Source organism: Pipra filicauda, unplaced genomic scaffold (assembly GCF_003945595.2).
Source record: "Pipra filicauda isolate LSUMZ 115617 unplaced genomic scaffold, ASM394559v2 scaffold498_size1627759_pilon, whole genome shotgun sequence".
Lineage (NCBI taxonomy): Eukaryota > Metazoa > Chordata > Aves > Passeriformes > Pipridae > Pipra > Pipra filicauda.
Window position 1 is genome coordinate 1120716 of NW_024104640.1, and position 139840 is coordinate 1260555.

The following is a 139840-nucleotide window of genomic DNA, read 5'->3' on the forward strand; positions in this document are numbered from 1 at the left end:
ACCCTGCAGGGAGCAGGTGAAAGCAGAGCAGTTGTGATGGAGATGAGCAATTCAGTGCATCCTTTACCACACCACGACCATGATTTATTCCCTTTCCCTTGCTGGGCAAAACTGTACATTTTGTTTTTTGTCAACAAGCCTCCCTTTTTGTCACTTCTTGACATTCTCACACAGGATATTTTGACATCCTAATAACGCTCCCGAGGCTCCTTCCAACGTAAAGATGACATCAAAAAGCTGGGAAGGGAATAAAGGGATTTGTCAAAGTTTTGTAGGAGAAGCACAAGCCCAGATTCCCCCAGAGAAATTGCACATTTATAACACAAGGGAATAGTGGAAGAAGTTTTGCCCGAAATGGCACAAGGCAGGAAGGAAAAGTAGTCAGAACATGAGTGTTATTCCCAGTTATCCCTTAAATGATGCTGCTTTCCCTCCTCAAATCCCACATAATAGTATAGGAAAACAACTGCAGTGCTGTGATCTCACCCAGCAAGTGTTTAATTCCATCTTTATCAACAGCAGGCCCTAATATATTGTTACATCCTAAAGCAGCCAAAGAAATTGGGACTCTTTCCTTGATTCCTCGGGACTTTTAATCAGGGACCTGCCTTTAATTAGGGACACAAACCTGCCTGAATCTGTTACTGGGAGCATTTCCAACCATTCCCCCCCGGTTCAGGAGAATATTTATGCTCCCAGTTTCTCGTGGGGACATCTCTGTGCACCCCCATCCTCCCGTGGAAGGGTCAGAAATGCTCAGAAACCTCGGAGCTTTCATGTTTAATTCAACCCCACCAACCCACAGCCCCTGAACGAACCTTGTGCCCCAAATATCTCTTTATTAACCCCCCCATTTCAGCTCAGTGGTGCTTATTTCTGCCACCCCCAGTGTCCTCACCCTGTTCCCACAGCTGGTGCTTCCTCCAGTTCCCTCTTTCCCCTTTATAACAAATTGGTTCCTTTTGAAATGCAAAACAGAAACCGTTGTGGGGAGAGAATTCCGAGTCTGGAGCTGTGATGAATCTTAATTTTTAATAACAGGTGGGTTCACAGCCATGAAAAGAGGAGCTTTTGAGGAGGAGAGGGTTTGGCTCTCCCTCACCAGGCTGATGATGTTCTTATTCTCAGTCTCAGTGGCTTTGAACCATCACATTCCAGTATGAATAAATCACATTTCAGCCCGAACTGCTCAGAGATCCCGGGTTTTAAAGGATGGGGATGACACAAGAATCATCCTAAAGGATTTCAGTTTTTGGTTCCGAGTCACCCAGGGCCAAATGCTGCTCCTTTGATTTCTATTTTAGCCGCAGGATGTCGTGTGAGGGTCGATTCAGGGCAGATCTTGCCTTTTATCTTCCCCAAGATCTTTTCTTTTTGGCTGCAGTGTGTGAGCTGTCCAGAGACCTCCAGTGACAGCAGAACATGACACAGATAACAGCAAACAAACTGACCTTCTGTATCGTGTGTCAATGCACCAAACAGCTCTGGGTTTTTGGAATTAATGTTCCCTTGCCCTTTCCTGCTTGCTTGCCTCCCCCCGCCCCTTTCCTGCTTTTTTTGTGGTTTTTTTGGTTTTTTCCCTAGTGGATTTTAATGTAGATATTTCAGGTTTTTTTATTTTGACATCTTTCTGTCCTGAGCTACAGATTTTCCAGCTCTGAGTAGTTACTCCAAGGACAAAAGCCAAGGGCTGCTGCATGGAATTCCACATCCTGAGACCAGTGGTGGTTTAATGAATCCCCTAACCTTGTGATATCTCGGAGCAGAATTCTTTAAATGTCCTTTATTCCTTCCGGGAAAGATCCTTCATTTTGTGCAGCTTATTTATGAAAAGATTATTTATTTATATGTTAATTTGCAATGCAAGCTCGCCCTTTCTCCACCAAATTCTCTGTCCCACCCTTGTCCCGTGTGCTCCATCCTTTCTGTACCAGTCACCTCAGGACACTGACCTCATCCTCAGCAGTTCCCATTTTAAATTGAATTACGTAATGCCAGGCAGGGGGTTTTTTTTAGGAGTATTTTGTTTTCTTTTTAGAGCAAGGATAAGGAAGGAAAAGGCTATAAAATGCCTGAGGGCCTGCAAATCTGAGCCTTCAGGAGCTGAGTTTTGCAAGGCACCTACAACACATAGCTCAGGAAAATCCCAGACAGGCACCAAAGGGAGCAGGATCCTGGGTCTGGACTCTTCTGAGGGAGCCCCAGGCATTGATGTGAGCACAAAAAAGCCCAGTTTGCCCCACAAGGCATCTGTGCCCGGCTCGTGGGTGAGGGCTCAGTGTTGCTCCTCTTTGAGCTTTCCCAGAGCCCTTCATAGAATCAGAGAATCACAGAATCAGAGAATCACAGAATCAGAGAATCACAGAATCAGAGTATCAGCTGGGTTGGAAGGGACCTCTGAGATCATCCAGTCCAACCCTTGATCCAACCCCGCCGTGGTTCCCAGCCCATGGCACTGATGCCACATCCAGTCTCTGCTTAAAAACCTCCAGGGATGGAGAATCCCCCCCTTCCCTGGGCAGCCCATTCCAATGGCTGAGCACCCTCTCTGCAAAGAAATTCTTCCTAATCTCCAACCTACCCCTCCCCTGGGACAGCTGCAGACCCAGCCCTCTTGTCTTGCTGATGGTTGCCTGGGAAAAGAGACCAACCCCCCCGGCTCCCCCCTCCTGTCAGGGAGTTGCAGAGAGTGAGGAGGTCTCCCCTGAGCCTCCTCTTCTCCAGGCTGAGCCCCCCCAGCTCCCTCAGCCTCTCCTCACAGCACTTGTGCTCCAGTCCCTTCCCCAGCCTTGTTGCCCTTCTCTGGCCCTGCTCCAGCCCCTCCATGTCCTTCCTGAGCTGAGGGCCCAGAACTGGACACAGCACTCCAGGGGTGTCCTTGTTTTGCTGCTTCCCTCTGGAAGCAGATTTTCCGTGGAAGGGATGTTTCAGGGTGCTGCATTTGGTCTGGCCTCTCTCTCCTTTCCTGCAGCCTCAGGTAATTGTACTGTTAAGGGAGGCAGGGCAGGAGTGTGAGTTCTGCAGTGCCTCCCTGCTGGCCGTGCTGCAGAGTCATTAATTAAGTCCCAGAGGTTCCTCAGCAGGCTCAGAATCTGGGCTGCCCTTCAGAGGGGAGCGAGGATAATGCTGGTTTGGCTCTTCCCAAATTCAGATCGGTCTGACCTCTGGGACTGCTCTAATTTAGTGTCTCAGCTCTGGCACAGCAGTGACAGCCAGCCCAGAATAGGTGAACTACAAACCACCCTGGCCAGCTTTCCTCAGCTCCCTGCACTGGGCTTTGCTCAGTGGCAAGGAAGAACAGCAATCCAAGGGAAATATCTGTGTGGGATACATGGATTTGTTCAATAATCTAGACACAGATTTTGGTCTCGGAAAGAAATTCAGGTCAGCTGTGGAATTAAAAGTCCGAGGTGCTCCTGCAAGAAATGTTTCTCTGCTTGAGTTCAGCCAAGGTCCACTTTCCCTACACCCTTCTGAGCTTTACTGATGTGGAGATGGATTTACAAATAGCTGACTTTTTTCAGCAAAAGTTTAACCAAAACCCATAAGAGAACTTGTGTGGAGGCTGTGCCTCAGTTTACCAGATAACCCAGGTGGGCTTGGGAAGATTGCACTGTCATCCTGGCCTTGGAGGGGAGGCTTGCAGGGAGGATCCAGGAACTGAAATTCCCAGGCAGGCACTTCAAACCCCATTCCCTGCAGCAAACAGAGCAAAACACCACACCAAAATACCCCTCAATATATATGTGTGCATGTATAAATGTAAAACTTTGGTTTGAGGGCACCTACAGCGAATACAGATCACTCAGAGCTGAAGTTTCTTGCCTTAAAAGTGAATTTTGCCTGCATTTTGGAGGCAGTTTGCCCTGAGAAGAGTTAAGCTCTGGGTCTGACGCCAGCATTGCAGCAAGGGGATGGAATGAGCCTGAAGGGCAGCACGATGGATGTGCTGCATCTTTAACAGGGTGTGCCCAGCCACTTGCTGCAGTCTCTGCTGCAGTGAGGCTGAAACCAGGCTCTGCCTGCCTTGTTAACCCCTTTATTTAAGGGTAATTTGGGCTGGGATCATCCTCAGACAGGGATGGTTGATGTGAGACAGCAGTGAAAGGGGAGAAGCTTCACCCAGCACATCCCCCAGCCCTGTCACCCCCTGCTCCCCTCAGCGAGAGGCAACTTCTCCCTGACTGTGCTTTGGGGAGTTAAAAGGCTCTGCTGGGTATGGAAAAGGAGGCAGAGAGCTCAGAATTACTTCACACGCTCATCAAACACCCTGTGCAGCACTTGCTGAGCTGGGCACTTCCAAGGAGGAGATAACTGGGGCTCCAGGAGATTTCCTGGAGGTTTTGAACAGCCCCTTAAACTCATTTTGACACGTGGGCATAAAAGGTGCTGCTCCTAAAAGTACTGACAAGCAGGTTTTAGAGGATTAAAAGGCAAATTATTTTGGAATTGTGCACCCTTCACACCTGCAGCGTGGGCTGGGCAGTCACTGGGGGGGGTGAGGGTTTAGGGACACAAAGCTTTTTACAGTCTCTAGAGAACACAGAAAACCAACCATCCTTGAGAGAAAAAAACCCTGGGAATTTGTGTCTTATGAACTTGGTAGACAGTGTTTGCAGCTTTTTTTACACAAAAAGGAGACGTTTTCTCAGCCCAACTTGTAATTTATTACAGCTCAGACACCAAGGGCTGCTCTCAGAAGAATTCCAATGGCACCAGATGTGTTTGCTGCTTCAAATCTCATCCTTTTTTAATTGAGGTTTTGATCACTATTTGCACCCAAGACTTGATCTTTCTTCTAAGAAACTGAAGCTGTTTTTTAACCTAAATCCAAAAGTAATATTTAACCATAATATATCTAATTTAGCTCACTGGTTTAATAGCAACTTGCACATCCTTACACAGTCATGTTTCCAGCTCATGCCTGTGCATTCCTGCAGAATGGGTGGAATTCAGATAAAACCCTCCTGCTCCTGTGAGGGACTGGTTGCAAGAGCAAAGCCCTGCAATTAGAACAGGGCAGGTGGAATTTCTGCTCGCCTGGGAAGCGTCCACTGAAGTTTGAGCCCTGGAAAATTCAGAATTCCCAGTCCTGTGGAGCCTCCAGAGGAGGCTGCAGGGAGCAGAGCCAGCACATTTATTCCCAGGGGAAGTGCAGAGCCAGATCTCAGGGCTCTGATGGGACAGAACAAACAGTTCTGGACCCCACTGAGCATCACCTGCCCGAGCAGCGAAATGCTGCTGATTCACCCGTGCCTTCCCTTCCCTCCCCTCGGTGAGCTCTGGTGCCACCAAGTGCCAGTTCCCAGCCCTGCCCGCCTGCCACACGCTTCCAACCGGCCTTTTCCAGGGAATGCAGCGACCTGCACGTGGCAGGTGGGATCAGAGCTCAAACAATCTCTAAACCAGAGAAACACAAAGGCTCCGAGCCGGGATTTACAGCGCGGGCTCTTGCAAAAAGCCTTAAACCTCATTGCAGCCATTAATCACTCCTTTAGCCACGTTCTCAGCTTAAATTTGTTGCCTGAAGTGGTAAAAACACTGACTCAGTGGTTGATACAGCAGGTATGGATCCTACAGCACAGTTTAGATCCAAAAAGTACCGGGTGCTTCATTCCTGCTTGTGTCTTTTCCCTCACCAGGCAGAGATTTTTGGCAGATGACTCAGCAGAAACGTGGAGGGGTGGCCTGGAAGCCAAGGGCTGGATTTTTGCATCCAGGGAAAGAGCTGGAAAAAGGTTTCTTCTGTTTGCCTCGTTCTGCAGGCAACCCAAAAAAAAAAAAAAAAAAAAAAAAGGAGAGATTAAAAAGAAGGAGGAAAAAATCCCAGTGTGGAATTGTGGCAGCTTTAAAGCAGTGCTGGTGAGACAATTCATCCCAGGAAATGCATTAATCTTATGTAATGGCAGAGCAGCAAAGAGCCAGGGCTGACGTAAATGGGGAGCTGGAACATTTTTAGGTTTCACTCTTGATTCTCAAGTGGATCTTTCTGCCAGGACTCGCTGTGCTGGGAGGTTTTTTTGGTGGTTTTTTTTTTTTGTGCTCTCCCACTCAAGGTGATTCAGGTTTGTCCTGCATTCCTCCTGTGTTGTGGGAAGGGAATAATGCCTGGGGTTTAGAGCTCAGGAAATACATAGAAACTCTTGCTGCTCTCTTCCATCAGTAGAGTTTCTCTGAGTTGCACCATCTCCAGCAGTGTGTTCTCAAGAGCTGGGTCTTTTTTAGCTCTTTTGAACAACATTTGGGATGTTTTCTCCTGGCTAATTGTGGTGTACTACTCCAGCAGTGCTGCTACTGAGGCTGGAATGGTTACATATGGAATTAAACCCGGATTAGTGGCTATCCCTGGGTGTTTTCAGGGTATCACTCTCAGAGTGGGGACTTCAGCCCAGTGGAGAATTGTTCCCCACCGTGGATTTTCTAATCCCTGTTTGCACATAACTGACATTTCCCAAGTGGGTGAAGACTGGGAGCAGCCAAGGGATAGATGAGGCTCCAGGAATTTTCCTTTTTCTATTTTTGAAGGAAGGATGGGAAGTCCCTCAGCCTTGGCAAGTGGATCATGAACCTCCTCACCAACCTGCTCCCTGCAGTGCTGAACCAAACCTTTCCATGGTCAGAGGGCTGGAGCTCATCAAATTCCAGCTCCAGGCACCCTCTGCCTCCCCTGAAACAATCCATGGAAGTGGCTGTGGATCAGTCCCCCCCAGCGGGAGCAGGGAGAGCTGAATCACCACATTGAGCAGCCAGAGCTGGGGCTGAAATCCATGGATTTATACCTTGGGATGTGAGAAACCTCCAGAGGCCTCAGTGGTGGCACTGAAGGCACCAATGGGGCTGATTTACAGCTCCTTTGCTTTCCAGTGCAGACTTTGGGCTGGTAATTACAGATATAAGACAGGCACATATTTTCTCTCAGCACAAAAGGCTCCATCCTTTTTGTGCAGTTTTATAATTTGGTTTGTTTTATTTATTTTTTTTTAATTTCTTAAGTAGTGTGTGCCTCTAATTCACATCTAAAGGCTGAATTAATCTTCAGCTGAAGGCTGTCATCTCTCCATTTCTCTTCCCTCACAGGCCTAGAAAAGAATGTGCCTGATTCTGGAATCCCACAGATCTTAATCCTCCACCCTGTTGGGTCAAGCACTTTGTCTTACTCTGATTAGTCTTTGATTAGTGAAGCAATAATCTAATCAAGTCTTCCTGCCTTTCTCTGTGCAGTTTTGATGAACAGATTAATGCCTTTACACTGCTGTGTTAGAGATAAGTATCATTTGGGCTGAATTACTTGGGCAGGGTATTGACAGGCTGTTCCTCTTCCATATCTATCCTAAACTCCCTAATTAAAACCCAGACAAATAGGAAGACAGAGACAAGCTTTTCCTTAGCCACTCCAGCGAGTTACAAGTTGCCAGCAAGTAATTTGATTTTCTTTTGCTTGCTGGGTTGGTTCCTCGCTCCAGGCAGCTCACGGAGCTCTAAATGCCTGGCAACAGTGAGCTGACGTCAGCCCAGCTCTTCTGAGCCCCAGAAATGCAGTGCCTGGCCAGGGAGCTCTCCTTGGAGGGTCCTCTTGAAGGGCCAGGCTGGGTCTGACATTTCCTGGGAGCAGAGAAGTGAAAATATGAAGCTCGGTGTGGGTAGAGAGGGGGGTACAACCAGGGCTGCTGGTGGGTGTGAGGGCAAGGAGCTGGGCACAGCTCTTCCCACAGGACTAAGTGATTCCTTCTCACCCAGTGGCACCTTCTGTGCCCAGCAAAGTGGCAGAGCCAGTGTCCTGCACAGAGCAAAACAGTTCCCTGCAAGGCAGTGCTTCCCAGTGCTTCCCAGTGCTTCCCAGTGCTTCCCAGTGCTTCCCAGGAGCTGTGGAGTGAGCTGCCCCTCAGCCAGCTGGCAGCACCTCACCCCAGTGCCTCCCGTCCTCCTGGGCTCCAAAAGGGACTCAGAATGTGGAGTTTTATCCCAGATAAATGAATATCTGTGTGTGGCACCTTGGAGGCTGGCACAGTGTCCCGAGAGGAGCTCGCACAGGGGGTTTGTTACAGGGCTGGGAAGTTTATCAGCAGGGTGGGGGGTTCAAAACCCAAAGCTTAAGTGACTGTTAAAATTTCAGGCTGTCACTGATGGCTTTGAAAAGTGAAGATCTGGGTGTAGGTGGTGTGCAGAGAGTCCTGACAGAGCATCCTGACAGAGAATCCTGACAGAACACCCTGACAGAGAATCGTGACAGAGCATCCTGACAGAGAATCCTGGCAGAGAATCCTGACAGAGCATCCTGACAGAGCATCCTGACAGAGCATCCTGACAAAGGATCCTGACAGAGGATCCTGACAGAGCATCCTGACAGAGAATCCTGACAGAGCATCCTGACAGAGCATCCTGACAGAGAATCCTGGCAGAGAATCCTGACAGAGAATCCTGACAGAGCATCCTGACAGAGCATCCTGACAGAGGATCCTGACAGAGAATCCTGACAGAGAATCCTGACAGAGGATCCTGACAGAGCATCCTGACAGAGCATCCTGACAGAGCATCCTGACAGAGAATCCTGGCAGAGAATCCTGACAGAGAATCCTGACAGAGCATCCTGACAGAGCATCCTGACAGAGGATCCTGACAGAGAATCCTGACAGAGAATCCTGACAGAGTCCTGACAGAGCATCCTGACAGAGCATCCTGACAGAGAATCCTGGTAGAGAATCCTGACAGAGAATCCTGACAGAGGATCCTGACAGAGCATCCTGACAGAGCATCCTGACAGAGCATCCTGACAAAGGATCCTGACAGAGGATCCTGACAGAGCATCCTGACAAAGGATCCTGACAGAGGATCCTGACAGAGCATCCTGACAGAGCATCCTGACAGAGCATCCTGACAGAGCATGACTCTGCAAACGCCCTTTCTGTCGCTGCTCAGCAAATGCTGAGAGAACTCAAGGCCGGTTTTCTCTCCCCTTCTGTCTCTGTGCTGCAGGAGGGAGATTTTCATGCAGGGGAACATCACTGCAGCATTTGAACCCCACACATCACACCTCTTGTTGCTGCTGCTCTTGGCAGAAATACCCGAGGCCAGCGAGGAGAGAACAGCAGGACCCGGAGCCCTGCAGGACCCGAAGCCCCGCAAACCGCTGCTTCTCCCCGGATTTACGCGGGGCTCTGCCCATCCCTCCCCTTTGGCTGCTGCCAGGGAGCCGGCCCGCGGGTCCCGAATCTCTCAGGCCGTGCCGAAGCCGGGCCAGCAGCCGTGCAGGGCTGTTCCCCCCCGCTCTGCAGTGCAGAGCATCCCCTCCCGCAGCGCCGGGGCTGCTCGGGGCTGGGGCTGGGGCTGCTCCGCGCCGGTGGCTTGGTGGCATCTAGTGTTGAACTCCTGCAACAGCGGCTTTGGGGCCGCAGGAACCGCCTGGGCTTCGGAGATGAAGCGGTTTAGGTCTCTTTTTATGGAGGGTATCAGCTCCCAGCCGAGGCTTGGAGGCTCAGACCTCTTAAAAGCACCCCCGGGACAAGGGGGATGGGGCTGAGTTGAAGGATGGGAGGGTTAGGTGGGATATTGGGTGGAAATTCTTCCCTGGGAGGGTGGGGAGGGGCTGGGATGGAATTCCCATCCCTGGGAAGTGTCCAAGGCCAGGTTGGAGCAACCTGGGCTAGTGGGAGGTGTTCCTGCCCATGGCAGGGGGTGGCACTGGATGGGCTTTAAGTTCCCTTCCAACCCACATCATCCCATGACTCGACGGTTTCCAACACCCTCCTCCTCCCTACCTTGATTTCGCCTTTGATGTGGGTATTTAATGAGTCCTTTCTCCAACTTTGATCATTAGTTCTCATTGTTTGTGAGCACTAATCCCCACTCCTCCACAGCAGAGATTTTCCCCTCCCAGGACAGTAATAAAAGTTTTGCAAGGAGGGAGCACCAAGCCCTGCTCCCTTTTTCCTCTTTTTTGGTCCCCTTTCCACCAGAAAAAAGCTCTACATCCAGCATATTGCACCCTGTGGCTGATTTACTGCCCAGAGCCAGCACAGAACCTTCTCTTGAAGCTACAAAACCTTGAATATCATCCAATCTTGAGTTCTTAGAACGGAAAGATTCCCGGGAAAATCAAACCTCTGGAGAATCACAACTGAACCTGCCATCACAATGAATTTCCTTTAAAAATTAAAGCCTATTTCCAGCCAGAGAGAACTGATTTGCAGAGGACATTTGGAGCTCTCCAGTCCCTTATCAGCAGCACTGCAAGCAGCAGGCAGTTCCCAAGGAAAAGAGATTATTGTGTCGCTATTGTCTCTCAATTTTGGTTCCCTGTATTGGGAATAGGTCTCTTTCCCCTTTTTCAATGGGACAAAAGGGAAATAAAGTCGAATTAAAAAAAAAATAGAAAGATAAAACTCATAACAAGAGTCAGTACTGGATGAATGGAGACATTTTTAGGGCTCTGGATGTATCAATTCTGTGCTCCTTTATTCCTATGCAAATGGAACTGAGTCATAAGAAGCCTACAGACTTTTTTATTCTAAATTCTGCATCGTGTAATGAACTTTGTGCTCATTCAGAGCATTTCCTACCAAGATCTCTAAGCTGCTTCTGCAAATAAATCAAACCCTGCAAGTAAATACAGGGGGTTTACAGCAACAAGCTGCATCCAGAGCCCTTAAATTGCACATTAAAACTTGGGAAGAATTGAGCAGAACCATTAATTGTTTGCAACCAAATAAAGCACAGCCAGAGCTTTAAAGCTCCACACTGAGTGGAGATGAGTCTGAGCCACAGAATATGTGTGTGGGTATTAAATTGGGGGATTCTTTGGTCCTTTATTGTCTAGAAACTGCAGCATTTAGTGTCAGCTGGAGCTCAGCAGTTCTAAGATCTTGATTTTATTTTCCTTTTTGTCAGCATTGCTTTGTCATTTGAGAAAGAATTATAACTCCTGTGAGAAATAATTATAGTTCCTGTGAGAAATAATCATAATTCCTGGGAGATCAGAGTCAGATCCTGGCACTGGTGCTGCTCTCTGACCTGGATCTACATCTTCCCATCCCAAACCAAACGCCTGGGACTTTTTTTTGGGGGAAGAAGCAACTTCTGAACCAAGGCAAAGTCATCCTGTTTGTTGTAAAAGGCATTGGAATTCCTTAGGAAAAACACTCTGCTCCTCTACAGGGCTCCTTCTTGGCTGGAGAGGGACTTGGGACAAGGGAATGGAGGGACAGGACAAGGGGGAATGGCCTTGAGATGGAGGAGGGAAGGTTTAGATGGGATATTGGGAAGGAATTCCTCCCTGGGAGGGTGGGGAGGGGCTGGGATGGAATTCCCAGAGAAGCTGTGGCTGCCCCATCCCTGGAAGTGTCCAAGGCCAGGTAGGATTTAGAGCAACCTGGGCTGGTGGGAGGTGTCCCAGCCCATGACAGAGGGTGGAACTGGATGATTTTTACAGTCCCTTCCAACCCAAACCATTCCATGACTCTGATTCCATGTAATGGGCTTCCAGTTTAAAGAGCTGGGTTTGGCTTGCTGCCCTCCTGACCTGCCAAAATCAGGGCCTTAATTTTATAGTAACATTAAATTTTATAGTAACACCGAATTTTATAGGAACACTTGTCATATCTAAACTTCCCAGGAGCACAGGAAGCAAACAAACAGTGCTTTTAAAAAAAGGGAATCATGGATTGCAGCCTGCTGAAGGCAACAACTCCTAAGAATTATTGGGAGCTCGTTTCCAGCCTTGGAAATGGTGATTAAATCTGACCACACACACCTCCCACCCCCCACCCCTGCTGAGGGCACTTTCGGGAAGAAGCTCTTCAGACATTAAAGATGTAAGAGCTGCATTAAACATAAAAGAGTCGATAGCCAGGGCTCAGCTGTGATGGATGGACTCTGCCAGGGGCTCCTCCTCACAGGCACTTTGGAATGAGCCAGTGATTCCGAATGAAAATGCCTGCCAGGGCTTCCTGCTGTTCTTCAGCAAGTTTGCAGATGACACCAAGCTGGGGGGGAGTGTGGATCAGCTGGAAGGCAGGAGGGCTCTGCAGAGGGACCTGGCCAGGCTGGATCCATGGGCTGATTCCAAGGGGATGAGGTTCCCCAAGGCCAAGGGCCGGGTCCTGCCCTTTGGCCACAACAACCCCCGGCAGCCCCACGGGCTGGGCCAGAGGGGCTGGAGAGCAGCCAGGCAGGAAGGGAGCTGGGAGTGGGGATGGACAGGGAGCTGAACAGGAGCCAGAGTGTGCCCAGGGGGACAAGGAGGCCAATGGATCCTGGCCTGGCTCAGGAACAGGGTGGCCAACAGGGCCAGGGAAGTGATTCTGCCCCTGGACTCAGTGCTGGGGAGGCCACCCCTGGAGTGCTGTGTCCAGCTCTGGGCCCTCAGCTCAGGAAGGACATGGAGGGGCTGGAGCAGGGCCAGAGAAGGGCAACAAGGCTGGGGAAGGGACTGGAGCACAAGTGCTGGGAGGAGAGGCTGAGGGAGCTGGGGGGGCTCAGCCTGGAGAAGAGGAGGCTCAGGGGAGACCTCCTCACTCTCTGCAACTCCCTGACAGGAGGGGGGAGCCAGGGGGGGGTTGGTCTCTTTTCCCAGGCAACCATCAGCAAGACAAGAGGGCTGGGTCTGCAGCTGTGCCAGGGGAGGGTTAGGTTGGAGATTAGGAAGAATTTCTTTGCAGAGAGGGTGCTCAGCCATTGGAATGGGCTGCCCAGGGAAGGGGGGGATTCTCCATCCCTGGAGGTTTTTAAGCAGAGACTGGATGTGGCATCAGTGCCATGGGCTGGGAACCACGGCGGGGTTGGATCAAGGGTTGGACTGGATGATCTCGGAGGTCCCTTCCAACCCAGCTGATTCTGTGATTCTGTGATTCTGTGATTCTGTGATTCTATGATTGTATGATTCTGTGATTCTATGATCTTCCACATGACCTGGGAGAGGAGGGAGGAGCAGGAGCACAAAGCTACAACATAAATTCCAGGTTTGCAGGTCTTGCTTTGGTGCAGCTGTGCCATGGTGGCTCCATCCTCAGGAGCAGAGGGGCAGGAATAAGGGAAACTCTGAAAACTGGGTTCCTACTGGTGTAAATAAGCAGAGTTTTTGGCTAAAACACCAAAAACCTGGCTGAATTTTTCATCTCATTTTCCTGAGCGTCGCTCCTGCCCATCCCTCAGCTCCTCGAGTGTTGGCCAAACACCTTTTTGTCTTCAAGTGCTAAACCCAATTTGCAGCCAGTAATTCTGTATTCCCTCACCTTTCCCTTTACCCTTCAGCCTTTCCCAGGGAAATGTCTCTCATGGGTCACTGAAAAATGCCCCAGGAGCAGCAATGGCAGAGTTTATCCTTCCAGCAGGAGATCAGCTGAGCTCTGTTGTGTGTCAGTGATTATAAAAACCAGTTGAATTTTCCAAGGTAAACAGGAGCCATATAACATAATAAGCCCCCCCAGTACCTGAACATTGGAATTAAGTATTTTATCAGCCATAAATTTCCACAAAACATTTATCTCCCCAGTAATTACTCAAGAACTGACAAGAGGGTAATGAGAATTAAGGGACAAAACTGACATTATTATACAAAGATTTGCCTCCTTTGGGTAACAAAAACCACGCAGTGAAATATTCAGATCTAACGTAGCTGGGCCATAAGATTTTCAGATAATATGTTAAATATTGTTCCATGTCAAAACATGCACAGGCAGATGGAAAACCCCACTGTTTACTCCTATTTGTGCTGTAGGTATTTGCATATTTAATTGCTTATTTACCCTACTCTGCTGCTTTTTATTTATGGATTGTGCAGGTGGTTGAAAATTAAGAGTCCACTTCTTACCAGCCCTGCTCATTCATCTTCTAGAGGGATTGACTGATTAAATTAATGAGCAGATGGCTTTACTTGTAGTTTTTAGTTGGTTTTAGTATTTATTTTTTTTTTCTCTCCACGGTTTCCACATCCTTTCTCTTGCTTTAATGGAAACTGGTTGATTTATTTCTTTAGGTATTTATATTTCCTTATTAAAGAGCCATCTTTTCTGGTGGTGTAAACACAGAACCCGGCTCGACAGGATCCGGGCTGGTGACTGCAACAGTTCTGAAGTGTTTTCCCAGGAAAATCCTTTTTATTTTCTTTATTTTCGGTTCGGTGAAGCTTCAGTCCTTGCAGTTCTTATCTGGACACAGGAGGGCACTCGAATTCCGTTTCTTGAACTTCAGTTCCGCCACAAAAATAAAGAAACGTCACTTAAACGAGACTTAAGAATCTCGAACGACTCTTAACTTCACCTTTGGAAATGTTAAATTTAGAGAAAGCTTTTATTTCAGCGCTCTGAATATCCGCAAAGATGCTTCCCTTTCAGCTATAAAAGACCCGGGAGAAATGGGATTTTTAGTGCATTAAAAATGGGAATGAACCTTAGTCACCCAAATTCTCTCCAGCTCTTGGTCTGTACCGTGACCCCCCGAACCGTGGGGTTGATGTGGTTAAGAGTTACACTTAGAATTTAACTATTTATCCTGCTCAGGGTAGAGAAGAACAGGGTCCAGCCTGTTCACAATCAACCAACTTGAGCAGTAAAAGAAAGAAAAAGAGAAGGGAAACCTGTATTTGGTGATATAAAATGAAATAAAAGCCTTTCTGAACTAAATCTGCTTTCAGTGAGGGCTGGGCTTGCTTCCTTCACATGCCCCTGACATCTGCAAATCATTAAATTTAATGAAACATCCACCACCTTTCCCTTCTTAAAACCAGCCCCTCCAGTTGCTACTTGTCTCTCTTTTCATGCTTTGCTCTGGTTTTCATTCGCTGCCAAGAATCTGGTTTTTACCTGGGTTGGAAAAAAACTGGCCCAGCTCAGGATCCCAAAGGAAAATCAAGGTTCTGGGCTCTCATTTCCACTCCTGATGGGAGACCCCTCAGCCAGAACTCAGGTGGCCTCACAAAAACTCGGCAGGAAACTTCTCTTCTTGAATAATCTGGCCCCAAATCGTGTTCCCCAGTCTTGCCATCTCCAAGGTACCACTCACCAAAAGCTGCTCCTCCTCTTTATTTGGGATGAGGCCACACAAATCCAGGCCCAAAAGGGAGGTGAAAAGGGGAGAAAGGGAGACTGTCTTGCTCAGGAAAGCAGCAGCCGGTTTTCTCTTGCTGAGGAGGGGAATTTGAACTGATTTTGGGGGGTCAGCACACCTGGAACTTCAGCAAGGAACGTTTCACTCAAAGCACTGAAGCTTGCACAAGAGCAGCACTTCAGGTGTTGTTAGAGCAGCTCTGGAGGGGTGGATGGAGCGTTCCCTGGATGGAGGAGTGGATGGAGTGATCCCTGGGTGGAGTGTTCCCTGGATGGAGCGTTCCCTGGATGGAGTGGTGGATGGAATGGTGGAAGGAGTGTTCCCTGGATGGAGTGGTGGATGGAATGGTGGATGGAGTGTTCCCTGGGTGGAGTGTTCCCTGGATGGAATGGTGGAAGGAGTGTTCCCTGGATGGAGGGGTGGATGGAATGGTGGATGGAGTGTTCCCTGGGTGGAGTGTTCCCTGGATGGAATGGTGGATGGAGTGTTCCCTGGATGGAGGGGTGGATGGAATGGTGGATGGAGTGGTGGAAGGAGTGTTCCCTGGATGGAATGGTGGATGAAATGGTGGAAGGAGTGTTCCCTGGATGGAGGAGTGGATGGAGTGATCCCTGGGTGGAGTGTTCCCTGGATGGAGTGGTGGATGGAGTATTCCCTGGATGGAAGGCAATGCAGGATAACACCAAAAAACCAGCCTCCTCTGCACCTCCTGTCGCCATACTCTGCAAAAAGGACCCAGAAAAGCCATATCCCAGTGGGAGCAGGGAGTATTTGGCAATCCAGGTGCTCCAAGATCAGCCCTGGGACAACCATCGTGATTAACTGCCTTGACAGCCCAGTCACTGCTCCTTCTGGTCAAGTTTCAAAGCACTTTAATGATACATTTAAATTGAAACAAAATTAAGTTTCCACAAACAGACTCTGTGTGGATCTTCCAGCACAAAAGGATTTGCAAAATGCATAAATATTTCCTCTTCTCAAGCCTTGGATTCCCCCACGCCGTGTGTTGTGTGCTCTCTGGGAGCCCCCAGCCCTGCCCAGAAACACAAGGACTCCCTTTAGTGGCCCCACTCAACCTTTAACCGGAGGAACTGGAGGGTTTTGGGCACAAAAAACCCCTGATTTTCTGTGCCAGCACAACATCTGAGCAGGGCTGGCTGTGGTGAGTTAGTGTTTTACAAATAACAAATTAGTTAACCAGTTCCAGCTTGCAAATCTTTTCTTGCTTTCCCTACGTCCTGCCCTGACACCCTCTGAAGGTGTTTTTGTCCCCGACACCCTCTGAAGGTGTTTTTGTCCCCGACACCCTCTGAAGGTGTTTTTGTCCCCGACACCCTCTGAAGGTGCTGTTTGAGCTTTCAAAGAGCCCGTTGAACCTCTGGGGCTCCAGATGTGCACACACATCCCAGCACATCTGGGAGCACCTCAGCTGTGCCAGGAGATCCAAACATCATTTTAGGGAAGGGCTGGGCTCTCTGCTGGAAACTGGGTGGAACATGACGGGTGAGTAACACCCTGTGTGTGACAAATTCATGGGCCACACGTTCTTGAGAGATGACAGATCACTGGGCATTGTTAAAAAACCCAGTGTATTGTACACTGAGACTGTGCTACTTGTCATATCCAGTGTCCTTGAGTGCAACTTTCTGCTGGCAAAGGACAAGTTTACTTGTTACAGCAAATTACCCATAATTAATCCTTATTTATATTGCTCTGCCCCTCAGAGGCACCAGAGAAGATGAAGGAAAATAAACTTACTGGAAACACAGGGGGGAGAGGACACAGTGTGGAAAACTGTGCTGGCCATGCAAGGCTGGGGGTGTGAGGGATCCAAAGGGATCTGCCCAGGGCACCCCAAGAGCTGAGCAATAACACTCCCTAACGCCTCTCACTTGGGATGGAAAATGATAAAAAATAGCCTCTCCCCAGATTTTCACGCTTTAGTGCAAGGAAACAGGTGAGTAGGTGTTAAAATACTCTGAATTATCCTGGTTGTCACTGCTTTCCCCAGACAGGGAAGGTGTCCTGCCCACGGCAGGGGGGTGGAACTGGGTGATATTTAAGGTCCCTCCAACCCAACCCAACCCATTCCATGATTCTGGGGGCTCTAATAAAAACCAGATCCAGTGACTTATGGCTCCAGAGAGATGATGAGAAGCTGGATCTCCCCTAATGCTGGCTGGACAACCTGCCACCGGGATTTGCTCCATCCAGGGTGTGAGTGGGTGTTCCCGAGCATCCCTCTGCCAGGAATCTGCCCCCACAGCCTGAATTCAAAAGGATCACTATGATAAAGTGAACACAGAGGTATACTACTCCTCTCATTTCCTAAACTTAAAAAAGCAGGAGTTGAACCTACACAAAAGGAATCAAAATCCTTCATGCTCCCTTTATATTATTGTCTAGTAAGGTCAGCTAATTAAGCTATCGGGCCCATACCCCGAAAATGATGGTTCAACTCCTTCCCCTACTAATGAATCCCCAAGCTAAATTAATCTCCACAGCAAGTTTACTCCTAGGAACCACTATTACAATCTCAGGTAAGCACTGGATGATAGCATGGGTCGGCCTGGAGATTAACACCTTAGCTATTCTTCTTTTAATCTCAAAGAGCCATCAGCCACCAGCTGTTGAAGCTTCTACCAAACACTTTCTAATTCCAGCAGCTGCATCAACACTACTCCTGTTCTCTAGTATGACCAACACATGATTCTCTGGCAGTGAGACATCACCCAACTAACCCACCCTGTACCGTGCATACTACTGACAACTGCAATTTCAATTAAACCAGGCTTAGTCCCACCTCATTTCTGATTTCCAGAAGTCCTTCGAGGTTCAACCCTAATGACGTGTCTCTGACTAGCCACAGTGAGAGATCCAGCCGGGCTGGCTCTGCCCCGAGCTCCAGCCCGGCCCTGCAGGACCCAGGTCATGCCCAGCTGGTCCCCGTGTGTCCACCTGGGAATCCTTCACCGTGTCCCAGCTCCCGGCACCGCAGGGAAAGGGGGGATTTGGCGTCACCGAGCGCCAAGTGGGGCTCTGGAACATCGAGTCTCCTGCAAAGCGCAGCCCTGGGAGCGCTTCCCAGATTCCTGGAGTACTTCTGAAGCAACCCCTTTGTTTTCTTAGCTATTAATGAATTACTCTGAAAAAACGGAGCAGCCTCGGAGCGAGCCGGTGCGGTGGAAGGTGTCCCTGCCCGGGGTGCAACGAGAGGGGCTTTAAGGTCCCTTCCAACCCAAACCGTCCCCTGCTTCTATGGGATCACAGAATATCCCGAGCTGGGAGGGACCCACCGGGATCACGGAGTCCAACTCCCGGCTCCGCACAGGACCCCCCAAAAAACCCCCCAAACGTTTCCCAAACGCTTTTTCCCAGGCAGACTTCGTGCTGCCACCGCTGCCCTGGGGACCCTGTCCAGGAAAAAACCCTTTTCCTGATCTCCAACCCACGGCCGGTCCTGTGACAAAACCCCCGATTTGGGGCTGACGGGGGGGGGCTTTTTCCGCGCTCCTCCACATCGGATGCTCCCCTGAAACCATTCCCCTCCCTGCCCTGCCTCTCCCCGGGGGATTTATCCAGCCTTTCCCGACCTTCCCTGCCTCTCCCCGGGGGATTTATCCAGCCTTTCCCGACCTTCCCCGCCGTGTCCCGCAGCTCGGGGCGGTGCCGCGCGGGGGGCAGGTGATGCCCGGCGGGGCGGGGAGAGGAGCCACCTCCTCTTCCTCCTCCTCCTCCTCCTCTTTCTTCCTCCTCCCTCCCCTGCTCCGGGCGCAGCGGGGGAGGCAGCAAAGTTGGGCGTTTGCCGGGTAGTTTTTCTGGGTTTGTTTTTTTTTTTTTTTTTTTTTTTTTTTTTTTTTTTTTTTTTTTTTTTTTTTTTTTTTTTTTTTTGGTTTGGACAAGTTCGGGAGCGTTTCGGAGCATGGAGGAGCAGCCCGGGGTGTCGCGCCCCCGACAGCAGCGCGGGGAGGCGGCGGGCGAGGGGCTGCGGTGACCGAGACCCCCCGAGCCCCCCGAGCCCAGCCCAGCGCTGGGAAAGCCGCCGGCATGGCCCGCTGGATCCCCACCAAGCGGGAGAAGTACGGGGTCGGTGAGTGCCAGCCGGGACCCCCCGTGCGTCCCTTCCCCTTCCCTTCCCCTTCCCTTCCCTTCCCAAACCTTCCCTTCCCAAACCTTCCCTTCCCAAACCTTCCCTTCCCAAACCTTCCCTTCCCAAACCTTCCCTTCCCAAACCTTCCCAAACCTTCCCAAACCTTCCCTTCCCAAACCTTCCCTTTCCCTCGCATCTCCCTGTGCACTTTGGTGGTTCTTTGCTATTCCCAAGGTGTTCGCTCCCCGAATCCTTAGGGATGGGATGGAGGTGTGTGCCCAGCTCGCACCCCGGGCAGCTCCGGGAATGCCTCAAGTTCCGGGCTGGCCGCTGGAATTGTGCTTCTCCGTCCGGATTTCCACCGGGGAGAGCTCCGGGCACGGCACTAGAAACGCCTCCTGCTGTCCCCAAAGGATGTGGCTCCGAAAGGTGGTGGCAGGATAAGGAGGTTGTAAGGGCCAAATTTAGGGTTGTGGGTGCCACCTCTGCCAGGGGCTGGGAGTCCTGACAGAGGGTGAGGAGTGGTGAAAGCTGGGCTGGAAGTGTCCAAGGCCACGTTGGAGCAACCTGGGCTGGTGGAAGGTGTCCCTGCCCATGGCAGGGGGTGGCACTGGATGGGATTTAAGGTCCCTTCCAACCCAAACCATTCCAGGATTCCATGGTAATTTATTAACACCCTGCCCTGTCCCCCCTGATGTTTAAAAGGAGATTGTTTGGTGCTGCTGGCTCGTTTTTCTCTAGGAGGAAATAACCCCTGGGGTTGCTGATAAAAGTTCTGCTTTTCTTGAGAGTTTGACAAATTGAAACCCGCAGTTTTGAGGTTGGCTGGTGAGAGTTGGGCAGAGAACACTCGACAGGAAACCACTAATGACATAAAACAGCTTCTGGTCGTTGGTTTTAATGAAGGGTGATCTTCTCTGCCACTTCTGTGCTCAGCAGTGGATTTCTGGGTGTGAGAAAAAAAATTAGTAATTTCATGCTTGCAAAGTGGTAATTCCCTGAACTCCCTCGAGGCTGTTCAATCCGTGAGTTTGGAGGTGAAAAACCTTCATCTTGCACGATTTTCAGAGAGTGAATTGGAGTGGAAGTTACCTCCTGCTTTCCAAGTGGCTTTGCAGGGAAGCAGCTCCCTTCTCTCAGGGCTAAAGCTGCAGAGATCTTCCACCCAGCACAGCCTTATCTACTTTCTCCAGGTAACTGGGAGGGTGTGGAGGGTTGTACACCCTGAACTTTGCTTCTTTCTGTGTAGGGAACAGCCCACAGGGTTTCTCTGTGGCAGAGTGTGTGTGTGTGGCTCAGGGAGATGACTCCCAGCATCTGCAACTTCCAAACTTTGCTGCTGTAATCAGGTAAACTCTGTCCTGCTGGTTTGTTTGGCTCTGCTGGATCGTGCTGAGGGTTTTTCCAAGCACACCTCTGAGCAGGGCTGTTCTCCAGCCCGGGATGGCCTTGGGCAGTGGGATGAATCAGAGGCACTCCTCTCTCTTCCTTTTTATTAGCTTCCGGGGGGAGTTTTTTGTGCTGCCCTGAGCCAGCTGCTGGTTGTGACAGCTCCTCTCCCACAAAAGGGCACTGGCTCCTGAGTAAGCAGGGTGGAGGGAAAAACTGCCTCTTGCCTTCTGCTTGCACTCCAGAAGTGTGGGATGGGATGGGATGTGTTCCCTGCCAGGATGTTGCTCTCCCTGGGTCTGTAAGGCTGCAGCTCTGGGGTTTTCACTGCTGAGGTTGATCCCCAGGCAGGAAAGAGAATAATTCCTGCAGTGCCTGGCTCTGTCAGGCCGTGTTGGACACATGGCACTGATGGAATCAGTGTGGTGTTTGCAGGCTGGACAGTTGCTGATCCACAAGTGTGTCCTGTGCTGTGCTCAAGGGATCCATCCTCACTGGTTTGGGGCTCACTTGGAAGGAGTTGATGAGGATTCAGAGGGAAGTTTGAGCTCCTTGGGCTGTTAATTGTTACCCCAGGGACCTGTTAGTGCCAGTCCTTGAGGTGGGAATGGCCTGGGTTGTGTGATACAGGCCATGGGATGGTGACAACTTCCACCCACTTGGGAAGGGTGAAAACACAACTTCATTCTTTCCAGAAAGAAAAGACTGGGAGGGGAATCTTATCAATCCATATAAATATTTCCAAGGGGTGTCAGGATGGTGCCAGGCTCTGTTCAGTGGTGCCCTGTGACAGGACAAGGAGTGATGTCCATAATTTAAAACACAAGTTCCACCTCAACAGGAGGCAGAACTTCTTTCCATGGAAGTGGCAGAGCCCTGGAACAGCTGCCCAGGGAGGGTGTGGAGTCTCTGGAGACATCCCAAACCCACCTGGACGTGTCCCTGTGTCACCTGGGCAGGGGAGGTGGGCTGGGTGATCTCCAGAGGGCCTTTCCAACCCTAAATGTTCTGGGATTCTGTGAAAGAACCCACCCCATTGTGTTTGTTGGTGATTTCTGCCTTAGAAATTACTGCAGAACTGCTTGCATTTATTTTAAACCCAGCCCTGGAAGTCATGCCAGTGCAGTCAGAAATTCCCAGAAGTGACCAATGTGATTCAATGTCACTTGTCTGAGGGGGTTTTTTGGGGTTTTTTGTGGTTTTTTTTTTTGCACTTCAGAATGGTTTGTGTCCTCGATTATATTTTACAGATTCCTGGATGGGGGGTTCCAATTGATTTGCTGCCTTTTAGTTTGGCCCTGAACTGGTTAAAGCTGGAGGGTGGGCTGGGACAGGTGGCACATGGGCCAGGCTTGGGAGTGCAACGTTGGGAATGGCAGCATTTTTAGGGAAATGTGAGAGATTTGGTGAGAGACAAATGGTTGAGAGCTTCTCACTTGCAGTGAATTTTCCCCCAAGTGCCAGATGGGCCTTTGGAAGCTGCAGCCTCGTGAAGGGAGCAGCTGATGGGCAGCATCTTGTCTCTTTGAGCAACAAGATTGGCTGGGTCTTCCTGAGCTTCCTTGCAACAGCCCTCACCTCATTTAGGAATCAAAGTTGCCACCTGGTGCATCCTCTTTGACAGCTGATTAGTTTTGGGGCCAAACTGAAGGAAATAAGCTTTTCTTGTCCAGTGCTTCTCTGAAAAGCAGGTTGTCGTGTGCAGAATGCCTTTCACTCCAGCTCCTTTCAGTCAAAAGACTGCACTGAAGGAAAGAACACCTGAATTACTCCCTGTGATTTTTAATTTTCATTATCTACTTGTTTTAAAATTAGAGCATAGGAAGGTAATTACATTGTTGATTCCTTTTCTGCTGGCAGTAACATGGGTTTGCATTAACTAACTTTTAAGTACTACACTTGAGTTTTTAAAAGCAATTCTGTCATTAGTCATCAGCTGTTCTTAACATCTAAGTGGCCTTTGTGGACTGGGGAAGACTTAATGGGATGAGAGAACCTGGAGTCTGTGGAATCATAAATTAATCCATTATAAGTTGATTATAAACAAGCAATCAGAGCCCTTTTTTCACTCCTTCCTGCAGGCAGGAGCTGTTGTGCTGAGCCAGGGCAGGGAGCTGACCCAGCTCCAAACCAGTTCAGAAAAGCAAGGGCTGGTTTTTCAGCCAGGGTGGTTTCCAGGGCACTGGAATGATGGATCAGCTACAAGTGCTTTATGTGTCACCAACAGTTCAGCAGGACAGGGACAGGATGGGAAGTGTTTGTTCATAATAATGCAGCTTGATCTGCTCAGTCAAAACACAGACATGATCCTCCAGAGGCAGGAATTATTCACTGAGGTTTTGTTGGAAGAGCTTTGAGACGTGAAGCCCAGAGGAGTTTGGGTTTTGGGGGAAGTGGTGGGATGGTGAAGATGGTGGGAAGCACTGGGAGATTCCATTCCCTGAGGGAATGGCTGGAGCTGTGCCAGGGCAGGGGCAGGTTGGATCTCAGGGAAAGGTTCTTCCCCCAGAGGGTGGTTGGCACTGACCAGGCTCCCCAGGGCAGTGGGCACAGCCCCAAGGCTGCCAGAGCTCCAGGAGGGTTTGGACAACTCTCTGTGGGACAGGGTGGGATTTTGGGGTGTCTGTGCAGGGCCAGGGGTTGGACTGGATGATCCTTGGGGGTCCCTTCCAGCTCAGGATATTTGATGGTTCTACAACCCTCATTTTCGGGGTATTTTTGGCTCTTTCCCAGAGCTGGGGAAGGAGCAGGCAGATGATCATGCTGGACCTCTGACAGGTAATTCCCTCTGTCAGGTGCTGGTGGCCTCTCAAACCCATTCCACTTTTCCTTGCTCAGGTCACAGGACTGTTCTCATGGCAGAGAAGTGTTTGCTTTGTCCAAATCCCCCGTGGTGCTTTGGTCCCAATCAGCTGCCTCACATCTTAGGAACGGCACTTGTAGCTGATCCATCATTCCAGTGCCCTGGAAACCACCCTGGCTGAAAAAACAGCCCTTGCTTTTCTGAACTGGTTTGGAGCTGGGTCAGCTCCCTGCCCTGGCTCAGCACAACAGCTCCTGCCTGCAGGAAGGAGTGAAAAAAGGGCTCTGATTGCTTGTTTATAATCAACTTAGAATGGATTAATTTAGGATTCCACAGACTCCAGGCTCTCTCATCCCATTAACAGTCTTCCCCAGTAATGTCTCAAGTGTGCCCCAGTGCCTGGCAGCCAGGGGTGTGATTTCTGTGAGGGGAGATGCCAAGGGGCAGAGTTGCTGCACAGGGAGATTTTCCTGCTTTGATTTGGGAGCATTTCTGGGCCATCAGGTCTTGGCTCCCTGTTCCAGTCCCACCCACCTGCGGGGTTGTCTGGACAGACAGCGTGTGATCAAAGGGTTTCACAGGAGTTCAGCGTGTCAAATTAGAGCAAAATTCACATTTGCTTCGACTTGCTGGCCTGCCCTTCCTGCAGGATGCCTCTGCCTTGGCACTCCAGGCCACTGTGGTGGCTCCAGAAGGATGGAGGAGCCCCTTCCTTCTGCAGGAGGGACCATCTTCCTCTGCATAGAAACACCCTAGAACTGCTCATTTCCCCCTCCATTTGCTTTATTATGATTTATGGCTAAAAAGTTGTCGTGTTGGTAGAAATAGAACAGAAATAGAGGAGCAGATTTCCAACAGGGAAAAGCAAACTCTTGGCATTGCTGAGACCAGAAAGTTTTGTCTCTTTGGAGTAGCACATGACACTGTGTGAAGATTATTTGTATATATGTGTTATATGTAATAGTGACATTTTATTTCTGATTAATTTCTGACTTTTTGTTGCTGTCTCTGCAGTTTATTTGATGTGAAAGTTGCTTTCGTAGTCCTTCTATTTTTTTTTTTTTTTTAATCCAGTCTGTCTGCTCTGATTTTTTGTGATTTCCATTCTGTTCTTTAAGTCATCCCCTGTGAAACTAATCCTGTGGCCTTCAAAGGCATCACTGACACGAACAAGACTCGTCAACTGGCTCCTTATCTTATTCCTTCTTTGAAAAGAAGTATTTTTCCAAATGTCTGGTGACTTCTGGGTGCTTTAGTTCCTGGGGGTCCACCTTGAATGTTTAGGAATTATCTCAGGGCTCACCTTCAACAGTCCTAAATCCCTTTCTGGAGGCTCTAAATCCTCTCTTGAGGTCTCCAGAACTTGTGGTTGCCTTTTAGAATAAGAATAAAAGTTCCTGAACTGAGGAAAAAAACTCATTGATCTGTTTAATATGCAGATGAGCAGTAAATGTGTAATAATCTTTGTGTATCATTCAGAGGATATTCATTCATTCGTAGCCCTTCTGTGGTCAAACTTGCTGAAGCTCCTTTAATTTGAAAATCAGCATTTTTTTTGCTGTTCAGTTTGCTTCATTGAGGGGTAGGACATTTCTCTCAGCTGGTGCTTTGAAGGAAAATAAAGCCCTGTTTGTGCCAGCACGTTAAAGGCACCCCATGGCCAAGCCTCAAACCTCCTCAGCCCAAGGTCACAAACACATTTATCCCCCTGCTACCAGAATGAGGTGATGCTTTCAAACCCAGTGCTTTTAATTTATAATGCCTGAAATCCTGCAATGGATCTGGGTGCCTTTGCCAGGAAACATGTGCTAATAAAACCAGGCCGTAAATATGAATTACTGAACGGCTCCAGAGGCAGCCAGTTCGTGGTTGCCTCCAAAAACTGATGATTTTGCAGAATTGTGAGTTGGACCAGTGGCTTAAATGATAAAAAGTGTCTTTTTTGGAGCTGTACAGGCTGTACCTCCCAGGGAGATCTCCCTGGAATTGAGGGGGGAGCAGAGTTTGAAGGATTAATTCCTCTGGCAGCCTCTTGGAGCTCTCAGACGGGTGTCTGGCCCCCTGTCATAGAATGCAGCTGAAAAAAGGAGTGGCTGTTCGGTGGAGATTCATTCTTTGGTCACTGACACTCGATTTTTTTGGAGGTGTCGCTGCAATAAAAACAAAACTCATTCTCAGAAGTGCTGAATCTGGGCAAAAAGTTCCTGAGGGTGCAGTGGAGATAAGTTTCCTGCTCTTGGGGAGCTTGGTACTTTGATCCTCTGGCGTAATAAACCCATTTATGACTCGAGCACTGAAGTTCTAAGAGTGGTTCAGAATGTCACAGGTAAGCAGTGGCCAGTTGGTTCTGTAAAAGTGCCTTTTTTTTCCCTTTTTTTTTTCTTTTTTAGGCCTCATTCTTGCAGCACTTCCATCCTCACTGCTCTGATGGAGTGGGGGCTTCAAGCTGCAGAGAGATGGAGCTTTAATGTAAAGGAATAAAGTAGCTCTAGGAAATGAAGGGAAGACCACAAGTGTTTCCAAATTCTTCATCTCCTGGCATCTCTTGCAGTTTTATTAAAACTAATCTGCTTATTGCAACTTTGGGGGTAGTTTGTTCTTCGTTCTTCTGGACAACAAAGGGTTCAGTATTTTTGTTGGGCTTTTTCCTTCCAGTCAACGTTTCCTGCTCCTCATTTTAACTCTTTTCCCCTGTTTCCCATTTTCTTGTTACCTGAGATAGGTGGCAAGGGGAAAAATGCTTTGGGATTGAAGGTCTCTGGAAAGGAGAAGCTGCAAACCAGTTCCTGTTCCTCTGCAGTGCCAGTTCTGGTGTCATTTTGCAGACACAGATCAGTGAACCACAGGCCATTAAGGAGAGTAAATTTGTTATGGAGCCCGTGTTGAATGAGAAGAGCTGGAGGTGCAGAGGCCAAATTAAATCCCTGGGGTTGTGCATGTTAGAAATCCTCCTTTTGGGAGCCCTGCCAGCACCAGGGAGCTCCGGGTTTGCACAGAGGGTTCATCCAGTGGAGGTAAAAACTCCTTGGCAGCACATCCCAGTTTCTCCAAATGCAGTGGGCTGAGCTGTGAATTCTCCTCCTGCAGTTGTGGCAGAGCTCGTGTTCCTCCTCCTGAGCACGTGGATGGAGAGGGGAAGGTGTTGGAGCCTTGGGAATGCTGGTTAAAAATTCCTGCTTGGAATCGGGGTGGGTTTTATTTGCAGCTGGTGAAGTGGGGACCCCTGAGACCCCTGAGCTTTACATTCCCCGTGGGTCTCTCAGCCTGGGTTGGGTGTCAGGAGGAGGAGGTGTGATTGTGCCAGGTGTGATTGTGAGGCCAGCAAGGCACAAGGGTGAAGTTTGAACTCAAATGAACCTGATGGTGCAGAGCAGCCCGTGGGCACAGTTGGACTCTGTGCTCAAACTCCTCAGAGCTCTCATCTCTCCCCCCTCCCTCCCTCTGGAGTGATGCAAACAGCAGAACTCATTAGATAGCAACATTTACAGCTCTCCACAGCAGCATTTCCAAGTTTTCATTCCACTTCCTTTGATGTTTTGCCCAGTAAGAATTAGGACAGTAATTTCAAGCAAATTCAATTAACTCCTTTGAAAGTGCCACACGCCTTCAAGTTGGGGACCAGCTGAGGGGGCCAATTTATCCATGATGGGGTTGGGGTTTGGCTTTCACAAATCTGAGTGAAAATGTCATTGAAACAGTGACTTCTGTGCTTCTGTGAACCCCTTCCTTCGGAGAGATCAACCCCAAGAGTGGCTTTGTGCCCCTTTTCTTCCGAGTCTCTTTGCCCAAAGTGCACAGAGGAAAGGAACACAATATTTTAGGAGCACTGAACTGCAGTGATGCCAACAGGCTGAACACAAACCAGGTTCTGAGCCCTCTAAAACCAATGGCAAAACTTGATTTCTGTGGTCATGTGGTAGTTTTTGGGGTCAGAAGGATCTCTTTAAGGAATAAGACTGTGTTTAAATATATTTTTTGGAGAACACTAATTATTCAGGCTGGCTGTTGCTGCTCAGGTTTCAGAGGGGCAGAATAAAGCTGCAGGGCTTGGAAGGTGGGCACCTTGCACACCAAGCACCCTTTAACCTCCCAGGGTCTCCAAACCCCCTGTCAGGGTGGCACCCAGGAGATGGAGAGGAGCAGGTCCTGAGTGTTGGGAAGGTCACTGTGGCACAGGGAATGGATGTCCTGGGGAGTGGAGGAAGGAAGGAAACACTCAGAGGATGTGCTTTGTGGGATTGGAGCTGGTGACAGATGCAGCTGTGGCAGCACCAGGCTCTGGGGTTGGTGGAGCAGCAGGAACATCTTGGGCACTTTTCTGCTTCATCCTGCTCAGGGTGAGCCTCAGGAGCTGCAGGTTGGTGGCACTGGTTTCTTGGAGGGTGGCTGGAGGAAGTTTGGCTGGATGAAGGGAGGAGCTCCCAGCAGCTGGGTTGGGAAGCCTTTGGTCCAGGAGCACCTTCCAGCTGGGAACTGGAGGGTCTGTTCATCCCCCGGGAACACTGGAGGTTGGTTTGGGATCAGCCACACCTGAAACACAGGCAGCCTTAAAAAACTGCTTGACACTGGGGCTAAACTTCTTCCTTTATCTCCCCTTGTCATGTCTGAACACTGTTAGGGGGACGTTGTTCTCACTGGGGGCAGGAAGGAGACGGATGCTGGGATGCACTGGGAGCTAAAATTAAAGCATTCCTCTAAACCACAGCCTAATTAATCATAGAAGCACAGAATTCCAGCTTGGAACAGACCTCAAGGATCATCTGGCCCAACCTTTCTTGGCAGAACCTCGAAGAACACCTTAAATAGAAAGATATATCAAAGCAACCTGATAAAAGTTTACGAAATCTTCAAGAGGAGAGGCCAGGCTGTTTGATTTTTTCCACCTGTGGGGAACTTTCATGCTGTTCCAAGGAGACTGGAATTGCAGGTCTACTTTTTTGGTTATTTTTTTTTTTTAATTTCTCAAGCACCAGGTTTGGTTGGGTGCTGGATATTCAGGAGCAGGTTGGCTCCCACCCTGACTTATTTCTGCCCTGGCTCACAGCACTCCCTCTCACTGCAGACATCAGCTGAGACAGCTAATGTAGATTAATCCCTTATCTGAGCTCAAAATCCCCAAGGGCCCTTTAGAGTGAAAATAAGAAAAGAAGAAGGGGAGAGCCCAGTGAAGAAAATGTCACAGTGAAAAAGATCTGTGTGTGTTACCTGGATGGAAATTAAACCACACATTTGGGGGGGTCAGTTCCCAGGAATTTGGCTGCTCCCACCCCGAGGGACAAAACAGCTCGTGCTGTGCTCTTGTTGCTGCTGCTGCCCAAATCAGTGTGTTTAGGTGTGTTTTTCCATGCTGTTTGCAGTTTAGGTGCACTCTGAGAACCGAATCTCCTTTATTTTTACACCCCTCCCGTGCTATAAACACTCGGTGATAAACATTTGAGGGGAAATGACTGATGGGAGTTCTGCAGACATGAAAATATGGCTATTATCTCTTTATTTATTTTTTTTTCCCCTTGTAATCAGCGTGTCTGTTGCTTCAGCAGTTCTGGATCGTCTCAGTTTGCCTGATTTGAATGTGAGGAGCTCTAATTAAAATCCCTGGGCTGATTTGTGGCTGCTCCAGAGCATTGGTGTGGAGCTGCCCCTGTTAAATCAGCCCCTGGGAGCCCTTGTGTAACCTCCAGAGCCATCTCTATTCCCATGGGCTGGGCTTGGGGAGTTGTTTTGTCTAAAGCAATCCAGGCTTTAAGAGATTAAACTGAGTCCAGAATCTGAGCCAGTCTATGCTGGAGAGAGAGAGACAGGATTAACCAAAAGATACTGATGGCTGAAAACCTTCCCTGGGCCCAAATTTGGGAATTGGTTTCATGTCGACTGTTTGTGCAGGATGGACTCTGCAAACCTGGGATTCTCTGCCTGTCCCATCTCCGAGATAATCCATTATTCAGGAAAAATCCTAGACTTTGATCAAGTTGGATCTGGCAGGTAACACCCTCCTTTGGGGGTGGTTATTGGGATAGCCTGAGGTTGGAAATGGAAGTGTTGGAAGCATGTGGAGGGACAGTGGCTCGTCCTGCTTTTTTCTTGGCTCTCCAAAGCAAGAACTGAATCTAAAAGCCAGCAGTTACAGAATCCAGATTGTGGCAGGTGGTGTCATTTCTCATTTAATGCCCATTTTTAAGACAACCCCACTTAAAAATGCTAAAACCAAGTAAAATATATTTCAGGCTGTGTGTGAGACCAGCCTGAAACAATAAGAACACAAGATGTTAAAAGTCATGAAACCACAGAACCATGGAATGGTCTGGGTTGGAAGGGACCTCAAAGATCACCTCATTTCACCCCCTCTGCCATGGGCAGGGATAGTCCCACCTCGAGCTCCTCAGAGGTTTGACTCTGAAGTCTAATGATGCCTGTTAATTACAGCATTTCCAGCTGCATAATCCTGTTATTCTGGATTACTTGTGTTCAAAATGCTGAGCAGCCACTTGGGACTTTGTAAAATTGAGACTGAATCTCAGCATCAACCCTTCAGCAGTGGGAATATTTTTAATAACAGTCATAAAATGTACATTTTTCCCAGAGTTGAACCATGACTTCCTTTTTTTGAAGAAGAAGAAGCAGCCTGACATCTAAACTTTAATTATTCTATTCTCAATTTTTCAGACACAAATTCCTGGGAAGTTACAAGAACGTTTCTCGCTCGAAACATCAAAAAGCCTTTGTTCCCATCCGGAATTAATTCCTTGGGCAGTCCCTTGTTTTTTAAATAAAGCCCCTGTGTTTTTGGTGCTGTCTTGGCACCAGAGAACATACCAGGCTCCTCCAAAGGGGGCTGTCCAGCAGCGAGGCCATTTTTTAATCCGGGGTTGTGGCAGCATAAAAAGCAGGGGAACTTCTGTTTCCCTGCACTGGGGGTTGACTTTTTGGTTGAAAGATGGAATGAGATGGAGTCTGGTTGTTGCAACAGCTCTGAATGTGAGTCTTTGTTCCCAGGAAGCAAAGCCAGCCCTCTCCTATCAGATGGTGGGAGGGCAGGCTGGGGGGAAGTGGGACATGGCATTTGGAAGTGGTTCTCGTGTCTTTGTGATGGGTGGAGGGGGGGGGTTTGGTTTGAGCCAAGTCAGAGATAATGGATCTTGCAGTGGCTGTGCTTTTCAGACCAATAATCCACGTTTCAAATGCACTTGTTGAGAGAAGGATTCCCTTTCATTCTGCTTTGAGATCCACACGAAATGGGATGTGACAGGTTCTGCCTTGGTCGCTGGGTTTGGGTGTTTTAGCTGAGCTTTGCTTTTGGGACAGCCTTGAAAATGAGTTGTTCTGGGGGTAAAATGGGTCTGGGAATTAAACTATAGTGGAATCATAAAATGGGTTGGTTTGGAATGGACTTCCAAGTGCCAATCCAGTGCCATCCTCGCCACGGGCAGGGACACCTTCCACTAGCCCAGGTTACTCCAACCTGGCCTTGGGCACTTCCAGGGATGAGGCAGCCACAACTTCTCTGGGAATCCCATCCCAGCACCTCCACACCCTCCCAGGGAAGAATTTCTTCCCATATCCCATCCAAACCTCCTCTCAGTTGGAAGCCATTCCCCCTGGAACTGCTGGATCTCCCCCTGGTTCCACTGAGATCCAGCTCAGGCTCCGTGAGCTGCTGACAGACCTCTTGCAAATTTAAGCTTCTCTCCAGACTCTTTGTCCAAAAGCGAAGCTTTTGTGGGTTTTTAGAGTGTGTTTGGGGGTTTTTATTCGTAATATAATTGTACTTCTCCTTTTCTGCCCCGTGCACAACACCGAGGCTTCGTGCTGTGTCCGTGCCTCTGTGGTGTCTCATGGATCAGGAATGTGTGTGCTGGGATTAATCCGGTGTCTTCCTACCACTGGGGGGGAGTGACACGGCTTAACCTGCTCTTCCCATCGTGCTGCTGCCAAACTGGGCCTCCTGAGAACCTTCCAGCTCTCCCCAGGGATCCCTCCGAGCCCTGGAGAGCCCAGGCTGTGCCAGGTTCCCTCTGCCCTCCGTGTTTGTGGGGCTGGCTCTGGGGGAACCCAGCACCCACCCCCACTTGGGCAGTGCCTCTGGAGTTCCCTTTCCATCCATTCTGAGGACTCACCTTCTGCCCTGAAGCAGGAGAGTTGCTTCTTATCTTCGCCTCGTGACTCTGGCTGCTGTCATCAGTCATAAAGTTATCTGCTGCCTTTTCCCAATACTCACTCCTCTGACCTTCCCTCCTCATGGATTCCATGTCTTACACTTCCCACTAATCCAGCTTGGAGGCCTGTGAACCAAATAACATGAGATGTTGCCTCTGGTTGTGCTCATCATGAAACAAACCCATCTTCTGGGTCACGTTCTCCACCTCGTCCCCTTTATTTAGATTAAATTTGTTAGACTTCAGTGCTGCTTTTCATCCAGGAGGATAAAAGGAGCAGGATCATCACTCCAAAGTGAATTTCAAAGGACAGAATCTCAGCTGAAGTTTAGCTTGGAGCAAAAAGACTTAACTTCAGATATTCCTGCAAATTGGAGGACAGAAGTCCCTGCGTTATTTTCCCTTCTTGCTGCTCTGTCGGGATTTAAATGAAGGGGTTTGATTTTTTTTTTCCTGCCATGGCCGTGTTTGTTATGCACAGTTTCCTTTTGCTTTCAAGTCTGAGAGAGGTCAGATTAAATACACACACTAGAAAAGAGGCTGAGCAGCACAAATCCCTGCAGATGGGCTGTTTGGGACTCCCAGCAGCAGGAAGCATCACTTGCAAACAGGGAAAATATGCCAGCAATTTGTCTTTTCTAACCTTGTGCAGAAGCACTGGGGAGGAGGTTTTATGTGCAGTGCCCCTCTGCTCTGCCTTCACTCAGCCTGGCAAGGCAAGATACTCCAAAATTGCCTGTTGTTGTTGTTGTTGTGCAGGGGCAGAAGTGAGTTCCTTTGCTTCAGTGCTGGGATGTTAATGCTTGAATTTTGGGATGTGAAACCTGTCTGGTGCAGCAGGGAGAGGGAAGGGAACTGCAGTGTTCAGTTCTCTGGCTTGTGGCTGTTGTGATCTTTGGGGAGGGGAAGGGAACTGGGGAGTTCTTTGCTCTTTGGTTTGAATTCCCTCTCTGTGTTCTCACAAGAAAGGCTGCTCTGACACCCACCCACCTTTCCCTGGACTCTGGGGCTGCTCAGGCTGCTTTTGTCTGGAGCTAAAGCAGCAATCTGGGGAAAAATGCAGCCTGGTATTTGTATAATGTCTGTTTGTCCCAGAAAAACCCGAGGCATCTGCAAATTGCATGTAGGAATCCCTGTGTGTGTGTGAGAGACGTGCAGCACAAGGATAGGAGCATCCAGAGGATGAATCCAGAGGGGGCCAAGAGCTGGAGCCCCTCTGCTCTGGAGACCCTCTGGGAGAGCTGGGGGGGTTATCCTGGAGAAGAGAAGGCTCCAGGGAGACCTGAGAGCTCCCTCCAGGGCCTAAAGGGGCTCCAGGAGAGCTGGAGAGGGACTGGGGACAAGGGATGGAGGGGCAGGACACAGGGAATGGCTTCCACTGTCAGGGGGCAGGGTTAGGTGGGATAGGGGGGAGAAATTCTTGGCTGTGCCTCCTCACAGCCATGGCCAGGAATCCCAAACAGCACTTTGGGACAGCTGTAAGCACGGGAGGAAACTTCAGCAGACAAAGTGTTATCAGCCAAGTCAGGAGTTGGCCCAGACACTCTGCCTTCAATCTCCTGAGTCTGCTGACATGTTCATTACCAGGTTATTAATGTCCCTCCTCTGCCTGGTGCCTGGTCCTCACCTGAGCAGTGCCAGTGACACTGCAGTGTCCCAGGGCATGTCCTGGGGGACTCCAGAGGGAGCTGGGATTGTGTCATCCTTCCACTCTGCACCTCGGGGGGGTTTGGAGATATCCCATCCCAGTCATGGATTGCAACATCCCTGCTTGATCTCTGGGATTTGGCAGGTTTATCCCAACAGGAGGCACGGCCATGGGGAATTTGCTGCCCTTTGGGTCGGGCTTTGCTGCCCTCTGTGACCCCCTGCAGGATTATTGTCTGGGTCTGTTGGAACAAATTCTTTTGAACTGAATCAAGTCCAACGTTCCCCATCAGTCCTTCCATCAGTTTGTGATCTCAGGGTCTGTCAGGGCAAGGTAATTCCTGATGGATTACTTGGATCTGCTTCTGGGTACTCTGCTCTGGAACCAGACTGGGAGAGCTGGGGGGGTTCCCCTGGAGAAGGGAAGGATCCAGGGAGACCTGAGAGCCCCTTCCAGGGCCTGAAGGGGCTCCGGGAGAGCTGGAGAGGGACTGGGGACAAGGGATGGAGGGGCAGGACACAGGGAATGGCTTCCCACTGCCAGAGGGCAGGGAGAGATGGGATATTGGGAAGGAATTCCTCCCTGTGAGGCTGGTGAGCGGCTGGGCTGGAATTCCCAGAGAAGCTGTGGCTGCCCCAAGATCCCTGGAAGTGTCCAAGGCCAGGTGGGAGCAACCTGGGCCGGTGGAAGGTGTCCCTGCCCATGGCAGGGGTGGCACTGGGTGATTTTTAAGGTCCCTTCCAACCCAAACCATTCCAGGATTCATATTCACGTTCATCTTTGGCCATGAACATTATCCAAATTTTTCTGTTAAAATGTTGATGGAGTTTTTTTACTTTTGGGCCTATTCTGGGGCCTTTGAGGTGTTGATGAACATCCAGGTCACCAGTCAGTTTTTAATATATGGATTTACAGCAGGGAGGGAGAGGAAACTGGATGTCAAAGCAGCTCATGCCTTAGGAGCAAAAGCCCAGGAATATTCCTGCAACCAGGAATATTCCTGTAATTCTCTGGAAAACCATGTGGTGGATTCAATGCAAAGTCCATGTGTGTCTGCAGGCATAAATCAGTGCCTCTGGGAACACTCCCTGCCCTGCAGCACAGGAAAAGAAGTGTCTGCCTGTGCTCAGATCCAGCAGGGATTCACATCTCCTGCTCCTGGGGGACTATTTTTAGTTCCAATGTTTGAGAGGCAGCTCCTATCTGTGAGATAATTTCCTGTGTGGTCACCCACAGTCGTTTGGAGCCTTTCCAGGAGGCAATAATTCCTCATCCTGACGGGAAAGATGGGCACTGGATGTGGATCTGTGACAGAAGAGCTCCACTCTTTTATTTATTTATTTGGTTTTCCAGGCAGAGCCCTTCAAATCCAAACCTTGGGCGGTCTGAAGGATTTTCCCAAAGCCTCCTGAAAACGTTTGTGGGATTTATTTGCTTTCTTTAAAACAAAAACGGCGTTTATTCACTAATAAATTAGCTCAGGGATATGTAAATATAAGATTTCTGCGTGTGGGAAGGTTGCCTTGTGTGTGATCTGTGCTTAAATCGGTGTTTAAATAAATGAAGATGCCCCAGTTTGGTAGAGAAGTGTCTGTTCTGACTTTGCTGATCAGCTCATGGACCCAGAGAAAAGCCTTTCCCTGCTTTTGTGTCTCTTTATTTGGGCTGGTTTGAAAGCAAATTCAAATTAAACTTTCTCCTCTTGTCTCCAGGGAAGGCTCTGCTTTTGGGCTTAATCCTATTCCCCCTGGAAATCTGATAAGATCCAGATTAGCTTTGTCTTTGGGAGGGATTAAATTTGTGGAGAATCTCAAGTTTTCGTGCTAAAATTGGGTCTTGTCTGGGGAGAGCCTCGAGTAGCAAATAATCAGAGTATTTTTTAGCATGGAATAGGGGTGGGTTTTATTAGGACATCAAATTTGTGGTGTTTTCCAACACTCCATTAGTGAGTGCTATGAAATGCTATAAAAAAATGATAATTACTGATTGATCCCTGATGCCTGAGGTCGTGGGCAGGTTGTTCCTAAGGACTCCTAGATCTGTATTCTGGGCAATAAAATAACTGTATTATTATCCTGGCTGTGAGGAATAAGATTTCTCCCCCTTGCAGGGCAAAATCTGGGAATAGATACCCCACCCCCTTTTCCAGAGTATTCTGGAAATTAATGACTTTATATTGTATTAATGACTTTATAGTGCTTTTCCAAAATCCTACCCTGCCTTTGGCAGTTGCCACCATCCAATAATTGAACCCCTGGCCCCTCATAATTGTGTTTTTTCCTGTGTTTCTCCCTTTTTTTTTTAGCCATCTACAACTACGAGGCCGCTCAGGACGTGGAGCTGTCGCTGCAGGTCGGGGACACCGTTCACATCCTGGAGATGTACGAAGGTGGGTCCCACTTCTTGCTGCTGCTTTTGGGAAGGAAAATGTAACAAATGGAGGTGATTCTTCTGAAATAACACCAATTTTGCATCTGTGTTTTCCACTCCTGCTATGCCTGAAGCGCTTTGTTACTCGTCACTGAGTTTTAAAATGGTATTAAAAATGCAGGAAATAGAGAAAATTTAACGTAGCTTTTGGGTTCCTGGCAGAGTTTAACAAGGTGAGATTTCTCTGTGTCTCAAGGCAGAGCTACAAGATAAAGGAACACTTAATTCTGGCTCCTCATTCCTGTTTTCACAGCACACCTCTTTGCTTTGGCTCCTCTTTGGGCTGTGCCAGGCCTGGCACTTCCATTGATCTGATGGAGTGATCCAGCTGAAAAATAATAATAATAATAATAATAATAATAATAATAATAATAATATCTCTACATAAGAGGCAGAATATCTGTATATAACAGGCAGAATATCTGTACATAACAGGCAGAATATCTGTACATAAAAGGAGAAATATCTGTGTATAACAGGGAAAATATCTGTAGATAACAGGCAAAATATCTGTAGATAACAGGCAAAATATCTGTATATAATCCTACTAATCTGTGACTTGATTCTGCAAAAAGACCCAAGAAAGAGGGAGCATCAAAAAGCAAAATTCATGCAGAGGATTCATTTTATATTTCCCAAAACTTTGGGGTGTTTCTTTCTTTCTTTCTTTCTCTCGATTTTTAAGCAACCTCATTGTTTAACTTGTAATCAGCTGTTTAAACAGGTAGTCAAGAACAGGGAATGAACACCCAAATAACATCCCTTTTTTTTTTGCCTGGAATATCCCAGGCTGGAATTTTCTCTGGCGAGAGAGAGAAAATCGCCTGGAAATTGCTCAGGAGAGAATGAATGTTTTCATCTGGGAAAGGGGAAAAGTGAATGTTTTCATCTGGGAAAGGGGCAAAGGGATTGTTTTCATCTGGGAAAGGGGAAAAAAGTGATTGTTTTCAGCTGCTGAGCCCTCCGTGTGCAGTCAAACCCCGTGGCTGAGGCACCTCGGAATTCCCGCCGTCCAACTCGACCCTTTTCCCACAAAGTGCAGCCAAAAAACTCAGGCCCAGACGTTTGTGAGCGGAAAGGGGAAGGTGTGGATTGTCTCCAAGATGGGAACTCTGCTGTGGGTCTGCTCTGGTTCCCCATAAATCTCAACCCCCCCAGTTCTATATTCCTGCTTGGCAGGAAATTCTCGCCTCTTGTCATCTCCAATTTTTGGGACATCAGCTCTCTGCTTTTTCCAGCTTTTTCCAGCTCCTTGTGGGTTATATTTTGGAGGAGGGGTGTTCTCCCAGCTCCCTGTGAATTGTGTTTTGGAGGAGGGGTGTTCTCCCAGCTCCTTGTGTGTTTTGGAGGAGAGATGTTCTCCCAGCTCCTTGTGGGTTGTGTTTTGGAAGGAGGGGTGTTCTCCCAGCTTTGGGTTTTGGAAGGAGGGCTGTTCTCCCAGCTTTGGGTTTTGGAAGGAGGGGTGTTCTCCCAGCTCCTTGTTGGTTGTGTTTTGGAAGAGGGATGTTCTCCCACCTCCTTGTGTGTTTTGGAAGGAAGGATGTTCTCCCAACTCCCCATGGATTGTGTTTTGGAAGGAGGGGTGTTCTCCCAGCTCCCCATGGGTTGGATTTTGGAGGAGGGGTGTTCTCCCAGCTCCCCATGGGTTGGGTTTTGGAAGGAGGGGTGTTCTCCCAGCCTGTGGGTTGGGTTTTGGGAGGAGGGATGTTCTCCCAGCTCCCCATGGGTTGGGTTTTGGGAGGAGGGGTGTTCTCCCAGCTCCCAGTGGGTTGGGTTTTGGGAGGAGGGATGTTCTCCCGAGCTGCCAACAGAGCTCCAGGGTTTTGTTCCTCTAATCTCTGTTCTTATCTGGGTACACAAGTCTCAACCCAGGGAAAACTTTCCATGCCACCAGGGCGGAGGCTCTGCAGGAAGAAAAGGCTCAGAGATGCCCCAGGAGGCCCTTTTTTGAGCAGGGTGTGAGTTATCCCTGCAGCTCCTGGCCAAGGCTGTTCCATGGGCTATCTCTGACGTTCCTTAGGGAATTGAGGGCAGCTTTTCAGCGTTGTTGTCAAGTTTTCACTTGGAAAAATCCTGCTTTAGCTCTTATTCCCCACCTCAGCATCTGGTGTGAGTTACCAGGAGGTTCTCAGGGCTGTTGTTGGTCATCTGGAAGGTTCCTCCTTTCTCCTCCTGGTTTCCTCAGCCGGGTGTCAAAGAGCCTTCCCGGGAGAGCTCTTTGTGTGGGATTTGGGCTGGCCCTGCTCTGTCTGGAGGGCTCCAAGTGCACAGTGTGTCCCCTGGCAGGGAGGCAGCAGGGTTGGGGTTTTGGTGTGAACAAGAAATGTTATCTGCCCCTGGAGACACAACACTGATAGAGCTGAGCCCCTGGGGGAGAGCAAAGGGCGATAAAGCGAATTAAAGTGTCAGCAGAAGGTGCAGTTTGGGCCAGGCCTCTGTGCTGCCCAAACCTCTGGCTTGGCCAGGGGCTGAGGTGTCTCACCAGCCCTCAGGGAAGCACCCGCAGTCAGGGGCTGCTCTTGTGCTGCCTGATGGCTTCACAAGGAGGGAAAACACCTTGGAATTGTAAAATCCCTGCTCAGCTGTGCTGCCACGTGCTGCCTGCAGGTAGAGGGCTGTCACAAAGGCTGGAGGGCCTTGGAAGCGTGGAATTCCTGAGCTGGAAGGGACCCACAAGGATCAGAGTAAAACTGCTGGCCCTGCACAGACACCCCAAAATCCCACCCTGTCCCACAGTGTTGTCCAAACCCTCCTGGAGCTCTGGCAGCCTTGGGGCTGTGCCCAAACCCTGGGGAGCCTGGGCAGTGCCAACCAGCCTCTGGGGGAAGGACCTTTCCCAAATATCCAACCTGAACCTTCCCTGACACAGCTCCAGCCGTTCCCTGGGTCCTGTCCCTGCTCCCAGAGAGCAGAGGTGGTGCTGCCCTTCAGGAGGAGCTGCAGACCCCACTGAGCCTCCCCTCAGCCCCTCCTTGTATGGCTCCTCCAGACCCTTCCCCATCTTTGTGTCCCTCCTTTGGACCCTCTCTAACACCTTTAGGTCTTTCTTACATCGTGGTGCCCAAAAGTGCCCTCAGGACTCGAGGTGAGGCCACCCCAGGGCAGGACAGAGCAGGAAGGTTGGCCAGATCTGGGGAGAGGCTCTGGCCTTGCACTTGTGTCAGTAAAACTGTATTTTCCCATATTCTAAACATGCTTTGCCTCGTGTTTTCTAAGTCCCAGTGACAGTGGTGCAGTTGGGCTTGGACTGGGAGTGTAGTGATGCATTTGGGCTTGGCTTGTGGGTGCCCAGAAGAGATGGGGGAGTGATGAACGTGGCAGATGATCCACATTGCTGCCCTGCAGCTTTCCTGGGATTCATCACAGGGAGGCATCCCTGGAAATGGCAACTTCAGCCTGGACAAAGGACACAGCATGGAAGGGGGACAGTCATCAGAAAGCACAGGCTGAGAAACTGGAACTGAAGATTCCAACTGTTTCTAGTATGAGCTGGTGTCCACAGAATCCTGGAATGGTTTGGGTTGGAAGGGACCTTAAAAATCCTCCAGTTCCACCCCTGCCATGGGCAGGGACACCTCCCACTAGCCCAGGTTGCTCCAAACCCCGTCCAGCCTGGCCTTGGACACTTCCAGGGTGTTATCTTGGGGCTGTGCCAGTGACCCCAATCCATGGAGGGACACCTGGGAGCTGCTGGAATTGAGGAACTGCAGGGTCCAGACTGTGCAGAATTCCTCCAGCCCAGGCCAGTGCAGACTGTGGCACGTGACATCTGTGTCACTCTGCCCTTGGGTGCAGCTTTAAGTGGGGTTTGCACTGCAGGAAGGGCCTGACTGGACTTAGGTTTGATCATTTTAAGGGCCTTTTCCAACCTTTCCTGTGATTCTGGATGTGCATATTCAGTGTTTTGCTCTGAGTGATCCATTTTGAGATGTGTTGGTTGGGCTTCAGAGGTGCTTTCAAACACGTGTTATCATACACAGAAATTACTACACCCAAAAATCTGGAGGTCACCACTTTTCTTAGGTTAAAATAAACCCAGCTTGGCCTTGCTAGTTTACATCTCTTAGCACTGGAACCTGCAAAGCCAGGGTTGTTTTTTTTTGTTTTTCCCCTCCTTTCCCTGGCTGCCTGTGAGGTGCTTGAAGGGCACAAAGTATTTGTGCAGAATTCCTTGTTCCACTTGATAACGAGATAACGCAGTGTGGGCTTCTGCCAGAAATATTTGAGACTCTGCACACGCTGCAAAATCCAAGGAAAGAAGGAAAACTTGCTGCATCCAGTGCTTTGGAGGCTGGTTCGGTGCAGGATTTACTCTCTGGGAATCTGTCCTTGAGGATGAGCTGGGAGGACACGTTGCTGTTTAGGGGAAACTCTTATTATTTATTATTTTTATTATTATTATTATTATTTCAGGGAAGCTGTGGGAAATGGCCGAGTTATGGGGAGAAGGAATGTCTGCTCACATACCTGGTTCTCATCGCTTTCTTCTCCTGCTGAAAATAAGTTTACACTGCCTTTCTGCCTGGTTTCAGCCTTTTCTCTGAGCCCTGGAGGGGGTGAAGCAATCCCTGTGTGGGGGGTGAGACAGGACAGGGCCCTGCAGGAGGAACAAAGACCTTGTGGTTCAACCCCTGACCTGGGCTTGCCCCACCCTGGAGAACTTGCCAGCATCAAACCACTGCCATTGGAATATTTTCTCGTAGATTTTCCCATCTTTTCCGTGCTGCAGAAAATCCATTGAATGAAAGGTAAAATCGAGGACCTGATCCCAAGAAAACACCCAAACTTTTGGATATTTTTTTGCCAGCTCAGTGTTCTTTTTGTGGTCTCAACCAGATTTCAGTTCGTTGTAGGAGCTTAAATTTGCTGGGTCATCATCAACTGAAGAACTTTTCTCCTACTTGGTGAAAATACCCAAACACTTCAATAATCTCTCATTCCTCCGAAGTTTAGGCACATTTTGGGGGGGGTTTAATAAGAAGAAATCACATCATCAATCGACCACTGGCAAAAGATCATGTTCCTGTTCCAGTGATGGGCAAAATTGTTGAAAACAGGAGCAGAATTCCGATAAAAAATGGCACGAGGTGCTTGCAGAAATAGTTTTTGCATCATCAGACACAACAGGGTTTGATGCAATGATTGCAAAATGTTTTACAGGAATGTGCTCAGTGCCAAGAGGCCATTTGAAATATGAGGAAGTTGGGCTGTGGAGGGGCTGAGAGTGGCAGATGGAATTGAGATCACTGGGAAAACACTCCTGGCAAATTCCGTGGGCTTTGTCTCACACCCTGAGCAACTTGGACTTTACTGTTCAATTAATGACAACTTAGATAAAAATAGAACCTAAATCTTCTCATCCCTAATCCAGTACCTCATCCATGGGTCCATGGTCAATGGATAATCTTATTTTCATCCTGTGCAAGGAATGGAATTTCTTCTTTGCTCCTGACTTATTCCTGGAATATTGGAGTTTCTGTGGTTGAGGTGCCTCCTCATTGCTGCAGAAAGGGGTCAAAACTGCACTTGAAAAGAAAAAAAGACCAAATACAACAAGAAACACACAAAAAACCCCCATCAAAACACAAATATAACCACTCTAAACTCTTAATTTATGGTCAGGGGGTCTCAGATTTGTGGTTCTTCATGGGAGGTTCTTTGCTAAATATATCAGTGTTGGGGGGGGGACAACAACAAACCCCACCAACAAACAAAAACCCAGATAAACCAGCCTCCCCTCCTCTCTTCTTCTCTCCTTTGCCTGATTATTCCCTTAAATCCCTTTGCCTTCTTGGTGCTGCCACTCAGCTGGACATAATCCTGTGGGATCAGGGGGGTTGTCTGGCTGACTCTGAGCACCATCCATGAGTTAGGGGCTATAATCCATAAATATATATATATATATATATATATATATATATAGTCCCTGTGTGCTTGCTGAGGGACAGGGCCTGTGGGTTTAGTTTTTGGGCAGGTGGAACCTTAGGAAAAGAGTAAAAACTTGGGAATTGGGGTAGTGCAGAGTTGAGTCTTGAGGTTGGAATATCTTTGATGTTTTCCTGGCTGAGGGTCAGGGTGAGACTCAGCCCGAGGGATGTGGCCGTTTAAAACGGGGCAGATTCTTCTCCTCGTGGGTTCAGTTTGTTGTTTTCAGGGCAGGAACTTCAGGAGGACTCAGGGGATGGAAACTTGGCCGTGGCAAAGAGAGGAACCCAGTGCAGAGGGTGCTTGGTCGTGCCCTGCTGGCACAGCCCAGCCAAGGGGTGCAGGGGAGGAGGGAGAGGAAGACCCCCCATCTCACATGGTTTGGAGGTGCTGGAGGAGAAGGGACAAGGACTTTCCCCCAGCTCTGCCTCTCTCCTCTCTGCTCACTGAGCAAAGATCCCTCGAGGATGCAAGAAATTCAGCTTTTTTTTTTTAATAGGTTTGCATTTTGGTGACTTTAACATCAAAATAACCCCCTGGAAGTGTCCAAGGCCAGCTTGGAGCAGCCTGGGTTAGTAGAAGTTGTCCCTGCCCATGGCAGGGGGTGGCACTGGATGATTTTTAAGGTCCCTTCCAACCCAAACCATCCCATGGTTTTATGAAAATACAGGTCAGACCCCAGGTGCTGAAGAGAGAAGAAATGTCCCCCTCAGTGACACATCCTTCTGAGTCCTGGGGATCACAGCTGTTATTTTTATCTTATACTCTTTAAATCTTGATCAAATAATATTAATAAGCAGGATCTGTGGCAGGACAAGCAGTTCAGGCTCCTCCCTAACAAGCAGAGGTGTCTCCAGAGCAGTAAGAGCTCAAACTGGCAAAATCAATAGATTGGTGCTGTGGAAAGGTGGTGAGAATTACACTTGGTGTTTCGTTGCTGTAGACGAGAAAACCATAAATATAAACTATAAATATAAGTGAAATATAAATGTAAATATAAATAAATATAGATATAAATATAAATATTTTTGTTTCCTTTGCCAGGCTGGTACCGAGGATACACCCTCCGAAATAAATCGAAGAAGGTACGACCTCCCTTTTTATGGCTCTCCTTTTCATCTCACACCTTGCCAGGCCCCATCCAGTGCTGTAATCTGCTGTATTTCTTGTCTGAATATTGTGCAGCTCTCCTGGCCATTGTGTCCTTTTCTTTAGTGACAGAAAAAATGCCCCTGAGCTCAAAGTTGCAGAGCCATTAGCTGGATATTCCCCCTCTGGAATCATGAGGAATGCAGCCTGAACTCCCCAAATTAACTGCTCCACATCTGCATCCACGAGTTTATTGCTTTATTATTATTATGCCCTTGGACCTGGACACATCCAGCATTAGTTATATTTAATGGTAATATCAGATTTTTTTATTTGGCTTGGAAAATATTCCAGGAATTGCACACAGCCTGGATCTCAGCCAGGCTGCTTGAGGTTTGTGGATCTGGCCCTGAAGCTGCAGGGAAATCTGGTTTCCCAGAGGATTCCTGGCTCCTCTCTTGTGGTAGCATCCCTCAGCTGCCATTTTTTTTTTGGTCATAAAAAAGAATGAAAAGGGAACAGAAAAAGTTTCCTGGAAAGTTGCTCTTCAATAATGGAAATTTAGGAATTTCCACAGATGCTGGGGGAGCTTTTCTAGAGAGACACAAGTCCAGGGCAACCTGGCAGATGAGTCCAGGAATGTTTTGTAGCAAGGACAAATGAGTAGAATTGACAACTGGCAGGAATTTTCTGCATGTCATGCAGGAAGATGAGTGTCATTAGAGGGAAACAAGGAATTGCCTTCTCTGAGGTGCCAAATATCAAATATAGTGCTGAAATGTGGACTCTTTAATGGCTTTTTTTCCTGTGACACTGGGACATTTCTTTCCCTTTTCCCCTCCTTTCTGCTAAATGTATTTTTGTCCCCCTCCTAACCCAGGCTGTGATTGATTTCTCCGATTTCTCTGTTTATTTTTAGGGCATTTTCCCAGAAACGTACATCCATTTAAAAGAGGCCATCGTGAAGGACCGGGGGTAGGTCGGCAGCCAAACCACGGGAATGCCATTCCCTGTAAACCCCCAAACCCCCCATTCCAGGAGCTGTGGTCGTGCCAAACACTCCTGCTCTGTCTCTGAGCGGGGTGTGCCTCCTGTGCCAGGCTTCCAGGGCTGCATAATTTCATTTTTCAGAGCGCTGCCATCCCCAAGCAGCTGTGGGGTGGGCGCAGGAGGAGGCTCTTGGCAGGATTAAGGAAGCTCTGCCAGACCAGTTAGGAGTGGGGCAGGTCAGTGGAGCTCCTCTGGGGACTCCTGCAAGTCAGAAGAGCCTCCTGCTCCCAGCCAAGGACCCAGCAGGAGTGTGGATTCCTTCCTGTCTTGGAAAACGTTGAAGGAAATGACTCCTGGTTCGGTTCCTAGAGCTGAGTCTCTGGTTGTCAGAGAAAAGGAAGAAAGGAAGAAGCTTTGTAAAGTGCTCTTTTATTTTTATTTGTTAAATGACTGTTACCACTGCAAGGGGTGGTTCTTCCAAACTGAATTTCTCCCTATTTATTCTGTGTCTGGGATGGGTGCATTGGGAATAACTAGACTGAAAGAAGCTTGGATTTAAAATGGATAATGAATGTGCATGTGTGTGCTGGAGAACATCTTTAGAGTCTTGCCATCCTGTGTGAGTGAACTGTGTGGAAATTATCCCCTCTGAAACTTCCTTTTACATATTTATCAAAAAAAAAAAAGGATGTTTGACCGCGAAGTTTTAATCCTGAGTGTAAAACCTTCCATTTTCTCCTTTTTTTCCCCCTCCAGGCAACACGAAACGGTGATTCCAAGTGAGTTACCCCTGGGCCAGGAGCTCACCTCCACCCTGAGGGAGTGGGCAGTTATCTGGCACAAGTTGTATGTGGTGAGTTTTCCTCAGTTGTGTCACAGAACCTGGGGTGAGATGGGCCCGGGCTGTTGGCAGGGATGTCAAGCAGCATTTTAACACTTCCATTGTGGCAAAAGTGGTGTTGAGAGAGGCTAAAAGTGCTCTGCTGCACTGCTGTGGGCTCACAGAGCTGAGGTTTGGTGTCATCTTCCTGCATGACATGCAGAAAATTCCTGCCAGTTGTCAATTATCCTCATTTGTCCTTGCTACAGAACATTCCTGGACTCGTCTGCCAGGTTGCCCTGGACTTGTGTCTCTCTAGAAAAGCTCCCCCGGCATCTGTAGAAATTCCTAAATTTCCATTATTGAAGGGCAACTTTCCAGGAGACTTTTTCTGTTCCCTTTTTCACTCGTTAACCCCCTGGCCCAGCTCCAGCCACCCCAGGGTGCTGGGGCTGTCACCCAGCAGGGAGCAGGGGCTGGTCTCTGGGAGCTCTCCCAGGGATTTAATTCCCAGCAGGGTGAGGAAAGACCTCTCCTCTGCTGGATCTGTGGAGCCCCCTGACCATGGGAGTCACCTCAGCACCATCCCAAGGCAGGACAGGGATTTTTTGGGGCTTCCTCAGGTGGGTTTATCTTGCTCCAAGAGCTCCCAGCGAGTTGCCTTCTTTTGAAGGGGATTATTAAGGCACATTAAAAACTCAGACTTGACTTTTCTTCCATTAGCAGCGAGTTCAGCCTGCCCAGAATGTGCTTTAATTGAGATGAGGGAGTTTAAATCTAATCACTGAGCAAATTTTCCTTTTGGAAATCTCACCAGGCCACAAAGTTCATTTTGTTTGTGTGCCACGAAACCACAAGAATTTGTTCCACCCTCTTAATTTAATGAGAAGCTGTATGGGATGGAATTACTGTGTGAAAAGAGAGTTTTGTTCCTGGCTTTTTTTTTTTGTTGTTGTTGTTGTTTAATTCCTGAATGACTCGAGGATTGTAGCCTCAGAATCTATTTTTTTTTTGAAGAGCAGAAATCTTTTCATGTTCTTGTGCTTCACCAATATAAGTCCTAAAATAGGCTTGGAAAATGTTGTGGTTTGAAATGGATTTGAGTTTGTTTTATTTTCCCTTGCAGTGTGTATTAAAAGAATAATAAAAAAAAAAGGCTAAAGGAGGAAGGAGGTATTTGAGGAGAAAAAGGAAACATGAGAGGATTTTTTTTTCCTTTGGCAGCATTTAATTTCACTGCTTTAATTCCTGTGGGTTTCATTACAGCAGTGGGTTTATCTCCACTGCAAAATAAATATAAAAACGGGGGTGGATTTTTAACTTGGTTTAGTTAATAGGAATTATGTGTGGAGATAGCTTTAGCTGATGGCACATTGAGGTCTGCTCTGTATTGCCCTGAAAACCCACACAAATTGCCTTTTCCTTGCAAGTATTTTTATGCAAGGACACCCTTTTTTCCTTTGTTTATCAAATATATCTCTTTGTTTGTTAAATATATCTCTGATATCCTCCCTGTAGCAACTCAAACCTCTTGTAGTCTCTGTCACCCAAATGGAAAAGAAGATGGTTGTTTATAACTCCCTTTAGATTTGGGGGGAAATATGAGTGATTTATATCCTTCATGTAATTTAATTAATCATTCACGTTATTTGACAGAGATGAGAATGGGGAAATCACTGAACTGAGTTTCCCTTTCTGCTGTGGGGGAGCAGTTGGGTTTTGCAGTTAAAAATTAACAGCCCTGCTGCTGTTAATTTAATTAAGTCACACCCCAGTCAGGACCAGCAAGGAACCACTGGCCAGTTCCCACTGGCTGCGGGTGGGATGGAGCCAAAAACCTCTTGAAAGGTCATTTTGGAGCTGAATAACCATCATCATTGTCCCAGAAACTTCCAATCTGTGGCCCTTCCCTGGGAAAATGAGCTGCTCTTGGCACTCAAAGTCATCCCAGGTGGCGAAGAGAGGAGGAGACTTGGACTTCCTCTTTAATGGTTTAAATGTTTTAAATGATTTAATATTTTGTCTGACACTTTTAAAAGCTTATTTACTTCTCCAAGCACACATTGCTCCAAACAGGGGAGGTTTGCACACACCCATCCACGTTTTAATTACAGCCTTGGAGCTTGGAACTGTAGGAACAAGGTGCACAGATGGGAGTGATTTTGTCAGGGTGGAACCAGCAAAGAGCAGGAGAAGTATTTTTGTTAATTAAGGATGATAACAGCAGGGATGGCAGGAGGAAACTCTTCAGCAGGAGTTTTTGATGTCCTGTTCAGTCAGTGCTGGGTAATTACAGCTGCTGCTCTCACAGCAGAGATGGAGATGCAAACAGGAGGATCCACTCAGCTGATTGTTTTAGAGCATTTTTGGGCAATCCCTGACGTGGTTCTGAGCAGCTCCAGCTGGGGTGGGGTGTGAAAACAGGGGTATGAAAACATGGGCTGGGCCAAGAGCTCTCTGGGAGCAGGGACAGGCCCCAAGGGAATGGCAGGAGCTGGGTCAGGAGGGGGCTCAGTTGGGTGGGAGGGAAAGGTTCTTCCCCCAGAGGGTGGTTGGGTGCTGAATATTTGTTCTTTCTGGGTTTCCCCCAGGGTTTGGTCACAGCCCCCCAAACCTGACAGAGCTCAAAGAGCTTTTGGACAACTCTCTCAGCACAGGGGGGGGTTGTTGGGGTTGGATGGATGATCTTTGTGGGTCCCTTCCAGCTCAGGACACTCCATGATTCTCTATTAAGTTGACATTCCTGTCTCAGTCTGCTAGAACACCCTTGTGGTCACTCAACATCCTCTCTCTGCCCTGTACATAAAATTCCCCAGCAGAGCACTTTTGAAGTGCTGGAAAACACCAGAAGCCTATTTTTAGTCTGTGGGGGTTTTCTGAAAAAAAAAAAAAATGTCCTGGGGAAAGGTGAAGCCCTTAAAGGCACTCAGAGATCTTAAAGACACTTAAACCTTGGCCATGCAAAGCACTGGAGAACTCATTCCTGGGGTCTCATCTTGCAGTATCACACAGGGCCTGTTTCTCAGGTATTTGTGGTTAAATACAACTTGTGGGGTTCTGTAGCTGAGGGCAGTTCTGAGCTCACTGAGCTCAGTGGTTTCGGGCTTTTCTTGTTTAAAATTGTCCCTTTTTTCCTGCAGAACAACAAGACAACCCAGTTCAGGCACGTGCAGCAGCTGACCTACAGCCTGATAGAGTGGAGGTCCCAGATCCTCTCGGGGACCCTTCCCAAGGATGAACTGGCTGAGCTCAAGAAGAAAGTCACTGCCAAGATTGACTATGGCAACAGGTAAACCCAAACTCTGCCTGGGGGGTAGGGGGGGATCCCAAATCCCAGGAAATGCACAGTATGAGTGACCACACACTGAATTAGGCTCGGATTTTTCCCTTGGAAGGGCGATGGTGGCAGCTTGGAGTGCCCATCAGGGTGGGACTGCCTGGCAGGTGGGTTTGCAGCAGTTGGTTCTTCACATGCCAGAGATCTCTTGGACTTGGCAGGAAGCCTCACCTGTCTTAATTCTTCATAAATCTGGCCTTGGTGGCATTTCCCAGGGAGAACAATTTGTTCCTGGTTGGCTGGAGCCAGGATTTGGCTGCTGGTGGTGAAATAAATAAATTGCTTTATCAGCAACTGAGGAACAGGATTCTGTTGGCCACCAGAACTCCAGCTCTCACTGGTTTGCACAGACCAGGGAATGTCTCCAGAGCTCATTTATCTGCCTGTCAGACCTGATTCAAGTCAATTAAGAAGAAAGCTTGTGGCAAAGAATAATAATCAGCTTGGTAGATACACATCCACCTTCTAAAACAAAGCCCTGCAAGCAAGAATGAGGGAGATGCCGCCCTGGAATTGAATTCCCTGGTTCATTTGTGCTCTTGAAGCCCCCTTTGCTGCTCCCAAACTGAATCAAAATTCCCCTCTTGTCCCCTGTGCTGCTCAGGATCCTGGGCTTGGACCTGGTGGTGCGAGACGACAACGGGAACATCTTGGACCCGGATGAGACCAGCACCATCTCCCTCTTCAAGGCCCACGAAACTGCCTCCAAAAGGATTGATGAGAGGATCCAGGAGGAGAAGGTGCATCTCCTGTCACTGCTCTGTCCTCTCCAAGTCCCTGGTGTTGGTACATTTGTGCTCCTTTGGCAGCACACCACCGAATTCCTCTGGGTTTGTTTTTCATGGAAATGTTCCCGTCCCTTGCAGTCCCTGCAGCAGAGTTTGGACCTCAGGGGGCAGCCAATCTTCAACTCCACCCACACCTACAGCCTGTATGTGAACTTCAAGAACTTTGTCTGCAACATTGGGGAAGATGCCGAGCTGTTAATGAGCCTCTACGACCCTGATCTCTCCAAATTCATCAGGTAGGGGCTGTTTTTAAGAGGTGATTTAGTCATCCTGGTGGTCCTTTTAAAGAAGCCAGTAGAGGGTTAGAAGAGAAAATCCAGCAGAGAAGTTTTTTCCAGTTCTGTGGTTGCTGCCCCAGTGGGGGGGAAATTAATTCTGATTAATTGGGAATTAATTTCAGCTGAGATGGGAAGTCAAGGTTCTGACTCCCCTCCTTAAAGCTGAGCATTTCTGAGACACATCACCCAAAACCCCAGATTTTATATTCTCAATTTTCCCAAGACTGGATGCATTTGATTATTTGTTTCCCAATAAATCATGTCCATACCTGATGTTTTCTGTCCAGGCAGTGCAGGGTCACATCAAATAACTGGGAATTACGTATTGGTAGGGAGGATGTAAAGAACTTTATCAGGGAAGCAAGTCTGTGTCAGGAACACTCTGTCTCCAGCACTAAGTTATCAGGTGTGGAAATGCAGTTGGAATTACACAGGGAGTGCTCACAATGTGCCTTCACCCTCCTCTGAAATGAGTCACCCCAGAGTCATTTTGGGATAAAAGATGTAGCAGAATTCTTCAAATATTCCTGAAAGATCAAAATTCACCTCAGAGTCATCTTGGGATAAAAGATTTGGGCAGAATTCTTCAAATATTCACAAAAGATCAAAACTCTTTCCAGCTTCTGGCAGGAACTGGGAATGCCGGGTGTCGATTTATTTGAATTTCTTCTTTTTATTTCCTTCATTTGCAGTGAGAATTACCTGGTTCGTTGGGGCAGTAACGGGATGCCCAAAGAAATTGAGAAGCTAAATAACCTCCAGGCAGTCTTCACTGTGAGTTCAGAGCATCAGGGAATCATGGAATGGTTTGGGTTGGAAGGGATCAAAAAGGTCACCCAGTGATGGGCAGGGACACCTCCCACTATCCCAGGTTGTTCCAACCTGGCTTTGGGCACTTCCAGGGATCCAGGGGCAGCCACAGCTTCTCTGGGCAACCTGTGCCAGGGTCTCCCCACCCTCACAGGGAGGAATTTTATCCCACTATCCCATCTGTCCCTGCCCTCTGGCAGTGGGAAGCCATTCCCTGTGTCCTGGCACCATAAATGTCTCTCTGCACCTTCCTTGCAGGCTCCCTTGAGGTCCTACAAGGACCTTCAGGGCTCCCTTTAGGTCCTGGAGGCCACAATTCTCACGTTTTCAGTCTCCCAGAGTGTCCTGCTCTCTCTGCCTTCCCTCCCATCCGTGAAGCAGATTTTGATATCATTTTCTCTCCCCTCACTTCCAGGACTTGAGCAGCTCTGACCTGATCAGACCCAAGATCAGCCTGGTGTGTCAGATCGTCCGGGTGGGGCACATGGAGCTCAAGGATGGCAAGAAGCACACCTGTGGGCTCAGGAGGCCCTTTGGGGTGGCAGGTAGGGCAGGGGGAGCCCATGGAGAGCCTGCCATGGCCCAGGCACCGGGACAGCGGGCTGGGAACTGGGAATTGTGTGCTGGGGGTGTCCCAAAGCCTGGCACCCACCAGAGTCAGCATCTCTGCTGCTGCCCAGCTATAAATAGTCCCCTCTGAGACCTCTAATGAAGGTTGTCCAGGAGGATGAAACGCTGTCACTGCTCACTTTTGTCACCTCCCAGTGCAGCAGCTTTATCAGGGCTTTATCCAGGAGGGATTTTCTCCTCGGGGCTCAAGGGATAAAGCTGGAGGTTTTACAGAATGAGACACCCAATTCCTCTTTGATTCTGTGATCTCCTGGGAAAAGGCTTGAAATTTGTGGTGCAAAACAAAATAAATGAGCAATAACAGCCTTTGATTATAAATGTGATTTCTCTGCTGTGAAAGCCCTGAGCCCCACCTGGTTTTTATCACATATTCACACTCCCTACCACGGGCTGACTTGCACATCAGTGAAAAGATGCTTTTTGAAAAGTTCAGATGAGGGTGGTGCTGTCTGGTGAGGATCCCAGAGTGGTTGGGGCTGGAAGGGACCTTAAAGCCCCCCCCAGTTTCCCCCAGGGACACTTTCCACCAGGCCAGGTTGCTCAGAGCCCTTGTCACGAGTGCCACTGACCCCAAAGGAGCTGTTGTTGTTTCCATCATGAAGGGCAGAGCTCTCTGGGTGTTCTTGAGCAGTAAATGTTGTTTCCATCATGAAGGGCAGAGCTCTGGGTGTCCTTTAGCAGTAAGTGCTGCTCTGGTGTCGTTGCAGTGATGGACATAACTGATATCATCCATGGCAAGGTGGATGACGAGGAGAAGCAGCATTTTATCCCGTTCCAGCAGTAAGTACTGGCTCCAGAGGTCACAGCTCTGGCTTATTAAAGCCATTGTCCTCTGCAGGAGGACAGATCTGTCTGGGAGGCTGGCACTGCCCCAAGGGCTCTGCAGATAGATCAGGAGCCAGCTCTTGGAAGGGGAAGGTTTCTGTCAGTCCCCTGGAGCCTTTGTTCTGCTCTCTGTGTGTCCATGACAGGCTGAATTGCTCGGGGAGTTCTGGCAATCAGCTGGAATTTCTCCCTGGGAGAGAGAAAAGGAGAACACGGTGCAAAATAACATTGGGAGACCTGGGGGAGGTGGTTTCCAAACTCTTTGAGGGGTGAGAGGCAAGTGTTTCAGAAACACCTGAGCACAGGGACACATCCTATCCCTGCTGGGTGGGACCTCTGCCTCTTCCCTCTCCAGATTTCCCTGGAAGGGTCAGAGGGCAGGAGGGAAGGGATTTTTCCCAGGAAGCCCAGTGAGTTCTGCATTCCTGCAGTGCTGGTCAGCCTTGTGTGCTCTGCCTGCTCTGGGTACTCACTTTTTTGGCACATTCCAGGCACTGAAACGGAGCTTGTTTGGGTAGACCCAGCCATGTTGTTACAGTCCTAAATATAGCAATGCAAGTGCTGCAGCCAGATGTTATTACAAGGTATTTTCAGGGGAGATTTTGTTCCCCTACCCTTTCAGGGCCTGGAAGGATGGCTTTTCCATTGCAGAATAATGTCACTGCTACTTTATGTTTGAGGTTCTTTTGTTTGTTTGTTTGTTTGGGAGGTTCTGGGGTTTTTGTTTGGTTTGGGGGTTTTTTGTTTGGTTGGTTTTGTTATTTTTCTTTGTTTGCTTGGAGGTTTTTTTGTTTGGGTCCTTCATTTGTGTTTTGGTTTTGTTTTGTTTGGGGTTTTTGTTTGGTTGGTTTGGGGTTTTTCCCCCATTTTCCTTCTGCTCTAATGAGGCTGAGTCTGAATGCACAGCTGGACACCTCAAGCTGTGAAGACATGATTTTGTGTGTCACTATTGCTGGTGTGGGTACAGGAGTGAAGTCAGGTTCAAGATCCAAAGCTCAATAGATGTGTCTGTGACTAGGGAGAGGTTCACCACTTGTGATCTCACAGCAGCCGTTAATTCTGTTAAGTTAACACTAATTAATCTGCGTGGCCTCCTAGGGACCAGCTCTCAGGTACAACTGAAATCAGGGCTCAGCTCAGTGTTACTCATCCTAAGCCTGATGTCCTTCCTAGCTTGAGAGTTTAAATGTTCTTCCCATGGCTTTGTGCAGGTGAAGAAGTAAAAATCCACAGGGAATCCTTTAAAAAACCCCCCATTTCCCTGGGAAACAGCCAGCTGTTGGCCAGCCCTCTTCTTGCCCAGGTTGATGTTGGTGTGTGCTCTCTGCTTTAGGATTGCCATGGAGACCTACATCAGGCAGAGGCAGCTGATCATGTCCCCCCTGATCACATCCCACGTGATTGGGGAGAACGAGCCCCTCACCTCGGTCTTCAACAAAGTCATCGCTGCCAAGGAGGTGAATCACAAAGGCCAAGGTACAGCCCCAGCCTGGGGAAGGGTTCCCCTGCTTGCTGAGGAGATAAAAGCCTTGTGGAAGTCCAGAGATCAGGGACTGGGGGAGTTTGATCCCTTCCCTGAGCCAAGCCTGTGTTCTCTGTGGTGGTTGTCACCCAGCACACGTGGATCTGACCCAGGAGCTCTTCTTACCTGACTGAGAGGAGCTTCTCCAGCTGATGGTTTCCATGCTGATAATGCAATATTTCCAACCTAAAGCTGTTTATAGGGACATAAAATCCTGTCAGGTGAACGTTGCTGCGTGTCCTGAATGGCTTTGGGTTTAAAGTGAATTATTTGGGATCTTTCTGCCCTTCCCTGTGTGTGGGGCCTTTGCTCAAACACACTCAGGGTTCACCTCAGAAAGTTTGTGTTTTACTTCAGAGCATCTTCTTGCCCAGTAAAGTCTCTCTCAGCCTTAGGGAGATGCAGAACTGGGCAAGAAAGAACCAGCTTGGGATATTTAAGGAATTGTTGCAGGAAGGTCACAGGAGGAAAAAGGTTTTTATAAATATGGGCTTAAAATTCATGGGTTTGTACCTTTTTTTTTTTTTTGGGGGGGCAGTAAACGAGTGTTATCATCCTTTTCTCAGGTCTTTGGGTCTCCCTGAAGCTGCTCCCTGGGGATCTGGCTCAGGTTCAAAAGGATTTCTCCCACCTTGTAGACAGATCAACTGCTGTGGCTCGGAAAATGGGATTCCCTGAGATCATCCTTCCTGGTAGGTCCCCTGTGCCTCTACAGAGGGAAAGAGCCAGTTAAAATTCTAGAATTTCTGCTAAAGAAAGATATATTTTGAAGCTGTCTGAAAACTTTCTATTTTTCTTCACATTTCCGGACGATTTTAAATTGGTTTTGTCAAAAGAATTGAAAGCATGAGTTTCCTTTCTGATTGAAAAATGATAGTTTTTTGGATTAAAATGTCTTTTTAGTCAGAGACAGTTTTGTTGGGTGTGGGTTTGACCCTGTCTAATCCATTCTAAGTGGATTTAGCTCTGTAAAAAATACATAAGGACAAGAGGTTTAAGAAGAGGAAAACGGTTCATTTTAAAAGGATTTTGTGTAATTTGAGATGGAGGTGAAGTGCTGGGATGTTGGGTGTCATTAAAAGTCCCTTCCAATATTCTGTGATTCTGGGAATTACCCAAAGGCTGAGGAGAAGATGAGGGTGACGTGGTGCCCAGGGATGTGAAATGTCCACCTGGAAAACTGTGTGAGGAAAACCCTCAAGAAACCCTTCTGGATTTCAGGGGACGTTCGGAACGACATCTACGTCACCCTGATCCAAGGGGAGTTCGACAAGGGGAAGAAGAAGACCCCCAAGAACGTGGAAGTCACCATGTCTGTGCACGACGAGGATGGAAACCTGCAGGAGGTACCAGGGCCTCCGACAGCTGCATGACCCCAAATCCTCCCTGCTCTCATTCCAGACCTCACCTTCTCCTCCTCCCCCCCTCCCTGTGTGTTTTTGTCCAAAGAAAGCCATCCATCCTGGGGCTGGTTACGAAGGTGTCTCCGAGTACAAGTCGGTGGTTTATTACCAGGTCAAGCAGCCCTGCTGGTACGAGACCGTGAAGGTACGAGGGGTCAGTCCCTGTCCTGCTTCCTTGGTGTGGAATCACAAAAACACGGAGTCAGCCACGTTGGAAAAGACCTCTGAGATCACCGAGTCCAACCTGTGACCCAACCCCACCTTGTCCCCCCCACCATGGCACTGATGCCACATCCAGGCTCTGCTCAAACCCCTCCAGGGACGGGGACTCCCCCCCTCCCTGGGCAGCCCATTCCAAGGGCTGATCCCTCTCTCTGGGAAGAACTTCTTCCCCAGGGCCAACCTAAACCTGCCCTGGGGCAGCTCCAGGCTGTGCCCTCTTGTCCCACTGCTGGTTCCTGGGAGCAGAGCCCGACCCCCCCCGGCTCCCCCCTCCTGGCAGGGAGTTGCAGAGAGTGAGAAGGTCTCCCCTGAGCCTCCTCCTGTCCAGGCTGAGCCCCCCCAGCTCCCTCAGCCTCTCCTCACAGCACTTGTGCTCCACACCCTTCCCCAGCCTCGTTGCCCTTCTCTGGCCCTGCTCCAGCCCCTCCACATCCTTCCCAACCTGAGGGCCCAGAGCTGGGCACAGCACTCCAGGGGTGGCCTCCCCAGTGCCCAGGGCAGGGGCACAATCCCTGCCCTGCTCCTGCTGCCACACTATTCCTGAGCCAGGCCAGGCTCCATTGGCCTCTTGCCCCCCTGGGCCCCCCTGGCTCCTGTTCAGCTGCTGTCAGTCAGTCCCCCCAGGGCCCTTTCTGTCCCCCCACTCTGGCCCAGCCCGTGGGGCTGCCGGGGGTTGTTGTGGCCAAAGGGCAGGACCCGGCCCTTGGCCTGGTTGAACCTCATCCCGTTGGAATCAGCCCATGGATCCAGCCTGTGCAGGTCCCTCTGCAGAGCCCTCCTGCTCTCCAGCAGATCCACACTCCCCCAGCTTGGTGTCATCAGCAGATTTGCCCATGGAACACTCGATCCCCTCACCCAGCTCATCAATAAAGAGATCAAACGGGACTGAGTAAAACCAGAACTGGTTTAAAATCAGAAGGTGCCTCAATCCCCAAATGTCCTGTAGAACATCAGGAGGTGGGGAAGGGTGCTGCATGTCCCTGCTGTCCCCTGTGCAGGTGGCCATTGCCATAGAAGAGGTCAGTCGGTGCCATCTGAGGTTCACTTTCCGTCACCGCTCGTCCCAGGAATGTGAGTACCAGGAAGGGTCTGTGCTCTTCCCACCCTCGTGGGGATTTCCTGAGCATCCACCAGAAGTGTGGCTCTTTTTGCTGCTCATTCCTCATTTCTGCTTAATTCCAGCATTGTGGATTTTTTTGCAAGCCAGAAGCAAAATAACTCAGATTTTTCACCGTGCGGGTTTGGTGCTGGTACTGTTCTAAAACTGAAATTAGAGAAGGAGCAGCATGATGGCCCCCTTAAAAGGCAGTTGTCAGTGCTTATTATTACTCTGACTTCTCAATGTATGGTGTTGGTTTTAATTTATATCAAGGCCTTGACAAAATTCAGTGCAAGGCTTGGTGGGCTTCTAATGGTCTTCCTGTAGGAGGATTTCTAATTAGGTAAATGATAAACTAATGAGAAAGTGAGAGCCAGAAGTTTCATCAGGCAATTTCAGAGCCCTGAAACAAGATCAGCAATGTGAGAATAAGCCCTTGAAAGGCTCTCCAAAAAATCCTCTGAAGGCATCTGGGAGATGCAGAGACTTCCACATCCATTCCTGACAAACAGAGGTGCAAAATCCCAACCAATGGAATCATTGAATCATTAAGGTTGGAAAAGACCTCTAAGATGATGGAGTCCATCCATCAGCACGATGAAGCACTAAACTGGTGTGGTGGGAGATGCTGCAAAGAGGATGTTTGTGTAGCTGCAGGTACCTGTGAAGTGCCTTGAGATGCTACTAAATAAAAAAGCTGCTGCCTTAGATAGAGAGCTGCACTGTGGATTGTATGCCCATAAATAAGGCAGTTCCTAACAAAGATTTCTCCTGGTGTTTGCAGCCAGGGACAGGTCTGAGAGAGCTTTTGGCGTGGGCTTTGTGAAGCTGATGAATGCAGACGGGACGACGCTGCAGGATGGCAAACACAACCTGATTGTTTACAAGGTAACCCGGCCATTTGCAGCCTTGCCTTTTGTCTGACTGATCAAAACACTCTCTTGGCTGATTTTCCCAGCTACAAAGTGTGTGGGTGGGGAGGGGAGACCCTCCTAAACTCTGTGGTTTGGATCTCTGAAAATATCTTAGTCCTTTAGCTGCATGGGCAACTTATTCCCTGAAGTGAGAAGCCCAGACAATTCCAGAGATCAAGCAGTGTTTCAAATCCATTGTGTCCATCACTGTGTTGAAGTTTGGCTGCAGCTGAGAAGTGCAGGAGGTCAGATGAGTGTGCTCAGTGTGAGATAACCCTTCTCTCTGCTGCTCTCGACCCACAGGGCGATAACAAGAAAATGGAAGATGCCAAAAGCTATTTGAGTCTTCCTTGCACCAAAACGGAGATGGAGGAGAGGGAGGCTCCTTCAGGGAAGAACCTGCACCACCTGGCCAACTTCACCCCCACGAAAGACAGCACAAAGGACAGCTTCCAGATTGCCACTGTGATCTGCTCCACCAAACTCACCCAGAATGGTGCGTCCTGCACTGGGGGTTTGAAGTAAAAAGGGCATTTTCTTCGCCCAGATGTTTTGGCAGTGCAGGATGGGTGGGCACAGTGCTTGAGCTTTAATTTTGCTGTTTGGCTCATCAGTGGCAGCCCTGTGCCAGCATTATTGGCATCACATTGCCAGTACAAGCTACAGAGGTGTTTGTGCAGCCACTGGCAACCCCATCCCGTGAATGTTGTATCCAGACTGCCCCTGTTAAATCCTTGTGCAGAAACAGCACCTCCCAGTGACAGTGTGTGTGTTCTCTCAGAGTTATGAATGTTTCAGGTTAATTATCTTCTCTGCTATTGAGAGAGCAGCAGTTAGAACTGAGCTCTGCAGGATGCTGTTGGACATTAACTCTGCTTTTCGTGCTGCCAGAGGGGTCAGAGTGAAGGGATGTACAGATGGGAACGAGTGCAGCGTGTGCTGGGAGGTGATGGGAGACTTCCAGTAGCTCTGGAAGGCTCTTGGGCTGATAAAATCCCTGGCTTGAGATGCCTCCTCTGAGTGAGTGAGAAACCTGCAGCATTGCCTCCAAATGCCTCGTGTTGTCAGGACTGCACCAAAGTTTCCATTTATAGCCAAACTTCCCTTCCTCGCCAGGACAGAGGAGCCACCTCCAGGTAACATTCTGTGCATCAGGGTGACTTTTCCTCGTACACTGCTGCTAAAAATAACCTCTAGACTCGTTCTGCAGCCCTTAAGTCAGCTGGGGGGGGGTTGGAATTGCTAATTGCTGCCGTTGTTGTGCCCTTGCCAGTTGACCTGCTGGGTTTGTTGAACTGGCGCTCCAACTCCCAGAACATCGCCCACAACCTCAGGAAGCTCATGGAGGTGGAAGGAGGGGAGATTGTGAAGGTATCCCTGGGGATTTGGGTCTCCTTTGTTGTTACCCAAGCTCAGGTGTGCGTGCCTGGCGTTGACCTTGAAGGGTTGGGGCTGTGCTGTGCCCAAAAAAGGGGCTGGGAGGGCAATTCCAGGGGAATCATGGAATGGTTTGGGTTGGAAGGGACCTTAAAATCATCTCAGTCCACCCCCTGCCACGGGCAGGAACCCCTTCCACCAGACCAGGTAGCTCCAACCTGGCCTTGGACATCAGGGAGATATTGGGGACTTTATTTTCCCTGTATACTTAGGAAATATTTTTTCATTAATTTTGAAATGATGAAAAGTTATGAAATATATTCCCCTGCATCCTTATGAAATACACATTCATGTATCCTTTTGGAAGACACATTCAAAGCCTAACTTAATTTACTATTATATTTTTTTCCCCCTCTAGTTTTTGCCAGCTACCCTTTTACCATTATTTTTACTATTTTACTACTATTCACTATTATTTTTTTACTATTATATTTTTTCCCCTCTAGTTTTTGCCAGCCACCCTTTTACCATTATTTTTACTATTTTACTACTATTCACTATTATTTTTTTACTATTATATTTTTTCCCCTCTAGTTTTTGCCAGCCACCCTTTAACCATTATTTTTACTGTTTTACTACTATTCACTATTATTTTTTTACTATTACATTTTTTTTCCCCTCTAGTTTTTGCCAGACACCCTCGATGCACTTTTCAACATCATGATGGAGATGTCAGAAAATGAAACCTATGACTTCCTTGTGTTTGATGCCCTGGTGAGTGAGTCTTTTGGGCATTTAGAGTATTTGTTTTCAGCCACATTTTCAGCCTCTTTGTGGTGATTCCTTTAGATGAGCAGCTGGTATTTTGCTCTACTAATAAATTACATTTAAACTCTTCTTAAGGCGTTTTCAGAGCTAGGACTGAAGTGCACATTCAGCTTTTTAGTAACCACAGTGAAAACAGTAATAAATAAATAAATACACCCAGTGTTTAGTGACTGTTGGAACATCAATAACACTCTCTGTGGCATAAATGCTGTTAAGAAAACAAACAAAACCTATAATCCAGCAAGAGAAATGACATGCAAGTGGAGACTGAGTTATGTTGGAGTTCCAGGCTGTGCAGCTCTGTACACGTGTTTCCTTTTGAATTTTTTTGGCAGGTATTTATTATTTCTTTGATTGGAGACATCAAGTTCCAGCATTTCAACGCTGTCCTTGAGACTTACATTTACAAGCACTTCAGTGCAACCCTGGCATATGTGTGAGTATTGGTGCACCCAGGCTGATGGCTTGTGATGGGATTACTTTTTAATTCTGGTAATGCTGGTATTTATTAGATAATTTTTGATGATGGCAATGTGATAAAAGCAGCAGAGCCCAGGGAGTCCCATTCTTCTCCACTTTCACAGGAGAGAAAGACAACCTGTAATTCCTCTTTATACCCTCTAAAAATTTCTGTTGGGAGATTTTATTTTTATTTTTCTGTCAGGGAAGGACAGTCCTGTCGTGGATCTTGACTTCCCAACTCCTTGATCCAGCACCTCTCAACCCAAAGGTCATCACCCTCATGGGAAGAGGGAACTAAAAAGTTATAACTGAGGCCAATAATCTCTTGTTTTGCTGATTTTTTCCTGATCCATGTGAATTCCTGGTGCTGAGTGCTCAGCATCTCTTGCTGGCTGTCACCCTAAAGATAATTCCATGAGGAAGCACAATTTGAAGTCCCCATCTCCTGGATTGCTTTCTCCTTCCCCTCCCTGCCACACAATCCCTGCTTCCATATGATTTCCTTCCCTTCTTCCCTGTAACCTGTGGAAGAATCATCATTATTTCCCTCACAATAAACAGACTTTTTAGTCTGATTAATTGGCACACTCTGGCTTAGCTTTGTTGTTGTTCCCTTGCCTTCTTTTCCAGCTTGGCTTGACGTGACACCTGCACGATGCCAAGTGAACTGTAATATTCCAGAGCATCCTTTGTGTGTTCCACGTGCCAGAATTTGGAAAAAAGGGGGGAATTGGATGCTGTCAGGGTGGCAAATACAGCAGCAAGAGCTTGGCTGTCGCTCTCACACTGCTTTGGGTGCTGGGAGTTGATTAATGAAGAGGATTTTGCCTGAATATTCCCCAGCCCTGGCACTGGGGGAGGATCCTGATCTTCTGATGGGGCAGAGACCTGATAAAAAAAATCCACATCATGTGTTTGTGCCACTTGCCTGCAGCTCAGAACTGCTTCAGGAGAGCTTTGTGCTGCACACTCGAGACTGAGAACCCACGGAGGAGATGTCAGTCACCTCCAGCAGGAATGGGTTTTCCAGCTCATTTTAGGGAAGAAGAAAAGCAGATCAGGAAGGTGGAATTTGCAGCCAGATTTGCAGACTTTGTGAGAATTCCTGAAGTGGTTGTGAAAACCTGGCATCCCGTGAAGCCAAAGGTTTCAGGAGGAAATGGGCTGGGAGGAGGAACCTCTGTTACTGTTTATTGGCCTGTAGTTCCCCTCTGGAATAAGGAAGCTGGGCTTGGACAGGAACTGAGCTGTGTCTCTATTGGTTCTCCTTTGTGCTTTCTTTCCAAAGGAAGCTCACCAAAGTGCTCAACTGTTACGTGGGGAATGCTGAGGACTCCAGCAAGACAGAGCTGCTCTTTGCTGCCCTGAAAGCCCTCAAGTACCTGTTCAGGTTCATCGTCCAGTCCCGGGTGTTGTACCTGAGGTGAGACCACGGCCACTGCCAGCCCTGGGGCTCCTCTTGGAGCTCTTCCAGTCACCCCAGATTCCTCACCATATCTTCTATCCCTTATTTGTTAAGAGGACCTTCCTGCCCTTTGCATGGAACAGATAAATTAAGCAAATATTGGAATAGCCCATTTGAAGAGGAGAATCCTTTTAGTCACCCCTAGCAGCATGGGAGAGCTGAAATGGAGCCCAGTATTTATTTTAAAAAGGAAAACATGGAATGGCTTCCTCATTTTAAGACCCAAACACACACAACAAACATTTGTTAGGTGAGGTGAGGGTGGCACCTCCTCCAGTTGGGGGGTGGTGAATGGCAGAGGTTTTACTGGAGCCTCAAAACATCTTGTCAGAGATTTACAGTGAATCCTGTAGGGTGGAATCCTTTACCCGTGTTCATTCTGGCTTTTTCTTTGTTTAATACCTTTACTGTTGGAACCCAAGCAGAATTTTCAGCTTAAAAAGTGCAGGTTTTCCCTCATAACAGATTCCAGCAGGAAATCACTGCAAAGCCCCAACACAGATTGCACCCTCATGTGCCTGTGGGAGGAGATTGCACTGAGATGTTGTTGCCCAGGATAAAATCCCATTTCAGCTGCCCTGGCACTGTTATCCTGGGTTTATGTGTCTGTTCTTTGCAGTGTTTATGGGAAGAGTGAAGATGGGAATGAATTCAACGATGCCATTCGCAAACTCTTCCTGTCCTTCAACATCCTCATGGACCGGCCTCTGGAGGAGGCTGTGAAGATCAAGGTGAGCAGGATTTGCAGGGAGAAGTAATAATATCTTTTATTAGATCAGCTCATACAGCTGGGAGGGAGCTGGGCCAGGAAAAGGAACAGGCTTTGGGGAATGTAAAACCCCTTCAAGGCGAGTCACCCTTCCCAGTGTCTGTTTTAATGAGCTGTGTGTGTGGCAGGAAAGGGATATTTAAAGCCAAAAGTTTATCAAATAAAAAGAGCAGCATCCCTTCAGCATCTCCTGAGATAAGAGCTACCACCTGCCCCAGGGGGGAAGGCACTTCAACCAAGCCTGAGGCTGAGGGAGATACAAATGTACAACTACTGCAGAAATCCCTTGAGGGTGGTGGAGGTACAAATGTACAACTACTGCAAAAATCTGTGTAATGCTGGGAATTAAAGCAGTGAAAAAACCCAGATGGTCTCTAAACGTGTCTTAGATCTTGTACCTGCTGGTTTTTCTGGTGTCAGCAGGATGATGAACCTTGTGCTGGTGCTCTGAGGAGGAGCAGAGCAGTGAGGCTGCTGAGTTGCTGAAGGCAGTGAGGCCTGGAGATTCCTTGCCTTGTTTCCATTCTTCCATGCTTTTTATTTGAAGGAAAGAGTGACTCTGAACTTTTAATTAGCTCTGGGGTGATTTAAAGCCTGACTGTGATTCTCAGGCAGTCAGAGTAGCTGCTGGCAGCAGCTCCAGAACATCCCAGAGACCTGGAGTCAGAGTTATCTGGATGCTACATTTATGAAAGCCTTCCTGCTGCCTGGATAACTTATTCCTGGGGATGTGGATGTGGTAAACTGTGCAGAACAGAACCAATTTACCTGCCCAGTGCTTTTTATGTCAGGCAATAAGGTGCCTAACCCCTGGAACTGCAGGATATCTGCAAAAAAGGAAAGAACTTGGCCATGAATCCTTCCTCCCTCACCTTGCCAGCTCTGCACTGCACGTGTGGGGTTGTTGGAGGCTCTTTGAAAGCATAAATTTGATCTTAAACCATTTCCCTGCAGTTGTCCCCATATTTGCTCTTGACAAAGACTCCATGTGCCACCTGTGTTTCATGTCCTTGGGTTTTTTCTTGCAGGGGGCAGCTCTGAAGTATTTGCCAAGCATCATAAACGATGTCAAACTGGTGTTCGACCCCGTTGAGCTCAGGTAACTGTGTTAAGTTTGTCCTCTAAACCCAGCTCAGCTGGGTGGGAAGAATTTTGGACACTTTGCTTAAAAACAGCCACTCCAGTTCTGAGATGGTGGTGCAGATGCTGGGCAGGGATTTGAGGAAGTGCTTGCAGGGTTTTAAAGGATGTGGTTAAAAGGGTTCTGTGCATCTCAGCTTCTTGTTCTGGAGGTGTCCAAGGCCAGGTTGGACAGGGTTTGGAGCAAGCTGGGCTAGTGGAAGGTGTCCCTGCCCATGGCAGGGGTGGAACAAGGAGAGCTTTAAGGTCCCTTCCAACCCAAAGCATCCTGGGATTCTGTGCTTCTTACAGACACCTTGAGTTTTACTGAAAACCAACCCTGGAGGACTGTGCAGCGAGATGTTGAAATGTTGTGCAGGTTTTCCACCAATTCTTAGTGATCGTTCCTGAGGTGAATTAAAATCCGTGGCAAAGGCAGAGCCTTGGTTAGGGAAACAAAGCTGGATTTATCCAGGGAATCCACAACCCTGTGGATTCCTGTTCTGTGGTGTTCACAGCTTTGCCCAGAACTGCCCATCCCTTGTGTCTCCTCGTGCTGACACAAATAATTTGCTGGGAAGCAGCAGACAGGCAGCACATGTCCACGGAATTGAATTTAATGGAATCTCGGAGTGAAATGAGTCATCACTCTTGATGAAAGGGGCATCTGGAAGGATGTGCTTTTGCTGTTGTACATGGCTCAACTTTCAGCAGTGAGGCTGCCGGGTCTTTGCAAAATTCTGCTTTCATTTTGAGTGAAAAGCAAGTGTGATTCTCTTCTGCTGGCACTGGAGGGCAGAGAGTATTGTCTGTGTGTAAATTTTTGTGATGTGTCTAGTCTGCCTTGGAATAGAAGCCTAATTTTAGGAGTTTTAAGCCTGCAGTTTCTGAATACTGCCCAGTTTTTCTTCAAGGGCTGTACTGAGTTTCTTAAAAATAAGTCAGGGCTCTGCAGTAATTTGCAACATGTCCACACTGAGACAAACCTGCTTGACTTCTTCCCTCTGAGGGTGGGAAGACCCTGGCACAGATTGCCTGGAGAAGCTGTGGCTGCCCCGTCCCTGGAAGTGTCCAAGGCCAGGTTGGAGCAACCTGGGCTAGTGGGAGGTGTCCCTGCCCGTGGCAGGGGGCGGAATGAGATGATCTTATTTAAGGTCCCTTCCAACCCAAAGCATTCCATGATTCTGTGGCTTGCCTGAGTGCAGGATGGGATGGCATTGGGTGGAAGCTCTGACCAACTGTTCCCTCTGTGGTTTGCACACCAGTGTCCTCTTCAGCAAGTTTATCCAGAGTATTCCTGACAACCAGCTCGTCCGCCAGAAGCTGAACTGCCTGACCAAGATCGTGGAGAGTGATCTGTTCAGACAGGCTGGTGAGTGGATTCTCCGTGGGGCCACACAGCCTGAAAACCAGAAATGCCTTGCAAGGTCCCATGTCAGCCACCAGTGCTAATCTACCCTTAAACCCATCTTTGGAAATATCCCTTCCCCTGGAAGAACTGAAATGGTTTTTGGCTGTTGGGTCTTTATCCAATTCCCAGCACTGTGGGATCCTGGTGTAGAAAGAGGCAGAAACTGAGTTTGCTGTTTGGTGCAATGTATATATATATAATTTAGAAATAAGAGGACATGGTTAGATGGGATATTAGGGAGAAATTCTTCCCTGTGAGGCCCTGGCAGAGGTTGCCCAGAGAAGCTGTGGCTGCCCCATCCCTGGAAGTGCCCAAGGCCAGGTTGGACAGGGCTTGGAGCAACCTGGGCTAGTGGGAAGTGTCCCTGCCCATGGCAGGAGGTGGAACTGGATGATCATTAAGTCCATTCCATGACTAATTACAGGTTATTTGTGACTCTCTCATCTGTTGGTTATAACCCAAGTGGCTTTAAGTATGTTTTGGTGTCCAAGGTGAATTTGGGAGCGGAGAACTCCTGTGTGGTGCCCGTGTACCCTGAATGCTGAGGACCCTCCTGAGGCCAACATGACATGGTGCTGTCTCTGTCTCATTTTCCAGAGTGCAGAGATGCCCTTCTGCCCCTGCTGATCGACCAGCTGAGTGGGCAGCTGGATGACAATTCCCACAAGCCTGACCACGAGGCCAGTTCCCAGCTGCTCAGCAGCGTTCTGGAAGTGCTGGACAGGAAAGATGTGGTGAGCATCAACTCCCAGGGGTGCCACTTCTTCTTTGGAGAGGTTATGGTAAAAAAAAAATCGTCTCAACTTATGCTTTAAAGCATTAGGAAGTTGTGATGTTTACAGAAATCGTGTTGCACTGCTGGGGAGTTCTTTGTAGAACCGTGGGGTTTTTTCTCTGTGTCTGAAAAGGAGCCAGGAAAGGTTGAATTAGTCATTCTCACACAGTACTAAAAACCATTACTTCCCTTTCTAGGGACCAAAATGTTATCCCAGCTACTCTGGTGGCTCGTTGAATAACTTGAAGCAAGTCATGGAAGTGTTTGGTTTCTGTGAAATGGGCACACAGCTCAGTCTGGGGAACACAGTTACTGCCCACAGTGGTCCTGGACATTGATTCTGAGTTGCTGGGAAAACACTGCTTTGAACTGAAGAGCTGTTCAGGGAAAACAAAGCCCAGTCAGAGCAGCAGGATGAGCTAATGAAGCCGGGCCAGATCAATGAACTGAGCTCCCCACCAAGTGAACACCTCCAGCATTTGAATCGATCGCTTGAGTGCTTAAATCTCCTTTTTTTTTGTTTCCTCTAATGGCAACTAACCACTGTCAGGGCAGTCCCCCAGCCCAGGGAGCTCTCTCTGGGGCAGTGTCCGTTGAGAGAGGTCTCTCATTTTGCTTTTTTCCCTTCCCCAGGGCCCCACAGCTCTGCACATCCAGCTGATCATGGAGCGCCTGCTGAGGAGGATCAACCGCACGGTGATCGGGATGAGCCGCCAGTCCCCTCACATCGTGAGAGCCTTTCACTTCCTCGCTTCTCCCACTTTTTCACGGTGGAATTTATTCCCCTGGGAGGTTTCAGCGTGTGGCAGTGGTTTATGGAATCACCTTTCCCTTTCCTGCAGGGCTTCTGTGCCACTCACCCGTGGCTTTGGGTGGTTTGGGGGTCCGAGGTGTCCTGCTCCAGCTGCACCTTGAACTGATTCCCTGGGCTGTGATTTCCAGTCCCTTTGGGCCCTCGTGCACAGAGAAGTTGGTTTCAGTGCAGTTTCTAACTGCAGGCACGAGCAGTCTGCTGAAGAAATGCTCTTTTTATCACCTTGGCTGAATAGGATTAAATGCTGAGGGGTGACACATCCCTAAGGGGCATTTCTGACTGCTGGAGTACCTTACAAGGTGTAAGCACTTGGAATATTTTGATTTGCCCTGTATTTCATGCCCAGAAAGGTGGCAAAAATCAAGAGCTGGGAATATGTCTTATTTTTGATAACTCTAAAGTCGTGTTAATCTGTCCCCCGTGGGACTTGCAGCTGGCCAGGCTAAACCTGAAAGTCAGAGGATGGGGCTGGAAAAGACTCTGAAAATCAGAGAATCAGGTTAGAAAAGACCCTGAAGATGTAATGAAGTAGTCTGTATGTATGTATATATATACACACACACACACATATATATGTATATATATACACATATATATGTATATATACACACATATATATGTATACACACATATATATGTATATATACACATATGTGTGTGTGTGTATACATATATATGTGTGTATATATACACATATATGTATATACACACACACACATATATATGTATATATATACACATATATATGTATATATATACACATATATATGTATATATACACAAACACACAGACACAGACACACACACACATATATATTTATATATATATATAAATGCCATGTTGGGAAGATGTGTTTCTCTTGCCAAATGTGATCCCTGAGGAGAAAGAAAGCAACACCCAGACTTCATGGTTGGATTTTAGGAAGTCTTGGCTGGGTCAGAGGACTGAAGGGAGCCCCAGGCTGATGTCAGGGCTCAGATGATGCAGGGCTGTGCTCAGTGGCATCGATGAGGTCACACTGAGGACTGACAGGACAATAACCAGTGTTTTGGTTTTGCCATTGCAGGGGATTTTCGTGGCCTGCATGACGGCCATCCTGAGGCAGATGGATGATTTCCATTACAGCCATTACATCAAGACTTTCAAAACCAGGCAGGACATTATTGTAAGTCAGCCTGGCTGGGGAATGAGCTCAGTGCCCAGCTCTGCTTCGGGAGGGTCACTCCAAATTCCTGGGTCGGGTTTGGGCTGCACATAAATAAATCCATAAAGACAGATTAAGAGCCCTGCCACGGGAAACCTGCAGGCCAGGTTAAAAACTTCATTAATTGATAGGAGAACATTTTTATGGTTTTTTTTGCAAATGTTTTAGTTTTCTCTTATGCAGACTTGCTGTGGCAGTTTGAGCCACATTAGAAATCCAAAATCCAATTTCCAGGCTTCCCCACCCCTTCCCACAATTTATCCCAACACCGAAGAGAGAACTTTACAAGCTGGTCTCCAGGAAGGCCTAGAGTGAAAACTGTCACACTTGCCTAACCTTTCCAAGTATATTTTAAGATTGCAATAATGATATCTATTTAAAAAAAAGCTACAAGCTCTAGTGCATTTTAATGTGTGTTAATTTTTTATGAGCTTGATAAGTATTTCAGTTAAAATGCCTGGCATTTGAAACGTAAGAGGGGATAAACACAATGTACTAAAATCCCTCTGGCACTAAAAATGTTATTATCTCTGGATTTATTGAAGTTAATAGGAGTTTTGACTGAGTTACAAGTGAGTAAAGGTTGTAGTCATAACCACGGTGGGGTTGGATCAAGGGTTGGACTTGATGATCTCAGAGGTCCTTTCCAACCTGGCTGATTTTATGATTCTGTGATTAAAGCACATCCATCAGCAGGGAGTCCTGGGCTCCTGATGCCACAGCCCCTGGGCATTTATTCTGGGGGGTTGTTGACTCAGAGCAGCATTTGTGGCATTGAGTAAAAACATGCTTAATGACTTATTTAAGTCAGGAAGCAGAAAAGGGAATGAAGATGGAAAGGAAAAGCATTTCCCTGCCTCTCCTTGTGTTCCTTTTCTCTTTACCTAATTCTTCCCCCTCCTCTAAAGTTTAATTAAATCCTTTTATCTTGCTTTAATGGGCAGCACTGCAAATAGTTCCCCAAATGGTAACAGTTTTGTACAGTTCACATCCCCAAAGACTTTCAGTATGACACCAGGTGAAACATTAGCTTTTGACTTTCAGTTTGACACCAGGTGAAACATTAGCTTTTTATTTTTTTGAGGCCCTTAAAATGAACAGCTGTGCCCAGAGTTTTCTCCAAACTCCCCAAAATGGTCAAAACTAACATTAAAGCAAGTCCCTGGTGCACGACACAGCAACTCTGTGGCTTTTTTTGCCCCCTTTATTCCTTGTTTTTGCCGCGGGGAAGTGCTTGATTATTGAAATACCAGCCTGGAGTTGTGTTCTGCCTGTGTCAAAACCCTCCAAAAAGGTTTGTAATTCGTTTTGGACGCTTTTCTCCCCCGTGCAGTAGGAATTTTGCTCTCCATCTCTTGAACAACACAGCCACCTACAGGTCACACTCCCTCCGTGTGGGCTCAGAGCTGCTTTTGCTCTCACCCGAATTATTTGTTGGGGAGGGAGAAAGAAACCAGAATCAGAAAACGAGCAGGAATTCTGCTGCTGTCTGAGCCAGGAAATGAGGGAGGGGTTGTGTGGAAACACTCTCCGAGGGGAGAAGGGTGTTGGGAAGGTAAATCTGAGGGAGTTCAGGGCAGAGTTGAAACAAATCTGATGTCGAGTGGCCCTCAATTCAGAATTTCTCCCTGAAAATCTGAGTGGAGGGAGGAGGAGGAGAGCATCATAAATGGAGTTCAGGGGGAGGTTAAGCTGGTGCTCACAAAGCTCCCCTTGTGGGTTCAGTGGGTCTTGTTCTACCAGAGCTTTCTGCATCTCCTGACTCAAATAGGAGAATATTCCTTCTGTATTTCTCTGTGGCCACAGAAAGCTTCTGTATGAGGCCATATCAGGAGGGTGAATTGCTATTAATGGAATTATTAAAACTACCTGCTCATCATTTAGAATTCCAGAATAGAATCACAGAATGGTTTGGGTTGGAAGGGACCTTAAAAATCATCTCGTTCCAACCTCCTGCCATGGGGCAGGGCTGGATTTAAACAGAAACTTATGGAAAATAACAATTTCTAATCTAATTTTTACACATCCTTAAATCTAATGAGCAAACCCACCTTTTGTAGTAGCTGTTCATACCAACAGCACATTTTGTTTCACTGCAGTAATTGGCTTTATTTTTGCTGTTTGTTGTGGGGTTTTGTTGGCTGTGGTGTTTGCAGCCCTGCTTTGCATCGTGACTTGGTTGGTTGAACACTGTTAGGAGTTAATTCATCTCCTCAAGGTGCCCCTGTGTCGAGCCCAAACCTTTCCATCAAGCCCTGATTTAATAATGCCTGAAGGATTTTTCCTGAGGCAGCACCCAAAGCCCATTTCTCTCCCTCCATCACTTGCCAGTTTTTTCCAGCAAACTGTTCAGCTCCACAGAGGTTTGTTTTTTTTTTGCTGGGGATGATTTCAGGGAGGTGGTTTTTCCTGTGACCTTCTTTGTGTCCCTCTCGTTTTTAATGCTGATGTGGTGTCGTTGTAGAGACTAAAATTGATTTCAGTGCTTTTATATCTGTAGAGACCACAATGTAGAGATCAATATTGTTGATATTCCCTTCTTTAGCTCATCTCTCTTCTTTTGCCTTTTCCTTTTTTTTCCTCATTGCACAATTCAACCTTGCCTTGCCCAAGTCTTAAGTCTTGTTTGGAGCAGTTTGGAGAACATAAAAAGTGTCTTTTGTGCAATAATGCTCTAAATTATGTGTCTGACATCATGTTCACTCCCTGTCTTTAGGTGTCCTTCTTAAACTGGACCAGAAAAGACTTAACTAATAGAATTAAATAATAAGTACATTATAATTCAGATGTAATTTAGGTCTAATTTAGATAAAATAGAGGATCCTGCATAGAGCTGTTACACTGTCATCATTCAGGGGTTTGGAAACAAGTCCCTGAATATTGGTTTTGCTTTTTAATCCAGCTTGTGCACCAGGACTCCCTCCAACACAGCTTAATTCAAACCAGTAAAGACAGATTTAATTAAACAGCTCAACATGTCCTGTGGAATTATTTCTCCTGCTGTAATTGAGTGGATGGGATGTCAGAAGTAATTCAGTTATTGGAACATACCCACCCAATGAGAGCTCCCTCTTGGGAGCAGCAGGGTATTGATTGTTAATCAATGCAGTCGTTAATCAATGCACTTGCAAACGTTGGCACTTCCCTGGGTTTTGACGTGGAGCCCGATGGGCTCTGGGTTTTATTTTTGCCACAGGACTTCCTGATGGAAACATTCATCATGTTTAAGGACCTGATTGGAAAAAACGTGTATGCAGCTGACTGGATGGTCATGAACATGATGCAGAGCAGGTAGATATTTCTGTGTATTTGCTGCTGTTTGAAGTCTCGCTTTAGAGCCCTCGTGGTTCTGACAGGAGAGTGACTCACACAGGCAGGTTTATTTTCTGTGACCATTTCTGGGTGGTTTAAATGAGATTTCAGTGAATTGTGTTTCCTGGGCATTTCTGTTGGTGGCACTGGGAATCTCTGTCCTGTTTGTGGCCCTCATGCCCCACAAACCATGGGGTCTTTCATCCAGCTGGAGAGTGGCCATAAATCAGAGAAGCCTTTTTGGTTCCAGCTTGGGGGGAATCCCATGGCAAACCTAAAGCCAGAGCTGGACAGTGTTTAACCACTCTGTCAGTGAACAAACTGCCCCTAATATCCAACCTGAACCTCCCCTGGTGTGACTTGAGGCCACTAAACCAAGGAATAACTTTCCCTGAACGTTCCTCCCCTGGGAAAGAAGTGGAAGGGATTCTAGAGGAATTCCTGCCACCTTTGGGAGCATCTGCTCCTGGACTTACACACAGGAGCCATAAACCCAGAGCTGCAATGTCATTTGTCTGATTTCCAGAGCCACCTTTTATGGATGCTTTTATCTTTTCAGGGTTTTCCTCAGGGCAGTGAACCAGTTCACCTCTGTCCTCAACCAGGCCTTCCTGGATCCAAAAGGTTTTGAACTCCAGGTAATCGTCCCCGTTGTTCTGGATTTTCTTATGGCCCCCTGACCTGAAAGGCAGGAAGGACAAATAAATCCCACTGTGAACAGATCCACAGTGTTGATTTTCTTCCTCATCAGGGGAACCAGCAGCACTGGGGGCTGTGCAGCTCTGTCGTGCTGCTTGTTGCTTTTCCTTCGTCTCCTCCTGTTTTGTTTGAGCCCTGTTTCTCTTCCCCAGCTCTGGAATAACTATTTCCACTTGGCAGTGGCCTTCCTGACTCACGAGTCCCTCCAGCTGGAGACCTTCTCCCAGGCCAAACGCAGCAAAATCATCAAGAAGTGAGTTTGCATTTCAACCCCCCCAGACCCTTTTGCTTCATTTGTGCTGCTCCAGACGTCCTCCTGAACCCTCAGGAGGAGAGGAGGTGCCAGGGAAGTGTTTAATTAATGAGGGATGATAAAAGGGTGACCAGGAGGGGTGATTGGGGGTGTCTGAGTCGGGGCAGGCAGATCCTGAGCTGTTGGAGCTGAACTCTTTGCAGTGTAAGGTCTGTGACAGGGGCTTGTCACAGCTCCCAAAATTCCCTCATGCAATTCCTCAGCCTCTGTGGAAGGCAGGGGAGAGGAATCCTAAAACCCCTCCAGCTTTTCAGTCCCCCAGCTTTGGTTTTTTTCATTTCAGAGCCGCTCATCCCCCAAAAGTAGGAATAAATACCCCAATTTCTACTGACTGAGCAGCTTTCACTTCTTCATTTAGTTGGAATCAAGTCCCCTAAATACCTCTTGAGGTTCTTGACACAGACTTTTATGAAAGCATCTGTAGTTTGCCACCTTTTTCCTGCTTTAAGAAGCCTGGGCATTAAATCTTGATGCATTCTCTCCATGTCAGCAGTGAAAGTTTTAGGGAAAAACACCAACCCCCCCAAAATTCGGGGTGGAATTAATTGCATGAAGCAGCAGAGCTGCAGCTGTGTTGTGCCCTCAGAACTCTGCAGTCTCCTGTCACAGTGACACGTGGCCATTTGTGGGTTTGCCATGGAATTCTTCAGGTAATTCCAACTCTCAGGCCTTTGTCACCTTTGCCTTTTAATCCTTTTTCCAGGTACGGGGACATGAGGAAAGAAATTGGCTTCAAAATCAGGGATATGTGGTACAACCTGGGTGAGTTCCAGCCAAAAAATGATCTTTATTTGAGCTCTCAAGCTGGGCCTCAGATCCTTTATTTCTTTAGAGAAGCTGCACGTGTTTAATGTGGGGAAATGCACACAAAAATCCCTTTTCCTTTTGCTGGGAAGAACTTGCAAAAGCTGATTTTATTTTCTCACATCAGCTGCTGGGATGATGTCTTAGATTCCCTATAAAATGTTCTGCCATATAAAGGAAAAGTTGAATTTTTCAGACCCTTTGTGATTTGCAGTTCAGCTCAGTTATTTTCTGTACCCTTGCTGAATTGTGGAGCTGGGAGGGTGTTAATTCTGCTTTAAGTAGCCATTAACCACATAAAATACACATTCTGAGCACAATATTTGTGCTTCATGGTCTTTATAATATGCTTAAACATTCAGATATCCAAATCCTGCCCTTGGATATCCAAATCCTGCCCTTGGACGTCCAGATCCTGCCCTTGGACGTCCAGATCCTGCCCTTGGACGTCCAGATCCTGCCCTTGGACGTCCAGATCCTGCCCTTGGACGTCCAGATCCTGCCCTTGGATGTGTCTGACTTTGGTTTTCTTGCAGGTCCCCACAAGATAAAATTCATTCCAGCCATGGTGGGGCCAATCCTGGAGGTCACTCTGGTGCCAGAGCCTGAGCTCAGGAAAGCAACAATTCCCATCTTCTTTGACATGATGCAGTGTGAGTTCAACTTCAGTGGGAACAGGAACTTCCACATGGTAAGGGAATACCATAAATGTACAATATCTCTACGTGTGCAAGGCAAGAAAATATAATATATGCAATATAATACAGTATAGGTGCAGTGGAAGGATCCTCTCCCTTGGGCTGTAAAACCAGGGTGTGATGGTGGGGTGGGGTCAGAAACACCAGCCAGGAGCGTTGCTGGTGCTCAGCTCACACCCCTGAGAGCTGCTCCCTATTTAATTGGGGGTGGTTTTTTGCCTTTTCAGTTTGAAAACGAGCTGATCACCAAGCTGGACCAGGAGGTGGAGGGTGGCCGAGGGGATGAGCAGTACAAGATCCTGCTGGAGAAACTGTAAGTTTTATGCAGGGCATGGAGACCCTTTTTTTTTTCAGTTTATTTGGCTGGTTTTCTAGTGCAAAGAAACCCTAATTCATTGCTCCACTGAGGTGGGAGGCAGTGCAGCTATTTTAGTGCCCAAAAACGAGGGGTTTATTCTGCAGCAGCAACTTGCACAACTGCCCTAAACTGGGAGGTCAAAACTCACAGTCAGGTGCCAAAGTGGAAAAGCTTGAGAAGAGCAGGCTCAAAGTTAAATCAGAAATCAGAGCTTTCAGCACCAAGAACCTGTTTTTTTTTGCTCAACAAATCATGTTTTGACCTGCCTGACCTGGGTCTCTCGGGGTGGGTGTTCAGCGCTGACCCCGAAATTCGATTTAACACCACTTGGAACCATAACTGAGCTGTCCTGGGGTGTCCCTGCAGGCTCCTGGAGCACTGTAGGAAGCACAAATACCTGGCTGCCCCCGGGGAGGTGTTTGCCCTGCTGGTCAGCAGCCTGCTGGAGAACCTGCTGGACTACAGGACCATCATGCACGACGAGAGCAAGGAGAACCGCATGAGCTGCACCGTCAACGTGCTGGTAGGGGGGAGCCTGGGCCTGCACTCCTCACCTGGCTGCTGGGCATCCTGAAGGAGTTGGGGTTATTTGGGGGATCCTAAAGGCATTGGTTTTTGTTTGGGGGGATGATTTGAATTCGTTCTTTGGGCCGGTTCTGGTCAATGATGTGCCCAAATCAGGCTCTCGAGCTGTGAACGTAGGAAGGGGTACAGTCCAAAATCGAGTCATGGGGCTGATCCTTGGCCAGATGATAATCTGGAGCCCTGAAACAGAGGCAGGGAAGATGCCTAGTGGATAGTTTGGGTCCCTGTTCCGCTGCCAAGAGCTCTGGACAAGTCACTTTGTGTGATTTGCCCCTTTTCTGGAGGTGATGGTGACCCCACCTCGTGTTAAAAGGATGGTTACAGGGATATGTGCACCTAACAGCAAAGATCTTTAATACATCTAAACCAGGGATATATGGATCTAAGCAGCCAAAATGGCACTAAACATCTTTAAAACATCTAAAACTGATGCTCAAGTTACTTGTCTGGGGATAATTATGGAAATCCCTGGTGCTTTACATTGTAAGTTTGACTTTTTCTAACTGTTGGCAGAACTTTTATAAGGAGAAGAAGCGAGAGGACATTTATATCAGGTGGGTTGTCTCCCTCCATAATCCTGCCCAAAGCCTGGATTCCCTTGGTGTTCTGGACACAGGATTCCTTCCCATCAAGGCACAGCAGCTTTTCCTTTCTCCAGGTATCTCTATAAACTCCGGGACCTGCACACGGACTGTGAGAACTTCACAGAGGCAGCTTACACCCTGCTGCTCCATGCAGAGCTGCTCCAGGTATCCCACTAAACCCAGTTTTAACTCCCACTGCCAGGGGTTGGGGCTCTAAAGAAAATACAAACAGCTCAGAATAAACAATTCTTTTTTTTCCCCCTTTTTTTTCCTCGACGTGACTTTGCATCACGAAGGTCATTAAGGAGCTCCGTGAATTTTTCCAATTGCACAGCAGTGGAATGAATAAAATGAAGCATTATTAATATCAATTATTATTAATAATTGGGAGCTGGGAGAATATGCCTCAGCTTATATCACTGCAAAGCTTCCTTTGCACTGATGATGCCTTGTCTTGAATGCAGCCCTGTGAGAGCCACTGGAAGGATTAATTCATCTGAAAATGAGCAGTTTTTTGCCCTTTCTCCCTCTGTGCAGTGGTCTGAGAAGCCCTGTGCCCCCCACCTCATGCAGAGGGACAGCTTCTACGTCTACTCCCAGCAGGAGCTCAAGGAAAAACTCTACCAAGAAATCATCTCCTTCTTCGACAGGGGCAAAGTGAGTGTCTGACCCTGCTCTGGCAGCAAATCCTGGCTCCAAAATTCACTTTATTTAGTATTTACTCGCTGGTCAGTCCTTGGCTCAGTGGATGTCACTGGTTGAGGTTGGTGACAGGGGGAAGAGCAGATGTGATCCCACCCCAGGCTTTTGAAGCTTAGGCCTGGCTTAGTGCTGTGGCACGAGCAGGGCGTGTGTTTGTCCTGGTGGTGCTGGAACCTTCTGTTCCCTTGTTGGTTGAGGAGCAGCTGGAAAATGAAGCCTGCTCAGGATGCTGGGTGGGAGAGAAAACTGGAGGGGTTTTCCTGCTTTTCCTGGGGAATGTCTGTCAGGTTTTTGGCACTGTCTGCTGATCCTGACCCTGCACTTTGGAGAGGTGCTTCTCCCAGGGCTGAATGTCTCCTGAGGATGGATTTAAGGTGAAAGATGGGAGGTTTAAGTTGGGTAGTGGGAAGGAATTGTTCCCTGTGAGGGGCTGGGATGGAATTCCCAGAGAGGCTGTGGCTGCCCCATCCCTGAAGGTTCCAAGGCTGGGGGTTGGAGCAACCTGGGGGTGGAATTAAATGATCTCTAAGATCCCTTCCAACCCAAACCATCCCATGATTCTGTGATGAGACAAAGCCAAGGGAGCTGCTGAAGTGCTGCTGTAGGAAGAGACCACCTGGGCTTCTCTTCCCTGTTTAGACTTGTCCTTGCACCTCCCTGTGCCTGAGTTTTCCCTGTCAGGATTCCAGTGGAAACCTCGCTCTGTAAATGCCTTTCAGATCCACAAATGAGCAGCTCTCTGTAACAACCACTGCCAAAAATGCACATCCCAGGGGCTGGGGGGGAGCTGGCAGGGCATGAAAGTCCTGCCTGGCTGGAAATCAGCTGCAGTTCTGTTCACCTGCCTGGGCTCATGGATGCTTTTAACTGAGTCTTTTATGTTATTTGTGCTCTTCTTCCCCCTCCTGCCTCCCTTCACCCTCCGTGGAGATGTGGGAAAAAGCCATCCAGCTGAGCAAGGAGTTGGCTGACATGTATGAAAACAAGGTCTTTGATTATGAGGGGCTTGGGAATCTCCTGGTAAGACTTTTTTTCCTCTTTTTTCAGCAGGCTGCTCGCTGCTTGGATTAATCTTGGTGGGCAGGATTAGCCTAAAATACATTTATGTCAAAGACAAACCAACTGTTTAAATTAATATTGTTGAGCAGCATAAGCCTAAAATACATTTATGTTAAAGGCAGACCAACTGTTTAAATTAATATTGTTGAGCAGCATAAGCCTAAAATACATTTATGTTAAAGACAGACCAACTGTTTAAATTAATATTGTTGAGCAGCATAAGCCTAAAATACATTTATGTTAAAGGCAAACCAACTGTTTAAATTAATATTGTTGAGCAGCATAAGCCTAAAATACATTTATGTTAAAAGACAAACAAACCAACGTAACCTCCATGGCTTTGTAAAGTTTTTAATATTAGAATAATGTTTTTTTTAGGTTTTTTAAGTAGGTTTTGACCTCCTAATTAGCAGGACAGTACCATGGGCAGATGTTTAGAATTCTTGCTGTTAATCAAATAAAGCAACATTTGCAAGGTGTTTTTTCAGGCTCCCTAAATCTCATCACCTCGTTACTTCTGTGGTAAAACTGCTGTGTGAAAACACAGAACTACAGAATCCTCTTGGTTCTGAATTATATTTTTTAGTAATTAAAGGTGGAACCAGATGGTCTTTATGTTCTTTCACAGGAGGATCATCTGCCCAGTTTGATTTCTGCCAGTTCTCTGACATTTGTCACCATTTGTGTCTGCTCAGCTTCAGAATATATTTATATTTAATTGGCTTTCAGGCAGTTAAGGATTTCAAGTATCCTTCTGGAATCCTAAAAGCCATGGCATCGTTCTCAACGTCTGCAGACCAGGAAATGAACTTGGTTCTGGTCCAGACAAACCAAATATTTAATCAAGTAAATGGACAAGCAGCAGAGAGTGGATCCAAAAGGCAAATTGTAAAATGCATTGTCAGGGAGAGCTGCTGGGAGCTCCAGCCTGGCAGTGTCCAGAGGGAAAATGTGGTGTGGTTTTTTTGTCTTCTAGAAAAAAAAAGAGTTACTTTTTTTTATTTTCCAGAAAAAAAAGAGCTGCTTTTTATTTTCTATTATTTTCCAGAAAAAAAGAGGTTGGTTTTTTTTTTTCACAGAAAAAAACCCCCTATTTTTTTCCAGAAAAAAAGAGTTACTTTTTTTTTATTTTCCAGAAAAAAAGAGCTACTTTTTATGAGAATATCATGAAGGCAATGAGGCCTCAGCCAGAGTACTTTGCTGTTGGATACTATGGGCAGGGTTTCCCCTCTTTCCTCCGGGTAAGAATTCTTCCAACACTCCCTTCCTGCAGTGCTGGGGACCCCAAAAATCCCAGCTTTTCCACAGATACCAAGAGAATTGGATGCCAAACTCCTTTTCCTTTGCATGTCACTGACACATCTAAATCCCTGAAGTATTTCAGAGCATTTCAGTGTCTAAAAAGAGACAATTAAGAGATGGAATTCTGTGTGTTCCCAGCTTTAATAGAGTGTTGCAATAGGATTTAAACAGAATCTTCCTTTTATATCGGTGCCCTCTGCCATGAGATTGTTGCTGTTAGGGAATGTTTAGCCTGGGAAGAATTCATCCTGTAGCTTTTCAGCCTGGATCAGCCTGATTTTCAGGCGTGGATCATTCCAGTGCTCAGGCACATCAGTGAGAGTTTGTCTCATGCAGAGGAATTAAAGTGCAAAGGTTCTTCTTGTCTGAGGCTGAGCATGAATGAGTCTCATGGGCATGCCAGAGAATATTCCTGGCTATTATTGAAAATTCAGGAATATTTACATTCTCAGGCTGAAGTTGTTTGAAGTTCTGGCCTTCAGTGGAATCCAAGCTCAGTGAAAGAGGAGGGTGTTTAATTAGAGCTGTGTGGTGGAATGGCATGGAAGGCTTTGGCCTCCAGGGCATGTTTTTGGGTCCTTCTCTTCCACAAAGCACCACAACCAGGTGGACAGGCTGGAAAAATAATTGGCCATGGGCTGGTGTTTGGTCTGGCAAGCAAAACTGCCAGGGCTGGACATTTGGGGTGATGGAGTGAAGGGAGTCAGGAATGGGCCAGGGAAAACTCCTGCCTGTGCACAGGGAGGTCCCTCAGGTCACTCCCACCACCAGTGGGCTCAAGGACCAGCTCCCTGCATTAAAGAACTTTTTGGCAAACATGTTCTCTCACTTAAAACCAGCCCCTGTGTTGGAGCTGTGGGTTCTTGGGGTGCTGGAAAGCAGGGGTAGCTCAGTGACACCTGGATGTGTTTGTGAGGATATGAACACAAGGGATGGAGTTGAGGATGTCCCTGCTCATTGCAGGGGGGTTGGACTAGATGGCTTATAAAGGATCCCTTCTCATTCAAACCAAAGGATCCCTTCTCATTCAAACCAGAGGATCCCTTCTCATTCAAACCAGAGGATCCCTTCTCATTCAAACCAAAGGATCCCTTCTCATTCAAACCAAAGGATCCCTTCTCATTCAAACCAAAGGATCTCTTCTCATTCAAACCAAAGGATCCCTTCTAATTCAAACCAAAGGATCCCTTCTAATTCAGACTAAAGGGTCCCTTCTAATTCAGACTAAAGGGTCCCTTCTAATTCAGACTAAAGGGTCCCTTCTAATTCAGACTAAAGGATCCCTTCTAATTCAGACTAAAGGGTCCCTTCTAATTCAGACTAAAGGGTCCCTTCTAATTCAGACTAAAGGGTCCCTTCTAATTCAGACTAAAGGGTCCCTTCTAATTCAGACTAAAGGATCCCTTCTAATTCAGACTAAAGGGTCCCTTCTAATTCAGACTAAAGGATCCCTTCTAATTCAGACTAAAGGATCCCTTCTAATTCAAACCAAAGGGTCCCTTCTAATTCAAACCAAAGGGTCCCTTCTAATTCAAACCAAAGGGTCCCTTCTAATTCAAAGTATTCTCTGATTCTGTGTATTTTGTAGGCAAACCTGAGGTTCCCTTTGCCAGGCCTTGCCTCCCCAGAGCTGCTGAGCTCTCACTCCAACCCATTCCTTCCCTCACCTCTTCTGTCTGTCGAGCTGAAAACCCATCCCTTCCCATGAACCAGACCTCTGAGACTGCTCTGGGGGTGTTTGGCAGCTCGTTCTCATTCTCTTTTTTCCTCTCCTCCCCCCCAGAATAAAATCTTCATCTACCGTGGCAAGGAGTACGAGCGGAGGGAGGACTTCAACCTGAAGCTGCTGACCCAGTTCCCCAGTGCTGAGAAGATGACCAGCACTGCCCCTCCAGGGGAAGACATCAAAGCTTCTCCTAAACAGTGTATCTTTTGCTTCTGATGAGGTTTGGGCACCTTCAAGAGCCACCTCTTTCCTGGAATGGGTGGCCAGCAATAATAAGCAAGGAGCTCGTTGCTCCAGGGGGGCTTGGAAGGCACAAAAATAGGGATATCTGGAGTTGTAACAGGGAATTTAAACAGGCTGGAAGAAGAGGGGGCAGCTTGGTGCTGTCAGGGTTAACCAAGCTGTTGTCTGGGTGAACCCAGAACAGGCTGCAGGTGTTGCCTAAAGAAAATGCAGGGAGGAAAAAAAACTCCGAGGCGAGTTAGTTTGGGAGGTGAGATGAGAAAAGGATTTTAATTTGTGCCTCTGAGGCGTGAGATTACAAGACACACGCTCCTCCTCTGTCCAGATGGTACAATTTAGAATATTGCTTGTCCAGTCCCAGGTTTCATCCACCCACTGGCTTTTGCCCTGCACCACCCTCATGGTGCTCGTGCCCCTTGGGAATTGGGGCTGGGGGCTTTTTGAGACCCCTTCTTCATCATCTTCATCTTCTTTTTGGGGCTATCTCAAACCATGACATAGACTAAACATTTTCCACTGGAATTCAGGGGATAATGATATGGGAGCATGGAATGGAGTGATGGGGTGGGGGAACGTGTGTAGTTTCTGTGCTAAGGGTAAGTGAATAAGGGTTGCTGCTTCTAAAATCTACTTCTGCTATATAACTACTTATAAAAATTATAAAAAATATAAATATTGTATAAAAATATAATATATATAAAAATATACAATATATAATAATATATAAAATATATAAAAAAGTTTATAAAAATTAGACCCAAGATCTTATTCTTATTCTTATTAGTTTTATTCTTATTTTTATTCGTATTTTTATTCTTATTCGTATTTTTATTCTTATTCGTATTTTTATTCTTATTTGTATTTTTATTCTTATTTGTATTTTTATTCTTATTTGTATTTTTATTCTTATTTGTATTTTTATTCTTATTTGTATTTTTATTATTGTTTTTTACTCATATTTTTATTCTTGTTGTTTTTATTCTTGTTGTTTTTATTCTTGTTGTTTTTATTCTTGTTGTTTTTATTCTTGTTGTTTTTATTCTTGTTGTTTTTATTCTTGTTGTTTTTATTCTTGTTGTTTTTATTCTTGTTGTTTTTATTCTTGTTGTTTTTATTCTTGTTGTTTTTATTCTTGTTGTTTTTATTCTTGTTGTTTTTATTCTTGTTGTTTTTATTCTTGTTGTTTTTATTCTTGTTGTTTTTATTCTTGTTGTTTTTATTCTTATTGGGTTTTATTCTTATTGGGTTTTATTCTTGTTTTTATTCATATTGGGTTTTATTCGTATTGGGTTTTGTTCTTGTTTTTTATTCTTGTTGTTTTTTTATTTGTGTTGGTTTTTATTCTTCTTGGTTTTTATTCTTACTGGGGTTTATTTGTATTGAGTTTTATTCTTATTTTTTTTTTACTCTTACTGGTCTTTTATTCTTACTATTTTTTAATTCTTATTCTTTTGCCCCTCTGCTGGTGGAGCTCCAGGCTGTGTCCCAGCAGCCCAGTAGGCTTGAGATCCTCTTCACTGTGAGCCTGACCCAGTGCAGCCTGGTGAAGATGCTTCACATCCCTGCTGGTGACTCCAGGCAGTGTCAGGGGGGCTCCTGGCAGACCAACAGCAGGAAAAACCGAGTTCCTGGGCCAGACTGGAGCATCTGATGGTCCATTTTGGCCTCAAAATCCTGTGCACGGAGGCACAGCTCAAGCAGTGATACCAGATGCTTCCCTTGCAATAATCCTGCCAAGCACTGAATCCACAGAGGAAATTAAAATTCAGTCAAGACCAAACTCGGTATCAAAACTGCCTCTTCTGTTGCTGCTTTGTTTCAGCTACTTCCTTTGCATCTGTTTGTGTTTGTTCTAATGTTTTTGGCTCCAGATGAACCTGAACTGCACAAGTTTGGATGCAGATCTGAACTCTACCAAAAGCTTGGGGGTGTTTGGTTCCGGGGCTCTGGCACAGCCCCACGAGGAAGGGGAGCAGCTGCACAGCTTGGATTTGGGACAGGTTCCTCCCAGACTCCTCCAGACACCTTCTGAGAAGATGAGGAGTCTCAGTGTTGTGTCAGGCAGACCTTGATGGTTCTGTAGTTTGCCTTCAGTTCGGGCTTTTTTACCCTCCTTTGTCTCGGGCTCTTTTTTCCTTCGGTTTGATCTGTTTTCATGGCTGTTTTGTGATAAAACAACGGGTCCTTTTGCTTTGCTGACAGTGCCCTGGGAGCTGGGCACAGTCTCTGGCCTTGCCTGGAGCCTCCAGCAGACCAGTCGTGCACCAGTTGGGGACTGGGAGTGTGTGGATGCTCATCCTGGCACAGAGCCCGGGCTAATAAGCTCTCCTGAGAGAGAGGAGGAATCAGCTCGGGCTCAGAGCTTGATCTGATGCGGGTTGGGCTCAGCTCTGGCAGGGATCCAGCTGGATGACCTTGCTTTGGCTTTCCAAACACTGCTTAGAAGTGCCCTCAGTGAGGGGAAGGATGTGTGGGGGCTGCCTTTACCCCCTTCAGGGGGCAGTTGGCAGGTGATTCCCAGAAGTAATCTGCTAATGGAGGTCAAATTCCTTCAGCTTTGCTTTGCCATCCAGGGTTTTTCCCTCTGTGAAGCCTCAGCATGGTCCTTCCAACAGAATTTTGGAGGAGCTGTTGTGCTTGGGGATACTGTTACTGATTTTTATTTTTTTTTTTTTTTTTTTTTTTTTGATGTCTGTGGGGGTTCACAGGTGCAAGAGCTGGAGGTGAAGTAGCTGTTCCTTGATTAAAAACGGTTCTTTTCTTGGGTTGGATTTATTAATTATTTAAAATGTATGAATTTAAGAAGTGAGAGGGAAGGAGGGGCAGCCCCACTGTGCTGGCAGAGTCTGATAAATCACTGGGGGGTGAGAGAGAAGAGCAGAACCCAGGACAGAATCCTGCTTTCCTTTTTCTTGTTTCCCAAAGTAGAAATCAGCAATTTCTGAGGCTTCCCAAGCGGTTCACCAGGGAATTTCAATAATTGGGAGTGTCCAAGGCCAGGCTGGACAGGGCTTGGAGCAACCTGGGCTAGTGGGAGGTGTCCCTGCCTGTGGCACTGGATGGGCTTTAAGGTCCCTTCCAACCCAAACCATTCCATGATTCTGGGATAAGTACAACCCTTATCTTGATGGGCTTTTAATCCTACAAACTGCAAGATGCAATGCAGTGCCTGGGATTTGTGATGAACTAGTGTTTTCCTTCAAACTCGACAAGAGCACAGGGAATTGTGGGGAATTCTGACACTTGCTGAAAACAGGGAGGGTGTTTCTCTGGCTCTCCTGTTTTCCCAAAAGGATTCCTGGTTTTTCATCCTTAACCAGAGCTGCTCAGATGTGCAGTGCTTTATTGTGAAGCCTGTGATGAACCTGCCACCTAATTACAAAGATAAACCTGTCCCTGAACAGATCCTAAAGTAATTCATTTTCTTTTTCCCCTCAACATTTCCTTTGTATTTTCCCCAGCTAACTTAGGCACAGGCTGCAGTGCCTTTGTGCCTGGTGGAAATTTGTTTAATATCCAGTTTAAACTTCGTTGTGAGAAGAAAAGAGTTGAATATTTCTGCAAAGGAGGGTGGGAGGTGAGGAAACTCAGCATTTACTCTGCTTCTTTCCAGCTACTACAGAGCAAACGAGGTGCAGCAATTCACACACTCCAGACCAGTCAGGAAAGGAGAGAAAGATCCAGACAACGAGTTTGCTGTGAGTCCTTTGCCTTTTGTTTGTTTTCTTGGGGGCATTTTGACCAAAACTGTCACCTTTTCCCATCTGTGGCCAGGGAGGTTTGGTATTAAAATGTAGGAGAAAAAAAAAGGGCTGCCCTTGGCACTGCAATCTTTGCCAGGGTGTTGGTGCCAAGGGGCTCCAGAGCTGGAGTTTTAACATTCAGAATCCATCAGAATCCATCAATATTGAGCTGTGCAGCCCCAGCTTCCCACAGAGCACAGCAAGGGGCTCCCTCCCACTTAGTGCAGGTGGGAATGGTTGGGGAAGGTCCTGCCAAGCCTGTTCTGGGAGCCTCACCCTCCACGGGGGGGGAGAATTGAATTGCAAGCCCAATATTTTCCTTACACCTTGGCATTTTTTTTTCCTTCTCTTGGCCAGACCATGTGGATAGAAAGGACAACCTACACCACAGCTTATTCATTCCCAGGCATCCTCAAGTGGTTTGAGGTCAAGCAGGTCACCACGGTGAGTTCTGTGTGGGGCTGCATCTCCTGCCCTCCAATCCCTCCAGGAATCCCTTGGAACAGTTAGGATTGCCAGTCCTTCCCCCATTGGATGTGGCACATCAGTAACTTAAATTCCTTAGTTTTATATTCAGTGGGGAGGAATAAATCATAGACTTCTGGAATCATGCAATGGTTTGGGTTGGAAGGGACCTTAAACCCCATCCAGTGCCACCTCCTGCCAGGGGCAGGGACACCTTCCATGAGCCCAGGTTGCTCCAAGCCCTGTCCAACCTGTCTTTGGACACTCCAAGGATCCAGCTTCTGTGGGAATTCCATCCCAGCCCTTCCCCACCCTCACAGGGAAGGATGGTTATTATTCTAACCTGGTTTATCCTGGTTTTTTTGTCTCCCTCAGGAAGAGATCAGCCCCTTGGAGAATGCCATAGAAACCATGGAGCTGACCAACGAGAAGATCACCAACATTGTCCAGCAGCACATCTGGGACAGGAGCCTCCCTGTGCACCCCCTGTCCATGCTCCTCAACGGGATCGTGGACCCGGCCGTCATGGGGGGATACACCAACTATGAAAAGGTCTCGCTCAAGGAACCTCCAGGTTTCTGGAGCCAGGCTGGGAGAGCTGGGGGGGTTCACCTGGAGAAAGGAAAGCTCCAGGAAAGACCTGAGAGCCCCTTCCAGGGCCTAAAGGGGCTCCAGGAGAGCTGGAGAGGGACTGGGGACAAGGGATGGAGGGACAGGACAAGGGGAATGGCCTTAAGCTGTAAAGGGGCAGGTTTAGATTAGATATTAGGAGGAAATTCTTCCCTCTGAGGGTGGGAGACCCTGAGGTTGCCCAGAGAAGCTGTGGCTGCCCATCCCTGGAAGTGCCCTTGGAGCAACCCGGGCTCATGGAAGGTGTCCCTGCCCCTGGCAGGGGTTTTAGGGATCTTTAAGGTCCCTTCCCACCCAAACCATTCCATGAGAAAAGGTGAAGTTGTGTTTCTTTCCCCTGGTTTCATTCCTCCCTCAAAGGCTCTCAGATCCTGGTGCTTCCCCTCCAGACCAGCCTGGACAAAGTTAAATTCCCCTCTGGGCTTCCAGGAGGAGACTTTTCCAGTAGGTTTGACCCCTGGAAATTCTGGTCACTTCACAGGCAGGCAGCTCGGAGCCGGGGGCGGAATGAATTGATCTGGAAGATCCTTTCCAAGCCAAACCATTCCATGTCCCTCTGATGTGGAGCTCAGCCCCGTGACCTCTGCAGTGCTGAAGGCCTGGGTGGAAACCTGGGAGGTTCAGCTGAGCTTCCAGCTGTTCCCCAGCCACGGCACATCCCGTGTCCGTGTGTTCAGAGCTCAGAGAGGAGCAGGGAAGAACAAAGAGCAGAGATTCCCACTGCCTGCAAGGTGGAAAAACCTTTGCAGTGTTTAGTTTTGGGGCCGTGCATTGCCATGGGGGGGGTGATCCAGCTCTCCTGGGCCTCCTTTCCAGGGGTGACAACAACCTGCTCCTGTCTCAGGGGGCACAGAGCACAGTGCAGGTGACAAAGAAAGGCTAAAAACTGCTCTTTCTCCCTTGTATTGTTAATGTGAAGGAAAATTAGGGTTTCTCTTGCCAGCAAATTATCTGTGTTTGGAGTCTTGCAGCAAAAAGCAAATATTTCAGGGGAAAAAGCAGTATTTCCTCCCTGGGTTTATCCAGCTGACCCCAGCGTAGGTTCTTTGTTTTTTTGGGATGTTTAATTGAAGCTGTTGGTTCCCAGCACCTATTGGTGACATTCCCAGCCCAAAAATCTAGTGCTTCTTTCCCTAAACTGAAGGGGTGGTGTTAAAACACGTCTGATCCTTCTCGGATGTGTTGCAGTCACATGGAATGAAGAGCACAAGTTAAATGGGAGAGGGGCTGATTTATCCAGGGGCTGACTCTGCTTGTTCCAGAGGACTTGCACACTCTGCCAGGCTGAATTTGGCCCTAAATCCTCCCATTTTATGAATTAAGGCTGACATAAAGTGTAGAATTACGAAAGTGGGAAAGCAGTTAAAACCAGGAAACACAAAGTATCCGTGACCACATCTGGAAATACTCATTTCTGGTTCATATTTTCCTATTTCAGCTGAAGATCAGAACATTTGGCTTTTGTGGGCGGCTCAAATCTCAAATTTTAATTGTTTCATTGGAGCCAAAAAGCCAAAATCTGTGTTTTTAACATCTTTCTTCTTGCAATAATTGAACACTTTCAAGACAATTCCTCTGGGACCTCCCCAGCAGCCCTTTCCCAGGCTCACCTCCTCCTGCCATCAGCCTTTTTGGGATCATACCCCAGCCCTATAAACACTTGTCCAACAGTCCAGTTAATGGCACACAGGAGGAAAAAAATACATTCAGAGGCTGAAGTAGTTCAGGGAGGCATTTCAAAGCCAAATTAAAAAGTGATTAGGGATTTTATCTAGGAAAAAAGAAAAATGAAACATTTCTGCCCCGGAATTGTGATCCTTTCCAGTGGGACACTGCAGCACATCCTGGGAATTGGCACAATTTTAAGGCTTCAGTCCAGGAAAGTGGATTTGGTTTTGTTCAGCTTTAAACCAAGACTAGATTGTGGTGATTGAAGGTAAACCCAGGAGAAGTGGAGACTAAAGGTGCTTTGCTGAGCCCAAACCTCAGCAGAGGCTTTATATATTTCTACTGAGTCTTTGTAACAAGCCCCAGGTGAAAAGGTTGGATTTCAGGGCTTAAATCCCAAAGCTGAAGGGAATTGGAGCAGGTCACCTTGGAGCAGGTCTGGGGTGTCCTTGGCTGCTGAAAGCTAGAGGCTTTTTGAGGTGAAAAGTCAAGATTTTGGGCCTGCTCCTCACATTGAAGGGAGAATTAATGTAACCTGGGTTATTCCAATCAACACTGGTTTATGAGGAGGGAGTTGGAATTGAGTGAGACCTTTCTGATGGAGTAACTTTTTAAAATATATGTTTCACTGAAATTATTATTTATGGAAACAAAAAAAGCCCTTTTTTTGCCCCATTTCTCCACAAATAACCCCAGTTCTTTTTCCCTCAGCTCGGTGGCAGGGAGGTGGCAAAATCTGGCATAATATGAGGAATAATGGCAGTGAATTGCTTCTGAATCCCAGGGATCTTCCCCTGGGAAAGCAGGGTGGTGTTTGTATCACCTTTTTCATGTTCTCTCTTTGCTTCCAGGCCTTTTTCACCGAGAAGTATCTTCAGGAACATCCCGAAGATCAAGATAAAATCGAGCTGCTGAAGCAACAAATTGCCATCCAGGTCTGGAACTGGGGAAGGGCAGAGGCTTTTTCATCCTCATTTTTTTTCAGAGAGACAATCTGGACAGTGCCCAGTTGCTTTTTATTTTAAGGGAACTGCTGCATCCTAAAATTGTGGCCTAAAATATTCCACTTTATGCTTTGTGTTACTCTGGAATATTTGCCAGAGTGGTGGGGGCTTTTCCCTCCTGAGGATCCAAATATCTGGTACCTCTTCATGAAATCATCAGACCTGCTGGGGTGACCATTGGAATTGGTGTGTTTTGACCCTCAGGGAGGTGAAAATTGCCTTGTTTTCTTGGGGTGTCAGTGGCATCCTGTAACATTTTACATATTCCCACCCAGCAGAGGGTGGTTAAAGCCACCTCACAGTCCCACAGCCCTGGGGGCTGAGAAGTGGTGCTCTGACATTTAAACATGGCATTTTTCCAAAGCAGAATAAGGAACCTGAGGGGGCAAGAGGGAATCATGGAATGGGTTGAGTTGGGGGTGGACTTTAAAGCCCATCTCATTCCACCCCCTGCCATGGGCAGGGACACCTTCCATGAGCCCAGGTTGCTCCAACCTGGCCTTGGAACTGTGGATATAAGTGGGAAAAATGGTCATATTTTTGAGCACCTGGAGCTCACACTGTGGGGTTTGAGTGGCACAGGTCAGTAGCTGAGCTTCCTTGCCTCATCACTGCTTAGTTTTGCCTCTTCAAACCCAAAACACGTTGATTTAAGTCCTTTAAGTGCACTGAACATTTTGAGCCTGGATGTGGCATCAGTGCCATGGGCTGGGAACCACGGCGGGGTTGGACCAAGGGTTGGACTTGATGATCTCAGAGGTCCCTTCCAACCCAGCTGATTCTATGATTCCGTGAAAACCCCTTCCTGGAGCAGCAGGGCTGATTTATCTTCTTGGGACTTGGTTTTTCCCCTCCCTACAGATGCCCCTGCTGGCGGAGGGGATCCGGATCCACGGGGAGAAGCTGACGGAGCAGCTGAAGCCGCTGCACGAGCGGCTCACGGGCTGTTTCCGGGAGCTCAGGAGGAAGGTGGAGAAGCAGTACGGGGTCATCACCCTGGTGAGCCAGCCTGGCTGGGCAGTGTTTGCCTCCAAAGCATCCACGTCCCCCTTTTCTCCCCCCTCGTGAGCTGGGATTTACCTCCTTCAGCCCCACGGGCTGGGCCAGAGGGGCTGGAGAGCAGCCAGGCAGGGAGGGAGCTGGGAGTGGGGATGGACAGGAGGCTGAACAGGAGCCAGAGTGTGCCCAGGGGGGCAAGAGGCCAATGGATCCTGGCCTGGCTCAGGAATAGTGTGGCAGCAGGAGCAGGGCAGGGATTGTGCCCCTGCCCTGGGCACTGGGGAGGCCACCCCTGGAGTGCTGTGCCCAGCTCTGGGCCCTCAGGTTGGGAAGGATGTGGAGGGGCTGGAGCAGGTCCAGAGAAGGGCAACAAGGCTGGGGAAGGGACTGGAGCACAAGTGCTGTGAGGAGAGGCTGAGGGAGCTGGGGGGGCTCAGCCTGGAGAAGAGGAGGCTCAGGGGAGACCTCCTCACTCTGCAACTCCCTGCCAGGAGGGGGGAGCCAGGGGGGGTTGGTCTCTTTTCCCAGGCAACCATCAGCAAGACAAGAGGGCTGGGTCTGCAGCTGTGCCAGGGGAGGGTTAGGTTGGAGATTAGGAAGAATTTCTTTGCAGAGAGGGTGCTCAGCCATTGGAATGGGCTGCCCAGGGAAGGGGTGGATTCTCCATCCCTGGAGGTTTTTAAGCAGAGCCTGGATGTGGCATCAGTGCCATGGGCTGGGAACCATGGCGGGGTTGGATCAAGGGTTGGACTGGATGATCTCGGAGGTCCCTTCCAACCCAGTTGATTCTGTGATTCTGTGATTCTGTGGTTTCTCAGCCCTGTTTTTGCCTGCAGCCCCCCTCCCTGACCGAGAGGAAGCCCAGCAGGTCTGGCTCTGTGGTGCTGCCCTACATCATGTCCTCCACCCTCAGGAGGCTCTCGGTCACCTCCGTGGCCTCCTCCGTGGTCTCCACCTCCTCCACCTCCTCTGACAGCACCTCCTCCAGGCCAGGCTCGGATGGGTCAGTACCAGCCTTTCCCCCTGATTTACAGCACTGCAAAAACGCCTTTGCAAGGATTTTAGTTACTCTTAAAATCAAAGTTTATTCCCGAGTAACGCGCATTGAAAAATTGTAACATTGCTCCGTTTTATAGGCAGGGAGTTTGGGGCACAAATAGGGATGATAATTCTGGGAATTGAACCCACAGCTGCTGTCCAAATTATTTGCCTGGCACTGAAGAGGGATGGGGTGTATTTCAGACACACACATTGTCTCTGCTTCCCGGGAAAACAGGAGGTGTAAGGCACTGCAGGGTGGTTTATTTTGGTGTGGTCAGCAAAGAGGTGAGTAAGTCACACAGGACGTGTTTCCACCCTGTTTGCAGCTGCATCCATGGAATTGGAGCTGCCACACATGGAAACATTCCCTGGGTTTACTTCTCTGTACATTTAATTTACAGCTGTGATAAGCAGAAGGGTTTAGGGGACTTGCTGAAGGGCAGTGCAGGGCTCAGCATAACATGAAGGTCTGGCTCCCTCTGCAAGCAGATCAGACTTTACAGTCATTATTACACATTACATAATGTGATTTTACAGATCTCATTAGACATAAGACATAATACTGAGAATTTCTGGGGTAACCCAGCATGAATCTCGCTGAAAAATCCATGCTCATCATTCAGTTTTTCCCAATAACCTCATGCAAACTAAGAGATGGCAGCTCTTTAACAAACAGCCCTAGAAAAGTCTGATGGACTCGTGTTTTTTCCCCTCTTTTGGGCCACAGGTCTATCTTGGAGCCTCTCTTGGAGAGGAGAATATCAACATCTTCCAGAGCCGAGGAGCCGCCCGTGAAGGATGATGGTGACAACAGGATCAGCAAACTCAAGAGGAAGGAGTGGAGCATTAGCAAGTCTCAGGTTATCGTGGAGAAGGAGCCAGAAACAGAACTGACTTCCAAAATGGTAACCCAATAATGCTGACAGCGAGAATCCAATCCCCAGCAGGAGGATTGGGAGCGTTCCCACTGCTGCTCCTTGGGAGCTGCATTAACCAGTGGGAGGGGTTGGAATTCCAAAAGCCTTGCTCATCTGAGCCGTGCTTTTTTCTGTGGAAAATCGGTGTCACAGCTTTGGCTGGAGGGACAAACTGGCAGCAGGAGGCTCTGATGCTTCCTGGAGGTGCTGAGTGCCCCACTCGTGGTCAGAGCAGGGGCCCTGTGATGCTCCCAGCGCCCTGCAGGGCTGCCCCTGTTTTTGTTGGAGCAATCCCTGCTGTCCCAGTGTCTCAACCCAAGACACCCAGGCAGGAATCCAGCTGCCAGGCCAGATGTTCAGCTGCTGTCACTGGGCATCAGTGCACAAATGCAGTGTGCTGGGAGGTGAGGAGCAGCCTGATGGGCTGGGCAAGGGAAAAAGGATGGGCTGCTCGTTAAGTCGCCAGCTTGGGACTTGGAAAACCTGGTTCCAGCCTGTGCTTTGCTCCAGACCCTCCTGCATGGGGGCAGAGTGGTTATTCCTTCAGCAGATTATTTGCAGGAGAGGAATAAAAAGGAATCTATCCCCCCCCAGGAGGCTGTAATGAGGAATATCTTGGAGCTGTTGGGATTAGGGTTGGCAGTGGGATTCCCAGTGATCAGTGATGCACAGGGATAAGTTTCAGCCCACAGGTAAAGCTGTAGAACCTTGGAATATTATCCTGATTGATGCAAAGCCTGTGCTGGACTGTCAGAGGATGAGAGAATTGGGCACCTGAGCATTTCAGCTCAGTGATACTAATCTGACTTAGCACAGGCTGTGTAAATAATGAGCAAACATGAATTCCTGTGTTTCCCTTTCTTGAGTGCCCAACGGAATCTGGCAGGAACAGGGCCTGCATTTTCAGGAATTCTCATCAAATCTGAGTGGTGCTGCCAGCACTTGGAGGCTGCAGGATGTTTATTAGAAGGGGAGCTGGGCTGGTGTAACTGGGGTATTGACAGGCTTTCCAGGGCAGGAAAATTGGGAGTCAGGAATGTTGGTGGTTCAGGAGGCCTGGCCCCTCTGCCTCTGCTGCTGGATTAAATGGCTTTAACCCACAGGCACTGCTGGCAGCTGCTGATCACTTTATTGACTAAAACTAGAGGGAAAATATCTGGGATAAAGCCCATTTGTGTGGTTTGCTGGGGCAGTGGGGAATGTCTGTCCAAGTCTTTGCACTGCAGGGAGCTGAGAGATGCAAACACAGCACCCACCCTCCCTTCTCCCCAGCATCTCTGAGGGCAAATTCCAAGTGTTATCAGCTCCCTGAAGGGAATGAGCAGTCCAGGGTTACAGCCCTGCAAAGCTCAGAGAAAGCTGGTTTTATTGCTGCTCTAGTGCAGCACAAGAATGGGACAGGCTGATTTTATGCAGCTCTTGGCTGAGCTGTGTGGGAGCTGGAAAGCCAGAGGGAAGGAAAGGCTTGCTGTGTGTGTCCAGCAGATTTGGGCTTTAAATGTTTTATATTCACCAGTGTGTGGTCTCCTCTGTGCTAAGAGAAATCCAGCTGATGGAGAATTGAGCTCTGAAGAGCCCAGTGAGTTTAATTACGTGTTTAAGTGACAGCCTGCTCTGTAAAACAACAAACTGATATTTTAAAAGTCCCTGATATTCCTGAACTGGACTCTTGTGGCCTCGTGGTTGGAGTGAAGAGCACAGAGGACACACATGACACTGGAAGGAACTGGAACATCTCCCGAGTCCCAGATGCAAAGGATTTGCTCTGGAAAGCCTAAAATAGGCTTGTTTCACAGCCCCAAGGAGCTGGGTGACACCAGCAGCCCTGACCTGCACCCAGAATTTCAGTGTTTTACTTCTTGGGAAGACTTCTCCCCCACTGCCCTGCCCAGTTTATTCACAGAACTGCAGCAGTTTTTCATCCTAACACCTTCCCGTGTTAGTTAATCCTCTGAGCCCCTCAAACCAGCCTGCTCTTACCTGGCTGACTTCTGAAGGGTTTTGTCTGCCTTTGTTCCAACCAGGGCACGGCAGGGAAAGCACAAAGGCCAAAGAGTCTCCAGCTGGGAGACAACAGACTGACTTTGCTTCAGGGCTCTTCGCTCCAGCAGTCGACTTGCAGCCCACCCCCCATCACCCCCAAAACCCCCAGGACCCAAAGTAAGTCCTAGAAATGAGTCTGTGTTTGCTGAGGTAACCACACTGTGGGCAGGGAGGGAAGGAGGGAGGGAGGGAAAGAGGAACTGCTCTGCATTAGAGCACAGAAGGTGACTCTGAGCTGATAATGGTCGTGGACGTTTTTGGCTGTGTTACCAAAGATCATCCTTGTCACTTAGAGATCACTGGTTAAAATTAGGATGTCAGAGGAATTCCAGACAAGAGGTTTTACCTTTTTCAGTTTGTTTCCTGATTTCTTCTGTGTTGACTTGTACAAGAAAGATGGAGAGAGACTTGGGACTAGAGATGGAGGGACAGGACAAGGGAGAACAACTTCAGACTGCCAGAGAGAAGGGTTAGATGGGATAATGGGAAGAAATCCTTCCCTGGGAGGGTGGGGAGGCCCTGGCACAGGTTTTCCAGAGAAGCTGTGGCTGCCTCAGCCCTGGAAGTGCCCAAGGCCAGGTTGGAGCACCCTGGGCTAGTGGAAGGTGTCCCTGTCCATGGTAGGGGGTGGCACTGGATGGATTTTAAGGTCCCTTTCCACCCAAACCATTCCAGAATTCTATGACTTATGGAAGGTATATTAAACCTCAAGGTGAACATCACATGCAGTCAGTGTAGGTGATAAATCAAGGCAGGTCTAGAAGAGCATCTCCTGTGGATTCACAGGATGGAACCACAGCAATCCCAGTATTCCTGATCAGCTGGATGCCTAAATATCCTGGGCAAGCCCTGAGGGCTTTGTTAATTAATGAACAAACTCCTATCACGTGGTAAAAAAGGTCTGGTAGAACTTGCTCTGCAGCCTGGAAAGTGAGCTGGTGAAGTTACACCCACAAGAGGTGGAATTTATCTTGAAGGTAATTAGCAAAATGAATAATTTGTGCTAAAGTCTCCAAAACATAAAACGTAGATCAAAATAGCACAATCTGGTCCTGAAAAAGAAGGGGGAGAAAAATCCCTTCCTTGCATATCCAGCAGTTAATGCTGCCAGCAACTTTTAAATATGGCTCAAGGTAAAAATCCTTGTGCAGGGTCACCCCTGGCAGTCCATGGATGTTGCATTTCTCAGTCTGCTGCTCTTTTTTTAAAGGAACAGGTCGGGTGTGGATGTAAATTCAGAGTCCAGTAATGAACTAAACCAGCATAAAACTGCTGTGAGGGGATTTAAACCAAAAAAATACATATGAGGGGTGAGGGGGAGACAACCAGAAACACAAAATCAGGAATACTCTGAAGAAAGATGTGTGAGAGGAATGAGAAACCTCCCTCTCCCACTTATCCAGGGGGTTTAGTTGCCCTTAGGAGCAGGCCAGGATCTTTCTGAAGTTCAGGTCCTTATCTCCTCCATCCAGTGGAGTTAAAATCAAAGGGAGTTGTGGGGTTGAACAGGCAGATGTGCTAATGGCTGCAGGGCTCTGCTCCCTCAGGGCTCCCAGCAGCTCACAACCATTTGGTGGAGAGAGAGAAAAACTCTTCGGGGCATTTGGAACTCGAGGGAGACACGACTGTGACTCCAACAAATCCAGTCAGGTTTAGCTGCTAAAGCAGAGAGCTGTTGGCAGATGGAAAGCACAAGATATTAAATGAACCTCCCTTAAAATGCGACGTGTTCAGTCCCATTTCCTGTTCCTTTTCCACCTACTTTAATGTCCTTTCTAATTACTGTTGTTGCTCTTAGGTTTTCCCTCGTTGCAGGCTGATGGATTGGCAACCCCACCCCCTCCTCCACCCAAAAGCAAACCCTATGAGAACAGCAACCCCAGGAATTCTGTGGAGGTGAGGAAATGAGAGCTGACATTTTTTTGGAGAGCAGCAGCTTTTGAGAAAGAGGCACCAGTGGAATTTTCCGAGCTGCTTTCAAGGGTGGTGCTGCCTGAGACTTGTCTAATCATTTTACTGCTTCACTCCCTGAAACCACAAAAGAAGAAAAAGGTTTTTTTTTTTTGCTTCAGGAGTGAAGTCCTTTTTTCCTTTTTTTTTCTTTTCCAAGTGGGAGTTGTGTTGTCCTTGGTCAGGAAAACTGTGTGTGGGGGTGGGAAGAGATACTGAAAACAAACGGGCACCGTGAGGGAAAAATTTCAAAAACACGACCAGCGTGAAACAATGCAATAATTTGGGCCTGAAAAAGGAACAGGGGGGAAATTTCCCCCATTTCTGAGGTGATAAATGTCTCTTTTTAAGTCCTCAGCTCAGGATAATCAAGTTTTTGAAGTCATTAGTGACTTAAAAGAGCCTGTGTTAAATCCCTGCCTCAGCCACAGCCTTTGTCTCAATTCCATGAAGTGCTTTCCTGCGAGGAACATCAAATTGCCACTTTTTTTATGCTGTACCACTGATGTTTCTCTTAAACTACAGAGTCTGGAGGCTGTTTGGAGTCCCTGAGGTGCAGATAACTCCAGTTATTGTGTGGGAATCACTTCCCCTGCCCCTGAAATGAAGGTGGTTCTGGTACCAGACTAATTGTTACCAAGGGGCAGCAGCAGAAATCGTCCCTTTGGGGATAATTTGGGAGGGATGGAGTCTCCCCAAGCCCTGTTAAGAAGCACCTTTTGTAATTTAAAGGCATGAGTGTCTCCCCCAGTCCCGTTGGCAAAGAGGAATTGGGGAGTACCTGAGTGAGATGAGCTGGGATGGGACCCAAAAGGACTTAAAGAATGATCACACTTTATAAATATTTTACCTCTGGCAGCCCAGGAAGACAAGAAAACAGTTGCTCACTTAATTCAGTGATGTGGCACTGGGATGTGACAGTGCCATGAAGTCAGTGGGATGAGGAGGAGGTTTTGTCCTTCCCCCTTCCTTTGGTTGGAATTGGCTGTGCTCCTGGAAACAGCCCCTGGAGCTGCTGTCCTGGGGTGACTGGCAGAGATATTCCAGCCCCTGGGATGTGCTGGGGGAGCCACTGCTTCCAGAGGATTAATGAAAGAGCCTCTTTCCCTCGAGTCTTGTAAGGAAACTAATTATTAACATGTCCTGGCCTGCAACGCTGCCCTTGGCTTGCAGCCAAAGGAAAAGGATTCACGGGGCTGCAAAGAGAGATTGTAAAGTATTTTCTGGAGGGTTTTGTTCCTTTGCTGTTGTAAAGTTGTCTCTGTCTGCCTTTGGTTAAAACAGCCCTGAAATCTGGGCAGTTTTGGCTCAGGAGTGGTGGAGCCACACGAGCTCTTTGCTCACCTGGCCTTTCACATCTCATTTATTTACAGGATGGCCCCTAAAACAGGCAGGGAAACAGCTAAAAAGAACCTCCTAATGCAGTTTTCTGCAAGAATAAGCAACATCCTGCGAGCCCCTGTGCCAGACAGGCAGGATGTGGCTTGTTTAATTAGAACATGTTTAATTAGAACTTGTTTAATTAGAACTTCACTTGCTCCCCTTTTTTGTGGTGTTAGTTTTACCAGTCTGATTTGGAAGTGTTGTACATCCTTTTGGCCCCTGCTTGGTGCAGCTCCATCAAGCCAGCAGGATAAAAATAATGCACTTTTGGAAACTGGAAGGAAGGTGGGTTTATTGCCTTTGTCCTGAGAAACAAAAGGTGGGACACGGGAACAACTGGCAAAGTTGGGCTGCAGGTCCAGTGTTTCAGTTTAAATTTAAATAAATTTAAATATGTCCAGAAGCATATTTTAGGAGTCAAAAATATCTCTGCTCCTGTTACCTCCTGGGGCTCTGTCCTTGTTTGCCCCTGTCAGGGATTGGTGGTGCTGGGAGGCAGAATTCCAAGATTTGGCCCTGAGGGAAGCATCGGGACCTTTTGGATCCATCATTTGGTGAAGGAAAACGCCTCCACTTGCCAGTAATGGTTTATTTTTCTGTGTGTTTTCCCCTTCTCAGGTTGCTCCACCACTGCCCAGCAGAAGGGAAGCCAAACCTCCCCCTCCACCCCCAAAAACCAGGAAATCCAGCGTCGTGTCCTCGGAGCAGGGGCTGCAGTGAGGGAGGATCCCACCCCCAGCCTGCTGATCCCTCCTGCCACCCCTTGGAGTTTTCCTTGGGAAAGACCCAAAGGAACTGTTGTTGACTGTGTTCCCTAAGCCCTGCTTTCCCTGGGACACTAATCCCTACTGGAATTCTCATCTGTCTCAGTGTTTTCTGCCCTGAGTTCCATCCCTCCTGCAATTCCAGCAGCTCCTTCCCGGTGTAATCAATCCCAGGAGGGATTTGGCACCGGGGGTCTGAAGCCAGGGGAGGCAGAGCAGTGGGAGGTGTGTCCAGCAGGATTTTCACGTGAGTTTTGAGCTGCGTTTGTTGGGAGAAAAATTTCTCCCTTGAATTTAGAAAGAACTGCAAAAACTCACGGAACAAAAAGAAAGGATTTATGCAGCGCTCTCTGGGCCCGGTCTCACCCCGAGTTTTTGGGGAGAAAAGACCCCCTTGGGTTTAAATTTCATGCATTTTGTAGCTTTACAAAATCCCACCTTTTTCAGGCAAGCTTAATATTTTTAAGCTTAATATTTTTAAGCTTAATATTTGCCTAAAAAGGGTTTCTTTTCTCTGAAAAGGGGCTTTCCCTTCTTTCCATTTGGCCACTGGGCATCCTCTGTCAAAAATGATGGATCTTCCTTTAGGCCAGAGAGAAAAGAGAAACCCTTGTGCACAAGATTCTCACATGGCCCTGAAAGATTTTAATTTTTAAGAACTTTTGCATTTCCCTTATCCAGGAAAAAAAAAGACCCTGATGCTCCAGTTCAGGTTTTGGAACTTGGATATCTTACAACCTCACGAGACGCCTATATATATATAATATATATATATATATAAAGTATTTTTATTTCTCATATTTGTGATCCCTGATGAGCCAAGATCTGATCCTCATGATGTGGAGCAGATCCCAGCCATTCCTGCTGGGAAGCAGCAGCTCCCAAGGTGTGGGGTGGGAGAAGTCCCTGAAGATCCCTGGTTGCAGGCAGAGACCTGAGCGTTGGGAGCAGATGTGAAAAGCCTTTTCTCTGCTTTTTTTTTTGTGTGGGGGATGAAGAGCAGCCCCTGCCTCACTCCAGCTCTGCTCCAGGGAGAGTTCACCAGTCCTTTGCCAGGATTTCACTGGATTGAACCCTACAGAGCACTTGAGACCCTCCCTGAGTTGTGTCCCCTGTGTGGTCCCATCCCTGTGTCTGGGACTTGGGACAAAACTTCACCTTTGTGCTTTTTAAAGGGGTGGAAAAGGTCTCTCCTGGGAATGTGGGAGGTGAAGAGAAGCTGCACTTTTACCAGGGCTGGTCTAGTCCCAGTTGCATTGATACCAGGATTATACTGGTCCCAGTTGCTTTGGTACCAGGATTATACTGGTCCCAATTGCATTGGTACCAGGATTATACTGGTCCCAGTTGCTTTGGTACCAGGATTATACTGGTCCCAGTTGCTTTGGTACCAGGATTATACTGGTCCCAGTTGCTTTGGTACCAGGATTATACTGGTCCCAATTGCATTGGTACCAGGACTATACTGGTCCCACCTGCACTGATACCAGGGCTGGACTGGTCCCAGCAACTTGGAGAGGATGGAATGTGCAAACCCAGTTCTCCATCCTGACCTCAGCCCCGAGACTCTGATTCTCTCCTGTGACCTTTCCTTTGGGCACATCCACACAAGTACAAGTAATTCTCTTTTTTCCCCCCTGCCCCCATTTGTGGCAGTACTTGCACTTTGGTTTAGAGCCTCCCTTGATCCAGGTTTTTGATAGACTGGACTTTCAGGAGCCATTTAGATCTGGGATGTGTGAAAGACTTGACAATTCACCACCTCTTTTCCCCTTGCTTGGATCACTCCACTCTTTTCTTTCCTTGGAGGATGGGGTAATGTATTTAATTTTCCCTTTAGTTATTTATTCCCTGCTCTGTCTGGATGTCTTTCTGTTTGTATAGAGAAAAATCAACAAGATTTTAGGGTTTCACCTCTTTAAAATCACGTGGGCCCTGCAGGAAGGGCTGTGGCACTGCAGCCTGTGCCCACAGTTGCATAGTGACCAAAAATCCAACACAAATATCAGTGTTATTTCTGGACCAGATGGGCCTCAGGCACAGAATTCCCATGGCTGAGCTGCCACTGGAATCCTGTGTGGAGCAGGACTTCCCCAGAGTGCCTGTTTCAGGAATAATGCATCATGAGGAACTTTGCTTTTCCTGCCAAGCTGCCTAATTCAGAATTTCTTTAGATATCATCATTTATATCTCACTCTAAAGCAGAAAAGCAAGTGCAGTTGGAGGTTTCCTTGATTTGTAAGAATTGTTCTCTTGCCCCATTCAGGCAGAGGGTTTTGCCCTTCCACTCTGCCTCTGGGACTGCCCTGGTCGTGTCCTGGCTGTTATTTTTTCCCTGATGTTTTCCAGGGATTGGCAAAAAATTGCTTCTTGTTCTTCCCTTTCACTGTGGAACTCGGGAAACACGAGGGTTTGCCTGCAAAGTTTAGACTGAGACTTCTTGGAGAGTTTAAAGATTCTTAAAACTCACAAAGAGGGACCAGCTGAGGAATTTGGATCCAAATTTCTGAACTTATAAGAAACTTTGTATGTTTGGAATTAATTTATCATCAGTATTGAGGAACATTTTCTTTTCCAGGAAATAATTTTACTTGTTAACTGTAACTTGGACCATATAATCAGAAGTGAAATGACAAGTTGGGGGGAGCCACCAAAAACCTGCTAAGGATGTTGCTGACAGTGGTAAATACAATTAACTCTTGGGCTGGGGGTTTTTTTGAAGGCCACTGCACCTTTTTTGTGCTCACCTGACTGAAATGGGTTTCATTACAGCCAGAAATGGTTTTTCATTACACACAGAAACGGCTCCCAGTGAAAAAATGAAGTTTGTTAAACCTCGTGGAAGTTTTTCAGGGAAAAGCAAACCCAGTGAAGCCCCGGGGGGGGGGTTTTGTTCAGCCTGAAGTTGTCCTTTCTTTTGTTCCTCTGGATTCTCGTGACTCCTGTGTGACTCCAGGAGCAGCTGGCTCTGGCAGACAGATTGTCTGCACCCCAGAGTCACCCTGCATTCCCATCAGGTTGGGGATGTTTTAGGGGTTGCAGAGCAGTCACATCCCATCCATGCCCAGCCTGTTTGCTGCACACACTCCCAGCTGCCTCTGCCTCGCTGCTTCCCAGGGGGAATCTTGGAAACCTTCCTGGACACCCTGGCCAGGTCCCCCCCTCCCTGGAGCACCAGGGGACGTGTCAGCTCCTCCTTACGTTCTGGGACACAGACTCTGCTTGACTTGAAAACCACAGGAGGGTTTCTTGTCCTTTGGTTTTTATCCACTTCTTCCTCCCCTCGTAACCACTTCCCTCCTGCTCACAGGAACTCCAGGATCCTCCCAAACTTCGCTCCAACAAGAACTTTTTGTCTCCTTGTGAGAATTTTGCTTCAGGCAGAAGAGCAGGATGTGCTCTGAGGTGTCTGCAGAGCATCTCAACAGCACCTCTGGTTCATTCAGTGCCTTTCCCCTCTCTGAATCTGCCTGGTCCCTCATTCCTGGCTGCATTTCCTTGCCAGGGCAGGTTGGCTTTTAAATCCTTTGGAGAGACAGCAGGAGCAGAGTGGGGATCCCAGGGAATGAGGTGAACAAACCAGCTGCCAGATTTTGGATATTTTGGTGCCCAGTGACTCTCAGGTCTCATTTTCCACCCTTGATTTGTTCTTCTTTCACAACTTTAACACGTGGATGTACCTTGTGCGTTTTTCCTGGAGGGGGGAACCAATCCATGCAAAAAAAAAAACCCTCCCAGGAGGAGCTCTGACCTTGGCAAGGATTTTTCAGCTGACCTTTCTGCCCTTTCCACTTTGCCCTGTAACCTGAGGAGGTTTGGTTCTCACTGCTTTTTGTGCAGTTTTATGGGTGAGGTTTATGAACTAAGGACTTGGTGTGTAAGTGGTTAATTATCCTCCCCCTTCCCTTCCTTTCTTTGGCTCAAAAAAACCCAGTTTCTGTCTCTTCTGGATGATCATTTTTGAGCCCAGAGTCACCTGGAGGCAGGTGAGTCTCTAAAGAGGCAGGGGAGTGAGCAGGGGGTGGCTGGAACCCATCCCAGTGCTGCAAAAATCAGGAATATTCAGTGCTTGGTGTAATTTAAGCTTTAAAAAGCCCTTTTATTTGGCTTGAAGAACCTTAAACAGCACTAAAGGCGTGTTAAAATCTGATTATTGGAGAAGCCTCTGCCTGAATTAAGGTGCAAACAAGGCCATGTGCCAAAGTCAATATTATATTTATTATTTAACATGAAATGTGAGGTGGAGAGGTAGAAAGGAATTGAAAAGAGAGAGAGATCAGGCAGATTTTAATTAAGTGGAATTAAGTGCCCACATCTATAAGAAATCCCACCAGAGCCCTGATTTTTTTTTAGGTGTTTGCTCTTTGCTCCAGCACCTGCCTGAGTTCTGAGGTTTAATTTTCACAATTTAAGGTGTCTCTACTTAGTTTTTTAAACAAGAATCATCTTTTCATGTTATTTGGATACTCTTGGATGTGTCTCTGATGCTTTTTAAACTGGAGGGCTAAAAATGGGAGCAGGATAGTCCATAATGATGCTCTCTGCATATGAGAAATCAAAAAAAAAAAATCAGTGTTTTTACCCAATTTACAGTTTGAAACCCCAAATCTCCAAGTTAAAAATCCAGAAGACAAAACCCTAATCCAGTTTCTTAGCCCTGCTGTTCAAAGCTGGTGTTAAAATTTCAAGTTTTTGAGGGTTTTATTTTTGTCCCTTGGGAGAGAAATGTGCTGCAACACTCGTTTGCTGGAGCTTTTTAATTAAAACTGGGCGTGCTGGGCTAAATTCCTTGAAAAATGTTCCAGGCTCTAAATCCACATCAGGGGAAGAGGGGCAGGAACAGGAGTTTTGGTGGATTATGGGATTTGGGAAGGACACAAAATTCCAGGGAGAGAAACTCTGGGATGTGCAGTGGTAGAAACACCCCCCTGGATGTGCAAAGATTTTGGGGAATAAGAAATAACATCCCAGAAACTCCCCCCTCCCAGCCCAGGGTTTGCTCCAGGCTCACAGATTGGCCTTGCAGTGACACCCCCTCAGATCTTTTCTCTCCTTATTTATTTTTCTAACTGTAAATGGAAATAATAAATTGAAATCTGTAATTTAACTAATTTTTCATATATATATATAGTGAAAACATTCCTGACCCGTTTCTGCTGCCTTATTTTGATTTTTTTTTTTATTTTTAATTAAAAACTATCTCGTTTTTACTGGTGCAGACCAAATTCTCTGGTGTATCAGGCTGAGCTTTTGCAAGAACTAAAGCAGCAAAGAAAAATTAAATAATAATGTGATTATTTTTTTCCCCTGCACTGGCACGTGAGGTTCACCAGATTCTACTCTGATTAATTAATTAATTAATTAATTAATTAATTAATTAATTAATTAATTAATTAAAGCACCTTTAGGACACTTTGGCACTCCCAGACTCTACTTTTCTGCTGGTTTGTATTTTTAAACAGAGGTGGAAGTTCCTCAGCAGCTCCAAAATTCAGGTACATGGTATTAATTAATATCATTTCTCACTGTGGGGTTATAAAGGTTGAATCATGACAAACCTTGCTGTGATTTTGGGAGAATTTGGAGTTCATGGGACGTGGGTTTGTGTGTCCTGGATGTGGTTTTTTAACTCCAAACCCACCTCTGCAGGCTTTTCTTTTCCTTTTTTGTTTTTTTTCCTTTTCTTTTCTTTCTCCCCTCATTTTTTTTTTAAGTTGAATCAGCAAAAAAAAAAATACAGCTTTAATTAAAAAATAACAGCTCTCTGAAGAGAGCAGGAGCTTTGGGAAAGGAGTCTCTGTAAAGCAAGGTGTATAAATTTCCATGGTTTTTTTAAAAATGTATTGACTGTTGTAAAGTTTGTAAATACCTTTTTAAAATAAATGTAGTTTTTATGACCGAACCACTAAAAAAAAAAGAGCATTTAAAAGTCTTTCCTACCTACACCGAGGCGTGAGGGGAGTTCCAGCCCAGCAGTAAGTTGATTTTTGGGGGTATTTAATGAAGTTTTGGTGCTGTTTTAGCCACAGACCGGTGAGATCAGGGAGGGTTTTTGGCTCTAAATGTGAAATCAGAGTTTTACCACATCCAAATTTTCATTGCAGGACCCAAAGCAGAGCCTGTCCTGCTGCTCCCACCCCTGCACTGGGATGTCCCTCTTTTAATCCAATAACCCACACAATTATTTCCAGCCATTTAAATGCAACTTCAGAGCAGTTTATTCACATCATGACCCAAAAAGCAAAGACCACGTGAAGAGGAGCCGATTTTGCCACAGCTCTGAGACCTTATTTGGGCTCTGTTAATCCATTGGGGTTTAAATCTTTCTTCTTCCTTCCCCTTCCATCAGGTTTTCCTGCAAAAACACACATCATAGTCCTGTAAATAGACATCATAGTCCTGCAAAAACATACATCATATTCCTGTAAATACACATTATATTCCTGTAAACACACATTATATTCCTATAAAAATCATATTCCTATAAACATCATATTCCTATAAACACACGTTATATTCCTATAAACATCATATTCCTATAAACACATTATATTCCTGTAAACACACATTATATTCCTATAAAAATCATATTCCTAACACATATCATATTCCTATAAACACATTATATTTCTGTAAACACACATTATATTCCTATAAACATCATATTCCTATAAACACATTATATTCCTATAAACACACATTATATTCCTATAAACACACATTATATTCCTATAAACACCATATTCCTGTAAACATCATATTCCTGTTAAAACACACCATATTCTTGTTTTTTTAAGAGCAGGAATAACTGGGATGATGGAATATTTTCCAACCTGGGATATCCACCCTGGGGAGTGGCTTGGAAGGAGGATTGGAGTGACAATGATCCCTGGAAAAGCTGCAGGTGGAAAAGGTTTCATTTGTTTTCAGGGTCATTGAGGAGCAAGAAATAAGAAGTTTCTGAGCAAAGCTGAGAGTTTTCCTTCCTTGTTTGTTTAGAAAAGGTTTAATTTGTTTTTAGTGTCATTAAGAAATAAGTTTCTGAGCAACCCCGAGGGTTTTCCTTGGTTGTTTCCTCAAGGGCTCATTTCAAATATCCTGCTCATGATTCTGGTATATTTTTTTTGCTTAACCTTGTCTCTTGCAGTAAAAAAAAAATACTAAATTACTAATACTAATACTAAAATACTAAAAAAATCCTAAATTATTGTTGCTGGCTCTTCATTCTGCAGGTAGTGCTGTTGGAAGCCAGACATGAACCACCATTCCAGTATATGTTCAGTGCAAATAGGGTTTAAATGGCCTAAAATAATATTTATTTAGGTAGTTTCCACATGAAAATCCAATGGAATTAAGACTCTGCTTTGTTGTTACTGAGGTGATGAGCCTGTTTCAGGCTGGGGAGTGTTTCAAGTGCTTGAAACTTTGGGTCTTGGCTTTAAACTTGATGCACAGATTGAGTGTTCCAGCTTTTGGGCTGGCTCAGGGACACTTCCCAGGCAGTGGGGACCATATGGCCTGGCCAGGGTGTTGCTGGATTAATTAAAGAGCCTGGTTTTTGCTGGTTTTGCTGTTTGGTTTTGCTGCAGAGCCCTTGTTCTGGGGCAGGGAACTTGCACGAGGAGCCGGGGCTGTCACAGCTTTAGAGCATCTCGTGCAGTGCCACAAACCAACCCCTGAGCCCATGGGCTGGGCCAGAGGGGCTGGAGAGCAGCCAGGCAGGGAGGGAGCTGGGAGTGGGGATGGACAGGGAGCTGGACAGGAGCCAGAGTGTGCCCAGGGGGACAAGGAGGCCAATGGATCCTGGCCCGGCTCAGGAACAGGGTGGCCAACAGGGCCAGGGAAGTGATTCTGCCCCTGGACTCAGCGCTGGTGAGGCCACCCCTGGAGTGCTGTGTCCAGTTCTGGGCCCTCAGCTCAGGAAGGACATGGAGGGGCTGGAGCAGGGCCAGGGAAGGGCAACAAGGCTGGGGAAGGGACTGGAGCACAAGTGCTGTGAGGAGAGGCTGAGGGAGCTGGGGGGGCTCAGCCTGGAGAAGAGGAGGCTCAGGGGAGACCTCCTCACTCTCTGCAACTCCCTGACAGGAGGGGGGAGCCGGGGGGGGGTTGGTCTCTTTTCCCAGGAACCATCAGCAAGACAAGAGGGCTGGGTCTGCAGCTGTGCCAGGGGAGGGTTAGGTTGGAGATCAGGAAGAATTTCTTTGCAGAGAGGGTGCTCAGCCATTGGAATGGGCTGCCCAGGGAAGGGGGGGATTCTCCATCTCTGGAGGTTTTTAAGCAGAGACTGGATGTGGCATCAGTGCCATGGGCTGGGAACCACGGCGGGGTTGGATCAAGGGTTGGACTGGATGATCTCAGAGGTCCCTTCCAACCCAGTTGATTCTGTGATTCTATCTAATGGAAAATGCATTTCCCAGCCTGGGGACCTTGGGAGCAGCAGCTTCCATCTGGTGGCTCCTGCAGCTGGCAGGGGGAGCCTTTGAAGTTAAGCAGCTGTGAGAGCTCTGTGGGTTTGGGTTGAGGCAGAATGGCCTTGGCTTGATTTTGGTTTTAATCGAGGCAGTAATGGCACTGCCACAACAATTATGTATCCTTGCCCCCTGAGGGACTTGGGACTGATGCAGGTGATAATGGTCTGGTTTAGGAACAAGAGGATCTTTAAGGCCCTTCCAACCCAAACCCTCCTGGGATTCTTTAATAAGGGCAGAGCCAGTATTGCCTCACGTGAACTGAACTTACACCCCCTCTCCCTCCTCCTCCAGCACCTTTTTTTCCTCTTTCCTCCTGTATTTTCCCCTAATTTTCCCATAGTGGTAAAATAAAAGGCACGTTACTCACCATGGCTTCCTCCAGATCCCTGAGCCTGGAATGCTGGGATGATCCAGGGCACTCAGAGTGCTGCACCTCCCCTAATTTCTCCATTTCCTTTGCCATCTGGATTGGGAAGTGACACAGCCTTCAGGAGAGGAGATTTTGCTGCCAAAGCAGCTCTTCCCCAGTTACAGATGAAGATGAAACTGTTCCACTGCACAACTAAAATTCACCTTTTTTCCCACGGGCTCCAGCAGCTGAAAACCAGGATGCTGGAAGTGCTGCTGGGAGGGGCTGGATGTGAAGTGTTGGGAAGGATGGGAAAACCACTGGTGGACAGAACCTTCCACAGGTGCTTTGTTATTTAATTCCTGACCATCCACCACAGGGCAGTTGCCAAAATTTTAGGGGAGGTGGGTAAATGTCCCTGTAAAACAGCCCAGGAGAATATTGTCTGGAAATTAGGGAGAGGGTGAAACCAGGTTTAACCTGGACCTCCAGCCTCCATCTCTGCCTTGCAGGTGGCTGCCCAGGGGCTTTGGTTGCTGTTCTTTGTGCCAGGCTGGTAAATACCAATTATTTTCCAATTACTGCTTAAAAACCCGTGTGTGTTTGTACACAAACCTCTGGATGTTTAGGGCAAGGAGACAGGTTTTAAGGGAAGGAGACAGGAAGGATACAGGTCTCCAGGGTAGCCTGTGGCACCATCTCTTCCTGGCTGCATGTTTTACAGGTCAGGGTTGTTCTCTAGCCTAAAACCCACCTCTTGGAATGAGCCCACCAGGTCCTCAGTGCTCCTCTTCCCTCCTGGCTGCAGCCCAAAGGACCAGTGCTGAGCCAAGCAAATCCCCACGGACAGCACCACCAGCAGGACACTGGCAAAGATCTTCCTGGACTTCATCCTGGGAGAGGAAAAAAAAAAAGCATCTTTTTTATCATCAAGGCATTCCAGCTCTGTTTTTACCTTGGAGAGGGATGAAAACGCTGCATTTCTGGATCACAGGCTCGTGGAATATCCTGATGAGATGGAAGGGACCCACAAGGATCATCAAGTCCACCCCAAGAATCCCCCCCTGTGCCTGTGCTCTGCAGTTCTGATCTGCACCTTGTGCCTGGGCCTGAGCCACAGCTGCCTTGGGAGCCTCTCAAAGTGGGGATTAACTCCCTGTAAAGGGCTTTGACATGTGAAGAATTTGGATGGAGATCTGAACTAGGATTCTTGAGCAGCCTCTCGGAGTTTGAGGCATGTCTGGACCTCCCAGGTCCCGTGCAGGTCCCTGTAGGGTTTGGGCAGATGTGTTCAGTTCCTGCTCTGATGTCCCTGCTCCTTCAGAACTGCTCTTTGCAGTCTCTTCTGATCCGAGTTTCTTCTCCTGTGAGCTTCTGTAAGCACTGAATAAGTAAAAAGGGAAGATGGGATGTTGTTCAAGCACGTTACCTGCTGCCTGAGAGGGGTTGCAGAGGGACTCCAACTCTTCCTGGATGGAAAACGTCCTATGACTGTGGCTGTCACCTCCCTTTTATACACCAACGCCCTCCCAGCAGGTGACTTCATCTCATTCTGCCTCCCAGGCTGCAATTTTGGTGTTAAAATGACTGTGATGCAGCCCAAGTAAAGCCCATAATTGGAGCACCCCCGTGTAGCTGTTAAATTCAGCTGTTTTCTCTGAGAGCCAGAAAAGTAACAGCCTGGCTTTTAAGGGCTTGTAAATGTGACATTCAGGCCCAGCTGACTGCTGGGAAATGCAGGAGCTGTCCTGACAGTGGCTTCTGATTCCTAAGGAAAAGATTTTGGGTGAGTTTGTGTTTGGGATGGGCGAGGAATTCGGTCTGTAAGAATCACAGGGTGGTTTGGGTTGGAAGGGATGTTCAAACTCATCCAGTGCCACCCCCCTGCCACGGGCAGGGACATTTTCCACCAGCCCAGGTTGCTCCAACCTGGCCTTGGGCACTTCCAGGGATGGGGAATCCAAAAGCTGAGACACATCTGAAGGGAACAGCCCTTGGGTGCCTGAGCAGGAGCCTGGGGTGGCACAAGTGGACAGAGCAGCTGGAGAGCTCCTTGGAAATCCTCCTCCTCCAAGTTCCAGTTGAGGTGCCTTGCTATTCTTTGCTCTGTAAAATGCAAATTGGTGTCAAAGTGATCGAGGGGAGGAGTCTGTTGGATTGTAAATGTGCTTTGCTGGCACAAAGGAGGCTCTGTTGGGAACAGGACTCCCAAGGACTTCTTACAAGGGTGGAGGGACAGGACACAGGGAATGGCTTCAAAGTGCCAGAGGGAAGGGTTAGGTGGGATATTGGGAAGGAATTCCTCCCTGGGAGGGTGGGGAGGGGCTGGGATGGGTTTCCCAGAGAAGCTGTGGCTGCCTCAAAATCCCTGGAAGTGTCCAAGGCCAGACTGGAGCAACCTGGGCCAGTGGGAGGTGTCCCTGCCCATGGCAGAGGGTGAAACGAGAAGACCTTTAGGGTCCCTTCCAACCCAAACCATTCCATGTTCTCCATTCCTTGGAGTTTGTGCAGGTTTCTGAAGCAGCCAAGAGCTCTTTGCATGCAGGAGTTCAAGTCAGTAATTTTGGCTGCAGGAATGGGATTGTTTGGGGTTTTTTTTGTTTTATTTTTTGTTTTATTTTTTACCCACCTGGCAGCCCTTCTGCCTTGCTCTGAACTGTCCTGGTGCCATTGGACTGTCTCATGTTCCCTGTTCTCCAAACATCATCCCCTGTTCCGGCTCCCGTGACCTCTCAGAGCTTTTTAAAGGGATTAAAAGTAGTTTAATGAGTAAATAATTGAAGGAGGATTTAGTGACTCTTAGCAAAGAGTCATTCTTCCTGCTCTAATGCTCCTCCTACTCGTGGCCAGAGCAGCCAACGTTGAACTCCAGCTGATAAAAAAGGATCAAGCTGTGAAAATAGTTGGTTTCCAGTGGGAGAAATTGTTCCTCTGCCGTGGGCACGGGGGGGTTTTCCTGGGAGGCTTTGGAGGCTCCTTCCTTCCCTGATGAGCCTCGCAAAAATTAAGGTTATTTAGAGGTAAATAGGAGATTTTGGTGATCCTGAGGGATGGCATTTAAAGGGAGAAGGGGCCCCTGCTTGATAAGCCCCTGTTTAAGCCAAGGCTGCCCTGAACAGCAGCTGCTCCTGCACAGGTTTGTGTCACAGCTACAAGGGTTGGACTTGGATGATCCTTATGGGTCCCTTTAACTCGGGATATTCCGTGATTCCATGATTCTCCACAGCTCCCAAAGCACGGACTGCAGGGCTCAGTGAGCTGCTCCCATCCCGTGGCTCCTCCTGAACCCCAGGCCACAGTCCTGAGTTACTTAAAGGACATTAAAAATAAGATCCCAGCCGGATTTTGTTTGCCCACAGAACCTTTTACAGCCCCAGGCAGTGGAAAACACCAAAGTGCTCAGATCTGGGGTGATGGAGACGTTTCAGAAGAGCTGCCAGAGCTCCAAGTGCAGCAGTTTCTCTGCTCTGGGGAGGGAAATCTTCCTGCCAGTCCTGTTTGGTACTGACATGGAAGTCAAGGATTTGTCCAGGGCCTAAAGGGGCTCCAGGAGAGCTGGAGAGGGACTTGGGATGGAGGGACATGGGTAATGACTTCTGCCTCCAACTATCTTATCAAGCAAAGAGGAAAGGTGGGGACAAAAAAGCTGAAAAGTATTAGAAATTAATTATTGACAAATCAACACAAAACCTCATGAAAATTCCCTAAATGAATGTATCAGAACCACTGCAGCAACCCCCACAAGCTACATTTGGGGTTTTTTCCAGCAGGTAAAGTTTATGCTTCGACCCAAAATTCTTGCTGTCAGGTAAGATTGGGGTGGTTTATTTAAATGAAGACGACCAAGACATTTTTCTCTTTCACACTTTTATTAATGCAACTTAAATTAGGCTGGAATTCCTGCACAGGCCACTTTGGGCTCCTCATCCAGCTCTGTGATAGCAAAAGAGGTACCTTAAATTCAGCTGTGAATGATGATGCCACGTGCTGTGATTATTTAACAGTGCTCCAGTGAAAGTTCAAATAGATTTTTATACACAGTGATTATGAAAATAGAGTATTTTCCCCCCCCCCATACAATATTTTACTTCTGCCAGCTACAAAATATGATAAAGAAAAATAATTCATTTATTTCTCTAGCCCTAGGAATCTTCTTCTACTGCAACACACGCATCACTCCCCACTGAAAGCCTTGAGGTGGGAGAAAGGACTCCAAAATCACACTGGAATATTTCCCTTCAATCTATAGGTCACTTCACCAAGGATCTGGTGGTGTCCTAGAGCCTGATCCAGAGGGATCTGGAGGAAATAATCCCAATTCTGAACCACATGAGCCCGGGATTTTGAGTCCTGGATGTTCATGTCACACGCCTGAGTCGAGCCAACTTGAAAATAAGGGAGAATCCTGCAATTCCCCCCCTCCCAAACCAAACATATCCTGATCCAGAATAATCACTGATCTTCCCAGATTGGTGGCAAAGCAGCATTTTTGGAACAAACAAACTGAGACAAGAAGCCTGGAGGACAGGAAATTGCACTGCAAAGTGAGACACAACCCACTGAGGAACTGTGGAACTCCAACTCCTGGGACACTAAAACCACTCTCCAAGTTTTGGGATCCACTGGTTCTTCCTGTGTATTTGTACTGTAACAGCTGTATTTCCTTAGGATTCAAGGTGAGTTTGACCTTTGGGGTGGTTTAAGCATCTGAGGTAAGTTCTTGCTGCACCTTTTTCTATTTTTTTTGGTATAGTTTCTTCGTGTGCTTTTTGATTGTGTCTAAAAAGAAATGTTAGTTGAGAAAACTACCCAGATCCTGCAGCTCCTTTGCTGAGGGGCAGCCCCACAGGAAGGGAGGCTCACACAAAAAACAGCTTTCCCTGCTTTTTTCCACAGGTAAAGGAAGTGTGGAAGGGGCACTTGGCCCCAGGTAAGATGCTTTTACAGCCACTTTAAGCAGCCCAAAGTGGATCTGGCTGGGAAATGGGATTATGCCCATGCTTTCCAGGAGGATTTGCATAGTACATTGAGGGGAAACAGGGCCATTTCTTCATCTCCTGAAGGGATGAGAGGAGGGGAGAGCAGGTGCTGTGGCCCCAGAGCTTCTCTCTGCTTTGGGGACAGTTCTGTGTTTGCCTCTGTACGTTGAATTCCCAACAAAGAATGGAAAAGCTACAGGAACTCCAGTCTGGAGTGGCCAGGACATGGGGAAGCAGGGGAGTTTTTCTTCCCAGCTGGGATTGATAGTGCAATTCCACACTCATTTGGAGAGGATTAACTAAGACATCCCATTTCTGCCCAGGGATGTTCCAGGGGTAACTCAATCCAGGCTGTGGGCAGGTCCCTGCAGGGGCAGCAGCTTCCTCTGCACATTTGAGGGGATAAAGCTGCTCTAAACCTGCACTCCAACTACTCCACAGCAATTTAGGACCTCTGAGGACAGTTCCCCACTGTTTCCACCCCAGCAGAGACCTGAACACGTCCCGTGGGCACTGTGTGACCACCCCTGGCATTAACACCCTGCAGGAATGAAGACACTGACTGTAAATACACTTGTCTACCTGTAAACCTGAACTTTGTTTGCTACTATACAGGAATAACATTTTCTATTCATATTGCAGCTACAGATTTAATAAATAGAATTGCATATATTGTGCTTTATAAATTAAAATGCATTCCAAAGTGAGGCAATGCTAAAACAATGAAAGTCTTGAACCCTCCCCCCCCAACCAGCCCCACTTTCTGGCTTCAGAACCAGCCCACTTCCTCACTCTCTTCACAAAGGAAGAAACTCTCTGTTTCCACCTCTGAAACAAAAATTCCCTCCCCAAAAGTGATCAAAGAGAGCCTACTTAGGCACTACTGCAAATGGAAGTTGTCTAATAACCATTCCTTCTAACTCAGGAAGGGGAGGAGGTGAAGAAAGTCACGACAGATGTTTGGATTCCTTCTTCTCTGACGTCTTCTCTTCCCTATCTGACGCTCTGGGACATGTGCAGGGGGGTCAGCATCTCTTCAAAGATGGCTCCTTTCACGTTAGAGCCCCTCAAATTGGCTTCCTGGAGGTCACAACCTGATAGGTCACAATTCTGAAGGGGAAAAGAAGAAGTGTCAATGGAATGCACCCAGGACTCTGTTCAAAGCTTTACTTGAAGTCCATTTACCTGAACTCCATTGTACTCTGAAGCTGGAGAGGTCAGCCAAAAGCCAGCAATCCCCCAAATTACCAGCTGACTGTAGGATCTAAAGGAATAGGATGTAAAATGAACCCGAACTCACTTCCAAATCAGTTCCTGCCAACGTTGCTCCCCTGAGGTTACAGTTCTTTAGTTTGGCGTTTTTCAGCGTCGCCACTCGGAGGTTAATCCCTGTCATCTGACTGCCCTCCATGTCCACTCCTTTCAGGTTGGCACCTGGAACACACACACAAAGGGGTTCTGGGAGGAAAAACGGGCAGAGACGCAGCAGCTCCACACTGGTGCTGCCTCAGAGCTGTGTGAATTGGAGGAGAAGGGAATTCAGTGCTGGGATGGTCACAGACTCGGCCCAGCCCTTGTGGGCCCTTCTCAGGGTTGGACAAACCACAGCTGGACCTTTTCTAGGCCAGATAAATGGACAAACACAGGCTGCAGTTGGCACAGATTCACAAGGCAAAACCTTCTTACCTTCCAGATTAGCTTTAAGGCCTGATGGGTCCTCAAAGTTGCAGCCTTTCAGGGACGCTCCCTCTGCGTTGGAGCACAGCATCTTCACCCCTTGGAGGTTGGCACACTGGCACAGACAGGAGGCAGTGAGAGCCAGAACAACACCAAAACCAACCAAAATACAGGTTTAATTTCTGGTTTGGGAGTGAATCCCATTAAATCATCACTGAGAAGAAGTGTAAAAGCTTTGGTAACCAGAACAACTCTAGAATATATTGAAGAACTCGATGTTTTACACCGCTCTGTTTGTTCCAGCTCCTCTCTGCTAAGACAAGCCCAGCCCTCCCAAGCTGCAGCAGCTCTTACATCCAGCACAGAGCCTGACAGGTCAGCCCTCTCCAGGTTGGCACAGCACAGGTTGGCATGGGCCAGGTTGCAGCGGCTCAGATTGGCCATCTTGAAGTTGATGTAGCGAAGATCCAGGCGGGAAAGATCCGCTCCACTGAAATTCAGGCCCTGGGAATCCCAAGGAACAAACCCCCCAAAAAGGTTACAGAAGGGAAGGGGTAAGTCAGGGCACAAAGTTAAGATAATTGTGTAGATATGTGTGCATTAATATTTACAGTGTATAAATATCTGTGTGTAAATATATGGATATAAATGTATTAAAATATATGCTGTCTATAAATATACACAGATACAAGATAGATACAGACACACACAGGTCCTGGGAGGAGCTGAAGACACCCCACCAGGTAAGGGGGCTTATAAAAAGGAGGGAGAGGGGCTTTTTATATGGGCCTGCAGGGACAGGACAAGGGGCAATGGTTTTTCAACTGAAAGAGGGCAGGGTTAGATGGGAGACTGGGAAGAAATCCTTCCCTGGGAGGGTGGGGAGGGGCAGGGATGGAATTCCCAGAGAAGCTGTGGCTGCCCCTGAATCCCTGGAAGTGTCCAAGGCCAGGTTGGAACAACCTGGGCTAGTGGAAGGTGTCCCTGCCCATGGCAGGGGGTGGAATGAGAAGACCTTTAAGGTCCCTTCCAACTCAAACCATTCTATACAGATAAATACACACAAGACCATTTATTCTATGAAATCTAAATGCAAAGCTCTCAAAAATTGTCCTGGGTTTATTTTCCATTTAAACAAATTGCTCCTGCAGGAAAGCTTCCCTCCGAAGCAGGAATGCAGCCCAAACCACCCTGGAATTCCAAGCCAAGGTCACTGTGCCACAGCTCAGAGTCAAAACTCAGTTCAAGAGAACACAGTGTTTGCATTTCACGTTGCCACATTCCAGCACCAGGCACCAGCACTCCAGAGAGGGACAGCACAAGGGGAAGTGGTTTTAAGCTAAAAGAGGGAGGTTTAGGTGAGATGTTGGGAAGAAATTCCTAGGATTTTGTCAGAAAGAGGAATGAGTTCTCACCTGACAGCGCAGCTCGGACTTGGTGGGTGTTGCCAGCAGGAACCGGACAAACTCCTTCCGAGAGATGGGAGAGTGATCCTCAGCTGGCTGGGAATTCTGTTGGGAATGTTGTTCAACAGCTGACACAGACAGCACTAAATTACACATCCCCTGGAAGAGCAGGGCAGGGGCATTCAGGTGTTCAACCAAATTACCTTAATGGCTATTTCGAGGTGTTCGATTAGGGAATCGATACCAAAAAACCTGGCTTCCTCCAGGACACCTGGAAACAAAGAGTTTGTCATTTCCAGGGAACTGTGAATCCAGAAATCACCCTTCTCCCTACTGGAGAACAACCACAGACATTGTATTAGATGTAACTGGGCAGAGGGAAAGCTTGCTTGCAGCTAAAAGGAAAAAAAAAAAATCACTCAGCCAGGATGTTTGCAACAGCAGCATTGGGTTAAAGGTATCAGCTCCAGAATTCCAGCCAGACATGAATCCAGGATGGAAAACTTTTAATGCTCCCAAGATAAACAAACAGCCTGTCTTCATTAAATCAAGCAATCTTCATTAAATGAAGTGATCTTCACTAAATCAAGCAACACCTTCATTAAATGAAGCAACGTGGAGCTGCAACGCCCGAGAACAAATCCCGAGGAAATTAAAACTCCAAAGAAAACCACGGAGATGAGCACACAAAGGTCCCTCTGGCTTCACCTGGAGGGCAAAGCTTAACTCCCAAAGAGGAATAATTCAGATGTCAGACAGGTAATACCTACCTAGCAAATTAATGCCATCATTTACAATGAGCTGTCCGTGACGTAAATAGTTCAAAATGGGCTCAAAATACTCGGGACTGCGGTCAATTAGGAATGCTCCTCTATGATCCTGCTTGTTCCCCCAAGCATCTGTTTCCACAACATATATATATATAGATCATTAAATTGGATATATTACTATATAGATTTAAATTTGATATATTAATAGAAGAGCATTTGCTTGGCTTGCAGAGTTTTATTACCAAAGGCGGCGGGATGAGAAAATGCCACGTGTGAAAGGGTGGTTTGCAAAAGGAAAGGAGGAGTAAGGGGGAAAAAAATCACCTTAAAATGAACTTGTTGCTGCTCTGAATAACTAAAATATTTTATCAAATGCATAAGAATAAAAGCAGCACTAAGGTTTGAGTCTGACTGTCTCCCAAAGGCAGTGTTTGCTCACGGATTCTCCTGACGAAACCGAGCAACAATAACATGAAAACCTAAAATCAAACAGACAAACAAACAAACAAAAAAGGACTCAAAACACTAACTGGGGGTGGGAGTTGTATTTCCACTTTGTGAGATGATAAACTTTAGGTGGGCAACAGAGAAATAAAGAATTATGAAAAGAATAATTCTATGTTCTGCTTTGGTACTTTTAACATATTTTTGATATTTTAGATTCTCACCTCGACAGTGCCTTGTGCCTACTTTGCTAATTTATTACTTGAAAAAAACAAAGTTTATTTCAGTGTACTCACCTTTATCTTTAAACATGTGGGCCAACATGCTGTCAGGTTCTTTGTTAACCAAAGTGCTCCTAGAAAACAAAGGCAGTGCAATTCCCTTTTTACCTCATACACAAAGCATTTAAGAATTGAATTCTTGCCAAATCGTGCTGGTGACCACAAAACACAAAGCTGCAGAAGCCAAAGACCTCCTGTTTCATAATAAGTTATTTTCCAAGCTCTTTTGCTGCATTGAAATCGAGTTTTTTGGAGACTAAAAGCATTTTTACCTTGTAGTGGTGAAGTATCTGCCTCCCACATTGAGTGTCAGCCAGTCTGTGTGGGACCCTGTCAGCTCCTCCTGAGCTCTCCCATCAGTCTGAGGATCTACAGGTTAAAAGACACCTTAGGAATTCTTTATTTATACTAATTTTTATAACAATTAATAATATATAACTAATATAACATTAATATGACATGCTTATAATAAGTTATTATGACACATTAGTAGTTATTAGAAAAACTGTGACTATTTCTTAATCCATTCCCTATGGTGTCTTCTGAAAACAGCAGCAGATAAAATCTTAGGTTTTTATGGAAGCAACACAAGGGTTTAATATATTTTTTTCTGTATTTTAAATAGACTTACCAATGAAGGGCTCCCCTTCACAGACAAACAAAACATCATCATCCCTGTGAGAGGAGAGCAGAGGAGAGGGCAGGGGGGAGAGGAGGAGAAAAAGAAGATTAATCATAATTTCTTGTTCATCTCATTGACAGGGAAACCCCTCCTGGCCACTTTCAGGTGAATCATAACCAGTTGCCATGAAGTGGAACTTCAGGATCTGTTTTTTTGTCTGAATTTTGCAGGTTCCAGTGGATTGGGCTGGACTGACTTCACCAGGGGTTTACCTGCAGTGACCAGGTAGGGCCCATTTCTGTCACTCAACTGATTTTTACAAAATAGTTGCTTTTCTCCCCAGTCTGGGGCTATTCTGTGATGCCAAAGCAATGACAGGAGTGGTCTCCTCTTCAAAAAAATCCCCATCCAAGGGCTGACTGGAACAGTGGGATTTCCTGGTGAACACATTGCCCTGGAATCAACACGGGGGTGGTTCAAAGGCCTCCAACACAGTTTGGATCAAGTTGTGATTAAACAGAGAAATGCTCTGAAGTTCAAAAGCCAGGATTATTTTTAATGGAGGGATGAAAGGCCCCTTGGGCTGGAAATGAGAATATCTGGTTATTGATTAAGGAGGATTAACAGGCTGCTCTCTTAATCCCCCCCCAATTTGTCTTTTATTGGCTAATCCTTACCTGATCAAAGCAATGTCATCAATGAGTCCCCCTTTGCCATTGTAAACACTGGTGGCTTTGATTCCAAGCTTGTTACTGGCCACAGAGAGCAAATCTGAGAGGGTCCCATACACAGCCACCACCTGGGGAGACATGGGGGGGATAAAATCAACTGCAGGAAACTGGGCTCATGTAGTTCTGCCACTTCAGGGATATCAAGATGGCTTATGGATCAATATATCTTATAGATCAATATACCTTAATGTATCTTATGGATCAATATAACTTATATATCAATATCTTTTATTTACCAATATCTCTTATGTATCAATATAACTTATATATCAATATAACTTATATATCAATATCTCTTATTTACCAATATCTCCTATATACCAATATCTCCTATTTACCAATATCTCCTATATACCAATATCTCTTATATATCAATATAACTTATATATCAATATCTCTTATATACCAATATCTCCTATTTACCAATATCTCCTATTTACCAATATCTCCTATTTACCAATATCTCCTATTTACCAATATCTCCTATTTACCAATATCTCTTATATATCAATCTCTTATTTACCAGTATCTCTTATATATTAATATAACTTATATATCAATATATCTTATATATCAATATCTCTTATTTACCAATATCTCTTAGTTACCAATATCTCTCAGATACCAATATATCTTAATATATTTTACATACCTTATACCAATATATCTTGTATCAATATATCTTATATACCAACAGATTTTAATATATCTTATATACCAATATATCTTATATCAATATATCTTATATATCAATAGATTTTAATATATCTTATATACCAATAAATCTTATATAGCAATATATCTTATATACCAGTATATCTTTTATCTCAATATACCTTATATTGAGATATATCTTACATCTCAATATATCTTAAAGTATCTTACATATCAATACATGTTATATACCAATATATGTTATATACTAAAATATCTTACAGGGAGAGGAAAATACATGTGGATTTTGACTAAAAACCAAGCAAACAGACCAACTTTGATGGTGGAAAGCTGCCTAAAAATGGGGTGACTTGCACAGCTCCCAAGACTCAACAGCAGCAGTGAAAGGAATGTTGAATAAGAATATGATGATTCAGATTTTTATTCCTCTAGAGAAATATTGCTGGTTTTTCTGTTCCAAAGACTGAATTGCAGTCACATTGTCTGCACTCAGGATGGAAAAAGGAGGATCATGGATACATTTAGAACTGCAAAAAATTAAGGTACAGTCACATGAAGTGTCTTCAGTCCAGAGCTGGGCATGGGAAAATCAGGCTCATGGATAACATTTAATAGAAATACACCATTAAAGTACAGTCACATTAAGTGTTTTAGTCCATGGATGGAAAAATGAGGGTCATGGCCAACATTCAGAACTGCAAGGTTCAAATACAGCCACAGTAACTTCTGCACTTGAAGAGTGGAGGGAAAAATCAGGATCATGAATGGCTTTTACCAGAAATACAGAGTTAAAGAACAGTCACATCACTTGTCTGTGGATGGAATATCAGGATCATGGATAACATTTATAGAACTACAGTCGCATTAACTCTCTGTGGATGGGAAAATCAGGATTATGGATAACATTTAACAGAAATACAGCATTAAAGCACAATCACAGTAACGGTCTGCGGATGGGGAAATATGGGAGGGATTATGGATAACATTTAACAGAACTACAGCGTTAAAGTGCAGCCACATCAACTCCTGCACTCAGAGTGTGAGTGGAAACATCGAGATCACGGCTTATATTTAGAACCGCATCACCGGGCCTTTCTGGCAGGGCCCAGAAATCAACTTTTTCCACCCCTGAGAGGACCCCAGAGAGGTTTTAAACAATTTAGTGCCATTATTCCCGGGGTCCCCACACAGGGTCACCCCACCCCCGGAGCGCTACTCCCGCAGGCTGCGACTGACAGGACGCGACTCAGCAAAGCCCCGGAGCGTCTCTAACACCGACTCCCGTCTTAAACCCTTTGGGTTTCCCTCAGGACCCTCCCTCAGCGCGGACCAGGCCTGGCAGCCAACGGAGCGCATGGCCGGCACCCCCCGCGGGCCGGCACGCCCTGAGGGGCCCGGACCCCCTGATTTCGGCTCCCCTCGATGCAGGACCCCCCCCGTCCGGTGCCCCTTAAGCCTGACCTTGCCGTTGCGGGCGCTGCCGTTCACGAACAGCGTCACCCGCCTCATGCTGCGCCCGCCGCGCCGGGGCCGCCACAACACCCGGAAGCGCCGCGCGATGACTGACACGACCCGCGGCCAATCACCGCCGCGCTGCAAGCAAACCTATCCAATCATCGCCGCGCCCCTGCCGGAGAGGCGGGACAAAGCAGCCTTATTTGCATAAAGCGTGGCTTAGGGCCTGTGATTGGTGGCCGCGCGTCACGTGGCGCGGCCCGTTGAATGAATTTATTGAATGCATTATTTCCCCCCCCCCTCAAGCGGTGTTGCGACTCAACGGCCCGTGATCCCTCCGCCAGCAAAAGAGTCCCCCCGGTCCACGCCGAGCCCTGCGGACCCCTCGAGGGAGACGCGGCGGCGCAGGAGGTCCCGTCCCGCGACCCGCAATCCCTCGGGTGCTGCGTGAAACGGGGGTGGCTTTTCGGTGGGAGTCAGGGGTGGGTGGGCGAAAGGGGCGGGGTCGCGGAGGGATACTCGGTGGCGGGGCGGTGCGGCGGCATTTGAACGTGAGGCGGGACGGGGTGAGGCGGGTTTCTGAAGGGGTGCGGGTGGGTCTGTCAGGGCTCCTGAGGGGTTTGGGGGGTCGTCCTGCGGTCTGGGGAGCGCTGGTGAGGCGGCACGAAGGGATTGCGGGGTGTCCGAGGGGCTACGAGCGGCGCTGGGGGGGTGTGGGATGGGTGCACTGTGGTGGGGTACGGGGGGCGAGCCCTGAGGGACTTGGGGGGGTACGGGCGGGCTCGACCCCCCCGCGGGCTGGTGTGGTGTCTGATTGTGTGCATTGGCCTCCAGTGTGGCCTTAAAGCAGGGGAAAAAAAAGGAAAAAAATTAATCGCCAACGCGGTGTTTACGGGCTTAATTTTGCTTCTGAGAACGCAGGTGTTTGCAGAACTGAAGTTTCAGGCTGATGTTATTGAGTTCTACATCGTCAACTTCAAATCCAGGAAACTAACAAACACAAACAAACAAACAAACAAAACCCAAACAAAAACCCCCAAACAAACCGGTTAGCCTCTTAAGTTTTCTAGTTAAAACTTAGTGGTATTTAAAAAAAAAGTATTATTGTTATTGTTCCTTCTGCTGGTTTCTTCTCAAGACTTGTCTTCTCTCTCTCTCTCTGCTGATACTAATGAGTCTTATAAAAAGTAGTATTAAACTGCTGACATTTGTTGCAACACTTGGGGCAAAACAGTCACAGTGTGGTTGTGATTAATGTGTTTTGTGCATGGATTTTACCCTGATATGAAGTTTGACAGATTGAAATCGTAGCCTTGTGTTCCCTTCCCCATGCATATTTATTGCTTATATTATGTTTATTATGTTGCTTGTATTATGTTGTTTGTTGTGCTGCTTGCTGTGCATTCCTCTTTCCTGTCCCAGCCCTTTGTGTCCTTTCCCTGTAGCTCTCTGGAGATAAATTTTCCTTTCCATCACACTGGAAAAACACCTTGCTCAGGAAAAATGTGGGTTTGGGAGCAGCTTGAGCGTGGTAGGGAACTCTTGCTCTTAGCAAATAACTATAATAATCTGGTTTTTCTTTTTGATAGGAATCTGTGATTACAGGAGCGAAGGCTGAGTGAATGTTTCTTAAAATAAATCCCAAACAATGCACAGACAACCCAAGAGTCCCCTGAAAGTTAAAGAAAATGAGGGTGGCTGTCTCGAAGAGAAAGATGAGGCCTCTTTCCCTCTGCCAAAAGACCAGAAGATCTGCAAAGGGACGAAATTCAGAGTCATCAGAGCGTCCAAGAAGGAGAATTTGAGCGATGGGAACCAGGCCTGGTCACCCAAACGTGCCCTGAAATCCCCCAAAGGCCTCGGGGAGGAATTGTCCCCCCCCGAGGGGGATCCCGGGAGCTGCCCCTTCCCTGGGGGCTGTTGTGGTGCCCTCCAAGGGGGTGTGGGCAGTGAACCCACCTTGCCTTTGAACAGGAAGGAGAGTTTGCCAGGCAGCAGGTCTGGTTCCTTGGGGAGTGATTCCTGCTCCACTCCTGAGTGGGACAGAGCTGAAGGAAAACCTGATTTGGGGACATCTGAAGAGCTGAGGGAAAAACCCGTTGATTTTGCTACTGTGACAATTACTGAGTTTGGGATTGCTCCAGAAAGTTTCACTAAACGATGTAAAGGTGAGGCTGGAGTGAGGAAGGACTGTTGTCCTTCCCAGAGAGGCATCTTGAGATCATCTAGTCCAAGCTCTTCCCAAAAGCTCCAATTTAGGCCGGATTCAGGTGGTCTGACAGCATTTGGATATGCCCAAGGAGCAGACTCTGAGAGGGGTTGCTATAATATCCTATATCTTATATATTTATATAATATTTACTTCTATAGATATTTATTTATTTATATCAATTCTATATTTATATGATATATTTTTCTATATAATATATGCAATATATGATATAGAAAATTATGTACATGTAAATTATGTATATGTATATATATTATACATAATATATAATATATTATAATAGATATGTATATATAACATATATACATATATATAATAGATATGTATATGTAGCATATATATATGTATATATAACATATACATATATAATAGATATGTATATGTAGCATATATATATGTATATATAACATATGTTATATATATGTATATAATATATATATTATATATACATATAATGTAATGTATAGGATATCTTATATATAAGATAATTACCATGTTTAACCAGAATTTATCCTGCATCCTACATAATTAGATGTTCCCTTTTCATCTCTGAGCTTCACAAGGGAGCTGTAAGACAAATTCTGCAAATCCTGTGGACAGTTCCTTACCTAGCAATTGAAAAACTAAAAGCCAGCCAGCCCCTCACATGGTATATAAATCAGTTAAATATTAACTTGCTTTTGGGCACTTCATTTGCTTTTGCTCAGGAAAACTTCTTGAGCTGAGCAGATAACTTCGGGTCTCTCCAGAAATAGCAGAAATCACTCTTAAAAAGGGGAAAAAAATAGCATTTTGAAGCTTTAGGTATTAAAAAAAATGCCTGGCTTTTTCTGGGTTTGTTCTTATTTTGGTTTTTTTTTTTTAAGCTCTGCTCTTGTCCCCCCTGGCAGGGAATTCTCCCACCTCGCTGAAGTTTCGGCGCCGATCGACCATCGGCTTGCGGGGCTCCCCGGAGAACAACTCCCTCATCCGCTACCTGGCCCAGCACAGGAGCAAGAGGCAAAAAGAACCTTTCACACAGGTGAGAGTCCTTCCCAAATATCACCTGGGGCACTCGAGTTCCCCCCAGGAACCACCAAGGATGAGGCAAGGCCTGGGAGGAATCCAGCAGGAGAGAGAACCTGATTTTGCTGACTTCCCTTGGCCACTTGACTTTAGGCTAAGGGGACATTCCAGGTTTTGTTTAGAAGCTGGAATCTTCTCCACGTTGAGCCTGCTCGTGTATTTTAACTTGTCTTACTTTCCGAGTTTGATTTTTGGGTAATTAAAGTGTTGTGAGTGAAGTCAATATGAGCACAAGTGACTGGTTTAATCAGACTTGTTGTTAACTTGAACTATCCCAGGCTGTCAGAAAGCAAATTCTGGGCATGGCTTAGAGGAACAGATTATTAAAATGCAGTAAAACTTAAAATATTTCTTGATAAAGTTCCTTTTTTTACTTATTCTTACCATCCACCTACAGCTGCAGGCAGATTAAACACAAGACTCGGTTCTTCTCTCTCTTTTTTTTTTATCTCAAAGGATAAATACAAAGCAATAAAGAGTCTGATGAGGTTAATTTTTGTTTTGGCAGATTAGTCCTTTTAAACATGTGAGTGTCAGGTCATTGAAGGACAAGATTGAAACCTTTCAAACATCTTTTGAATCCCTCCAAGAAGCTGAAGGGGAAACTGGACTCTCTGGGCTGTCCCACGGGGATGATTCTCAGGAAGGAGGCTCTTGTAAGTTGATTTAATACTCTGCTCAGTGGTTTGTCTTAAACATCAGGCCTTCCTTTAGGCTAAAAAGTGAGAAACTAAAAATACTTCACGTAAAACAAAGTAATCTTCCTTTATAAGGCTTGGCACAGGTGGGTTTGGGGTTTGCTTTGAGGGATTTTTTTGTGTCTTTTAACCATCTTGGTGCATCCTGAATCGTGGTTCCTCAGAATAACCCCTGAAAAAAAATGAAAACTCGTGGTTTTGTGACTCTTTCCTCAGCTTTAGTTCCTAGATTTATAATCTTTGTGCTTTTCACTGAGCATTAGTGTTTGCACACTTTTCCCATGAAGCTGAGAATGGTTTTTATTTTATTTCTCTGGTATCTTCCAAACATTTACATGCAAAGGATAACTTGCTTTGTTTTGGAGGGTTGGTGATGTTATTTTCAATGTGTTTTCTTTTCCCTGCCTAAAACATGACCTGGCTTTTTGCATCTCACCATCCTCTTGGTGAAGAAACCTAAAACCAGAATTCACTGAAAAAACCTGAAGTTTGTCCTTGTGGTTTGTTTGGTTTGTGTTTTGTTCTTAATTGATGCAGCTCAGAACAAAGTGCCTTTTAAAAAGGAGCCAAACCTGGAGCAGTGGAGTGAAAAGTTCCTGTTGGACAACAGTGGAGCTGATTTGAAAGAGAATTTTTGCAGGGAAAATGTGACCAGGAGCAGTAAATGTGACCCCAGGATCTGCAGCATCTTGTCTCCAAACCCAGCTGTGACTGAACCTGCTGCTCTACAGGTACTCAGAATTAAGAGGAAACTTCTAATTTAGTGATTAAAATAGCTTTTTCATGCCTTATGTTTTCATTTCTGCCGTCTAATCCTTTTAAACATTTAGTTTTGGGGAAAATAAATCCAACTAAAGTAGTGGCTGATTGAGAAAACACTGAAATCTTTGTGGGATTAAAAAGCTCCACAGTTTGTGCTATTTTAAGAGGCAACATTGTCAGGTAGTCTTTTATTTCTTTATCATGTGTTGGTGTCTATATAAATTGATGATATATATTGACATATATATATAAAATCTTGTAACTTTTTCTCTAGGAATGGGTTTATGGGCAAAAAAATCCTTCTGAGTCCTTGGAGACTGTTACAATTGGAGATACCTTGGAAAGAGGCCATGGTAAGAGGATTCATCAGCATTAAAACCTTTCTTATATTCTCCTCAGGAAATAAACCCCCTGGAATATTTGTCAGGAAATGTTTCACCTCAGATCTGTCCTCTTGCCTGCAATTTATGATGCACCAGAAACCTGAGGTCACTCTGACATAAAGGCTGATGGGGGAACACAAAAAAAAAAAGGGCTGTAAATAACAAACAGTTCGAGAGCTGCTGTGCCTCAAAGCCCAGCTTAAAACCAGAATTTGGAGTTTGTTCAGCCCAGCCAAGCATTAAACACAGTCTTACTGAAGCACTGAAGGAAAGAGCTTTTATGAGAAGGGCTGAAATATTGGGAAGGTGGGGTAGGGAAGCTTGGTAGGGAAAAAAGCTCAAACTGAGAGACAGGTTGGGAATAATTACTTAGTTTTCTGTAATTTTCTAGCCAGGATTTTTTTTTAAGGAAAAGTAGAGTTGAGTAGCTCATGGCTGTGAAGGAGAGAGGGATATGAATGCAGAGAGTCCCTCTCTGTACATCAGAGAACACATTCATTTCCCCCTCCCCACAACTGACATGGAGCAGAGAGAAATCCCCATGCAAAATGTCTTTTCCTCCATGCAACGCTCCTTTTGTATGTTCTATAAATTCCCAAAAATATTGAACATAAATGTGGCGCCACAAGAGCCAAAATTTACAAACAAATGGGTTTTCCTGTGATGCTGCTGCACAGAATCTGTGCCAGTTTGTGTTGTTGATCCTAAAGTCTCCTTGATTTCCCTTCAGCCTTTAACTGACGTATCTGTGCCCTTGCCCCAAAGTTTTCAGGTCTGAGCCCACCCCTGCAGACACCAGAAGTGATGTTCTCTCGGATCCGAGCAGGAAGAAGGTTGGTTTTGTGGCAGGCCTGAGCCTGGGAATGTTGGAGGAAAGCAAAGCCCTCGTCACCCCCCCTGCCACCCCCCGACAAGCAGGCACCGTTCCCTTCAGTGACCTCACCCAGAGCGGCTCCCTGAGGTCCATCCTGAAGAAAACCCCCATGAGGCAACTCCTGGGCAGCCCAAAGGTTGGTTCCTGGGGTCCAGGGAGGTCCCAGCACTAAGGATGAGCTGCTGCAGAGCCCTAAGGAGTGAGCAGCACTTGGGTCGGGGTTAAAGAGCCTTTGATGTTGATTGGAGATAATTTAATGCTGCTTGGCTTGAAGCTTTTGTGTTGGGAGGAGAGCTGGCCTTGACCTAATTGCACCTTCCAGGACCTGCAAGAAGGTGGAGAGACACTATTTTCCAAGGGACTGGGAATGGCTTCCCACTGACAGAGTGGGTTTAGATGGGATATTGGGAAGGAATTCCACCTGTGAGGGTGGGGAGGGGCTGGGCTGGAATTCCCAGAGAAGCTGTGGCTGCCCCTGGATCCCTGGAAGTGTCCAAGGGCAGGTTGGAGCAACCTGGGCTAGTGGAAGGTGTCCCTGCCCATGGCAGGGGGTGGAATGAGAAGCCCTTTAAGGTCCCTCCCAACCCAAACCATTCCAGGATTCTGGATATGGTATGAATGTCTTTGAGTTTTATTCATTCAGCAAACAAGTAAGTTTTTACAACAAAAAGACTGGTTATTAAATGCTGCTCATAGGGAAATTTATCTTCACTTTTGAGAAGGATATTTTAATTAAATTTGAGATTTGATAATTAAATAGTACTGACTGGTATCATTTAAATTTGACAGGAATACTTGAACGATGCAGCTGGCAGAGGAGGAGGTGAACCTGTCCCAGTCTCCTACTGTGAAAAAACCTTTGAAGCATCAGAAACAGGTTAGATTCCCCTTTTTAAAAAACAAATAATTCCCATTTTGGTTTTTTAAATAGGCAGAGTATCATCTGGGATCATAAAGTTTGGCCTCTTTGCTAATTCTTTTTGGTGATCTACTTTAACCACCACTGAGTTAGCTCCTGTGTGACCTCCCACTGCATGACCTGGAAAATGAGATTGCCAAGGAAAATAAAATAAAATCAACTCTACGAAATAAAATAAAACACCACTAAATAAAATCTGCTAAAATTAATCCCACCCCAAAACTTCAGGAAGCCTCTGACACCAGAAGAGAGTCACTGAACCCCAAAAATCTTCAGGAAGCCTCTGACACCAGGGCAGAGTCACTGATTTTTCCAGGAATTTTACACTTGTCAACTGAAACTTGTGGAACAGCTGGTCATTCCTAGTCTTCTGCTTTCTTCCTTAATTCTTTATACTGTAATAAAGCTACACTGAAAATTGTGGATGATCCCACAGGACATATAAAGGTGGATTTTGCTGTTTGTTTGGGATTTTAGGGGGGGATATTCAGACCCATGCAAAGCCCACTCTGGGACAGTCCCACACCCCCTGAGCTGCTCCTTTGTTTTATTCCAGCAGAGAACACTGAAAATCTCGACTTCAAAACGCCCAAGAAGAAAAAAGTGACTTTTGGAGAAGTTCTGAGCCCTGAAATATTCGACCAAACCTTGCCTGCAAACACCCCCCTGCGCAGAGGAGCCTCCCCAGGCCTGAGCTCCAGCCCTTCCCCAAGGCCAGGCTTAACTGCAGAACCTTTCCCCAGGCTGGAGTTTGACTGGGATGATGTAAGTTCTTTACTGTTATTCTTTAAAGCTGCAAAAACAGCCCCTGCTCTCTGTGAATGGTCACTTTTTATTGAATTTTTATTGAATTTTTTTCCCCCGAGCCTGCTTGGTTTTGCCAAGAAATTGCTGAAATACTAAATTTAAGTCTGCTTTATTCAACTTTCTTTTTGCTTTATGAATTCTGAGCAGCACTTTGGCCTGTAAAACTGTGTTTGAAGGTGGGTACTGGTGGCACAAGGAGTGTTTTTGCCTTGTTTTTTTTCTTCTATTTTGATGCTGTAACTCTTTTTGCCACATGTAGTCAATGATCTGGTGCATTCTTTAAGAAAAAATAATAAAACCACTTGGCTCTTCCAAACACTGATGGACAAGGGGTTTTTCAGTACATCTCCGGTGTAATTTATTGTTAAAAAATGTCATTACCTGGCATATTTATTGCTAAAAAATGTAACTTTTTTTGTTTGAAGGAATGTGTTGAACCTCCCCAAGATTTCCTGGAGACTTCCTTTGCTGCAGAAGACCCTCCACCTGTTGAAAATGCAGAAGGTAACTTGCATTTTTGGCTGTAGATAATGAATCTTTTTGCACCTGAAAAACTGAGAATTGAGGTTTTTTTGGTTTTATTTTTGTCTGTTTGGCTTCTTTTTATACAGAGGATGTATTTCAATTGTGCTAAAATTTAAATGCTTTCTTCTAAAGCTCTTGGCAGTAGGTTTAGGTTGTTATTTAACCTTGTATTTTCTCTGAAAGTGCCTGATCTAGTCAGACTGAAAGAAGTAAGTCTGGACTTAAATTGGACTTACAATCACAATTCTGATATTAAAATATCAAGCCAACAATAAAAGAATTGAAAGGGGGTTGTGCACATGTATTTATGAAAGCTGGGCATTATTGTGTGCTAATTATTTCTCACCAAACCCTCCCCAGTTTAGTTCTCCTCTATTTTATAAAGCAAAATGTTATTTTCTTTATCTTGCCACATTTGATATTCCTCAAGAATAAGTCACTACTCAAGCCAAAGGTGGTTCAAGTGCATAATATTAGGAATTATGGGGATAATTTCCTTGGGATGTGATCAACTTTTGCACTGAAACTGAATCAAAATTCTTTTATTTTTCATGTATCACAGCACCAACTGACAAAGCTGACGTGGTAAAAACTCGTTCTTCTGCTAAAAGGAAGGTAAATTTCTTTAGTGATGATTTTTTTATCTGTTTTTGGAACTTCTTCAGGCAGAATTGTTATGTTTTATACCCCCTTTTCCAGCCTTTTCCTGAGGATTGTCCATCTCCAGGTATGTGGAAATACCTCCTGTTAGTGCAGGGAGTTGTCTCCAGGAAATAAGATTTTCTGAGTGAAAGTGGTTTTCCAGTTATTAAAACGATTTTTTTGTTTTTTAATAGCCTGATACTCAAATTTACTACTTCCATGGAATTTTCCAGGAGCTTTCCCAAATAATCTGACAAAACCTTGTGGTTGCTGGAATTTTGATTGTACAACAATTTCTGTCCTAAGAGCTTTGACACTTCAATATTGGACAGCTCTGGGGTGGTTTATTGGAGAGAGGGAAGGCAAAAAAAAACCCAACCAGGAATATGAAAAAACTAACCCTGAAAGAAAGAACTGAAGATGAAAAATTTAGCATTTTTCTCATTAGAATGTCCTTTTTGTGCAAAAAGGGCTGTATTTACTGTGTGAAGACAAGCTCTGTAACATTTAATTTCCAGTTGTCTCTACCTTTTATGGCCCCATAAATGAAATTATAGAGGCTAAGCCCAGTTTGATTCTGATGCCAGTTGGACTCTGGTGGTTTTTTTATAAAAAACAACTCAAAATTCCCTCAACAGCACAGGGCTGAGTCAGAGCAGGCTGATGGCAAACCCTCAGGAGCCACCACCACCAGGAATGCTGAAGGCACTAAAAATCCAAGGAAGAACAAGATCCCACGCCAGAAGAATCCAACCACATCTGCTCCCAAAAAACCACAGGTGAGTGGCAGCCACTGCACTGGGGATTCCTGCCTTTATTCCCCAATCCAAGTGTCTCTCCTTGGGTTTTCTGTGATTATTTTGACTTTTGTAAAGAGTCTTTGTTGTTCTTTCTTGCTGCCAAGATTTTCTTCTTCGTTCCCAAGTTGTTTCCCAACGTTTACTGCCGAGTTCCTCTTCCCAAGAAAGGCTGATTTATTAGGATTTGAATATTTGTAGGGCAAAAAGGAGGTGAAAGGGGGGGTATTTGTGTCACTTTTCAGGCTGATCAGCAGGGCTTGAATATTTCTAGGGCAAAAAGGAGGGGTTTTTATCCCTTTTCACACTTCAGGGACAGCAAACGAGTTTCTGGTTCTTCCCTTCCCAAGTGCCTGCAGCAGTAGATGTTTGAACCTGCCCAGTCCTATTTTATTTAAGTATCACAAAGCTTTGAAGCTTCTAAAAGATTTTTGCCCATGATCCTTTTCAGACTGAGCAGTGGGTGAAGAAAGTGCAGTTTTCAGAGCTGAAAGACTCAGTTCTTTGCCTTCTGGGTTTGGTTGAGTGACCCAAAAACCAGGTCTCGTGTTTGAAAAGAAATTCTTGGAGTTTTCAGATGGTAGAACGAGGGGAACCTTCCTTTTAGGGGAAACAATTGTTCTTCCATCCCAATCCAGCAGTGGTGTCACTTATTTGATAGAAAATGTTGTGGAGGATGTTGTGCTCTAGTCAGGCTTCTCAATGTTTGCAGAGATCAAGACAGACAAACTACGGGAAAAGAAGAAAGAGAAAAGTGAAAAAATCTTTATATGGGGAAAGAGAGATGGCTTCTAAGAAACCCCTTCTCAGCCCTATCCCTGAAATTCCAGAGGATTTCTCTTCTGTCTCATCTCCAGACTCACCAAAGGCAGAGGGGCTTTTTTCAGGTAATTTGGTTTTTAGCTTTATTTTGCTTTGCTCTCTCTGTTCCTTCTCGTTTTTTATTCCATAAAAACCTGTTCCTGGTTATCTTTGTGCATCAGTAACGAGCCCACCATTATATTTTTTAATTTAATTGCTTCTCTAATAGCAGAGTCTGGAGGATCTAATAGATCAGTAATGTCCAACTGAATAAATTCACCTCTTGGTGGACTCCAGTGTAAAGCTGACAAAAAAAGCTTTTTCTTTGGGCACTGATATTTTCAGTCTTTAAAGCTGGTGAATTGGGCATGAAGAGTCAAGGGATGTGCAGAGCTTTCTGTGGGGTTTTTCCCACTATTCCTCTGGAATGGTTGTTTAGAAGGTTAATTTTATATAGAATAAAATACTATGAAGCTTTTTGCTGTTATAATTAAAAGAGATTTTTGTGCATTCCCAGAGTTAATTAACCACCTGTTTGTTCTGATTCAGAGGATGCAGCTGCAGATAACCCTAAATCCTGGAATGCCTGTGAGGGTGTCCAGGAGAAGGTGGTGGTTGAAGGGGTGAGAGGGAAGAGCATCATCCCTGCAGTGGATGTGGATCCAAGCTCCGAGGACCTGGATGTGGATCCAAGCTCCGAGGACCTGGATGTGGATCCAAGCTCTGAGGACCTGGATGTGGATCCAAGCTCCGAGGACCTGGATGTGGATCCAAGCTCCGAGGACCTGGATGTGGCAGCTCCCGGCAGCTCCGGGGATGGGGCCCCTCAGGTGTCCCAGGGGGACCTGGAGGCTCCTTCTGGCACTGAGCAGGAGGTAACTGAGTTGCTTAAGGATCAGGAAAGTCGTGTTTGGGGGGAAGGAAAACACAGGAAGAATGATGGATTAAAGGTTGGAACAGGCTGCCTGGAGAGGCCGTGGGATCTCCAGCCTGGGAAGAGGTGATGAGGGTTTAGAACTCCACTGAGTGAGGCCTCTGAGCAGCCTGGGCTGGTGGGAGGTGTCCCAGCCCATGGGACATGGGATGAGCTTGAAGGTCCCTTCCAACCCAGCCCATCCCAGGATTCTGGGATTCTCAAACAACCTGAGCTTGGCCTCGCATTGAAATGGCTTCCAGCCTGTGGATTCTGGATGCCAGGATTCTGTGGAGTCAGTCTGTCTAGCCGTTTGGAGAATGACTAGGCATGGGGTGGAAAACACCAACAGTTGTTTAGTTGAAACCAGGTTTTTGTGGATCACCTTTTGCCTGTGTCTAAAAAAAAAAAAATAAAAAATGAAGAATTATTATTATTTTTATCCCCCTCAGGTTTCAAACGTTGTGCCAGATGCAGAGGGTGGTTTTGATACATCTGAGGGTTTCCAGCAAGGTGAAGATGAAGCAAAGGAGAGTAGTTCCTTGACAGAAAATGAGCAACTACAAGGAAGTCTCCTGGGATTTCTGGAACAACAGGCCACTGATGTACACGAGGGTGCCCAGGGAACTCAGTGCCCTCAGACAGGTTCTGTAAGTGGTAGCCCAGCAAGAGGAAGAAGAAGAAGAAGCAGCAGTGCCATCTACTTTCCTCCTGTTGAAAACTTGGAAATGACTGGAATTGACCTCCCAGTGTCATCTTATAACGTGGAAGAAGTTTTGTGTGTTCCCAAAAGCTCCCTCCAGCCTTCCCGAAGGAAGGGCAGCGCCAGCGGCGAGACCAGAGTGCGGCGCAGCATGAGGCTCAGGAGAGAGGCAGGAACTGAGGGACTGGCATGGATTCAGCTCCCCAGGGAGCTCCCAGAGCAGCCTCCCCTGCCAGCTCCCGCTCCCAAATCCAGGAGGAGAGTCAGCACATCCATCCTGGCGGGGTCTGAGAACGTTCAGCCCCGAGAGCAGAGCCCCGGCCTGTTCCCAGCCCTGGGGAAGGAGAACGAGAACTCTGCTCGTTGTGCCCACGGGCCTGGCAGGAGGAGGAGGAGAAGTGCACCCACACCTCCAGAAACTCCTTGGGCTCAAACCCAGAAAAGGAGAATCACAAATTCTGTAAATAAGGACAGAAATAACACCAAACACTCGGAAGAAGCAGAAAAACCTCCCGAGGACACTCAGCGAGGTTTCAGCTGTCTCTGATTTTCTGAAGTGAAGATGAATATTAGAGTCTTATGTTCTGTCTCAAGTGCTGTTTTCTCCTCTCTTCCACTTTTATTCCCTTATTAATTTTCTGGATAACTTAGAGCTAATTTTCCATGTCTTGATGCCTAAAATGCTTGAAGATCAGACCTGTGGGGAAGACTGGCTTGGCTCAGGGGGTTGGTCTGGTACAGCTGTGGCAGGTAATCAAGAGAATAAAATATTCTTCACCCATGATGAATGTGGAGTTGTCTTTAGTAGTTAAACCATGGTGTAAATTATGTGTCCTTTCAGCTACAACTGCTTGAAGTGTTTGCTTCCCAGCAAACATTCCTTTTAAAGTGCTTGATCATGCCTTGATCATTCCTTTTAAAGTGCTGTTGAAATCTGCACGAATTTTCTTCTAGATTTCAAAAAAAATACACTTGAAAGCCCTTTTGAGATTTTCTGCAAATAAGAAAGAAAGAACTGGCTTGAAGAGGAGGAGGAAGAGGTGGGGGACCTGTTACCATCTTCTGAAAAGGCTGTTTGACTCCTGGACAGGAGCAGAGGTAAAGTTTCTGAGATTAAGATTTTGTGTTAGAAAGAGTTCCTGAATTCTGCTTCTCTGCTCTGAAGGTGGGTCATTTAAAAAAAAAAAGGAAAAAAGAAAAACAAAGCTTTTAAATCTTTCTTATCTATAAAATTCATGTAGAAAAATGAGATTGGCTGAGGGAAGTGAACCAGCTAAAGCTGAGCTTCATTTCCAGCCCCTGAGCACAGAAAGCAGAGCCCTGGGGTTCAGTGCCTGGCCTGGCATCTCCCTGGTTGCATTTTTCTAGTTGGACCAGTGCAATAAAAAGTGACTGTCAGTGGTTTGCTCCAGCACTTGCTGCTGCTTTCATTTTTCCTGGTGTTTCCCACGAAGGAATTCCTGTGCCAGCCCGGAGGAAACGGCTTTCTGTGGAACACCAGCCTTGCTTTTATCATTGGTGATGTGGAATAAAATATTTTATGTACTTGGCTGCTTTTATAGGGCTTAAAAGCAAACAGAGCAGTTTGATTTTTATGCCTGTTCCTCCCAAGACAGGAACTCCTCAGGCAGCTTGAAAGAAACTTTGCTACTTAAATATTGTTCAAGTTGTAGAATCGTTGAGGTTGGAAAAGAGCTTTAAGATCCCCCAGTCCAGCCCTGCCACGTGGGCCATAAACCCTGTCCCCAAAGTGCCACATCCACGGGTCTTAAATCCCTCCCAAACCAGTTTGCTTGATGTTTTATTTTGGGATTTGGGAGCAGTTTGGGGGCTGAGTGCTGCTGGCTGCCAGGAGAGGGCAGGCTGACACGAGCTTTGTGCTTGGGAGGGAGCTGGGAACCCACAGCAGGAGGGACAAACGGTGCTGGCTGAGGTGAAAATCTGAAGCTTAAAAAAATGAGTCACTTAGGAAGAGCTGCTACTCCTGACGTTCAAAACAAAAAAAAAAAAAAATAAAGCAAACCAGCAGCTGAGCCCTGGAATTTATAAAATTCTGGAGTGGAATGATTACCTGCTAAAAGGAGATAGGGCTTTTCTATGGAGGGGAAAACAAAGCTTGGATTTTTGTCCTGGGAACAAGGGTTGTTAGGGATGAGTTGTGGGTGCTTAATGTGAGGTAAGAACTACAAGAAACGGTGAGGTTGCAGTTGTTTCCAACAGGTATTTCCACTTAGTGCCTGTAGTTCCTTTTGTCCATCCTCTGTAGAGAATTTGTCCTCAAATTCTCAAAATCAATTGTCTCCTTAATCCAGAGTGGATTTGAGAGGAGACAAGTCTTCAGTTATGCAGAAGGTTGTAACAGAAGCAGGGGCTGATAATTTTTCACACTTGGAATGGTCTCTGCTTAAATTCCCTCGATTTTAACGAGCTCAAGGTACAAAGAACAAACTCAGCCTTGAATTCTTCGGGAAGTTTTTTTGAAGGGAAAGTGTTAATGTTTCCCAGGAATTACTTTGTGCCAATATTTTGCTGTCATTAAGTTATAAAAATGGAGATGAGATGACCAAGTTTCTCCCACATGAGTTAATAGAAGTAAAAAGTTTTCTCATCCCGACGTGGTAACCAGGGGGAAAAAATAACAAGGGCTGCAAATGTCTTTTGATTTATTTGACTTGAAAATAATCAATTCTAAAAAAATGCTGCTGAATTCCAGCTTATTTTTCTCTACTTGCTTCTAACTGAGCAGCAGAAGGAGATGCTGGAACACCTGAATGCTGCCTGTAAATCTCATTATTGTGGGTTCAGCTGGTCCAGTTGTTGGTTAGAAATGCACTGAAAGGTTTGTGCTCTGCTCTTCCTCCTCCTCACTGGCAATCCTGGCACTCTGATATTCCTGGGAATGATGGGCTGGTCCTTGCAGAAGGCAGCAAACAGCTGGAAAGAGGGGGGGGGGGAAATCCAAGTATTTAAGGATGGTTTAAACACAGGGATCAGGAACGGGCAGGGAAAGAAATGTCATTTTCAACAAGTAGGTGAGCACTGGAAATAAATATAAAACCAACTGGAAAGTGCAGTGGGGTGTTCCTGCAAACTGCAGGGGTTTAAAAGGAGGAGAAAAATCCAAGGAATCCAAGGATAGCTCAAATACAGGATCAAGAGTGGGCAGGGAAAGAAATCTCATTTTCAACAGGCAGATGAGCACTGGAAATATAAAACAAACTGACGTGGAGTGGGGTGTTCTTTCAAATTGCAGGGGTTTAAAAGGAGGAGAAAAATCCAAGGAATCCAGGTATTTAAGGATGGTTTAAACACGAGGATCAAGAGTGGGCAGGGAAAGAAATCTCATTTTCAACAGGTAGGTGAGCACTGGAGATATAAAACAAACTGAAGTGGAATGGGGTGTTCTTTCAAATTGCAGGGATTTAAAAGGAGGAGAAGAATCCAAGGATCCAAAAAATCCAGGTATTTAAGGATGGTTTAAACGCAAGGATCAAGAGTGGGCAGGGAAGGAAATCTCGTTTTCAACAGGTAGGTGAGCACTGGAGATATAAAACAAACTGAAGGGGGGAGTGGGGTGTTCCTGCAAATTGCAGGGGTTTAAAATGAGGAGGAAAAACTGCAAATCCAAATGTTTGAACTGGAAATGAGCTCTGATTTCCCCGGGTCCCAGCAGAAAAGCTGCACTTGGGCCCGTGACTCGCAGACAAGCAGCCTAATGTATTAGTTTTGTAATTAAGTCCTGCAAATTGTGCAGAACAGAGCAATTAACTACTTGAACCAGGCTTTGGAAGAGAGGGGGGGGGAGATGAAAAACCTGCATGAGCTGGGAATGAGGGCATGGAACACATTCCCTGCCTCCAACCTGAAAAACCTGCTGTTAGTCTTGGGTTATTTCCAGTGACCCCTTGACTCCCATCTTCCTGCCCCCTGCACAGATTTGGAACTGGTCAGCCCTTCTTGTTTTTGGAAGGCAGAGGAGACAGATATAATGAATGGCTTTTATTGTGCAATATTTCAAGCCCCCCCTTTTTTTTTTTTTTGCCTGCCTTGGGATGGGATGGAAAATGTTCTCCCCCCCTCCCCTTTGCACCCGCAGCCAAAATAAATACAACGTATTCCCTAAACCTGGCTGGGTGTTTCACTCAAACTGGCAGTGCTTCCAGCTCAGCTCTTAAACAAGAATTCACTTTGACAATTTTTAGGCCTCGTTCAGCTGAATGTAACAGCCAAAGAAAATACTTGGGGGGGGGGTGGGAGGACAAAAAAAAAAATGGAATAATGCATATATTTACAGCTTGCAGGTGGCATTAATTTTTAAGTTTTAAGGATCCCTGTAAGTTGGGTTATAATGGAGTTTTTTTTAAAAAGTGTTCTTAATTGTCTTTTTTTTTTCTTTCTTTAAATTAGGGTGTTTTTTTTTAACGAGAACAGTCATTCTGAAGGAAAATACGTTTTATGGAGCTCCCTGATGGGTGATAAATAGTTGTGATTCGAGGCTTTAAAAGTTTTTTAGGGTCTACCAAGAAACTGAAAAACCTACAGGCACAAGAAATGAGCAGTAAAACCTCTGACAGAAGCCTCCAACTCCACTGAGTTGGGCTGAAATATCCTCTTTATGGTGCAGGTTTACTGCTGGGTTTTAGCGTGGCCAAGCAGTGGACTCTTCAGACAAGACATTTCTTGTTGTGCAACGTGTTTTGTAACATATTTATAATGATATTTATTACTAATAACAACAGCACCAACTTTGAGTGGAGTCCCCGTGCCCAGAGGCCTCTGAGAATTCAAACAGCAAAGGATTAAAAAAGCAACACAACCAAAGCTTTTATTCCTCAAAAACCCCTTTGAACAGCTAATATGCAAAATTCCCTATTTTACAGTGGCCTCCTTTGTTAAAAATCACCTTAAAAATCATTAAAGCTTCCAAAGTGTCTCAAAGCCTGAGGAGAAGCTGCAAACACCTCGGAAGCCCCAACGATGCAGGGAACTAAACAAGGGAGGAATCAGAAAACTGGGGTTTTTTATTCCCTCTCTGGGCTGGGTTTGGGTTCCTGCTGTTCTTGGATGAAGCTGCTGCTCAGTTCCCTTGCTCTTTTTAACTTCAGGGCTCTCAAATCCCCATCCATTAAATGCAGGGAGTTCTGCTGGAGGTGGGTGGAAGCCAAGCTTCACCCTGCCATAAATAAGCCGAGCTCTGGACACACAAATGCCCTCAGTGCCGTGTTCTGCAGGTCAGGAACGCTGAGGTTTGGGAGCAAATAATCTCCACTAATGCAAATCTATTAAGGCTGGGAGGGAATTCACATTTGAGCTGCTGAGTAGCCTCGTGTGTGCTGTTGAGGAAGGAGTAATTGTGTGGGTACAGATATTAATGATGACAAAGAAAGGTCGTTTTACTCTCAAGGAAAAAAAAAAAAAGGCAACAAACCAACACCCTCAAGTGCCAGGGTGTGTTTTGCAAGGAAAGCTAAAAGTTTATATAAGAAATAGGTGATGCAAATGGAGCTTATATCAGCGCTGAGCATGACATAATCCGAGCTATGGAATATAATCCTTAAATGTTCATTTTGTGTTTGGGTTTGGCCTCTCCCGCAGCGAACAGGGGTCGGTTGTGCCGCGCTGGGATTTCCTGCATCCCTCATTCCCCCGCCTCGGATTGGGAATGTGCTGCCCTCTGGCCTTGCTTATCTTGCTTCTGTGTCCCCAGTGCTGCTTCCTCTTGTTTGACACCCCGAAGTGCAGCCCCTGCAGTCCCAGAAATGCCAGGCTGGCTGAGGGAGGTGCTGCAGGAAGGGCAGCTCAGCGCTTGGTAGCGCAGGGAACGTGTGGACACGCTCATTAAGCAAATTAAAGCTTTGCTGCCAGGACACTTGGCAGAGTTGCCTCCTCCTAGGGCCCCAAAAAGCCTCAATCCCAGCCAGCCCCGTGGTGGGAAGTGCCTTGGAACTGCACCTTTGGCTGGGAGTTACAGTGATAAGGCTTCAGGCAGCTCCAAACCTGACACCCACAACAGCCCGGGCCTTAAACGGTCCCTCTTTTATTAGCAAAGCAAAGCTCTGCTGCTGAAAAAGTCTTTTTCCTTTTTTCCCTCATTCCATAAGGATCGCTGAGGACTGGGGACTGAGGGTGGTAGTCGAGGAGAAGCCTTAAACTAAACCCTCAAACTTTCCCTTCCCATATTTTTAGCCTTTCTTCTGCTCTCGGCCCCGAGCGCAGCACAACCGGCGTGCCTGTGCCAAAAGCTGTTTAAACAATATTAAGATGTTTTCTTCAAACTTCTCCCCAGGAAGATACTCTTTTTCGAGAGGAATGTTTTCCCTGGAGCATTACATCATGGCTTGGTTGAGTTCTTGGAGGAAGAAATTGGACCAAATGGTGGGGAAGGTCTCCAGGGGAAACATGCTTATGCTGTTAAGTATTCCCAGCAGAAAGCTTAGAAACCACTTACATATTCCCATTCTGTCCACATTTAGCCTTTCACCTTGCTGCAGCTGAACACAGGGAAAGGGGGGCTGGACTCTTTTTGGAAGGAAATTTGAACCTCCTTTGTTTTTATCCTCACATTTCCCCGTGATCCGGGCTCGGGTAAATGGGTTGTCTCAGTCCTGACAGGGAAGGTGCACCGGGTTTGTGTGTGCAAACTGTTAATGAAATCTCAATTAGGAGAACTTCCTCGGAAACTCTGGATTTAGAGGGTTTTTTTTTTTGAAGATTAAAATGAGAGGAACCTCTGAGAAGAGCAGAGGATGGAGGGATTTGGGTGAACCATGGCTGAGCTGTGTTTCCTCCTGCGTAGGGAACAGTTCCCCATCAACTTGAGATGCTTTCCTATCACAAATGAAACCCTTAGAACAAGGAGGAATCTCCTCCTTAAATTTACCAGTGCAGGGGGCTTATGATTTTTATTTTAAGGCACTTCTGCTCTGCAGAATTATTCCTTGGGAGCTCACAAGTGGCAGTTCCACCAGGATCTGCCTTTTGGTTTGCAGGCGGTTAAGGAAGGACCTGAAAGCAAGTTGGATCTGGAAAATTTGGAACTGTTCTTCAGTTCACACAATTACCTTAGAGGGTATAAAATGAAAATACACACCAGGGGAATAAAACTCGGAGGGAAAACTCCCTGGGCAAACATTCCCCAGGGCACTGAGGGGCTCAGGAGTGGCTTAAATTGGCCCATGGAGCTGAATTAGAGGAGCCTCCTGTGCCCCTCTGAGTTGTGTGACCCAGGTGGGTTGGATGGGCAGAGGGAGGATTTTCATATCCCAAATCTTTTCTTTGGCACCTTCAATTACACCTTAAAAAAAAACCACCACAAAAACAGGCAAAAGCTGAATTAAATTTGGGTTTCTCCCTCAAAGGGTCTGACACAACAATCACAAGAGGCTGAAAAGAAAGTCAAGCCCTGCAGATGCTTTTTCTGCTCTGTTTGGTATCCAATCTTTCTAAAAAGTGGGTTTTTTTAAATTAAAAAAATCCCAGGCAGACTTTAACTGTTCACAGGGACCATTAAGCTGGTCCAGCTGCTGAGGGACTGGCACTAAAATTGGGGATGGGAATTGGCCCAGGACTGGAAAAGCCCTCTGCCAAAACAGATTTAAATTATGTAATCATGTTAAATACCCAGTAATTGCCCTCATTGCTGCATCCAGGTCATGAAATCATTCCATAGCAAAGTGGAGAGTGGAAAATAGAAATGGAAACGTTCAGGTTGGGCAGGGCTTGGAGCTGCCTGGGCTGGTGGAAGGTGTCCTGAAACCAGCTGAGCTTCAAGGTCCAACCCAACCCATTCCAGGATCCCAATAATTCAGATTCTCCTTTTATTTTAACGCACAAATTCCTCGAAATCCAAAAACTGGCCCCTTTGTTCTTGGCCACTTCATCCTCCTGCTGCTGGGAACCCAATGGAAAGGGAGGGATTTGCCTTTGCTCCCTTTCTCAGCCATTTTTTTCCACTGCAAAGAACAAACTTTTGCAAAGCTGTTGCACCAGGTGATTTAACAGCGTTGGCCAAACAGTCCCTGCTTGATTAAGATGGATGGGAGCTGGATTTGCAGCAATAGTAATTAAGACTCCCGTGGCAAGCGTGGAAAAATAACAAATTAATCTAATAAGAGCTTATGGGGAAACTCTGAACACGCTGAAAAGTTCAAATTCAAAATGCTGCCCTAACACTGGTAAAAATCTTGGTTTGCTCTGAAGCTCCCAGAATTATTCAAATCTTGGGTAATTATTAAAATCCAGATTTTTTTTTGGGGGGGGGTTATATTTTGATATTTGTAGTTTTGAATTATTTTTTTTTATGTAGCAGAAAGTTAAGATCCGAGTCTTTCAATGCAGGTATCTTCAGTTAAAGCAGATTTCTCTGAGTCTTTCAATGCAGGTATCTGCAGTTAAATCAGATTTCTCTGAGTCTTTCAATGCAGGTATCTTCAGTTAAATCAGATTTCTCTGAGTCTTTCAATGCAGGTATCTTTAGTTAAAGCAGATTTCTCTGAGTCTTTCAATGCAGGTATTTTCAGTTAAATTAGGTTTCTCTGAGCTGTGTTTGTGCTCTGTTTTTAACAGCCCTGATACATGTGACAGAAAATGTCTCTCTGTCCCAAAAGCTTTTTGATTTCTAGGTTTCATTGTCTGCCTGGGTGGGGAATAACTTCTCCAAACACTCTGGGAACCGAGTCTGCGTGGGTGGACCCTTTGAGTGAGAAAACCAAATTTAATTCAGCTTTTGCCTGGTTTTGTGGTGGTTTGTTTTTTTGAAGGTGTAATTGAAGGTGCCAAAGAAAAGATTTGGGATATGAAAATCCTCCCTCTGCCCATCCAACCCACCTGGATCACAGAACTGGCACAGATGGGCATCACACCCTGGCCCTGAGCTCGACATCCCAGAGCCCAAACCCTTCCACGCTCTGCTGCCTCGGTTTCCACGGGGGTAAAACGAGCTGTCCCCTCTCAGAGGCAGTGGAAAGCATGCTTATAACGTGCATAACTTTTTGTTGCTGGTTTTACCTGTTTCTCCCCCGTTTCTGGGTGCAGAGGTGAAGCGTTTGGTGCCTCACACCCCTCGTGTTCCCGCCGTTCAGGTGCAGCAGCAGCGAGAGCCCCCATGATTTAAGGGCTGGGGCTGCTCTCAGAAGAAGAGAGGTGGCTTGTTCAGCTTTTGAAAGTCCTCGAGATAATGTCTTTTATACCTGTGATTGATTCAGCTGATATTTGTGCAGTTGGCAGTGGGATTTGAAATATAACATAAGCACTTCCTGAGATGTCAGGGCTCCGATGCTCGTGGCCTGAACAAGGATGTAATTCATATCTGCAGGTGCTTGCTCTGGTATCAAACACTCCAATAACATCATGCCTGTGGAATCCAGAGCTCCCCAGTGTCCCATTTGTATCCTGATATGCCCACGTCTTTCCTATGTGTGTTTTTCTTTCTTAAGGAGCTCTCATTTCCTTCAATAGGATATGTTTTATTTCATCCTTTTTCCTGCATTTACTCATATTAATGTCACCATGTTCACTGGTAATGGCTGGGCTTGGAAATAACCCGTGGATCCCTGCAAACACTGCCTGAAATCCAATGCCTGGGGGGCTTTATTAGGGAAGAATAGATGTTTAAATGGAGGGAGGGAATCATTCCTTTGTGGACTCCCATCTAACCCCTGTAAAGGTGCATCCAGCATGTTCAGCTGGATGAAATGTTCAGCTCCAACCTGGGCAGGGTTGGAGCCCTGGAATGGAAGTTTTTTGGGTTGTTTTTTTTTCTGCTATATGGCTGTAAAATTTGGAACTGGATGCTGCAATATAGTGCCATGGAATGGTTTGTGTTGGAATGGATATCATTAAATATCCACCTTAAATATCATCTCATCCCACCCCCTGCCATGGGCAGGGACACCTCCCACCAGCCCAGGGGTGAGTGGATGGACACTTGGACACTTCCAGGGATGGGGCAGCCACAGCTTTTCTGGGCAACCTGTGCCAGGGCCTCCCCACCCTCCCAGGGAGGGATTCCTTCCCAATATCTAATCTAGAGGAATTTACACCTTTTCTAACATAAGGAGCCTGCAGGTACCTCCCCACTTCTCTTCAGAGCATTTATTGAGCATGGAGAGGGCAGGAGGCAGGTGATGGGCTCTGCTGAGGAGGGATCCCACCAGCTGCCACTCTTGGGGCTGGATTTTCAGCCTGCTGAGGAGCTTTGTTTGCCCTCTGTGTGCCAGGAAATGCCTTTTTGTGCCTCCTCTCCTTCCGCCCTTTCTCCTGTTTCCTTCCATTTGTCCACAGCCAGTTCAGTTTGCAAACTCTTGAGGTGCCAGCAGTGTCTTCCCTGGCTTTGCCAAGGCCATCTGGGGGGTCCAACCATAAAGTCTGGTGCAAAGAAGTGCTGGGTGGAATTCCTCTGGAACTGCAGAGTCCCTTTCCCAGGTGCTTCCTAGGTGGCTC

The 139840-nt window shown here is 46.8% G+C and overlaps 4 protein-coding genes across 9 annotated transcripts; 2 read left to right on the forward strand and 2 right to left on the reverse strand.

Annotated features, from left to right (window-relative positions):
- Positions 1–18965: 18965 nt before the first annotated feature.
- Positions 18966–96710, forward strand: DOCK5 (dedicator of cytokinesis 5). Its single transcript, XM_027718908.2, has 52 exons — positions 18966–19129; positions 35428–35511; positions 42522–42562; positions 43486–43541; positions 44313–44409; positions 47517–47665; positions 48318–48453; positions 48580–48737; positions 49472–49553; positions 50005–50134; positions 50927–50999; positions 52378–52520; positions 53133–53258; positions 53788–53912; positions 54016–54114; positions 55190–55262; positions 56075–56178; positions 56508–56700; positions 57478–57575; positions 58266–58355; positions 58745–58845; positions 60160–60294; positions 60956–61067; positions 62134–62204; positions 63490–63596; positions 64233–64369; positions 65044–65139; positions 66292–66390; positions 69626–69720; positions 70301–70379; positions 70593–70693; positions 71457–71515; positions 72094–72248; positions 72483–72568; positions 72980–73136; positions 73712–73752; positions 73857–73947; positions 74320–74439; positions 75415–75504; positions 76680–76784; positions 78629–78770; positions 82145–82226; positions 82428–82512; positions 82915–83001; positions 83398–83574; positions 86172–86255; positions 87186–87323; positions 88160–88326; positions 89092–89269; positions 91306–91441; positions 93123–93220; positions 95276–96710. The coding sequence occupies exons 1-52, from the start codon at positions 19087–19089 to the stop codon at positions 95375–95377; spliced, it is 5613 nt and encodes a 1870-aa protein (XP_027574709.1). The 5' UTR covers positions 18966–19086; the 3' UTR covers positions 95378–96710.
- A 4905-nt stretch (positions 96711–101615) lies between these two features.
- On the reverse strand, positions 101616–105720 carry GNRH1 (gonadotropin releasing hormone 1). Its single transcript, XM_027718909.2, has 4 exons — positions 105671–105720; positions 104996–105134; positions 104260–104355; positions 101616–101776 (listed from the first exon to the last, which is right to left on the reverse strand). The coding sequence occupies exons 2-4, from the start codon at positions 105131–105133 to the stop codon at positions 101738–101740; spliced, it is 273 nt and encodes a 90-aa protein (XP_027574710.1). The 5' UTR covers position 105134; positions 105671–105720; the 3' UTR covers positions 101616–101737.
- Positions 105721–108091: 2371 nt separating this feature from the next.
- On the reverse strand, positions 108092–117389 carry KCTD9 (potassium channel tetramerization domain containing 9). Of its 2 annotated transcripts, XM_027718906.2 has the most exons (12): positions 117288–117389; positions 115098–115219; positions 114430–114473; positions 114071–114167; positions 113814–113872; positions 113074–113202; positions 112507–112574; positions 112313–112408; positions 111252–111401; positions 110907–111012; positions 110521–110654; positions 108092–110330 (listed from the first exon to the last, which is right to left on the reverse strand). In XM_027718906.2, exons 1-12 carry the CDS (start codon positions 117333–117335, stop codon positions 110214–110216), a joined length of 1170 nt encoding a protein of 389 aa, XP_027574707.1. In that variant the 5' UTR covers positions 117336–117389; the 3' UTR covers positions 108092–110213. The 2 variants fall into 2 exon arrangements, with proteins under 2 accessions (XP_027574707.1, XP_027574708.1); XM_027718907.2 differs by lacking the exon at positions 113074–113202.
- A 134-nt stretch (positions 117390–117523) lies between these two features.
- Positions 117524–130184, forward strand: CDCA2 (cell division cycle associated 2). Of its 5 annotated transcripts, XM_039386651.1 has the most exons (16): positions 118203–118329; positions 118871–119449; positions 120378–120532; positions 121085–121232; positions 121812–122005; positions 122311–122389; positions 123185–123429; positions 124083–124170; positions 124769–124977; positions 125445–125523; positions 126107–126159; positions 126825–126965; positions 127696–127870; positions 128334–128458; positions 128540–128659; positions 129150–130184. In XM_039386651.1, exons 2-16 carry the CDS (start codon positions 118930–118932, stop codon positions 129945–129947), a joined length of 3129 nt encoding a protein of 1042 aa, XP_039242585.1. In that variant the 5' UTR covers positions 118203–118329; positions 118871–118929; the 3' UTR covers positions 129948–130184. The 5 variants fall into 5 exon arrangements, with proteins under 5 accessions (XP_039242582.1, XP_039242585.1, XP_039242581.1 ...); XM_039386648.1 differs by lacking the exon at positions 118203–118329 and adding an exon at positions 117524–117692 and having other exon boundaries at positions 128334–128659; XM_039386647.1 differs by having other exon boundaries at positions 128334–128659.
- Positions 130185–139840: the final 9656 nt, after the last annotated feature.

Bases quoted from the DNA above. Each gene is read 5' to 3' on its own strand.
- GNRH1 (XM_027718909.2), bottom strand. From the start codon at position 105,133: ATGAAGTCCAGGAAGATCTTTGCCAGTGTCCTGCTGGTGGTGCTGTCC. The intron at 104,356-104,995 runs GTGGGTTTTAGG...TTCCCAATCCAG, and splicing joins TGGTGGGCTCATTCCAAGAG to ATGGCAAAGGAAATGGAGAA. The intron at 101,777-104,259 runs GTGAGTAACGTG...GTGTTTTTGCAG, and splicing joins GGGATCTGGAGGAAGCCATG to GAAAACCTGATGGAAGGGGA.
- CDCA2 (XM_039386648.1), top strand. From the start codon at position 118,930: ATGCACAGACAACCCAAGAGTCCCCTGAAAGTTAAAGAAAATGAGGGT. The intron at 124,978-125,444 runs GTAAGTTCTTTA...TTTTGTTTGAAG, and splicing joins TGGAGTTTGACTGGGATGAT to GAATGTGTTGAACCTCCCCA. The intron at 126,160-126,824 runs GTAAATTTCTTT...TTCCCTCAACAG, and splicing joins GTTCTTCTGCTAAAAGGAAG to CACAGGGCTGAGTCAGAGCA.
- DOCK5 (XM_027718908.2), top strand. From the start codon at position 19,087: ATGGCCCGCTGGATCCCCACCAAGCGGGAGAAGTACGGGGTCG. The intron at 61,068-62,133 runs GTGAGCAGGATT...TTTTTCTTGCAG, and splicing joins AGGAGGCTGTGAAGATCAAG to GGGGCAGCTCTGAAGTATTT. The intron at 83,575-86,171 runs GTCTCGCTCAAG...CTTTGCTTCCAG, and splicing joins GATACACCAACTATGAAAAG to GCCTTTTTCACCGAGAAGTA.
- KCTD9 (XM_027718906.2), bottom strand. From the start codon at position 117,335: ATGAGGCGGGTGACGCTGTTCGTGAACGGCAGCGCCCGCAACGGCAAG. The intron at 114,168-114,429 runs GTAAGTCTATTT...TTTAACCTGTAG, and splicing joins TGAAGGGGAGCCCTTCATTG to ATCCTCAGACTGATGGGAGA. The intron at 113,873-114,070 runs GTAAAAATGCTT...TTTGTTTTCTAG, and splicing joins AGATACTTCACCACTACAAG to GAGCACTTTGGTTAACAAAG.